Source organism: Natrix helvetica (genome assembly GCF_964273705.1).
Source record: "Natrix helvetica genome assembly, chromosome: 1".
NCBI lineage: Eukaryota > Metazoa > Chordata > Lepidosauria > Squamata > Natricidae > Natrix > Natrix helvetica.
Window position 1 is genome coordinate 290,873,963 of NC_138548.1, and position 144,179 is coordinate 291,018,141.

At 40.6% G+C, this 144,179-nt stretch overlaps 4 protein-coding genes and 1 long non-coding RNA gene across 10 annotated transcripts; 2 read left to right on the forward strand and 3 right to left on the reverse strand.

Annotated features, from left to right (window-relative positions):
• Nucleotides 1-1,103: 1,103 nt before the first annotated feature.
• Nucleotides 1,104-81,109, reverse strand: RNF145 (ring finger protein 145). 3 transcript variants are annotated; one of them, XM_081934498.1, is made up of 11 exons: nucleotides 80,765-81,109; nucleotides 61,516-61,728; nucleotides 40,842-40,950; nucleotides 31,538-31,629; nucleotides 24,871-25,106; nucleotides 16,009-16,184; nucleotides 13,925-14,065; nucleotides 11,727-11,909; nucleotides 7,697-7,844; nucleotides 6,297-6,653; nucleotides 1,104-2,806 (listed from the first exon to the last, which is right to left on the reverse strand). In XM_081934498.1, exons 2-11 carry the CDS (start codon nucleotides 61,697-61,699, stop codon nucleotides 2,384-2,386), a joined length of 2,049 nt encoding a protein of 682 aa, XP_081790624.1. In that variant the 5' UTR covers nucleotides 61,700-61,728; nucleotides 80,765-81,109; the 3' UTR covers nucleotides 1,104-2,383. The 3 variants fall into 3 exon arrangements, with proteins under 3 accessions (XP_081790624.1, XP_081790625.1, XP_081790623.1); XM_081934499.1 differs by lacking the exon at nucleotides 80,765-81,109 and adding an exon at nucleotides 80,137-80,306; XM_081934497.1 differs by lacking the exon at nucleotides 80,765-81,109 and adding an exon at nucleotides 79,332-79,673.
• Nucleotides 81,110-81,188: 79 nt separating this feature from the next.
• LOC309382732 lies at nucleotides 81,189-83,129 on the forward strand. Its single transcript, XR_014173707.1, has 2 exons — nucleotides 81,189-81,308; nucleotides 82,678-83,129. It is a non-coding gene; the product is annotated as an uncharacterized lncRNA (long non-coding RNA).
• A 5,296-nt stretch (nucleotides 83,130-88,425) lies between these two features.
• UBLCP1 (ubiquitin like domain containing CTD phosphatase 1) lies at nucleotides 88,426-105,116 on the forward strand. 4 transcript variants are annotated; one of them, XM_081934513.1, is made up of 11 exons: nucleotides 88,426-88,557; nucleotides 89,826-90,005; nucleotides 91,624-91,715; nucleotides 92,817-92,902; nucleotides 92,979-93,094; nucleotides 95,837-95,935; nucleotides 97,439-97,476; nucleotides 99,744-99,842; nucleotides 100,454-100,570; nucleotides 103,220-103,347; nucleotides 104,213-105,116. In XM_081934513.1, the coding sequence occupies exons 2-11, from the start codon at nucleotides 89,852-89,854 to the stop codon at nucleotides 104,238-104,240; spliced, it is 957 nt and encodes a 318-aa protein (XP_081790639.1). In that variant the 5' UTR covers nucleotides 88,426-88,557; nucleotides 89,826-89,851; the 3' UTR covers nucleotides 104,241-105,116. The 4 variants fall into 4 exon arrangements, with proteins under 4 accessions (XP_081790639.1, XP_081790642.1, XP_081790641.1 ...); XM_081934516.1 differs by having other exon boundaries at nucleotides 91,624-91,710; nucleotides 92,821-92,902; XM_081934515.1 differs by lacking the exon at nucleotides 88,426-88,557 and adding an exon at nucleotides 88,574-88,879.
• A 1,182-nt stretch (nucleotides 105,117-106,298) lies between these two features.
• On the reverse strand, nucleotides 106,299-112,854 carry LOC309382729 (ovomucoid-like). The gene is made up of 4 exons (XM_081934521.1): nucleotides 112,714-112,854; nucleotides 109,670-109,698; nucleotides 106,871-106,980; nucleotides 106,299-106,532 (listed from the first exon to the last, which is right to left on the reverse strand). Exons 1-4 carry the CDS (start codon nucleotides 112,766-112,768, stop codon nucleotides 106,487-106,489), a joined length of 240 nt encoding a protein of 79 aa, XP_081790647.1. The 5' UTR covers nucleotides 112,769-112,854; the 3' UTR covers nucleotides 106,299-106,486.
• Nucleotides 112,855-124,435: 11,581 nt separating this feature from the next.
• On the reverse strand, nucleotides 124,436-127,848 carry LOC309382728 (ovomucoid-like). The gene is made up of 4 exons (XM_081934520.1): nucleotides 127,700-127,848; nucleotides 126,629-126,654; nucleotides 124,815-124,924; nucleotides 124,436-124,641 (listed from the first exon to the last, which is right to left on the reverse strand). The coding sequence occupies exons 1-4, from the start codon at nucleotides 127,752-127,754 to the stop codon at nucleotides 124,590-124,592; spliced, it is 243 nt and encodes an 80-aa protein (XP_081790646.1). The 5' UTR covers nucleotides 127,755-127,848; the 3' UTR covers nucleotides 124,436-124,589.
• Nucleotides 127,849-144,179: the final 16,331 nt, after the last annotated feature.

Sequence of the window (144,179 nt, forward strand, 5' to 3'; positions counted from 1 at the left end):
TAAAAGTAGGAAACTTAGAATAAATTTAATCATACTTCAGGTATTTTTTTTTAATGTTCATCTTGCCAGCTGCATCTCGATTTTTTTCTTAATCTCATAATGCTTTTCAAGTCTTAGTGCCTTCTCTAATGCCTCAGGGCATCTCACTGCAGACAGATTTCTTCCTTAAATTTGTTTGGCCAGCAACCCTGGAGGCATATTTAAAATATTCTGTGAGCACATTCACAAAATGGCTTGCATTGTGAGAGTATCCATTCTCCAGAAGGAAAACTAATGAAGCTAAGATTAAAGTAGTTGGTCCATAAATGAAAGCTGAGATGAGTTCAAAAATAAAACTAACTCTTTTAAACTCATAATTCTCTTAAATAGAAAAAAAATGTTCTCAGTGGGCTTCAAATGACTGACCTTGCCTCATTTTCACATAAGTGATAAGTTATCAAAAAACGAATCATTTAGGAGTACATACACGAAGTATCAGTCATTCACTTTGTCTCCTTTGAGTACACAGAAAACTATATGGCAGGGACAAAGGAATATAGATATGCCATGCTATTTTCTATTAAATGTGTTAATTTGATAGAAAAGCACAACAAATTGCAGGTAACTTCAACTGTAATTTGAAATGGGAAAGCCAACACAGAAGTTTTCTCCACAAGAATATAATAAAACAAGAAGTCAAAACCAAAGATAACATTATTTTGGCCTAGTTGCCTATGTTTGCAGTCAGAATATCGGCTGTTGCTTTTTTGTTGTTATTGTTGAAACATTAGGGAACTGAAGTGCAGGTCTCACGATTCAACTGGAACAGGCACTCCAGTTTAGGTGTGACTTTCTGCAATGAAGCTATGGCCAAGAGGACATCTGCCATTTATCTGAACAAGTAATGAGAATGCCTATCCTAGCAGAACAAATGTAACATGCCATTAAGGCAGGATGATAGGACAGGAAACTATCAAGAAGAGCTACGCGAGATCATTCCCATCTTCCTAGAGTGGTCCAATCATGATGACAGTTTACTGAAAGTCTGTTGGTAGCATGTTCCTCTCAGGTCTATTGTGTTTATTTATGAAGAAAATTTCTCTATGAAGAAAAACAATCAAATGTAAAAAAAAAAAACTTCAAACGTTTATTAAGACATACAGTTATTATGTCTGTCAGTCTACACACGAGTTTGCTACTAAAAATAAAATGTCTACGATTCACAAAACAAAACCCCAAAAAGATCCACACTTTTTGAGTGCCAAGCCTAATGTATAAATAAGTGACTCGTTCCTTTTCATATCAAAATTCACATAAAAAAATTGCCAGCTCCCATCCCACCCACCCCCGTTCTACCTAAAAAGCCATGATGAATGTAAAAATTTAAATACACGCACAATCTTGTCAAGGGAGAAGGGGATGGGAGAAATAGGCAAAGATCCTGTGAAGAGCCTTAGGATTGGCATTTGCGGCATTTGATCATACAATTTATGTACTCATTCCCAAAGGTGCAAATATTGCCAGGAGATTAATACTGCTTTAATTCAGCTGCAAGAAATTATATATGTATATTTATATATATATATATTTATATATGTAACCGAACAGCACTGAAAAGGCTTCAATCCGCAGCATAAAACTCCTCACGTCACTCTCCTGAACTCACAGGTGGAGTTGAGAGAAAGGTCACTGGAGCTTTAATTTACTTCATACTTGCCTGTACTGTCCAAAATGTCTTTTTTAATGAAAAAAAAAGACGAAACATTTAAGTGTTGAATACTCCAGCATAAAAAAAAAGTCAAGATTGCTATAGATTACATGAATGTAAATGCCCTATCTGACATGCCCAAAGCATTACCCCCCACATACTGGAGCACTGCTCTAGCCCAACACAGTCCTCCATATTGGCATTTGTTGAACTCCAGGCCTCTACATGATTTTGGTCAGTATTCATAACGGATCTCCATTTGCAGCAGAACGATGAGGCCAAGGAGACATACATACTACTTTTGTCCTTCTGTTTAATTTTCTCATTTCAATATGAGCAATACTGACTTTTGTTTCACTAGACTCTCTGTCTCTGTCCGTCTATCTGTCTGTCTGTCTGTCTCTCTCTTCACCCTCTTCTTGTGTTCCTTCCCTTGAGATTCTCAGCCCCAAACATTCAACTCAGATTCCCAGATTCTGCCTTCTTTGTAACACAGAGGCAGATTCTGAAAGCAGTTTCCAGTGGAACGCTCTGGCAGCCCCGTAAACCAAGCAGCTCACAGAAATCAGCATGGGATATTTATAAATACATTTTGGCCAGCATTCTGAGAATTACACTTGCTCACAACAAGAAAAAGGAGAAGACCCCGTCTGCTGAGCTCTGGAGTAGGTATTTTTTGCACCAGCCTTTGCTAGTTCAATTCTGGATGCCTCCTCTTAGATCTTGTGTTATCACCTCTTCCTGTTCTTCAGCCAATCCTTCTGAGGCAGTTGCTACCTGATTGGCTTCACTGGAAGATGCATTGTCCAAAGTGTTGTAATCTTCCTTGACATCAACAGAGTCCTGTCCTATGACAGCTTGTTCATTGTTCACAGGCTCAACTCCATTCCCTTCCTGGTGTTGAATATTGGAGGCTCCAGTAGCTTCTTGCTGAACAGTATGTTGCTCTGCTCCAAGATTTACTTGTGGCACTGGCTCTGGTGCAAGCCCAGGGGGCTGAGTTGTGTTTTTAAGTTGGCAATGGCACAAGGGACAGGTTTCTTGCACATACAGCCATTTCTTAAGGCAGCCCGCATGAAAAAAATGACCGCAGGGTGTGATGATAGCTGATTTCATGTCCTGAAAGAAAGAGGCATCATTATGAGATACTAATTAACTACAAATACATAGATTTGGAGGGCACCATGCTGAGACTGATTACTTTATATTCTCTGCCTGAGTAAAATGTAATATCAAAAAACATGAAACTTAACATTTCATTTTGGTAGATCAAAAGGTTAATGTACTAACAGTTGCAATCTACATTGGCAAAGTTATCAAGATGCTGCAATTCCATGCAGAAACGGCACACAATGCAATTGTAGGTATATCTTAAATTTACGCTCAGTCAAAAGCAAAACATGGTTCGTCCTACTTCTAGATCCCTTCAACAGATAAAGATGGAAAGAAGAATCTTATGTTGGGTGCAATCTGTGCTCCATCAAGGTGATTTCAGTTCTCCACAAACTCATTTGATTGCTCAAAAGTAGGGTCTACAGTTCCACATGCCTTGCTGGGTGTTCCAGCATTTTTCTGCATGCATCCTGAGGAGAACCAATACTGTCATCTAGAGCTAGAGGAGATATATATATATATATCACTATTCTAATGTGCTGAACTTCTGAGGCCATTTCAAGAATCTTCAGAATGCAAAACACTGTAAGATCATCCTAATTGATCCTTCAACTGCACATCAAATTGCTGCTCTGGGTTGCATCTGCAACCAAAACCTAAACTGCTACTGTTGCGGAAGGGCAGTGGGAATCTTCCTCCAAAACCTTGATTTCACAAAGCTGCAGGAATAGTCATGACTCAGACTTTCTATCCCTTGTGGAGGATATCCCGGCACCTAAACGTTTTATTTAGCCAGGATCTATGATCTGTTGCCTAAAATACTTTTCTTTGGAAACACCATGAAACCTGGATTTCCAAACACTCAAACGCAACTATTGCTATCCACTTGTGACTTGGACTTGTTTTCCTTAGAATTCCAGTTAGAAAATACAACACATTTTGCTTCTGAACAACCACACGGGCACCAGAATGTTGGTATTCAAAACCAACCCAAAGCTATAAAGAGGTTTTTTTAAAAGGGAAAAAACTAAGTGACAACCAGAACGTGTAAGGAATTCAAAGCGTGCTGCAGAAGTGCTACCTCTGTGCTTATTTTAGTTTCATTGCACAGATTGCTTAAATGGCACAATCTAATTGAGATAATTGGCCTTTTAATTTCTGGTCAGCTTGTTCTCTCAAGAGGGCAGGAATAGGCCTGCCTGACTGGATGGATTCTGTGACTGTCATTGCCAAGAGAGGTAGAATCTAATAAGGCCAGATAGCAAAGCTATAAACAAACAAATAACCCATCATAAGTGACAGACGTCAACTATAGGAGGCTATAGAAAAAACGATGATGCTGGGACCCACCTATCAACATCTTATTTCTAGGTAAGTCTCCCATAACTCGTTTTAGTTGCCAATATCAAAGTGAAGCCCTTAATACTAAATTACTATTTTTAAAAAATATTGTTACTTTTGCATCCCACTTTTACCTTCCTCCTTTCCTGGGAGCTTAAGATGATATTGTTCTGACCTAGGCTTCCTGAGAAAGCATAAATCACAATCTTAGTCCCCAAAACCCTCTTTTATCTATATGGCTGTGAATTATGGTCATTCACTGGTCCGCAAGGCTTCACAAACAGTCTGTGAAGATTTTGATAGATGTCTGCTCGAGTTGCCATAGTCTTTCAGGGGAATGTTGATAAACACCCACTTTATCTCCTTGGAATGCTGCCAGAGATCTATTTCCCTATTGCAGAGCAAGGCCAAACTTAGCACAGAGTCAAACAGAACTTTTCAAAGCTTGAACTGATGAGATGAACTAATTGCTTCCTGCAAAAGCTCACGTCCCGTTCTCTCCTCTTTTATGCCTTATGGGAGGGGCCAATCATCTCTAAGCCTTACTCCACAGTCGACCCTGTTTTCTTAATTGTTCTTGCCTTCTGGCAGCTCTGCGCATGCGCACACTGGGAACAGGCTCACACTGTTCTTCTGCCTCGCTGATGTCAGACTCCGGAGGCAGCAAATAACTACCAGATGGCCTTGGCCCCCTCTTTGCCTCCGATGCAAATGAGATGAGAGCCCTTGTCCAAGCCTTCCCCAGACGCCAAGACTGACCCATGTTCCTCCCCAACCTCCTCACTGGCGACTCTGTTGCCAGCTTTGCTGGCTGCTGGTGGGTCACAACAGATATATACTTCATTAGCTCCTTCAATTTCTCCCTCTCTCCCACCACTCTGCTTGAACTGAGAGAAACAGAGTGATGGATTCAAAATCAGTGTGGGCATTTCAGCCCATTACACAAGACTAGCCTTTAAATCAATGCGGTTACTCAGTTGCCATGGTGGCACAGTGGTTAGAGTGCAGTACTGCAGGTACTTCTGCTGTCTACCTGCAGTTTGGCAGATCGAATCTCACCCGGCTCAAGGTTGACTCAGGTTTCCATCCTTCCGAGGTCGGTAAAATGAAGACCCAAAATCGTTGAGGGCAATATGCTGACTCTGTAAGCTGCTTAGAGAGGGCTGTAAAGCACTGTGAAGAGGTATATAAGTCTAAGTGCTAGTGCTATTGCTACCGTATTTTTCGGAGTATTAAGACGCACCAAGGTTTTAAAAAGGCTAATAAAAAAAAGATTTTGTACTCTGCAAACCTCCACAAAACGGCCCATTTTTCGCGAAAATGGGCTTGTTTCCCCCCTCAAAGGCATCAATAGCCTTTAGGGGTCTCCTGCGGTGGGGGGCAAAAACGAGCAAAAACTTTTCACGAAAACAGGCCCATTTTTCGTTTTTTTAAAAAGGGCATGGATAGCCTTTAGAAAGCTTATAGAGTGCTCCTGGGGGTTAGGGGCTAAAAATGAGCAAAAACGGGCTGTTTTCTGCTCATTTCTATCCTCCCCAGCCCCCAGGACCTCTCTAAAAGCTTCCTAGAGGCTATGCACGGCCATTTTGGTGAAGGGGCGTGGTTTCAGGAGGCAAAAAAATTCTGTATTCAGTGTATAAGACAAACCCAGATTTTCAGCCTCTTTATTGAGGGGAAAAGGTGCGTTTTATAATCCGAAAAATATGGTAATTCTCTGTAAAATGAACGATGTGGACACCACCTCAGCAGCCGGCTTTTCCTAATTTTTTGATGCCAAGCAGTGACAAGGCTTGCTCAGTTAGCATTTTATGGGGCAGCTGAGCAGTAGTTTGCTAGGAAGGCACTTCTCTGCTCCTTAAACTTTGCAAGTAACAACGTAAGTTGTGTGGCATATGGAAATGTAGGGTCCCTGTTCCTATTTTTCCTTTCCTTTACTGATTCAGCAGCTGGAGAGGCTGATCCTACATTCTGGAACGTAGCCTGCTTACCTGCCCCTTTTGTCACACAGTTCTGTCCCTTCCCCTTTCTGTCAGCAGGCAATTTCCCAGCTCGGCTCATTTAGAATTTAATCAAACCCCCAAAGCTTCAGCCTTTTTACAAAACGCCACAAGGAGGAGCCAGAGCTGCTGATGTTCAGCTTAATCACAGCGTTTACCTGATAGCAGATGGCACAGATATCGTTATGCTGTTCCAACTGGTCTTTGGTGGCAGTGGGCAGCGATTTGATCTTATTGACAGCATCTCTGCGGAGAAGAAAGCTTTTCCATCCCAACTGAGCCCGAAGCCACACATTATAGTAGGAGTGAATGAAAATGATCATTGAGCCCATCACAGTCCATTCCCCAAAGATAGTCTCTGACACGCCGTAGGCCACAACACAAAGAGCCACGAGAAACTCCAGCAGCCGATAGGTGCCATTCACATAGTAAATAACATCATCCATGTTTTCTACTGGCTCTTTTCTGAACTCTTCCACCATAAATAAGACATAAATGAAGAGAGTCCCCAGGACCTGAAGGAAGAAATATAAGCATAGCTTTTGATTAAATACAGGCAAGTCAGAAGATTTCAGATTTTCAGTCTTAGCCTATATAGTTTTTGTAAATTATTAATTTTATAAATCAACTGCTATTATTGCCGCATGCTAAATGAAATCTTAACAAAATTCAAATCCACGGCTTCCAAGTACGTCTATGGGAAAAAGAAAGAGCGGGAGAAAGATTGCGTGCAGGAGGTTGAGAACTGCTCTACCCTGGGATAAAATAGACTTCTCATCACATGCTCAACACATGTTCTGATCACATGCCTGAGATTGTGAGGGGGGGGGCATATACATTTAATAAATAAACAAATAAACATTGCAGTTGAAATGCAAATGCTTCCATGTTTTGACACCAACATTTTAAACAGTCTTTATATTTCCTTGGCAATGGATATTTTATATATTGATATAAATTTATTATGACAGAGTTTAGCAATCTTTACAAAATAAGTCAATGTGTTGTGCCTGGCCAGGAACAAAAAGGGCTGTAAGCAGGAAGGTGCAACATTTATTAGCTCAAAATCTATAACAGGGTTTGTCTAGAATGTCAAGGGCCATACTCCAAAAATGGGCAAGACTTGGGCACAAGCCGATGAGAAATCTTAAGGAGTTCTAAGGGCAAAAGGGATGCCTTAAGAACCACAGAGCTTATGAGTCCCCCTTTGCCCTTCCAAAATCCCTAAAGATCCCTCAAATACAAAAAAAAGTTTATTGGTCTTACTCATTCAAAAGGAAAACTCTTGTTGTAGATCTGTATCATTCATCCATCCATCAATCAATTTATCTACCTATCATCTAAATAATTTGATCTACATAGTCAGTGTAGGCGATCCTTGGGCTGCATATTTTGCACATCCTCTTTAAGACAACAGGTGGAAAATGCTCCTTTACTCTAACAGAAGTTGCATTAACATATTTTTTATTGTCATTCTCCTTTTTCCAACAGCTTGCCCAATGCTGCGCCTGACTGGCCCTCTGTTGATCACAGGAATAAAGAGGCCCTTATAACTTACCTGGAGAGAAGTGAGAATGCTGCTAGAAATGATGATCAACAGCCAAAAGTCCATGTGGAAAAACTGACAGATCATGTAGGCCATGTAAGCTGGGAAAACCAGCAAGAACAAACACAGACTCACAGCGCGGAAATGCTTCCAAAGGCTCCTATTAAAAAAAAAAAATCCCTTTAGAGTTGGGCAGACTTTAGTATAATCACAGAGAGGACTGGCTAGATTGCATGGGGGCCTGTGTTATGGTTTTATTTATTTACATCCCATCATTATCATTATTATTATTTACTTTATTCATTAAATATGAAACAGCCAACTGAACATTCAAAATTGCATCACAAATACCATTGACTGGTGCTAATGGTTGACACGGTTTGCTGCCAGCGTCCTAGGTATCAACCAAGTACCTTCTTAAAATATAAGATGTTCCGAGTAGTGCAGTTTTTTGCAGTTCCACTGGTGTTATTGCAGGAAGCTGCAATTTGTTGATGCATCTTGTAAAATTCTTGGACAAGTTCCAAGTACCCCCATGACAATGGGTATCACTGTTACACGCTTCATCCATAGCCGTGTAGTTTTGATGGCCAGATCGCGATATTTCATTATTTTTTTTAGTTCTTTTTCTTTGACTCTGGCATCTCCAGGAACAGCAATATCTATTATTATTATTGTTGTTGTTGTTGTTGTTAAATCTTTGGTGAGATTCACAGCCTTTGGGGCTGGTTGGTAGCTCAACAGCTTGAGTCCTAACCAAGGGCCTAGGAACTGTTAAGGTAACATCGGAGGATATAAGTTGTTCCAAGTAGGGTGTTTTTTTGTAGAGTCAGAATGTTCAAGTCAGGTAAATTTAGAATTTCCAAATAGCGAGGTAGCCCTTTAGGTATCGCTCCAAGGGCTCCAATTACAATTGGGACAACACAAATTTCTTTTTTCACAGTCGCTCAACCTCAACTTGCAAGTCCTGGTATTTTGTGTTTTTTTCTTGCTGTTTATGATGATGATGATGATCATTAATCTTTGGTGAGATTCACAGCCTTTGGGGCTGGTTGGTAGCTCAACAGCTCGAGTCCTAACCAAGGACTTAGGAACTGTTAAGGGAACGTCGGAGGATATAAGCTGTTCCAAGTAGGGTGTTTTTTTGTAAAATCAGAATGTTGTTGTTATTATTATTGTTGTTATTATTATTTTCAAATAACTCATATCCAATACACCTTCTTCCTCCTATTTCCCTGCAATAATAACTTTGTGAGGTGGTTGGGCTGAAACAGAGGGAATGGCCCAAAGTCATCCAGCTGGCTTTCATGATTAAGGTGGGACTTAAACTTATAGTATTCCACTTTCAAACATGGTGCCTTTCCTGCCATTTCTTTCATAATCCTGAAAGAATATAAGTAGCATCCATCTGTGCCTCATAATTCCCTTTAGATACAGCTTGACAATTTGGAGGAATCTGGAAGATACCTGACCGTAATATCTGAACCACAGGCCTTTGACACCCTTGCCTTAAGAGAATATTATATTGCAACAAAAACCTACTTTAGAAATGTGTTTATGCTGACATGCTGCGATTGTCAGTTAATTTGCAGAGTACAATTTATTACAGTCTTGTTGTCTTGTATTAAATTGCCACTCAATGGAACTGAATAGAATTTTCTGAAGATATATGCCCATTCATCCCTCAATAATTCTTCCTGATTTCATTACTATTAACTTCCCCCCCACCCCACCCCCGAATGTCCAGATTTGCATTTGTCCAGGCTCATATAGATGAAACCAAATATATGTCTTCCTCAAAACCTTTCAGATCTGCTCAACTGACATGGCTTTTAACATCATGGATAGTTTATTCCTGACCTCCCTATTAACTGTCAACAACCACAACGTCCAATGTACCTGATACCGATTTCTTGAAACATAATACTTTGCTTGCTATTTTGTAATCTTAAACTGCTCACATAACGGGCATTGCCTCAAATAGATCTATTGGAATTTCTGACTCAGTCTTGATTTCTAAAAAAAATATTAAAAACTAATGCTCAGCATCGTCAGCAGAGTAGGTAAAAGATGTGACAACAAAAATAACAAAAGCCTGCCACCGAGACCAACCCCAGGTTAAACTCTGGTAACTTAAACACAGTTCAGAAGCCATGCAGCTATTTCTCTTGACTGGTGTGTGGCATACTCTGCCTTGGTTGAGCTTCTCTATGCACAGAGAAAAATGTCTGACTAACCTGGCTGACTGCTTTTCTATTTTAAAAAAAGTGAGGTTTCCACCCACCTTTTTTCTGGGGAGAGCAAAGTTCGGACAGCACATTATTGCTGTCTGTACAAATGAATGTGGAATGAACAGAAGACAAAACTGCTGAGGAAACTTTGTGTAAACACACAGGGACAACATGCATATTCTCATGCTGTCTTTGCATGCATTCTCTTCTATTGGAACGGTATTTTTTGGAATGCAAACTGCATTGGGATTCTAGCTGCATTCTCATATTACACTTGGGATGGCTGAAGTTATACAATCATCTGGCTTCCGCATGCGGGTGGATGAAGGAAGTCAAGTTCCAAAATAATAGAACAAGACACATTGCCTCCAAGATTTAGGTGGCAGGGAATGCAAAAACAGACCGCAAAATTAACACCAACAGCTTAGCTCCTTTCATCTACTACTGGTGAGCTTCAACAAATGAAACGCCGAACAGTTTGTGATATAATTTGAATGTGGTCAGCCTTCCATTTCATAGGATCAATCATTATTATGCAATGGCAGAATCACATTGTCATTGCTTCTTACTTCATGACCCAGTTCAATTGATCTAAGCTAATCACATGCTTCTGCAAATCTCATCTCTGTGTTATGAGGGCCCTAAATACTGTACTATCAATCATTCATGGTGATTTTAAGATTTAAGAAGTCAGAACTGAATATTTAAGAACATTAATCCACTATAATTCCCCCCCCCCCCCAGATCTTCTTCCCACTCTTTGGTTTGAAACTGGCTGATTAGAATTCCCATGCGGCAGCATGAATGTGCAGAATTAAGCCAGCTACTCTCCTGTAGTTCGGCTGTCCTCGTTTCCCTTTGCTAAAAAATTTAATGACAACATGGTACAAGCAACAGATGCCGCTAACAGGTGACCTCCAGCAAAACAGGCCCAGTGGATAAAAATAAACTTCCTCTTTTATATACAGTCCTTTCTGGCTATCTTGGAGAGGCAAAGTGAAGCCGAGAGGGAACGTAAAAGATGAAAAGTAGCACTAACCCAATTTGAGAACCAATTTCTGATAAAAGCATATTTCTTTTACTCTCTCCAGTCACTCGCCATCCTTCCCTGGATTTTATAGGCATCCCATGTATTCTTCTTGCTACTGGATCAGTTTGTTCCACCTTCACTGTGGAGCCTGAGAGCCTCTTTCCGTACAACACACATAAGGCCAGAAGAGGGACTGCCCAATTTATCTGCACACCACTGTATCTCATCTCTGCAGATGCAAAGAACAGAAACCATCTAGGTAGTGGCTGAGCTTTCAAGGGCTCTTAGGCTCAGCTGTTTCCTTCTCCTTTCACTATAGCACACAGTAAACCATGGCTTGTCTTAACCTGGGTTTATTTTAAAGTCATGCTGGCCTTGACCTACATGAATCTAAGACATGAGCCACACCTTGTGGAACATACATGTTGTACAACATGTTAAACCATATTATCCACATTGCCATGTTATTCCTCTGTCAAAAGGGGCTCCCCTTATCAGGCAGCAATTCCTTAGTTTCAGACAATTGTCTGTCCGCTTTGTCCATATCAGTTAAGCTATGGTTTGTGCTTGCTCTGTAAACTATAGCAGGAAAAAAATGGTAGCTTGTCCTTTGAATTGTCCCAAAACAGTGCATGAAGGAAAAGTACGTGAGCCTCGGAATTCCGAAAGCCTGGCCTTTTGTTGTGCTAAATTATCAGCCCTGAATCAAGACATAAAATATCTACATCCAGAACAAGAACCATCAAATGAGGGCTGCCTATATTGAGTGCTATTGACTTACTTGTCTCTTGAAGCTCCCAGGGCTAAGACGATGGGGTCTGCTATCTCCAGCATGGACTGCAGGATGGATGCCACCACAATGAAGAGAATAATACTAAGCAGGAAGGCCCGATGCACCACTTGTAACTCAATGAGTCCAGTCTGCACAGCCAGGATCAAAAGTGTGACTCCTTCCGTCATCCCCCTTTGTAGATATGTTTTTAAAAGCAATGAAAAAAAGATCAAAAACAAAACTGTAATTTTCTGTGACCTGAAGCAGTTTTAAAAGCACGTGACTAACATACAACTGTCTTCCTATGCCTTCTGATGTGGCCAAGTATCTCCCTTATCAGATGATCCCAGCCAAAGGATTTTCGCTCAACAAACTCTCAGGGGGAGATTATATCTTGACTTTAAGCTATTTGTGAATTTGTGGGGAAGACAGGCAAAGCACCATCCTTCAATGTTAGCCATTCATCAATAACTCAAATGAATAAATGTTGTCTGTCACTGCCTCTCTAAACCACAGCTCTCTAATCTATAGATCAGTAATCTATGGTGAGTTTGTACAGTCGTGTGTCATATAAATATGCTTTATCTTGTATTGTTTGAATACATTTCATATTTTCTGCACATTTCTGTATATTACCTACATAATTTAAACATGGCAACAAATATGTAAGTATTTCAGTAATTATAATGACAATGATATAAACCAGGATGGTTTTGTTCATGCAATCTCCACTTGAAATGGTCCCAAATCCCTTTTGATTTCTTCCATCTTTGCCTCATTTTCAAGTCCCAATCCTCTATAGATTAATAAGCTTTTTCTAGAGCAGAGTTCCCCAACCTTTCAGTGTTGGCAGCCCAGAGGGGGAGAGGGGCAGGTGCCTTTATGCGCATTTGTGCCCACACGGATGGAGCTGCGAGTGCCCAGGTAATGCTTGCAGCAATGCTAGTGTGCATGTGATGCTTACAGGCACACTTGAGTGAATGGGGATGCACACATTGGCCAGTCACTCATGCAGCCTGGTCGCCAGCAGGTCACGGACTGGTAATCTGCCACGCCCCAAAGGTTGGGGACCCCTGTTCTAGAAAATACCTGAATAACGTTTGCTATTCTATTTTTTTTTCTTTTTATGAAAGGAAAAAGCTTCATTGTTGCTGAATACAACTGAAAGCAGGCTTTTAGGTTGAAATAAAGAGAAATGGTGATAGAAAGAAATTTACAAATCCATGTTTCTCAACCTCGGTGACTTTTAAAATGTGTGGACCTCAATTCCCAGAATACCCCAGTCAGCATGCTGACTAGGGCATTCCGAGAGTTGAAGTCCACATACTGTATTTTTAGGAGTATAAGACACACCTTCTTCCCCAAAAAAGAGGATGAAAATCTGGGTGCATCTTATACATTGAATACAGCATTTTTGGCCTACCAAAACCCCGCCCCCTTTGTAAAAATGGCCGTGCATAGCCTTTAGGAGGCTTCCAGAGTGCTCCTGGGGGCTGGGGAGGGCAGAAATGAGAAAAAAACCTCATTTTGCCCCCCCCCCCAGCCCCAGGAGCACTCTACAAGCCTCCTAAAGGCTAAGCATGCCCTTTTTTGACAAAAAACGGGCCCGTTTTTGGGAGGTCTGCAGAGTGCAAAAACTTTTTTTTAAATTTGCCTCTTCAAAATCTTGGTGCGTCTTATACTCCAGTGCGTCTTATGCTCCGAAAAATACGGTACTTTAAGGTTCCTAATGCTGAGAAACACTGCTATAGGTTCTGAAAACTGCAGTGTTATTAACATGTTTTAACACATATTCTGAAGCTGAGAAACTGGAGGAACAATACAAAGAACGCTGTACGTCAAGGTGGCAAGCAAATGCCAATTCCACCTGAAGTAGCAAAGATGCTGTTCTTTAGAAAGTAAGGTCATAAGAAGATGATTCAGTGGCCCTTCTGGTCTATCTTGAGTCCAGAGATTCCAAACAGTTTAAAGAAGCCTTCCCCAATCCAGCAGTATAAGCATACGGGTGGGACAAAGGAGAGTTGTACTTCTATTAATAAACAGTAAGCTTCTTAGAAAATATTCATTGTATCTAAATAGTATCTGAAGGTATTTGGGGGCATTTGTTTTAAAGAGATTACACTGTGCAATATGTCTAATTTGCTTTGGGATAATAAAAATGGAATTGGCCCTTAAAGGATTGGAGGCACTCTTATTTGGGCACTTACCGATTCATAGCTGGATCATTCATGAACGCCCGGTAACCTTGCAGGTAAAACTTGCAGAGTGTTAGAACACCAAGTGCCACAAAAGAGACAGTGAACACCAATCCCAGCAAGGAGTAAGGAGTGCTACAGCATTCTGCAATACTAGGGAAAAGAGCATACAGCAACATTAGAATCCATAAAGTTCTTAACACAAAGGTGAACTACATGCTGTTGGATAAAATGTATTCAAGGAGAAGACCACGTGCGGAAGATAAGTTTAACGAAAAACCATTGTTTGGTAACTCCCAAGTGCATTCAGTTTTGTTCAATGATATTTCAATTCAGAATTACCGTATTTTTCGGAGTATAGGAGTATTTTCCCTCAAAAAAGAGGGTGAAAATCTGGGCGCGTCTTATATACTGAATACAGCATTTTTGGCCTCCTGAAACCCCGCCCCCTTTGCAAAAATGGCCATGCATAGCCTTTAGGAGGCTTCCAGGATGCTTCTGGGGGCTGGGGAGGCAAAAATGAGCGAAAATGGACCATTTTGTGCTTATTTTTGGCCCCCCAGGAACACTCTACAAGCCTCCTAAAGGCTATGCATGCCCTCTTTTCTTTTCTTTTTTTGACAAAAAACAGGCTCATTTTTGCAAAAAACGAGCCGTTTGGGAGATCTGCAGAATGCAAAAACTTTTTTTTTTAATTTGCCTCTTCAAAATCTTGGTGCATTTTATACTCTGATGCATCCAATACTCCAAAAAATATGGTATTCCTAAAGATGCAAAATTCAACAGATGGAATGTGTAGCAACATTTCCCGTTTAGCTAAGCATTTGAAACAAGTAGATAATAGTTGTTAGGCTAACTACATAATGGATATAGGTCCTAGAACTATTCGATAAGTATTTTCCTCTATACAATTACAGGACTTTTGTGGGGCCAAGGATCACCTTCTATAAACTACATACGACTAGAATGGAAGAAATTAGATTGTCACATAAAGTCTAAATCTCTTTTTCATGAGTAACACTCCCTCCCCCCCTCATCAGAATCATTAACAGAATAAATTCCACTTGTTTCTAGAATTCAAACTATTTCATCTGGCTTATTATAATAAAAGCAAACTATTTTCAGTGGAGGAAATTCATCCCTATTTCTTTTCCAGCCTTTCATTTCATTTCTATGTTGCTCACTAACCCTTTATTCAATTACACCAGTGCTTCTCAAATAGTGGGGCGGGCCCCCCAGGGGGGGCGCAAGGCTCCGTAAAGGGGGGCTCAGCTCAAATTATTTTATATATTTTTGTTTTGCAGGTTAAAGTTTTTTTTAATATTGTGTTCCTTTAAATCCTGTGCTCCTTTAAATCTTTTCTGCTACAGTTAATAAAGCTATTCTTTGTTGTAAATTGATCCACATTTCTTTCTTTTATTATTCTCTTATACGTTAATAAGGATACAGTGTTATGCAGAGGTGTACTTATAACAATTTTATAGACAAATGATACTATTTACAGTTGCGCGGGGGGCGCAAAATGTTTTCTTCTTCCTAGGGGGGGCATGACAGAAAATAATTGAGAAGCACTGAATTACACTGAGAATTTTGAGGACAGTCTTTAAAAAGAGCAATTTTTCAAATCCTCTACTCGTGAAGATTGGTTTATCTAATACATTTTCTAGAGAGCTCAGAACACACAAAACTGTATAATGTATGGTCCTAAGGGACCGTAATGCTGAGATCAAATAAATTAGAGTACAAAATAAACTCTTCCATTGGGAAAGATTACACCTAAACTGAACAGTTTCTAGCTTGAAAAAATACCAAAGCCACCCATTTCTGATCATTTTGGCTACTAACCCCCCCCCCCCTCGTTCCCAATTCTCTATAACACTGTTCTCTGAGAAACATTTTATTTCATGAGGAAATAAATATTACAAAAGACCATCACAATTCTTTGATCTAGAAACAATGCCAGGAGTCAGAGAGAGAAACAGATGCTTGTGAGGTGAACGTGGTTATCTGTAAGGGCTTCATCTCATTTGTAGAACAGCGCTTTCAGCCCTTTCAGATAGATTAACTAAGGCCAAGAGTTGACAATTGCTAATTACCTTGTCAGGAACAGAAAGAGGAGCCTCTCCCTAGAGGCTGGCTGATCCCGAGTGCTGAAATAGGAGTAGATCTGAAGAGCAAACAGTAGAAGCCAGAAGACCATGAAGAGAACAGGGACCACCAGCTGGTTCCATAGAGTCATCCCCAGGGCCAGCAAGCCATAAACTTCTACTATCTAGAAGAGAAGATATGGGTTTCTTACTCAATTCTGAAACATCAATCCAAATAAATACTTCATGAATGCTTACCTCAAATGAATGAGCGTTTGCAATGAGATCGCTTTCCCTACCTACTATCTTCCATGTACATTGGCCCACATCTACAATCATTTGCCATCTGGCTTTAGTTCATGAGTGGCGTACAGTAAATAATCCAGTCATTAAAAATAATTAACAACTAGATGCTTGGCAAAACAGAGATTCCTCTAAACCAGGCATGTCCAAAGTGCGGCCCGGGGGCCAAATGTGGCCCTTTTCAAATTTCAAGCGGCCCGCAGCCTCTTCTCCCCACTGGAGTTATTTGTTTAGTGTTTCATAAAATACCGTATTTTTCGAAGTATAAAGATGCATCTTTTTCCCCTCAAAAAAGAGGCTAAAAATCTGGGTGCATCTTATACACTGAATACAACATTTTGTGCCTCCCAAAACTCTGCCCCCTTCACCAAAATGGTTGTGCATAGCCTTTAGGAGGTTTTCAGAGTGCTCCTGGGGGCTGTGGAGGGCATAAATGAGCAAAAAATGGGCCATTTTTTGCCCAACTTTGCCCCCCTTAGCCCCCAGGAGCACTCTAGAAGCCTCTTAAAGGCTATTCATGCCCTTTAAAAAAGGTCCATTTTCATGGAAAATGGGCCATTTTTGGGAGAGTGCAAAAACTTTTTTTTTAATTTGCCTCTTCAAAATCTTGGTGCGTCTTATACTCTGAAAAATATGGCAGTCAATTCACATTTAATGTTAAGGGTTCAAAGAATGTCAGGCTGAATGATCGGCCCCACACATTTTCACCTCACCAAATCTGGCCCTCCTTGCAAAAAGTTTGGACACCCCTGCTCTAAACACTCCCAAGAATTGAAAGCAAATGGTTGAGTTTAGGGGATGCATTCCATAGCTTTGGCAGCCATGGAGAAGAAATTAATCAAGGAGGGAACCAATCTAGAACTAAGGAGAAATTGCCTGGCAATTAGAATAATTAATCAGTGGAACGACTTGCCTCCACAGGTTGTGGTTGCTCCGTCACAGGAAGTTTTTAAAAAGAGATTGGACAACCATTTGTCTGAAATGGGATAAGGATTCCTGCTTGAGCAAGATAGTTGGACTAGAAGGCCTCCAGGATCCCTTCCAACTCCATTATTTTGTATTATATTTAATAGTCAAGCTCCTGAAGGTGGGAGCTGAAGGTCCAATCATCACTGCCCATGAAACACAACCACTCTAAATTTTGCCCAGTTGACAACTAGTAGCCACTGCAAATCTTACAGTGCCAGCATCACACGATTAATGTACTTTGCACCAGTCAGCAATTTGGCTACTGCTGAGTTACGTACCAACTAACGTTTTATTTATTTGTCAAATTTATATAGCCCTTTAAGTAGCCAACATTACCAGAAAATTCTGGATACTTTTAGCTGCTGAAAATATTTTAGGAGATTAGAAGACAGGAAATTGCAGAGCTTGCTGTCATTAACATTAGTCATTAGCTGAGGTATTCCTCTCTGAATGACCCCTGTCACCATTTTCAGCACCACAAAAGACAAGACCAACCTCTGTGGGATATCATAGGTCAACGACCTTCAATAGCTCCCAGCTCTAGTTTGTTGACATGTACTGAGATGAAGGTCCCCAGCACTAAATCCAAGGCCTAATTTACTAGATGACCTAGAAGAATACAATATCACAAGCTGGCAAGAAATCCAAGAGAATCAGTAAGGTTGCACAGCCTACCAATTTCTGGTGATGGTTATCTACCAAGGAGATCAAAGGAATCTTAGTACCACGTAAACTAAATCACAACTGAAATGGTTCCAGAAAATCAGTTTCAACACACTATAAGCATAGTGAGAGTCAGTTTGGTCTGGTGATTAAGGCACCAGGCTAGAGACCAGGAGACTATGAGTTCTAATCCCACTTTAGGCATGAAAGCCGGTTGGATGACTTTGGGCCAGTCACACTCTCTCAACCCAATCCACCTCACAGGGATGTTGTGGTGGGGAAAACAGGAAGAGGAAGGTGCATTGGATACGTTCACCACTTTGGATTATTTATAAAAATAATAAAGGCAAGATAAAAATAAATGAAAACAAATGCTGTCTTAGAAGCCAAAGCACGCATACACACTTACACTGACTATTTTCCGCTACATTTCTGCTGACAAATCATATAACTCAAGTTTAAAAGAAGCTGGTGACATAAATATGAATCACTACACCCTCCCACTCTTTAATGTTATATTGCTGCGATTGCTCTTTAATTCACAGCTCATGGTGCAGACACCGATGTGTGCATGACAATTCTGTTTATTATTAAGACCCATGTGATGACTTGGCACCTCGCAGCTCTAAATAAAGTGCAACTCTCACCTAGCTGCAGTAAAGACATATTTTATTATACTGCCTCTTCTATGGAGATATTAGAGTCAGGAACATTACACCTCTTATTGTAGAATTCCCACAAACACACACACACACACACACACACATTTCATGTCCTGTAGCTTTAAGGTGCTGGAAAAGGGAGGAAGTTTTTTTCTTTTTTTCTTACTGTGTTCAGCTACAGGACATGAAATTAATTTTGAAGGAACCAGGTTTATCTCCAAAACTGAACACTTCAACAAGAGAATAATTATGGAAGCTATCGAAATAGAGAAACAACGCCACAACATGAATAAACATGATGATACCTCCCACCTACCAGACATCTGGAAACCAGCACTAGTCAACAAACGAGCCCCACCCATCACCCAGGCCATTACAACACGAAACAAAAACGGACTCACAACCAGCACCAATCAGCACCAATCTACCAATCATGATACAACCATTGTATGTATGTATGTATGTATGTATGTATGTATGTATGTATGTATGTGTGTATATATGTGTGTGTGTGTATGTATGTATGTATGTATGTGTGTGTGTGTGTGTGTATGTATGTATGTGTGTGTGTGTGTGTGTGTATATATATATATATATATAAATAATGTTGTATTTGTACTGATAAATAAATAAAGGGAGACTAGTATAGATCTATTTCGAGCTAATTAGCTCTCATCAGCTAGCCATACCCTTACTGGGATTTGAACCTGGGCTGTATTATATCTTAGGCAGGAGTCTTAGCCACTAAGCCACAGACTCTCCTCCTTATCAGTTGAGCCAGGGAAATAGGTATGTATTTGTGTTACAACCCCTGGTATGCCTAAATATGGGGGGAAGGTCACTACTCCCTCTTTCTGTCCTTCGGCTCATCACAGAAGACCATGCAGGCAGAAAACCATATTTTTATTTTTAATGTTAATGATGAGCCGAAGGACAGAAAGAGGGAGTAGTGACCTTCCTACCATATTTAGGCATACCAGGAGTTGTAACACAAATACATACCTATTTCCCTGGCTCAAATGATAAGGAGGAGAGCCTGTGGCTTAGTGGCTAAGACTCCTGCCTAAGATATAATACAGCCCAGGTTCAAATCCCAGTAAGGGTATGGCTAGCTAATGAGAGCTAATTAGCTCGAAATAGATCTATACTAGTCTCCCTTTATTTATTTATCAGTACAAATACAACACAAATATAAAAAGGCAACATTAAAAAAAAATGTTTTTCTGCCTCCATGATCTTCTGTGATGAGCCGAAGGACAGAAAGAGGGAGTAGTGATCTTCCTCCCATATTTCGGCATACCAGGGGTTGTAACACAAATACATATATATATACATCTACGAAATCTACGAAAACACACACACACACACACACACACACATATATATAATTTATATTATATATTATAATATATTATTATATTATAAATATAATTATATATTATATTTATAATCTATTATTTAACTACTGCTGGCAGACCAATACCACCTCATATCTCTGTCAGTAGCCAAATTTTGCTTTCCTGCTTCTAAGATAGGGGTGTCAAACTGAAGGCCCGGGGCTGAATGCGGCCCACAGGGTACTTAGATCTGGCTCGCGGAGCCACCCTGAAAACAGTGAAGTGCTTCTGCTAATGAAAACAGACTCCCAAGCTCCATTTTCAGCTACCACGGCCCCCTGCAACCCTCTGCCAGTGAAAACGGAGCTCGGGAGCCCGTTTTCACTGACAGATTGCTCGATCCACCACAGCTGCCCCCCACAGGAGTGACGTTGAGCTGGCCACGCCCACCCCAGCCCCCCAAGGTCAAACACAACCCTGATGCGGCCCTCAATGAAATCGAGTTTGACACCCCTGCTCTAAAATCAGAAGCCAAATTCTGACCCAGCAAGAGAAACATTCTGCCTATTTTGTTTTGCTTTTCCTTGTTGGCTTTTAAAGAATAACATTTTTTCCCCTTTTTCTGTTTTCCTTTCTGCATTTCGGACAACAAATTGAATGAATGAAATGAAAACGAAGCTTTCCTAAAGGACAGCATGTCCAGGCAGAAGCGCTGGGGATTGATTTTTCTCAAAGGAAGAATCTCTGCAGAGGATTAATGTGAGATAGAAAAGCAAACAAGGGGAAAGTAAAGTGTGATCCCAGTGACTAATTGAGCTGGGGAGAAGATGCTTTCCCCTAAAATCTGTGTGGCTTCCAGTTTAATTACAGCAATGCTGAAGCGCACCAGAGTCTGCTTGGCTCCTATAAAATCCTCTGGGAGCAGGCATTGTGGGCCTAGCACTTGAACATCTAACATCCCCAAATGACTAAAAGGCATTTGGTTGCTATTGCTATTTGATTACAGTTTGGGGAAAGGATTTTTGAGGAGGGAATTTAAAATGGAAAAGTTTTCTTTCGTAAATTCACCGAAGTCTACCAAGGCTCTGGCTAATCCTGCGCTGTCCGTTTCTTTTAAATAGTGCGGAAGACATTTGTAGCAGAGGTGGGTTGCTCACAGCTTGGCCCGGTTAGGCCGAACCTGTAATGGAATTCAGGCCTGGGTTGCAGAACCGGCAGCGACCCAGGCCTGCCACGCCCCCCCAAACCGGTTCCCTCACTGCTGCTGGGCCGCCGCCATTTTGATTTTTAGTGACTGCATGTGCTCAGTTCACTGTAAATTGTTCTGCGCATGTGCAAAGAACAATTTATATTGAAGAGTGCATGCACGGGTAGCGCGTGTCTGGCGCATATGCACATGGGTTGAGAACCAGTAGTAAAACCGGCAGCAACCCACCCATGATTTGCAGCATCTTTTCCTCGTGACTTCCTGACAAAGGGACAGGTTAAGAAATCCAGGGAAGCTGATCGAAGAGAATTGCAAAGAATGCAATTTGCATCCAGAAATGGGATAAGCTTTGCAACTAGTTCTGCCTTGACTTTTCCCTATTTCACCAAGAAATGTGGTTTTCGAACTGAAACGCCCTGGAGAGGTACCTGCAAAACGAAATTGACTCTGCTGCACATTTTCACCTACTGATGGACCTTTCGAGTTCAGTATTAACGTTAAGTTGAGCCAACGTTTGTGTAAGGTGAGTTAATCGTCAGGCTGGCTTTGTGTAATAAAAACCTTCAATTTCAGTATGAAGGTTTTAGATTTTTTTTTAAAGCATCAGAAAGCATGCAGTTTCTTTTTTTAGGAGAAATAAGATTGTGATTACAATGTGCTATTAACAAAAGTTGCTATTCCTAACTAGTGATTACGCAAGATTAGAATCTTAACACAAAATCACTGAGCTATAATTATATTAGATTGCGTACCAATTGCTTGAAATGCAATTGGGGGGCAATTAACTCTGTGGCAATTATGTTACTTTATATAATACTCTCCCTTTGTTATGTTCTGCACTGTACGCTGTTACTCTCAAACACTGTCTATTTTTTATTAGCACCTCTCCTACAAAAACTGCAGGACATGAGTATCTTCTAAATAGTTTAAATACTCTGAGTAATTTACAAAGGAAGTTGGTAAAATGATGGTATGATTCTTAACTGTAACCCAGTTTGCATTTCTCAATGGCTGCAAAGTTTCCTCCCTGGGGAACGCTCTCCTTTTGGGGGGTTCTGGAAATCAGCTATTTTCGGGAACGGGATGGAGGAAGTAGGCCATATACTCTACCTTCAGATCTTCGTAGGAAAGGCGAAAAAAAATGAAATAGATCCAATTCTACAGATGCAATAACTGTTTTGTAAAATGCTGACATAAGCTGCCTTCGTGCCCTAACTAGTTGTGCATGCGACAATGAGGACCATAATCAGATAGCTTCTAAATCAAAGGATGAAACTTAAGGAACAAACTCTAAGGAGGCAATGACATACACAGAAAAGGAAGACAAGGAATCTGTACACAGAAAACCCATGGATGTTGTTTCTTCTCTTAGGCTATTTGGAAGAATTCCAGGGGAGCTGCTGCTTATTAAGGATTCTGCCCTGTAGGCAGCCCAGTCTGCATGCAGAGAAGTAGGAAAAAGTTGCCCACAGCCTAAAGCATGCACCAATGCTCCAATTAAGTGGCATCTAATCCTTATACAGCATGGTGGTTTTGGTAACCACCAAACCACCAGGTAATTTGTATACATCCTCACGGTGCCGATAACAGATCTAGATACGGTCGTTCAGTTTGTCCTGAAAAGATCCATAAGGAGACTTTCCAACTTTTATGACAGCAGAGAGGGAAAATGGATGCATAGGCAAAACCAAGAACTCGTCTTCCAATTTTTCCTTTATGCAGTGTCCTTAGCTTCAAGCGACACAGACTAATTATTTTGGTTAAAATATGATGAACTGCAGACCCAGGCTCACATCTCCATTCAGGCAATTATTTGGGACTAGTTGCCAAATTGTGGCCAAACGTAACTCAGAGGATTTCTAATGAGAATAAAAGGAAAGATGGACCACCATAAAGGTCCCTTTGAGCTTCACAAAAAGAGAAATATGCTGCAGCTTCATACTACTTCATGCAAAAAAGAAAAAAAAGAAAAAGAAAACACTCCCTCCATCCTTCCACCTGTGCTTCTGGTTCCGAACGTAGCACTAGTTACACGTTCAACATCCCATTAATTGATATTAATTGTCGTTTAGGCCACCTTTTTTCTTTCCTAGAGCTGATAGGAATTTTAGTTGCCAAGATTCTAGCTGGCATCAGGTTGAAATGGGCTGTTCTTCGTGGAATAAACTAGCCAGTTGAATCAGCTCTGATAACTGTTGCCCACTGAATTCTCCCTAAGCAACACAGGAGGAAAAGGGAATTACAAGATTGCTATTTTAAAAGAGAGCAGGGCATCTTGTTAATTAACAAGCTGAAGGTTATTTATATGTCTTCAATTCTACAGCTGCATTTGAGATTGCAACAGCATAATTAGCAATTTCAGTGGTTCATTAACTTCACAATTTAAGGAATCATAGTATTTTTTTAAATCCAAAGGATTTATTACAAACACACAAGAAGCAACATTTCGAAAAGGGAAAGACTATCCTGATTTAGCATCCTGGAATGGTGTCAAAATGTACTGTTTGTAGATATGATTTCACAGGATGAATCAACAAAAGTCAGGAGTGGAATGAAGTTTGGTCTAGTGGCTAGGGAACAAAACTAGAAACCAGGAATCTAAGTTCTAGTCCCAACTTAAGCACTAATGATGGATGGATGCCTGTGGACTAGAAAGAGGAAGGAATATTACATATGTTTGCCACTTTGAGTTATTTATAAAAATAATAAAGATGGGATTTAATATTTTTTAAAAAAAGAGTTGTAGTCACTGATATTACATTAGAACAGTCCAACCTAAAACCCACTATTTAATAACAAATTACACCAATAAATACGGCTTAAAAGAGAGCTTGATAGAGGATGTAGCTTCAATGCATTTCCCAAATGATTAACCCTTTTGGACCTGTCTCATACATATTTCATACAAAAAATGTTTTTATTTCATTTCAAAACATTTCCATTCTTCTGCATCAGTAATAGTTTTCACACATTCAGCTATAAAACTGTGTTGAAGTCTAATGGGAAATCAAGAGATTTATCAAGAGATTCAAAATATACGTAACTGGCAGTAGTAAGTAAAAATTCCTGCTTTAAAATGTCTTACACTAGCCATGGACAGGACAGTATTTTCTAACATTTTAAAAAAAAAATTCCCAGCTACCCATTGAATAATATTACCAGGTTTTCTTTTCACTCATTACCTAAAATGTAATCTGAAGTATAGGTAATCTTCAACTTACAACCACTCATTTAGTAACCACTTGAAGTTACAATGGCACTGACAGAAATGAGTTACAACTGGTCATCTGCTTATGACTGTAGCAGCATCCCCACAGTCTTGTGATCAAATTTTGGGTGCCTGGCAATCCACATGTATTTATGACCATTGCAATGATTTGGTGTCCAAATGTGATAACCATTTGCAATCTTCCCAGCTGGCTTCCAATAAACAAAGTCAAGGGGGGGGGGAGTTGGATTTGCTTAACGACCATATGACTTACTTAACAACTGCCGTGCTTCACTTAACAGCAGTCATGAGTCACAAAAAGGGTAAAATTGGTTGTGATTTACTTAACGCAACCACCTTGCTTAGCAACGAAAATTCCGGTCTCAATTTTGGTCATAAACCGAGGACAACCTATATTTATCATGTACCCACAGAAGAGAAATGAATAATTCACACTGGCCAGGTTCCCCCCCCCCCCCCCGACATATATATTGTCAATACTGTATACAGATTAGCTCTTACCTGCACAAGTTCTCTATAGGCAGACTTCGCCAAATTGTATGGCACCAAAAGATTCGACGCCAGGAAATAGAGGACTTCCAAGCCAGTGAACACCATTGCAAATTTGTTGATGATGACAATCGTTTCCAAAGGAACTAAACAAAGCCGTGCCAGCAGAGGGAGCATGTGAGCAGAAAAGAGCCAGATTTGCTTGGTTTTCATGACACAAGAACAAAGGGTGCAGACCACCAGCTGACCTGCAAAGGATTAAGAACATCAAGCAGTTAAATCCTGTCACTTTACCTCCCCCCCCCAAAAAAAAAACCAATAGGGGGAGGAGTTTCTCATCATAATTCCTTTTCCTCTCTATCTCTGAAAATACCAACCACACCTTTATTTTGACTGTCCCTCTCATTTAGCAATGACTGTAACTTGTATGAGTAATTGTATGGGTTTGGCCACTTATTTTTTTTTAGGGGGAATATCATTTATATATCCTTGAAGAAGGCAATGGCAAACTGTCTTCCTTACTCTTGCTGTGAAAATTACATGGCACTTCTGTGAAATCACCAGGAATCGAGTTTGACTCAAAGGAGGCTTCTTTTGATGCCACTGGAATAAAGATCTCTCATATGTATTTTTAAGAACCATACAAGGTTTTATTTTATCAAATAATCATGGGGAAATATGTAGCTGTTAGTTGACTCTTTACTGCCCAATTTCAATAGCCCAATCTCAGAAACTTGCAGAAATGGGGAATATATGCATATTCACTTTCAGTTTTTCAAAATATGCATACAAATATATAAAAATGAACTAAATTAAAAAACAACCTTGACAATGAAGCACAATTCTATATGAGCCTCTTTAAAAAAAAAAGAATTAAATTTGGTCCAAAAATAAAATTAAAGTGGTCTGAAAATTTGGAAAAAAATTAGTTCCTCATACACTTGGCTTGGCTCATCCTTTGTAACAACTTGTGGAAAAATTCCCTTAAAGGATAACTTATATAAATCAAATCAGCTCATAATCATGAATATTGCTACAGTGGTATAAGTTGAGATGAAAAAGACCAGACCAGAACAATGTATCTACTACTCATGCATTTATGTAGAATATTTCAAATAAAATATTCAATAACTTCCAAGATCATGGGTGGTTATCCCACGGAAGGGAGTGTGAACATTATCTTGAAAAGTACATGACAAAGTTGTAAGTACACTGCATTCTTGATAAATTTCATACTACGACCCATAATTGCTAAGGATCCCTTATACTACACTAATAACTCTTGCTCTAAGATGTGATACTTAAGAGTAGTGAAAAGTACACTTGAGATCCAAATTGCCTAATATAGTATAACACAACCATTGTTTTTTTTTCCCTTTAAAAATATTTATATTTCCTTACCAGTCATTGGCTACATATTAGCTCTTCATGAAGTTTTGACCATCAAATAAACTTTTTAACAGATGACTCCATTTGACTTCACCTTTCCAGTTTTTAAGAGTAGCAAATGACATGCTTGCAAAAAATGCAGTGAGGCTAAATAACAGACACACACCCTTCTTAGGGCAGGTTCAAACTTAACCATTATGGCTCAGTAAACACGGTTATTAAAACAAAGACAATTCTGCCTTTACCACTGCAAAAATCAGGTTATTTGCAACCATAACTTCCATGTATAATCTTGAATTGAAACAAAATCAATTTTGAATATTGATAATGGACTACCCTGATGAGAATGTAAATGCTTGTTTCTGATATCTAATGCAAATGTTGATCCTGTAAGGTTGCTAAGATATCAGGCTAGAAACTGGGAGAGCATGAGTTCAAGTCCCACTTTAGCCATAAAAGTCATCTGGATGATCTTGGACCAATTGCTCTCTCTCACCTCAACCCACCTTACAGGGTTGTTGTTATGATAAGAATAGGAGGAAGGAGTAATAGACAAGTTCATAGCTTTGAATTGTTTATAAAAATAATAAAGTTGAGATATGAATAAATTAATAAATAATAGAACAAGATCATCTCTTATCTGGACAAAGAGTTGAAATTCTGTAGATACAGTAGTACAAAAAGCCAAACCTGAGAACCAAGCTATTATTTGGTGCTTTCATCAACGAACAGCAAGTCTTGTGATAATGTTATCACCTCCATTACTTCAGTTTTTATCTTACACTGTATTTGGTAATGATCTTATTTATATCATTCTTTTATATTGCTGTTAAATTTACATTCTGCTTTCCTTCCAGCAGCTCAAGGCAATGTATATGGCTAGCCCACCTCCAATGTATCTCAGCAACTTCCCTTTCAGGTAATTTGAGACAGAGTGTGTATGCTAAAAGTCACTTTTAGTGAGCAGTGGGTCTGTTTCCAGGCGGAGGGTAAACTTTAGGGATGTACAAACTGGTTCACATACAGAACAACTATAGATGGTTTAGATAAGTGTTTCTCAACCTTGGTGACTTGAAGTCCTGTGGACTTCAACTCCCAGAATTCCCCAGCCAGCTGCTAGGGGATTCTGGGAGTTGAAGTCCACAGGACTTAAAAGTTGCCAAGGTTGAGAAACACTGGTTTAGATGGTTCATGCCTGAACCAAACCAAAGGAGGGTCTGAATATCAAATGAAATGACACTGCTTTGTTCTGGATACAGACCAAAATCAGGCTGCTCCAAAGAGAAGTGCAGAGGAGGAAAAGATCAGGAAGATCAGGGAAAGTGGCAACAATTGGGGAATATCTGGAAAGATCAAGTGGGTGAATGTCTCACTAGAGATTAACAAGATGGGTTAACCGTTAAGGAGAAGAGAGCAATGGTAGGATTCAAATTTTTTACTACCGGTTCTGTGGGCATGGCTTGGTGGGTGTGGCAAGGAAAGGTTACTGCAAAATCCCCATTTCCTCCTGATCAGCTGAGACTCGGGAAGCAGAGAATAGATGGGGACGGGGGCCAATCAGAGGTGGTATTTACTGGTTCTCCGAATTATTCAAAATTTCCGCTATTGGTTGTCCAGAACTGGTCAGAACCTGCTGAATACCACCTCTGAAGAAGGGTTAAGACACTGAATCCTTGCCCTAACTGCCCTATAAAATCTCACAGAACAGATTGGCAAAACTTCTGGAGTTTAATAAATTTAACCACTTGTTTGTTTTGGATTCAAAACAAAACACGCTTTTTCTTTCAGGCATACTTATAATTGATTTGAATTTGGGTTTTCCCAGATCCAATCATAACTAGGACTAGCTTTAACCTTAACTACTATATCACAGTGACTCTCTTGTTCAATCTTTGCTCAAGCTTTCAGTATTCTGAGAAAAACTGTATGCAAATACATAATTTGTGCATTTTTTTATGAAGTGCTTGTTTTTATAAATGGAGAAAGAACATGTAGCACTTTGAGTACTATTCCAAAATTATGAACTGGTACAATAGCCAAAACCACAAAGTTTCGGCCAACATGTTTCTATAATGTGACTGCAATTGTTTTGGAAATGATCTAGAGAAATAACTCTATTATGAGCATAGTATCTTTCTATTAAAATAAAGCTGCAGCTCTTTTGAGGCATTGAATCGCTGAAGCCAACTATGCTTAAAGCAACTGTTTCAAACTCTGAAAAAGGGGGCTGCTTTAGTAGAAAACAGAGAATACTGTCTGTGCTTACACGTAAGACACATCCAAAGTACTTATTTCAACATATTTCTAAACCACCCCATTATATAGTCAAAATAGTTGGAAATTAAAAGCTCATTAAAAGTAGCTGCCTGGATTGGAATGATTACTACATCGGCTTACTCATAAACATCTATCATCTTATTAAAATATTATATTGGTTGCTGAGTTAGAAGTCAGCTTCTATACTGGCTGCCTCCATTCTGACAAGTCTCCCAGTTAGCTTATTAATCTTATTAAATGTATCTTTCTGGATTTTGGATAACTTCCAAGTACCCAACCCCCCATTTCGCTATGAGATAAGTAATAATTAAAATGCATTTTTAAATTCTATGTTCTTCTCCTGTATTAGTTGTACAAGTTATAATTAATTTCACAATCATGAGGTGTGCTGTGGCTCATAATGCTAAAAAGGTTAAAAATCAATGGGCTTTAAAGAAAGAATCTAGCTTAATAAATCAGGATGGGAGTGAACAGTGTGATTGTGCCTGGATGTTAAGCATATACTTTTGTGTTGTAACTTCTTCCCTTCTGGTCTCCTATTAGAAGCCATCGTTTTGAGATTTCTCCTACTTCCTTTTCAAAATTTTGTTACATTTCTTGGGATCCCCAAGAAATTTTGTATGTAAAGTAACTAATTTTCTTGGGGAACCCAAAAATGGAACAAAACATTATAGATTTCTTCTGAGTATTACTGATGTTTTACAACAAATATAAACAAGTTGTATCCCCTAAATCAGAGCTGTCAAACTTGCAGCCCGGGGACCGGATGCGTCACACACTGGCCACGCCCACACCCAGTTTAGCGAAGGGGGAAAAAGTTGTGATACATCATAGGACGATGCAAGTTTGACACCCCTGACCCAAATGGACTTTTGTAGCAGGATCAGGATCTTTTAACAAATCTTCCATCATATCCACACAGCTACAGTTCCCACTGTTCTTAAATTGGGATGGGAAGTTGCACACCATATTGTGCTGTGATATAGTTCCTATTTTCCTCGTGCCTTCCCCATCTCTTTCTTTTTCTAGTGTTTCTTCCAAGCAGAGGCTCTGTCTGGTTATCTATATAATATACCTTGGAAATTAGTTCCTAAACTAGCAGAGGGACTAAAACAATAATCAGACTTTTTAAATAAATGTACATGTTTTCATCGAAATTAAATATGGGAATATTCCCCAAAGAATTAATAACTATAAAATATGGACTGGCGGGATATATGAAAGACAGAAGAGACATCAATATTTTAAAGTTGCAATAGACTCATGTTTCTTCCTCTCTTTGAACAAATAAATCAAGCTTATAATGAATGGCAGAAAATTAGCCCAAAAGGGGAGATGGAAAAGTTGTCCATAGAGCAAACGTTTTCCAAAACTATTATCCATTCATCAACCAAAATAAATGAACAAACCAAGACTAGGTCACACATCATAGTTTCAGTAAGGAAGCTGTTTAGATTTTATTATTAAACAGCAAACTGATTTCCTGTCAGACCAACTGTAATCTTTCTATGGGTGACAAATCTTTTGAGCTACAGGGCTGGAATGTTTTTCATTTCGAAAGAATCTATCAATCTTTTACTGTAAATCTTTAAAAAAAAAAACCCAGCCAAAATCACAAAGCCATTACGACAACCAAAAGCCCATCCTCCTTCAAGCTTAAATACGGTATCAAGTTCCCAATTCAATGAATTGGTTGAATTCATTTTCTTTGTTGATAGTTGGGAAGCTCTGCTTCCATCCTCTGTGTTAAAAGATCAAAGAGGTTTGGACAGCTGTTGTGAGAACAGTTGTTTAGATGTTGGGATTCCACAGTTTGGACATCTGGTATCCCAGCAAGAAGTAATCTGAGAGCTCTGTGAAAGAATCCTTCACGCCAGCTTGCACTACAGTTACAAAGCTCTGTCTAGATCAAATAGGTTGATGCAATGTAAACTGGATTCAGCTCATACACTTCCCAACGTCTTTTCACATATATGAGGTTTAGGATTAAAGAAGCCATAACTCATAAATGTTGAATTTGAATTGAAGGAACTGTGGCTTCTTTATAAAACAACAACCAATCAAAGATTCGGTTGATCTTATTTGCTGTACTGTCTACTCTGCAGAATTCTTACATGTGATGGCAAAAGAAGAAAAATAGGACAACTGTAGATTTGTGCAGGTACTTTTTGTACAATGGGAGATCACAGTCTCCCAGTATGTCTTAACTGGATCTTGGTGCCAGCACAATAGAACATACTCTGAATTATACAGGTAGTCCACAACTTACAGCAGTTCATTTTATGGCCATTTGAAGTTGAAACGGCACTGAAAATAATGACTTATGACTCCTTTTCACACTTAGGACTGTTGCAGCATCCTCATGGTCACATGAGTTACATTCGGATGCTTGGCAACTGATTCACATTTATGACAGCTCCAGTGTCCCGGGGTCATGCGATCACCATTCGCGCCCTCCTGACCAGCTAAGTCAATAGGGAAGCCAGATTCACATAACCAGCCACGTTACTAATTTAAGGAAAAAATTAGAGGAAAGTCATAACAACTTTACAATTGTTTCATTTAACAGCATACGACTTCGGACTCAATGGTGGTCGTAAGTTGAGGACTTACCTGTACAATGATATATACACAAAAACTCACCACAGAGGTTCTTTATTTCCTGATTAAGAATATAATGGCAACTGGATCATTTATCTCCACCCTCCTTCCCAGTTTAAGTCAAAGAATTTTTTTTTTAAAAAAGCATATTATTGCTGAAGTGACACAATGCTACTTAAGACCTATTTTCATACTCCAGCCTGGTATATGAGAACAGGAATTGTTGCTATTAATATCGTTTTCTACTGTTATAAAGGATCACATGGAGGCACAGGGCATGCAATAACATGATTTAAAATGTTATTGGATTACTCAGAGGATGTTACTCATGGCGTAAGAGCTATTTCATTAATTGCAATCCTGAGTAAATTTTGCTATTCTATAGAAGGTGATGGATATTTGATGTACTCACCGATCAAAGCTGTCACAAAACGATTCATGGAAAGAGGCTCTAAGTACATTGGCCCTTCGTAACCGGACTCTAGTTCACTTCTTACATAATCCCTAAAAGAAAATGAGTTTCATTAAAGAACTTCTAACATGAAGCGATATTTGCACAATGGGGGTAGTTTAAGACCAGAATCATGCAAGATACAAAGTTATGGTATTTAACCATGATGTATTCAATATACCACGATCAACTTGTTAAATTATCAATCATAATATATCAAACCAACATCACAAAGCGTAATGGTTTAGTTCAATGTGAAAGCCCAGTCTAACATTTAAACATTACTTTAAAAAAACAGTTGTCTATTCCATATGGTTCTCACTGGTGACAAATCTTGATAATGTATATTTATTTTATTAGGTGACAAGAAAGCTCTTTGAGAAATTTAGCTATCAATCTCTCCCCCATTAAATATATGCTTTTCAAGAAAAATCATGCTCTCATCTTCCCCCTCCCTGGTAACTCAGCCTTGTTATTAAACAGGCATGACTGAATTATTCAAAGAATTCATTAATTAATTTGAATTTCATTCCTGAAGTTACCAACTCTCCCTAACATGTTTGCTTTGTGAAACCTTACTTTGTGTACAAAGCAGTTGACAAAAGGCCAAACTTTCGCATACCCCAAAATCTCTGCTGGGCAGATGACCTTGCCTGTATTTATGAGATAAAAGGACCAATTTTTTTTGCCAAAGGTATAAAAAGATAAACATTCCAGCTTATCTGAGAGTCATCAATTGTCAAGGTTCATAGTAGTTCTATCACTGAAATAGGCCCATACTGTTCTGATCTTTAAAGATAATCCCTTAACTAGTTGCATCAGTTGCAATTTCTTTCTAAGTTTATATTGATTCATTTCAATTAGATCAAGGGTGTCAAACTTGATTTCACCGAGGGTTGCATCGGGGTTATGTTTGACCTTGGGGGGCCAGAGTGGACATGGCCAGCTCGATGTAACTCGTGTAGGGGGTGGCTCTGATGGCTTGAGTGCTCTGCCAGAGAAAATGGGCTCCTGAGCTCCGTTTTCAGCTGTGACTGCCTCCTGCAACGCTCTGCCAATGAAAATGGAGCTAGTGAGGGGCATGTGTGGCCCTCCTGAAGCTGTTTTCACTGGCGGAGGCGCCGGGGGCCATTTCTTCACTGTTTCCCGGGTGGTCCCACAGGCCAGATCGAAGCACCCCATGGGCCAGATTCGGCCCCTGGCCCTTGAGTTTGACACCCCTGATTTAGATAGATACAGACAAATGTTGTACATACAGACCAGCCACATAACTGACCTCCTGCCCATCCCAAATTACACACCTACTTATTCCTTCTTTGCTTGCCCCAATATTTCCTTCTGTTCCTTCATTAAAGCCACAATTTGTCTATAGTACCTTAAAAGCATAACAAGTTACAGTTAGTTTTTTTTAGCAACCGCAATTGGGACCGGCAACTTAGTTGTTAAGTAGTCACTGAATGAACTTATGACTCTGCTTACAATCTTACTTCAGCTTCTCTTTTCTTCACGTATCTGCAAAGGTCATAACTGCAATGATTGCTCACAAATTTATTTATTTTTCACTGTCCTGACTCCACAGTTGTTGCGCAAGGCAGTTACCAGAAGGGGACTTCTTGTAAACAGAACAAAACCTAAGCAGTTGTACACCTATCTCCTTGAACTAGATTATGTTAACTTGGATAATTGTACTTTCTTAGGTTATCAGCTGATAAACACTGCTTTAAAAAAAATCACAATGAGATCTATTCATTAAAGAAAGTCAATCCAAAACAATAAAACTTAATACAGTACAGGTCGTCCTCAGCTAATAACCTGTTCAAAATAGCAAAGGCACTGAACAAGTGGTACTTCTAACCGGCCCTTGAAGTTCCAGCCATCGTACCACCGCCTCAGTCACATGGTTGCAATTCAGGCACTTTGGGCCGGTGACTGGATCACATTTCCAAGAGTTGCACCATCCCAATCATGGGATCACTATTCGCAACCTTCCCTGCTGACTTCTCACAAGCCAGGTCAAGGGCAAAGCCAGCAGGAAAGATCGCAAATTGCTTCACTGCTTTTTCTTCAGAGGAGCCCTGCTATGGAGTACAGGTTACAACGATTCATTTAGTGACCTTTCGAAGTTACAGAGGCACTGAAAAGAGAGACTTATGACTGGTTTTTCATACTTTACAACCGTTGCAGCAAAAAAAAAAAACTTGAGATGGGCGGGGCTTCATGTCGCAGTGCCACAATGACTACTGGGCTCTCCGGATAGCCGTCGAATTTGGGTCCAAACTGAACCCCAACCGTCCCGAAGAGACGGTGAAAGGTAGGGGGAGATCCTGCGGTCCCAGAGACACCCGCAAAGTCTCTAGCGACTGGGAAAAAGCCCCCTTTGCCAGTGATCCTGAGTCAGCCTCAAGGTTGCTGAAACTGCTGGCAGCTCCCTCACGCAAGCACAGGAGCGAAGCATGTCGTTTCAGTGAGAGTTTTTACATCTTTTTTCTATAGGAGAGAGAACACCCTAAAGTTGGAAACTTAAGTTAAAATAGAGGTGGACTAGAGAGAAAGCGGCGGATCTAAGACCGCCAATTGAATTTTTTTCCCCCTTTTTACTTTTGGAAACCAGGCTGGACTTTCGATTGCAACAGGGGGTTGGACTAGAAGATCTCTAAGGTCCTTTCCAACTCTGCTATTATATTGTACATGTTCAAAATTTGGACGCTTGGCAGCTGACTCATATTTATGACGGTTGCAGGTCCCTTTTGTGACCTTCTGACAAGCAACCTCAGTGGGGAAGCCAGATTCACTTAACAACTGTGTTACTAACTTAACAACTGCAGCGATTCATTTAACAATTGTGGCAAGAAAGATTGTAAAATGAGGCATAACTCGCTTAACAAATATCTCACTTAGCAGCAAAAATTTGGGAGGCTCGTTGTGAATCGTAGGTCGAGGACTACCTGCATGACATCTCGGAGATCTTGTAGTCCATAGCCTTACATGCACTGCAGTACCCCCTTCCTTAGCCTGCATGCACTTGGGTGGCACAGCAGCAACCCTTGTCTTGTTCCTTAGTATTCATCTGCCCTCCAGCCTGCTTGCAAGCTATCCTGGACTTGCAACTTCCAGCCACCTCTTCTCATTGACTTCGCTTGTGAGAAGCCAGCAGGAGGATGCAAGTCACAGTCATGTGTGGTCCTCACTTAACGACCCACAATTTTCACTTAATAATGGCAACAGAGGACTGTCAGGATTCGCTATCATTAAGCAATGTGGTCAGGTGACATCACACCATGCAACTGCATTGCTTAGCAACAGAAATTCTAGTCCAATTATTGTTGTTAACAGAGGACTGTCTCCTCTACTGATAATAGCAATAAGACTTCTATACTGCTTCACAGTGCTTTTACAGCCCTCTCTAAGCGGTTTACAGAGTCATCATTTTGCCCCCAACAATTTGGGTCCTCATTTTGCCCATCTGGGAAGGATGGAAGGCTGAGTCAACCTTGAGCCTGGTGAGATTTTAACTGCTGAACTGCAGCTACCAGTCAGGAAGTAGCCTGCAGTACTGCACTCTAACCATTGCACCATCTCGCCTCTATAATCACAACTGAGCCCGAAGTGGCCGCTAAGCAAGACAGTTTTTAAGAGAAATGTGCCCCCATTTTATTAGCATTCTTGCCACAGTTGTTAAGTGAATCACTGCAGGTGTTAAGTTAGGAACACGATTGTTAACTGGATCTGGCTTCCCCATTGAGGTCTCTTGTCAGAAGGTTGCAAAAGGTGATTGCATGATCCCAAGACAAGGTCATAAATTGTCCCAATTTCAAAAACACATACCAATAGTCAAGCGTCCAAATTTAGAAGACATGACCATGGAGATGTTGCAATGGTTGGAAGTGTGAAAAATGGTCATCAGTCGGGTTGTTTCCTGTGTCATTGTAATTTTGAACGGTCACTAAATGAACAGTTGCAAGTTGAAGACTACCGGTATTTGCAAAACACAGCTGATTTACTGTCTTTATTAGAAAGGTTGCAAATATCTGTCTGCTTAGTTTCACTTCTCCAAAAGTTATTGTAAGAATAAATACGCTTTTCTAAAGATGAATTCCAGAAACCATAAAGTATTCTGTAAAATTATTGCTCAAATTATGGATTGTTAAGATTTTTTTCTTAATAGGTATGTTTAAGAGAGCTGCTTTACTATATAAACTGATGCTTTATCAGTTTTTATAACTAGAAGAACAAAATGGTTGTTCCTAGAAAAAAAACAAGATATAGTGAAAGGTGCAGCTGACATAACTCAAAAGAAAAAAGTAATTGCGTCTTATCTTCCCCTGAAATATAACAGATTCTATTATGCTGACATAGCAAATTATCTGGCAACAGAAAATAAAAATGTAATTGTGATTTAAAAAGGGGGGGGGGAGAATACAACTTTCAGTTTTTACAGCTTACACAGTGGATAGCTAAGTCCCAAAATGCCTATGGCAGGGGTGTCAAATTTGATTTTATTCAGGGATGTATTTGACCTCGGGGGCTCGGGGTGGGTGTGGCCAGCTCAACATCACTCATGTCGAGGGCACCTGTGGTGGCCCAAGTGCTCTGCCAGTGAAAACAGGCACCCAACCTTCATTTTCAGCAGTGACAGCTTCCTGCAACCCTCTACCACTAAAAATGGTGCTCAGGAGAGCCGCCCGCAGCCCTCACGAGCTCCGTTTTTGGCTGTGACGCCTCCTGCAACCCTTTGCCAATGGAAAAAGAGCTCTGTTTTCACTGGCAGAGGCACCGCGGGCCGGTCCTTTGCTGTTTCCAGGGTGGCCCTGCGGAGCAAATCTAAGCACTCTGTGGGCTGGATCCAGCCCCCGGGCCTTGAGTTTAACATCCCTGGCTTATGGAGATTCTCAGTCATCCAGGTTATGGTTGTCCCAAAGGTGCTTTTTCAAGAGGCAAATGGACTTTCTGGTTTTTCTTTCAAGATGTTTTGTTTCTCATTCAAGAATCTTCTTCAGCTATAGCTGGATGGTGGGGAATGGGAGGATTTATATTCCTGGCAGACAGCTGGTCATTTGCATTCTTTTAGAGCTGGTGAGGCAACCTGGAGGTTTATGTGTGTCATCAGGTCCTTAGCTAACGCAACATATATGCAGACTTCAAATCCAAGAATACACGAAAGCAGAAACTTGTCCACCCAAGAGTAAAACACCCAGACATAAACTGAGCAACGTGGTATATGTAGTAAGCCATGTGCAGATCTGTACAATGAGGAAACAAAACAACCACTTCATAAACGCCTGGCACAACATTGGAGAACAAGATTGAACAGTCTATCTGCATTTAAAAGACAAAGTCCACTCATTTCAAGACAGCAAAGTCCACATTCTGGACAGAGGGGACTGTTGGTTTGAAAGAGGAGTCAAAGGATCCATCTATGTCAAAATTGAACAGCCCTCTCTCAACAGAGGGGAAGGGATAGGACATCATCTATCTCCAGTCTACAACACAGTCCTTTCAACAGTTCCAAGAAGGCTCCACACCCATTTGACTCTGAGGACACAGATAAACCTCCAGATGATCTCAACTATAAGAATGCAAATGAGCAGCTGTCTGCAAGGAATATAAATCCTTCCATTCCGTACCATGAAGCCAGAGCTGAAGAAGGTTCTTGGATGAGAAGTGAAAAGAAAAACCAGAAAGTCCAGTTGCCTCTTGAAAAAGCACCTTTGGGATGAAGACTCCCCTCTCCTGCCAAACAGTTACACACAATTCAAGGGCCTTTTTGCTGATGAAGAGGCTTAATCTTTTCCATGCCACTTCCCCTTCTTTCTCTCCTATTAGCTCCAGGAAGTTGTATTAGGCTGGCAAGGAAAAGGGCGTTGGTACTTACCTGATACACCTCTTCTCATAGTGGGGGAGGAGTATCCAGGATGGGTTGACCTTGCCCTCTCTTGATTGGACTGCGTCAGATAAGCTCTTTGGGCTACACACCTGACCACCAGGTACTACCCAGTTATTGGCGAAGAACTCTATCCCATTCGCTGTGTCATCCACTCTAGACTTTTAGTTTCAAACCTTTATTAATCTATTGTTTTCCCATTCTAATAACTTCTCAATCGATCTTCGCGTTCTTTTACTGAGGCAAATCACAGGCCACATACTACAGCCTAAGGTACAACAGCAGCAAAGGCAGCCGCAGAGTAACCATGGGACATTAACTGGAAGATTCTTCTTAAGACAGCTGTTCACTCGGCTGATGCTGGCTTTGAACTCTTCAGGTGCAACTTTTCCTGTCAATGAGGAAGGGAACTCTGCTTCAAATTTGTTGCTCGGCCCAAACACGGTCACATGGCCCGAGCCGAAATTATTTATTCCTTCAACAGAACAGTTCAACAACCAATTGCTACATAACCATATCAGGGTGGGGCTGGATACTCCTCCCCCACTATGAGAAGACTGCAACATATATATGTTGCATTTGTGTAACGAAGGCAACATAAAAAAAATGGCTTTCTGCCTGGATGGCTGGATTATAACTGTTAATGCAAACAAGTGAGAGGATAGTCATTCATAAAGCTGAAGTGAGAGACTAGTCCTTTATCTGCCCTTAAGCTGAGAGACACAACAGCAATTTACAATTTGCAAATGAGGGCATGCATTGCTGCTGTGCTTTATAGAGTGGCCAATAAAAATTAAGGGGAAACATTAAAGCATTGTGCAAGAAAATATTTTTCCCAATTGCTCTTTAAAGGTAAAGGTAAAGGTTCCCCTCCCATATATGTGCTAGTCGTTCCCGACTCTAGGGGGCGGTGCTCAACTCTATTTCAAAGCCAAAGAGCGAGCGCTGTCCGAAGACGTCTCCGTGGTCACGTGGCCGGCATGACTAAATGCTGAAGGAGCATGGAATGCTGTTACCTTCCCACCAAGGTGGTCCCTATTTTTCTACTTGCATTTTTTACGTGCTTTCAAACTGCTAGTTTGGCAGAAGCTGGGACAAGTAATGGGAGCTCACTCCATTACGTGGCACTAGGGATTTGAACCGGCGACCTTTCTGATAGACAAGCTCAGCATCTTAGCCACTAAGTCCCTCAATTACTTTTTATATACTATTTATTCTCTGTGTCATTCTTTTTAAAAAAGAAACATTCCCTAAAGATAAAATATATTTTGAAGAACTATCCTTTATATTATTGGTCCCCAACATTTCCAGTTCTGCAGACTGGCAGTGGCAGCAATGCTGGGGGAGGGGAAAAGAGGGGGAGGGAGAGGGGATGATTTCATGCATGTATGTGCCGCTTACACAAAAGCAAGGGCCTGATTTCCAATGGGCTACGGCCCAGCACTGGACCACAGATCAGGAGTTGGGGACCCATGATGCAGCTCATGCATAGGTGTTGTTATGATTTGTTTTTAAAATAGGGTATTCTACCACTTCCTTTATTTAAAAGAAATATTTTCCCCCTTTGGCTAGACCAGTGGTTCTCAACCTGTGGGTCGGGACCCCTTTGGGGGTCGAATGATCCTTTCACAGGGGTTGCCTAAGATCATAGGAAAACACATATTTTCGATGGTTTTAGGAACCGAGACACCAATTTTATGGTCGGGGGTCACCACAACATGAGGAGCTGTATTAAAGGGTCACGGCATTGGGAAGGTTGAGAACCACTGGGCTAGAGAGAACTACAGTATGAAAGACAGCTGATGATATTCTGTCATTGCCTAGAACTGTTTTTACGAAGACTCAGAAAACTTTACGTAAACTGTAACGCATACTACCTTCTGTACTAGAATCTTTTGCTTAGCTGATAAAAAAAATACAGCAGATAACCATTAAATTACTAATCACAATCAGTCAATGGAAACCTATCATGCCTATTCTGATACAGCTAGCTTCTAATCCACTTCTCAACATAATTTAAGTGAATGGTGCTTACTTTTAAAGGCCACTTGAAGTGGAACTTCAGATACTATCTCACAGATACCAAGGTAATCTTTACAGATCTTCAGCTGAAAGCCTCTGCCTCCTTAAATTAAGAAAGAGGACCCCTCCAAGGCCACTGTCTTATATCCACCCCAGTGTCTCCCAGCCTAAGCAAAGTTTTCCAAATGATCAGTGGCAGATCTTCAATGTATGGAGGACTACAGCCCCCCACTGTCCACAACCAGATCTGTAAGTGAGACTGGGAGTGATCGCATCAATAAATTCTTGTTGATTCTTATACAAGGCTCACTGGTCTTATTTTTACTTTTATTTATTTTATTTAAGAGCTGTGGTGGCACAGTAGTTAGAATGCAGTACTGCAGGCAACCTCTGCTGCCTGCCGGTTGCCTGCAATTTGGCAGTTCAAATCTCACCAGACTCAAGGTTGACTCAGCCTTCCATCCTTCCGAAGTTGTTAAAATGAGGAGCCAAATTGTTGGGGACTAATATGCTGACTCTGTAAACTGCTTAGAAAGGTCTGTAAAGCACTGTGAAGCGGTAAATAAGTCTAAATGCTATTACCATTTTTACAGTGCTTTGATGGAATATATAATATTACTATTTTATCTGTCTCATTTATAATACTGTACTTTACTTGTTGTAACCAACACTTTTATCTGCTATGGTGTAACAACCAACCAGGGAGTAACAATACTGAACGATTTGGATACTTAATTATGCTTGGGCTTATTTCTCGTTCAGAATAAAGCAATGAGTGCATACGAGCCACTATAGCTAAAACAAAGAGTAATTTTAGAAGCATTTAGTTTCATCTATGCATCTTTTTGTTAATGTAGGGAAAAAAATCTCTGCAAGTCAACAAAGATACATTGTACTTATTGTGGTCAAAAGGATCTATAGCTCCAAAGTGGAACACTCAGAATGTTCTTAAAAAGTAATTCATTTTCAAATAACAATTGCAACAGTAATAAGCATGAATTTTCAGTAGAGTAGAAGCTAAACTATAATTAAAAATTAGGCAAGTAATAGACTTAATTGGACTTCTGTTAAGAAACACTTGGACAGAGAGATACATGTTGCGGGGCGGGGGAGGGGGAAGGTGTTGGAAATGGAAGGCAGAGCTCCAAACTGATTTCCAGCCTCAAGACTACATCTTGGGAGCCAGGTGATAGGCAGCTGGAGATCTCAGTCCCAAAGTATTAATAATTAATGTCAGACCTGTTTCCAAATAAAATTGCCTTCATTTATAATTTGTTAGTGGACGAGAAGGCATGCCCATATAAAGGAAATGTCAATGTAATTAAACAGGCAGGTTAAGGAAATCAATTCTGTTATTCTTACCTGGAGATCTGATGCCCAGCATACAGCAGCAGTCCAGTCAGAAAATACAGGTAGAGGTGAACCAGGTGTTGTCTGGGCAAGGTTAGGAGCACAACACTTAAGATATAACCTGAATAAGAAATTGAAATAATACAGGGTTAACTATAGAAATCCTTACTGAATGATTTTCAAGTCATTTGTGTGAGGACGTCATGACATCTCCTATGGACCTCCATGCTTTCCCTGTCTCATTATTGATACTCAGCCTCTACACATGAAGACCCAAGCATTACCCAAGCTTTTGGATGAACAGCATCTCCAACTTGCTGGGATTAAGTTCAACCTTTTTGTCCCTATCCAGTCCCTCACAACTTTCAGACACCATGACTGAAAGGGGCCAAGATCATGCATTTTGCACTCAGGTCCTGAAAATTCTGAAACTCATGCCCCACTGGTTGCTCTAAGACTTTCCCTAAAAAGAGAAGGTTGGATATTGGGCAGAAGTCATCCAGTATGGTTGGACTCATTGCTTCCTTCAAGACAGCTGAGGCAAAGAGAGAGAGAGAGAGAGAGAGATTCTCCCAGGGTCAGAAGAAACAGAGAGTCTACTTGAGAGTGGTGATATCCAATATTTGGGGTGGAGATTCGTAACTGCTCCTCCACTCTTTCTTCCATCTTTACCACAAAGGAGATAAAGTGAACTTTTATCCATTGGAAGTTTAGGCTACCTGGTTTAATGCTTAATTTCAACATCAGTCTAAGATACCAACAAGTTCTGTTTGAGGAATAAGAGTTTCCCCCTGCTGGGCAATCTGTTTAAAAAGTAGCAATCACAAGTCCATTGTTTCAGTGGGCACATTTTTCTTTTCAATAAAAGATGTTATCTACTTTGGAAAACAGTCTATGTTCTAGAAAAATAAGTACACCAGGACCCAACTTTGGAATAGGAAGTTTATTTCCAGCCATAGTTCCTGTAATGATTGCTGATGGGAAACAAAGCACAAAATTATTTTCTCCTTCCCACATCAATCACTAGGCCAGATATCAAAAGCCTTAAAATATGATCTTGTATGTTTCAACAAAGAAGACAATGAACAGAGTTAATTTTTCAATCATATGCACCTTTTCTTTCCACAAGTTGAGACTTGCAGTCACCCACGTACAATGGTGGGACTGCCTCGAATGAATTATAAAAAGTACCTTTCCTTTTGCCAAAAATTCATTTTAAAAATCAAGATTTGAAATATATCTATAGTAAAGCCTAGCAGCTACTTCAGATAGTAAACCAAGTTTCTAAATGGATGTTAGCAAATGGCAATGATATTATAATAGTGCATATACAACACGAGTCACAATCGGGATCAGAGTTTCAAGTCAGTAAGTAATTTAAAAACCCAATGTTCAGATTTAAGTCTGTGCATGATCAACAAAAACCAAAATAAAGGCAGGCCAACTGCCTTTCATTTAAGCCAGATATTCTACCTTTGCTTCTGATTTAGTTAAAGGGTGGAGAACTGGATATGATCTATTCACAGGAAAAAAGGAAAGCCCATTCATTTTTAAAAGTATCATTAAACCTTGACAAAGTGGAATAATATTGATTACACTCTCCCATTACACTGTTCGCTAGCTGAGACATTTAAAAAGACCTGTAAATCTGGTGTTGCACAGTCTTTCCAATATTAATCTTTTTTGCAGTGTCCTATGTTCAACAAATCCATAATTGTTCATATAATGAAACATCAGTATCTAATTAAAAAGTACGTTCACTTTTTAAACCATATTGATCTCTGTAATACAATAAGCACCATTCATAAGCAAATATATTTTAGATGAGTAAATTTTATATTTGTAACATTAACTGAATGCTAAGTCTTTTAAAATATTCTTTACCATGTCTAATAGGAAAACAAATATTTTGCTAAATTAGCCAACTTTTAAGTTTGCAATAAATTTAAAATTCCTCAAAACCTTTAGTGAGGAAGGAAATTTTTTGAATTTGAAAAGATTAAGTAAACCTTGAAGTTATTTTATGCAACAAAAGCAATAACATCTATAAATATTAAAAGATGTTAATATGCTTGTGAATTATATTCCAAAACTGGAAACTGACTGTTTCTGAGGAATTCTGGTTGGATCAGGGATTGAAGATTACAAAAAGAATTATTCTGAGAAATTGAAAAAGTGGTTTTATTCTAGACATTAAGGATTTGTTTTGGGAAATACGTAATCCCACAATGGCAAATAAATAAATAAATATAGAAATATGCTGGGCAACTCCCTACCCTTAGTTTTTTCCTTTGCCATACAAATCTAGATGTCTCTTTCTGCCATTACTTCAATGGTACATCAGTTGTCAATAGATACGGTTTGAAACAAAGACATAATTCTAGGCAATGTTCACATCTCTTTAATATGACAGCGTGTTGAATTTTGATGCCACGGTATGAATGCAGACGCCAGCCTTCCCCAGGCTAGAGCGCCAGATGTGTTAATGTCTTATACATATAGAAGTCAAAATACTGAAGTGGGAAAATATAGAAAATGTATTAATAGAGTTAAATAAGTCAAGAAGAGAGGATTGTTAGATCATTAGACATTTAAGGTATTGATATTAAGCAAACAATAGACTAAATAATGAATATCATTGCAAATTTTAATTGTTATTGCAGAAAAGATTTGTGCCCAGACGACACATTGTTTGATGGAAGATGGACAGTTTGTATTAAAATAAAATAAAAAAATTATACAAAAAAAAAAGACCTTGGGTTGCCTACATTACAAATTCTGAACTACCTAGAGTGATGAGCAAGCTTTTTCTTCCAAATGAGTGGTCCTGACAAGTGGGCATGGGAGTACTAGGAATTAATTCTTCTTTCTCAGCCTCTCTGATGAGGACAGCTCCTAAACTGGGGATGGGACGACACATAGACAAATTCGAAAAGTTCTTGGTACACTTTAGTAATACTACGAGGGTGGGATTAAACAATGACATAATTATAAAGATTCCATATCCCCATCCAACCTTTATGTGTTGTGCTCATCCTTTCTTTTTAGTTATTTTTATTCAGAAATCTAATGATTTCTTTTAATGATCAAGGAAGCCTTGATTAGACCTTCTGTGTAAGTCAGTCCAACAAAATAAAACAAGACTTAGAAAACATAACTGATCCTTTTGGAACTATTAGCCTAAATTGCCATTCATCATTACTTCAATTTTCTAACTAAATATTATTAACTAAAGGTAAAGGTGGTTTCCCTGTCCAGTTGTGTCTGACTGCAGGAGGCAGTGCTCATCTCTGTTTCTTAGTGGAATAAACTGAGGAAGCCAGTGTTGTCCGAAAATGTTACCATGGTCATATGGCCAGCATGACTACTGCATTTTTTGGAGTATAGGACATACTTTTTCCCCCCTAAAAGAGGGTGAAAATTTGGGTGTGTCTTATACACTGAATGTAGCCCCTCCCCCAACCCCCCAAGCCTTTGGCTGTTGTAGTCCCCCATCGGCCCCAAGCCTTTGCCTCTGCCTCCCAGCAATTTACCTGCTTGCAGCAAATGGGGGCTTGCAGAGGCTGCAATAGGCTATAGCAATCCCTGCAGCTGATGATCGGGAGAAACTGAAAGTGAAACTTGCTGTTTGCTCCACTAGGCGAATTGCTGAGAGGCAGATTTTTTTTCTTGTGCTAATCAGGCTGTTTGCTGCAAGGAGGTAAGTCAATAACTATAAATGCCTATAGAATGTTCAAATTATTAGACTTATTTTTAAAGACTGCTTTATTATTGTTCTAGACAGCTAACAAAATGAAGAAGCTTTTAAAAATAAATGCTTGATCTGAAGAGGCCCAGTGCTATTGTATCTTCTTTTAAATAACTATACTTCCAGAAAGCACATCAATTTTAATAGCATCTGTACAAGTATAGTCTGAAATGTAACACTATAGACAGTGTATATTGTCTGTACTGTTTGCTGTTTGTTGCAAGGAGGCAAATTGCTGGGAGGTAGAGGCAGATATTTTTTCCTTGTTTTCCTCCCCAAAAACTAGGTGCGTATTATACTTCGGAACATCTTATACTCCGAAAAAAATGGTATATACCAAAGTGCATGGAACGCTGTTATCTTCCAAATGAAGCGGTACCTATTTACGTACTCACATTTGCATGCTTTTGAACTGTGAGATGGGCAGGAATGGGAGCTCACTCTGTTGCACAGCATTGAGGTGTCAGACTTGGGCTATCAGCTTTCTAGCCAACGTGGCCTCATGAATTCACTAACTACATAAGTGGATTTACTTTCTGGCAATCTTGGAAAAATCGGAAGGCCCTTCAACTTCATTTTGGACCCAATGTGAACTGAGAAATCTGATTTTCCCTTTCCTTAAAGCGCAAAAAGGTAACAAGCTTATCGTAGTCACTAAGTGTGTGGGAACTGTTCAGTAAATATTTCCCATTATGGGCTCACCTTCTGTGCTTGAAACAGCAGCGCCTGCATTTTAACAACCAGCCATGATGGAAAGAGAACAGAAATAGATTGTACAGTGAGTTCCAAGCAAAAGAGAAGCACGTTAGATCTCATGTGCCTTTTCATTGTGTTAAAATAACTAATTTTCTAAAAGGAACTCGAGGTAGAGATTGATCATCACACTCCAGAGAAGTTCATTCCTCCATGTCATCAGAAAAGAGATACAAAACCAAATCATAAGATTGTGTGTTCACTTAAAAATAGCTGTACCATAAAACAAAACATTTAAAAAGTAGATCTGTCATTCAGCCTAATGTCTGCTTAAGCATAAAACTCACTTGGAGATGTCATTAATCAAGACTACAATCCTGAGAATTTCATGCAGACATAGGCATAGAACATTAGCTCCTGTGACTATATATGTATATATGTGTGTGTATATGTATACATATGAGAGAGGTATGTACGTGCAAACATATGCCCATTTGAGGGAACATGACAATCATATTTTTGAACATTGGCAAACAATGTCACATGATATGTATCCTGTGTTCCACTAATTTAGAAGGAGGCAATAGAAGAGGTGAATTGACCATCTTTATCAAGGTTCAAGTTAAGACCCTGAACAATGAATGTATCACTTGCAAAGAATATTCCATTTTACCTGATAATATGGGGAAGTTCAGTTTCTAGAAAATAACAATAACAACCCACTCTTACCTCTATATATCTTTATTACAGCAGGTTATACTACATCTTTTCATACCTCTACAAATGTGCAGAGGAGTTCCATAGGCATAGAAAAGGGTATCTTGCAGCAGACAGACAAAAGCTGGGAAAGAGGGCGTGAGGAAATTGGAAACTGGATGAGTTGTGATAAGCCAGGACTCAGCTCTTTCAACTGAAATGTAATAATCTTTTTTTGTGCAAGGAAGTTGCTCCTGTATCTTAATCACCCCTGAAATGAGAAGACATCTACAAACATTCTTGAATTATGCTCCACTCTTGATGACTACACAGGCACAAGCATGCTGTTTTCTTGGCGACAACATGGAAGTGCCTTGTCACTGCCTTCTTCCGGGATGTTTTTCTAATTTCCCAATCTAGCCTACAGCCTTGGAATTCACTGACAGTCTTCTCATTCACTCAACCAGGGCTGAACCTGCTCAGACAAGGACATTCAAGGGCTTCAAAACTCTGCATTACTTTTAGCTACGCAGTTCTATTCCAATTTAGGAAGGCAGATAGAAGATTATATAATATAATTTAAGTCAAAAGGTTCCTGATATTTAAAATGTATTTAATGATACCAATTTTAATGTTTTTTAAAAGTGAGAGTAATCCAAAAGTGACCTCCCCCAACCATCCAATCCAAAAAGATGAACAAATATCAACACTTAAAACAATAAAACAAGATTATTGCAATAGTGTGGAAACACGTTGATGACATAGCAACACAGGTTTAGTCAAACACTTCAACAAACAAATACATCTTTAGCTCATATCAAGAGAGATTTGATAGCAGGCAAAAGAGAGATTTGATAGCAGCCATAAATAAACAAGAAGGGAATCACAATACTGAAAACATTTGCGTCAGTAAGGCCCCTGAATAGTTGCACAGTAATTGTATGGCAATTGTAACATCTGTTAGATTGTTGTTAGCCACCCAAGGTTGTATGTCATAAGATGGGTAGCCCAATAATCTTTTAAATAAATAAATGAGATGGCATCCCCACTTCAACTTAATTGCTGAACAAATATATAAAGATGATGATCTAAGAGACATCCAGTAATAACAGAAAACATATGAATTCATAGCTATGAAACCAAGAATACTTTCTTGTGACCACCAACTGAATTAGGCTTTGATTATTCCTTCATACATTCAATTATATATCCACCCATCCCAACACCTAACATTGAATTTGGCTTTATGCTCTCCAATCCTGAAAAAGGCTATGATTAAACATATATTCCTTTAGTAATGGAAACACTTTGCTCAGGGCTTCCTTTAAACCGAAATGCTTGAAAAGAAGAATCTATATAGCTACTTTACTTGATTTAATTTTAAGAATATTAATGGTAATCATCAAATTATTGAAATCAATTTCTGCAGGTTTGAAAAGAATAGGTCATCACTTTTGAAATATCCGTGTCTCCTTCTGTCTCTTTCTCACGCAGGAGGATCCACACATTACTGTCAAAATATTTTCCCCAAATCGCCCATCGCAAATTCAGAAGGGGGTGAGTATCCAGAATATGTGCAATGCCACACACAATAATCACAGCAGTAAAGGTTTCCCCATATTTAAACACAAAGTACTGCAGGTGACTAATTACAGACAACAAGAGGAAAACACTGAGCAAATCTCTCAGATATAAATATATTTACATGCATTTATTTATGAGGCCTTTTTTAGCTCATGCTGTAAAATCCCGTGTATCTTCATGGAATTCTATAACTAAAATTGTTTGAGTATATTTAGTGTGACAAGCAAAATTTTCATATTTTCTGATTTTCCCCCCTCTATCTTAGGGGTGGTGTGTATAATTGTGTCTGCTTAGTTTGGTAAGATCTTCCCCAACTGGAAGAACTGAAAAGTGTGCATGCTCATTTTGATTGAGTAATGGGTTTCTACACTATCAAAACAGATACATGTGAATAAAGTTTACCTAGTAGAAAATAGTGCCAAAGAATTGAGACCTTTGAACTATGGTGCTGGAGAAGACTCCTGCGAGTCCCTTGGACTGCAAGGCGACCAAACAAGGCAATCAGTCCTAGAGATCAACCCTGAATGCTCTTTAGAAGGCCAGATTCTGAAGATGAAACTCAAATACTCTGGCCACCTAATGGGAAGGAAGGACTCATTGGAGAACAGCTTAATGCTGGGAAAGATTGAGGGCAAAAGAAGAAGGGGATGATAGAGAATGAGGTGACTGGATGGAGTCACTGAAGCAGTAGGCGTGAGCTTAAATGGACTCCGGACGACGGTACTGGACAGGAAGGCCTGGAGGAATGTTGTCCATGGGGTCGCGATGGGTCGGACACAACTTCATGACTTACAATAACAAATAGAAAAGACAGGACTTCCGGTTCCGGCTGCGGTTTGCGACGGGCAAGTTTTGCTTGCCCTGCGCACTCCTGGTGGGCTCCCCTTTGATCGGGGGGGCAGAGGATGCCCTGGAGGGGCTCCTGCCGAGGGGGCGGCGTAGCGGGGGATCTCCTGTGTCGGCGGCGGCCGGGGGGGGCCGCATCGCCCTAGGCACCAGGAGGCAAGAGGGGAGGCACCGTGGCGTCTTCACGTTGAGGCAGCCGGATGAAACTCGAGATTCGAAGGACGCAGTTGCTGTGCGGTGAGATGGAGATTCCCCCCGTTCCCTTTGATGATTGAATGAAAATAAACAGACTGTCAGCTATTTGGAACGATCTTCAATTCGTGGCTGGGAAGTGTGATTGGAGGGAGGGGGATTTCCCCCCCCCCTTTGGACAAGCGGCTTGAAACTGTTTTGCTCCCTGCTCCCAGAAGAGGGGGGGGAGCCTTGGAATGGAATCACCCTCATAGCAAAAAGCAGATTTCCTTTACTGCAATTGTGAAATGAGGTGATGATCTGTTGTATTTTGAAAACCTTGAAAACTTTTGCCTTGGGATCCCGGAGCTGGCAGGGCAAGATGGCACACTTCCGTTGTCTTTATGTACTTTGAAATTTGACTCCACCTACAGAAGTTGCTGGCATTTTGTCTTTGTCTCCGTGGCACTCAGAGAAGTCTCGTGTTACATCTTAACCTGGACTTGGAACAAAGGACTTTATTGCTTTATTACCTAGGTCCCTATTTGCCTGGGCTCCTCTGCCTCGTGATCTCTCTTGGCTACCCATCTCCCCAGTTGCTTTTTTTCTGTATTGACATTTTCATCTCTGAGCTCTGATTACCACAATGCCACCCAAAAAACCACCACTGGGGAAGCCGGGATTTGCGGGCTCCGCCCCAACATCCTCAACGTCCAGCCCCAGCGGACAACAGACACTAACTTCCTTGTTCCAGCCCAAGCCCTCTAGAGGTGGACTTTCAACAGATGTTTGAACAACTCTTAAAGGGGCAGGAGGAATTAAAAAATCAACTGAAAGAAATGAACGAGCAGATCAGAGAGAATAAAGACCATGTGACCCAAAACTCACAGAGACTGGAACTTTTGGAGGAGGGAACGGCTGTGATAAGAAGAGAGGTGATAGGAGTGCAGAAAGGAAATCAAGAACTGGAGAACCACCAGATAAAAATGGAATTTGAACGAATGTCCTTCTTTCTTAGGTTCCAAAATGTAATTGAGGCTGATGATGAAAACTTGAGGGATATTATGGCAAATTTATTGGCTGAATTTATTGGAAAAGACAGACAACAGATGGGGTGGGACATGGACCTGGTTTATAGCGTAAACTCAACATATGCTAGAACACACAATGTTCCAAGGGAGGTACACATCAAATTTCTTAGGAAGACCACAAGAGACGAGATTCTGAGTGCACAAGGGGGCAAACATTAAAATATAAGGATAGAGAAATAGCCATTCTGAAACAGATCCCAAAGAAAGTTAGAGATAAAAGAAAAAAATATTTGCTCTTAGTGAATAAATTATACCAGAAAGGGGTGTGGTTTCGACGGCTGTTGCCAGAAGGTATGCTAATATTCTGGGAGGACACGAGAGTTAGAATCAACACGACCACTGTGGCTGAGGCTTTTATGGAAAAAAATAAAGTCCTCCTAGATAAACCTAATGACACTACACCGGACATACAGGACACGGGAGGTGCCGGAGCCCTGCCAGGGGTGGGAGAAGAGGCAACATTGAGAAAACTCAGATCACAAAAATGAACTTGAAAATCTGTGTGATATAAAATGATTGAAATTATCTTAAGATAAAAGTTTATTGCTGACAAAATAGTACTTAGTAATAAGAAACTAATGTATTAGTAAATGAAAGTTATGAGAATGGGGGGGAGGGCCATTTCCTGCATAATGTAACTGTCAAAATTTGTACTTCATCCATTACCCCTTTCCTTGAATATTTTGTTTTAAAAACCAATAAAATTTTGTTTATATAAAAAAAAACAAATAGAAAAGACATGAATTTGCCACAAGATTCAACTTTTGGGATGCTTTATTAAAAAGCCTTAATTAAAAAAGCAGAATATTTTGAATGCTTTCATTTAGTTCTCCTGGAGGATAAATTTTATGCCAACTTTAAGGGTGCTACAAAAGTTAAATATCTACAGGTAATCTTCACCTAACAACATGAACAATGTTTTTAGATGAAACATTATGTGACCACATTGCTTAGTGATGGCAGTTCTAGTACTCTCAGTTGCAGTTGTTAGGCAGGGACCGTGCTGTCATGAGGCAAAGTCCTCACAGTTTTGACCTGCCAGGATCGTCTTTGCTATAGTTTACCCACTAACACTTATGTCTTGCTTCCCCCACCTCAACTTATCTCTGTTAACAGTTAGCAGTTAACTGGCCAAATAAATTTCCTTGTCTTTTGGATGCTTGACATGATTCTTTTTATAGCTTAATATGTTTTTAAATGTGTTTTTAGTTCTATAAAAATGGTTGGTGTAAGCCAAGAAAACAGTATCACTTAGTGACCACTTCTTTTAAGAACTGAGTTTTAGGAAATGGGGATAGTTAACATCGCAAACTTCATCTATGCCAAAATTCCTCAGATTTTAAATACTCAGCTGCTACCCTCTGCCTGGAATCCTTCACCACCTTCCAACACTGAATCTCATTTGCTTCTGCAAACACAACGTCGAGGCTCAACACTTCTGCTGTTTCTGATACTACAATGACAATAGGTGAGAAACTTTCCTTGAAGCCCCAGGATTGAAAAAGGAAGCCATTGAAATAAAGAAGGCAACAACAAGCAAAGGATATATAACTAGTTAGCTGTTCCACAGAAAGAGATGAGATGGGCAGAGGAAATTAGTAGCAGCTTATGATGGAAGGCGAAATGAAGACTCACAGAGCATAAGTAAGCCATGGGTCCATGACTTGCTAGAGCTAAAATGCCAATCAGAAGGACCATACTTAATTTGGTTGCTTTCCAAGAACAGGGGACCACTGCTGGCCTCCCCAAACATTACAGTGTAGAATCAATAAGCTATAAACACAAAGAGGGACTGCATATTCAGACAGGAATTGGTTTGTTTAGACTGTGATGGGGATGAAACTCATTTGCACATTTTTCCAGCATACACTTCTTAAGCCCATGTGCAAACCAAAATGCAGTGACTTCCAAATCTCCACTTTTCCACATTTGCAGTTGGGAGTTTACCATCTGGAAAAATACATATATTTGTGGGGAATTTACACAAAAAATAGTAGACAGAGTATGTATGCTAGAAAAATAATAAAATCGGAAATACATTTCTACGCAGGGATTCTTAAGGAAGAATCTGGCATGGACGTTGATGAAAACAAACATTGAACAGTATTTTTTAAAAATAGAGCCGTACTCTAATTGAGATGTGAGCTTACCCCAATATGCTGAACAGTGCATTTATGCAGGAGAGCAGTGCTGGTGAAGAAGGTGAAGGAAAGTCTGCAATAATGCAAATTGCAGGTATGCTTTCCATCCACATCTAGCACAACTCCCACTAAATCCTGCTACATCACTCATCCTGGCACCATGGAGCCAAGCAGTCAAGAAGCCAAAAAAATGATATTGTCTTTATCTTCAATCTGACTTCACTCTGAAATCTGTGTTATGTCTGTCACAATATTACAACACTAGCTGGGAAAAAGAAAAATGCTTCCCTATTCGTCTGCCACCCTGCTAATTCTGGAGGGTGTAATTTTTCCTTCTATGACCAACATGGAATGCAGCAAGATAGTCAAGGTAGAATTGGCTGCTCCATCCCTTTTTCATAGAAGGTCTTGATAGAAAGCCTTATAAATACAAACAACTGTCTTCTATTCTTTATCTGACAGGGAAATGCTATGCTAACATTCTTCTTCCCTTCCCTTGCCACTGTATAATGAACTCATTATTTCATGTCACAAGAATGTTTCTGGTAACTTTTCCAAGCTGCTTTCTAGAACTCTAGCATTTAATATCATCTTCTACTTGCATCTATTTTGTTCTACCATGCTCTTCCTGGTATCCCACAATACCATGCCTTTTGTTTCTTTAGATTTAGACCCTTCTTTCCTTCCAAAGTTTGGGATGTCATATACAGTTCATCTTCCACTGTTCCAAGTTTTCTCCACCAAAGAATTCAGTGATATAGATTAAGCTGAGCAAAAAAGTATAGCTGATGAATACGTCTTAAGATAATAAGCAAAAATATTAGCATACATTTTGATTGCTCAGATGTTCCTTCTGTATATGAAGGAATCAGTAAATCAGGAAATCTTACAAACCTGACTTTTATCTGAATAGGAATATTAATGAAATTCAAAGTAGAGAATCAAAGACTGTCTTGTTCCAGAGACATTTAGTCATAGATCTCTGACTCAAGAAAACTGGGAAACTGTAACACATGGAAGATTTCTGGTTTCAATAGAAGAGAATATATGTAGCTCAGAGTTGAACTGTGAAGTCATTGGTGCTTTCTGAGCATGGCACTAGATGCAGAAAGCACTGAGGACTCCACTTTCTGGTTTGACGGTTCATTCATGCACATAGGCAGAGTTTTGACTACTGACTGGCCCAAAGTTATTCATATGATACATAACTCTTATTTTAACACTGTAACCACACTATTTGACTGAAGCTGCAACATACAATTAACTTATGAATCTTGACTCCTTTTTTTATATTGAGCAAGAGATTTTCCATTCTCTGAGACAATCGTTAAATAGCTCTTCTCAATTAAAGCAGAATCATCTAGATATTTGAGTAGGGGAAAAGAGGAAAAACTAGGTTCTTCTGAATAAGCAGATAGCTCTGCTATATCTGCAAGGCATAAATTAACTGTGGCGGTGAACAACAGATAACATGTAATCTGCAAAGAAAAACAAGATGCTGCAAGCAATAGACAGGTAGGCAGATACTAATCCTACACCTACAGTAACAGGATTAAAACTGAGCTACTGAACCACGCCAAGCAAAAACGGTATCGCTTAGACCAACGTTTTGGAGACCAAGAGAAGCATTTAGTATTATTTTCCAGGGATGGGTTTGGAGGTAACTTCTTAAATATGCCCATCTCAAAATGGTAGGAAACTCTTTGAAGTGGAAGAACCCAGTGTTTGGGGAAATGGAGAGATAGCTCTACTATTCTGAGCACTTGAGTCTCTTCAGATATTCCTGTGTAGAAATTTAAAAAAATGGAAAAGCCTTCCAAAGAGGACTCTTCAAAGCATAGGTAGGCAAGGTTGCCTTCCTCCAAATATTAGCGAACCATAACTCCCAACAGTTCCACTCACTTTAAAGGCGAGAGATCCAGAGCACCATACATTTGCACCACACTTTAATGCTAAAGTGCACCAATGGAGGCTAATCTATTGGACCAGTTGAATATCAGAATGACCGTTGGCTTACCTGAATGGTCTTTCTCTAGGCGCTGCGGGAGTGTCCAAGCACGGGTTAACATCAGCTTGCTGCCCAAGGACTGAGTTCGAATTCTTGTAGCTCCGCCTCTTGCTCCCCTCAGAGGCTCAGTTTTAAAAAACGAAGGCGTGTCCAAAGGAACTGTCAATGCAATAGTCCAATCCAATGAAGAAACTACCCCGCGACCCCTGATAGGGTGGGCTTGGACACTCCCGCAGCGCCTAGAGAAAGACCATTCAGGTAAGCCAACGGTCATTCTCCTAGGCGCTGCTTGGTGTCCAAGCACGGGACATGCCAAAGCTATGATCCCCCAGGGAGGGAAGAACTGTTCACAGGCGCGGGGCTAGCCACAACCCTCTGCAGAATTCTTCTCCCGAAGGCTGCCTCAGCCAAGGCAAAAGTGTCCAGTCTATAGTGCTTGACAAACGGTGACGGGCCTGACCACGTAGCAGCCCGGCAGATGTCCTCGATGGATGCCTGAGTGGCCCATGCGGCCGATGTGGCAGCACTTCTTGTTGAGTGTGCAGTGATACGAGGAGGCGCCGGCCTGCCCTGATGTTCGTAGGCCAGCTGGATGCACGCCCTTATCCAGCGCCCTACTGTAGCGGAGGTGACCTTCTTGCCCATGGTGGCAGGTTGAAATGACACAAAGAGGGCCTCCGACTTGTGGAAAGGAGCTGTTCTTTTCATGTAGATCCGCAGGGCACGGCGGACGTCCAGCTTATGCCACTCACGTTCCCTGGAGTGCTTGGGATGCGGTCAGAAGTCCGGGAGGATCACTTCCTGCGAGCGGTGGAAAACGCTGTTGATCTTTGGTACGAATGCCGGGTCCAGACGTAATATCACTCTGTCGGAGTGGATGGCGCAAAGGTCCTCTCTGACTGACAAGGCCGCCAGTTCAGAGATCCGGCGTGCCGAAGTGATGGCAATGAGGAATGTCGTCTTGAGGGTCAGGTGGCGTAGTCCAACTGTCCAAAGAGGTTCAAATGGTGGCCCGGACAGAGAACGTAGAACCACGGACAAGTCCCAGGTAGGATACCTGTGGATGGTAGGAGGAGCCAGATTGGTGGCTCCTTTGAGGAAATTGCGCACCTGCGGGTGTTTGCTGAGGGACAGGTGCGACTCAGTAGACAGGATGGAGGCCAAGGTGGCAGTCTGGCGTTTGAGAGTGTTGGGTGCCAGACCCCTGTCAAGACCGTCCTGCAGAAAGTCCAGCACTTGGGGAACGGTGGCAGAAGTGGCAGAGATCTGGTGATGAAGGCACCAGCGAGAGAAGGCCGACCAGGTAGCTTCATAAATTCTGACCGTTGATGGATGTTTGGATGCCTGGATGGTGCGGATCACCCTATCCGAATATGCGCTGAGCCTCAGGATCTCCCCTTCAAGTGCCACACGGCAAGTTTCAGCCACTGGGGTTCCGGGTGATGGATGGCCCCTTGGCTGAGGGAAATGCGGTCCTGAGGAATGCGCCAGGGACGAGACACTGAGAGACTGACCAGGTCGGCGAACCAGGATCTCCTCGGCCAGTGAGGAGCTACCAGCAGTACCTCTGCTCCCTCTGTCAGGATCTTCCCGATGACCTGTGGGATTAGCGGCAGGGGCGGGAAGGCGTACAGCAGACCCGGAGGCCAGGGAGAGCGAAGAGTGTCCGTGCCTTCCGCCCCTGGGCACTGGAACCTCGTGAAGTACCTGGGTAGCTGGGCGTTGGCCGGAGACGCGAAGAGGTCGACAACTGGAAGGCCGAATCGCAGAGACAACTGATGAAACAGGTCTGGGTGAAGGCACCACTCCGCGTTCTGGATGGTGGATCTGCTGAGCCAGTCTGCAGTCGCGTTGTCCTCTCCCAAGATGTGGTCCGCCCGCAGAGACCTGAGGTGTCGTTCCGCCCACCGACCCAGGGATTCCGCCTCCGTCATCAGAGCAAGGGATCGTGTGCCGCCCTGATGATTGATGTACGCTTTCGTGGCGATGTTGTCGGTCAGGACCAGCACATCCTTGTCCCTGACCAGCTGGAGGAAAAGCCTCAGGGCCAGTCTGGCAGCCCGGAGCTCCAGCCAGTTTATATTGTGGGCGAGCTCCGCTGGTGACCATCTGCCCTGGATCACCTGGTTCTGAAGGTGCGCCCCCCACCCGAAGAGGCTGGCATCTGTCGTAATGACCAGGCGCTCCGGCTCCTTGAAGTAGGAGCCCTTCAGGAGAGCATCCGACTGCCACCACCGGAGGGAACGAATTACCTTGGGAGGGAGACGTATCACCCTCTTGGAGTTGCTGGCCATGCGTCTCTGGAGGGGCAGCTGGAACCACTGGAGGTCCCTCGCGTGGAGGCGTGCCCACGGGACCACCGAAATTCAGGACACCAGCTTCCCTAGCAGTTGAGAGAGGGAAACTACCGTTGTTGACCTGGTGGACCGGATCTTCCGCACGAGAGACCTGATGCTGTCCACTCTCTCTTGTGTGAGGAAGACCTTGCAGGACTCCGAGTCGATGATGGTGCCGAGATGCTGGATCCTGTGGGTCGGGTTGAGATGGCTCTTGGCCAGGTTGACCGAGAAGCCGTGCTGTTGCAAGACCTGAATGGTGGTGTTGAGGTCTTGCTGCGCCTGATCCCTGGATGACGAGTGGATCAAGATGTCGTCCAGGTAGCACTCCAGCCTCACTGGAATTGCGCGTAGGTGGGCTGCGATGGCGGCCAGCAGCTTGGTGAAGGTGCGTGGGGCTGACGAGAGTCCGAAGGGAAGGGCTCTGTACTGGAAATGCTGGTTGGCAAACTGGAACCTCAGGAACCTGCGATGCGCCGGGTGGATCGGAACGTGCAGGTACGCCTCCTTCAGGACTATCGAAGTCAGGAGGTCTCTCTGCCTGATGCAACCCAGGATGGTCTGCAGGGACTGCATCTTGAAGCGCTTGTATTCTAGATGCCTGTTGAGTCGCTTGAGGTCCAATATTGCCCGCACCCCTCCCGATGGCTTGGGGACTAGGAACAGGATGGAATAGAAGCCTGTGCCCTCCTGACCCTCGGGTACCCTTTCTATGGCCGCTATCTCTAAGAGGTGGTCTATCTCCGCCCTCATTAGTTGGAGCTTGTGAGGTGACCTGGGAGTGGGGCAGCGAACCCGGGATCTTGGGGGGGGGGGAAAGGAAGTCCAGGGTCAGGCCGTGACGGATCGTGTTGAGGATCCACACGTCCGTCGTGGTCTCCTCCCACTGGGCGGCATAGAGTTGGAGACGGCCGCCTATGGGAGGGTCCCTGTGACTGTCACTTGGATTTCCTGAAGGGGCGGTTGGAGAACCCCCCTCGGGAAGCTTTACGGTAGCCCTGTTGTCTATTTCTATCCCTGTAGAAAGGTCTGTCCTGGGAACGTTCCTGTGACTGGGAAAAGGGACGGCCTGGACCACCTGAGGAGGTGGAAGGCTCGGAACTCCGAAAGGAACCCTTCCAAAAGGGCTGGCCCTTGCGTTCAGGTTTCTTGGTCATGGCTGGGAGTACCTTGCGTTTATCCTTGGATTCAATCAGAAAGGAATCCAAGGCCTCCCCAAAAAGTTTCCCACCCTTAAAGGGAGCGGAAGCCAGCTTCCACTTTGCCTTGACATCTGCCTGCCAGTGGCGGAGCCACAGTAGGCGATGTGAGGTCAGATTGGCGGCTAATGCCCTGGAGGAAAACTTAGTGGCACTAAGTGAGGCATCCGCAGAGTATTCTATGGCTGCTATGATTTTATTCACGTTCTGCCTCATTTTAGTGTCCCCAGCCGGTAGGCCGGACAATAGTTTGCGGAGCCAGAAGAGAGCTGCCCTTCCGAAGTAGGAAGAGGCAGAATATGCTCTCATGGCCCAGGCAGTGGCCATATGCGTCTTGATAGAAGACGATTCAGCCCTTTTGTCCTCTGCCTTGAGCCCCTCCAGTAATTCAGCAGGTAGAGCCGAATTGGAGGTAAGGGACATAATGGGGTCATCAACCTGGGGGAGCTTTAGGAGTATATAACCTCTTGTCGTTCCCGCTGGGATTTGCCAAGGAACCAGGCTGGGTCCATTGGCGTTGGATAATGTCGAGGAACAGCTGAGGGGCTGGAACCAAGTCTAAGGGGGGGAAACTTCGTTGAAAAGCCCTGCCGCTGGGTCCTGGGGACCGATGGTCTCCATGGAAGCCTGATCCGAGGTAGGTTTGGGCTTAGGGGCTGGAAGGCCCATCTGGGGACCTGCAGCCCAGGCCTTAGTCAGAATAGCCCGAAAAATGGAAGAATTGAAAAGACCCAGAGAGGGGGGAGGTTCTGGTGTGGGATTTTCATCCTCAGAGAGGTCTGGAGCATCACGCTCCACCTCCTCTGAATCAGAAACCTCGCTGATGCCTGAGGGGTCAGGTGAGGCCTCCCTAGCTGGAGGACCCTGTGCCCTAGCCGGTTTTCCCTTACTGGGATTAACAGATGCAAAGGGAAGCTTAGATGCCAGCTGCATCATCCCATCAGTGATACCCCGAGAGATGGCCTCTGCCACCACCTCCTGCATGCTTTTGGGCAAGGGAAGATCGTGGGCCGGAGGGGTATCTGGCCCAGTTATTGAATAGATGAAGGAACCCTCCTCTGCCAGGGAGTCTGCCTCATCAAGGGAATCTGCTGCCAGGGAATGGCCTGGGGAACCCATAGAGGCCCTGGAAGGATTAGGGGAAAAATCAAATTCCTCTCTTTCCCCTGGAAGGGAGGGAGGAAGCCCCTGTCTGGAGGTAGATGGAGCAGGAACCCCTTCCTCCCCAGGAGTAGGGGCTGGGGGAAGGGCCTGCTGGGCAGATAAGGCCTTCTGGAACTGTTTCTCCAGGGCCCTCTGCCTCCTAGCAGCTAGTCTCTCCTCAGCCTTAGAAGGCTGCTTGGCTTTAGGAGCCTTCCCCTTAGCTGGGCATCCCACCCCTTCACCTTTAGCAGCAGGGTTGGTCCTGCTGCGTTTAGCTGCTGGTGGGCCAGCCTGCTGATCCACTTGCTTCTCCATAGCGTTGGGAATCCTTCCCGATGGCTGAGATGCTGGAGAATCTGAGGCTTGCATCGCTGGGATCCTCGTGCTGCAGGCAAGTGGTGGCTGGAAAATGGCTCCGGCTGAGATGAGGTCGGAAGCCAGCAGATCCGCGCTGAAGAAGGCAAGGGTGAATGGTCTAGATGACCAAAAGAACCCCTGTGGCCGCTTGTAGGTCTGGAGGGGAAGAGACCCAGTCAGGAGACCCTGCGATGGTCCTCTTCAACCCCTACTGCGGCGATCTGCAGAGAGCGCAGGCAACGCGATGAGGCTAAAAGCCCCGGCAAAAAAAGCGCACCAAAATTTTCAAATAAAAATGGCCGCCGTTCGCGTTTTGGCGCCTGGAGCGGCACCGGGGAAAAAGGCTACAGCCTAATGCTGTCCTTTGGGGTCCTAGTCTCCTACCTGCACCCCCGTTGTTTGCCGGCAGCCGCCAAACGAACACCCTCCAGTGCGATCGCTCTCGTCGCTGCGAGAAGCGAGTCGCGCTCCAGGCAGCCTGGCTCGCACGCGAAATTTAAACGGCAAAGTCGCAAATACAAGAAAATGCAAGAAAATACCAAAAAAATAACAAACCTCTATCTAGGAGCTAACTAAACTTACAAAATTTTCTTAAAGGGAGCAACTACACTAACCAGAGGGTCCAGTCTGCTGCTCAAGGACTGGATCTCCCCAAATTGCGTCCTGTAGGGAGACTGAGTTTTTAAAACTGAGCCTCTGAGGGGAGCAAGAGGCGGAGCTACAAGAATTCGAACTCAGTCCTTGGGCAGCAAGCTGATGTTAACCCGTGCTTGGACACTCCAAGCAGCGCCTAGGAGAAATAGTTTTCATTAGTTGAAAACCTCTGAATACAGGAGCCTTGTCAAGCCCCATACTGTCAAGTCCCATATGACCAAGGAAAAAAAAATCACACCCTTCAATAGGGAGTTTTAAAGCAAAATTAGGGATATGATATAGGATCTAGGGAACTGACAGAAACCCCAGCTTCATTAAGGCATAGTCCTTGAATATTTTGAATCTGATTCTTAATCGTTTCTACAGTCGACAAATTGGACATTCCCACAGACTATTGCTCATCTTCCCAAATCCATAGCTATCTTATTATAAACACCCATGTTATATCACACATATTACTAAACCAGGATTTAAATAATGGTTTATTTAATAAGACACGAAAACCCAAACTAATCAACTTCATTATGGCTTAGTTAGAGATGTGATGTGAATCGTTTCCAATGCACAAAGCTTTCATAAACCCGAACCTATTCTTCCAAATCTCAGATGTTTGCAAATAATAGTTCCAGTTTCTGTATGCCCTGATAAATATGCTAATAATACATAGAGATTGAATTCAAATACCAATGATAAAAAATATGCAATAAGAAGACTTACTGGTATTTTAACATTCATGTTATTGTATATTGATCTGTTTTATTGATTTCATCCTGCCCTGAGATCCATTTTTAAAGGTAGGTTACAAATATTTTAATTAAATATTGCTTCAGAATTAAAGGACTATCTCACTAATGGAATAGGGTAGACTGCACTGTGAAATTCAAGAGGCACTGAGAAAGACTCTGACTATCTACTTGATAGTGTTGACTTAAACTTTACATTTTTTGGACCCAAGTGTACAGGTTAAACTATGAAACTACTTAAGCCAATAGCCTCCTCCACATATACAAGAAGTGCAATTAATTCTTGTTCCAACTGCTTTTCTTCCTGAAGGAAACTGCTTTGCTTTGAAGAGCTTCATGGTGGGATGAACAATAAGCCATAATTTAGTGTTATGATAGACCCTAGGATAACATGGTCCAGCCAGCATGAAAAAATAGATTACACACTATTGTATTTGTTTCCAACCACCCCATACTGTTCTTATGCACCAACCACTGCATGAATCAGTTTTAACATTGCCTTTCCTGGAAGAATCAAGACAATAAATGACTGATTCAATCTGGTTTCTCCAAATAAATCATAATTAAAAATAAACACATTTACCCTAGCAGATCTGTTAATGACAAATTACTATTCACTGAAATTGAAAGTAAAAGCCTCAATTTTCCTTTTGTTACTGCTTTGAAGGAACATGGCAAAAGGAACTGAACAGTTTTTCTAACAAGGTACTGATATATCTGAATGCAATTTTCTTATCTGTCCAAGCAAGCATAATATAATCTCTGCTTCCCCCACCCCCACTTCCTAGTGTCTACTGAGGAAGTGATTCCTCATTCATATCAGAAATTAAAAGGAGGAAGGATTGAGTCCAGCATGGCTGAGTTCATCTTAAAGAAAGAGAGAAAGCAGTGATGAATATTGTGTTTTAAACACGGCACAAGGGCTTTTTTTAAAAACAGAATTTCCTGTCTAGAAAACACCATCCCAGAACAGATTGTATTTCTCGGTAATTTCCTAGTGAAAAGTCTCTGGAATATTTGCATGTCTTTTAAAAGTGTGAATAGGAGGTTGCAACTCTGACTCCTTTAGTTCCTAGGGTCAATTATGACATACCTGGATGCTCTGAATCTAGTCAGAAAGAGGTTTTACTTCAGCGGAATGTAACAATTACCTACAAGTTCTCAATCTTGACAACTTTAAGCTGTATGGACTTCAGCTCCTAGAATTCCCCACTAGCATATTTTCCAGTCGAGAAATACTGGTCTGTAACAATCATCTCTCCACATATATACTCACCCACGTAGTGCATGTTAAAGGCCAAATACTTGTACTGGAAGAGGGGATTGTTGTTTAGGCTACTTCTTTGGATCTGTTGGAAGAAGGAACTGACATCCCATCGGTATAAGACATCCAAAAGCATGATGCTTGGCACGCGTAAGGCCACATTCAACATTGCTTCCAATTTCTCCTTTGCAGCCATGCTGTTTCTTTGTTGTGATGTGGGGCAGACTGTAAAGAACCAAAAGCAGCAAGTAAGTTTAACAGTTGCCATAGATGTAATACTGATGAACATTGCATTTGTTTGTTTTAAAATTTAAAAGGCTATCCAATTTGCTGTGTGACTTTGGGCAATGTATCAGCAATAACTACCTAGCAACAAATATACAAATACAAAAGTGTAAAATAGTAACCAAGCACACAACAAAAACAACTTGGGGCAGGGGGTGCTCCCACTCAATCAGATGCTAATACTAGGGAGAAGGGCCAAGTCTTAAGGGCTTTCCTAAAGGCAAGGAGAATTGGGGACAACTATATATTGGTGAGAGATCATTCCAGAAAGCAAGGGCAACTACAGAAAAGTTTCCTAAGTACCATAATATGCCAAAAACCCCAGGGGAGCATGTGGGACTGGCAAATGTTCGGGGGGGGGGGGAGATCTGTCAAGTAACCCAGTCCTATCTCCAGTGTTACCGTTATCTTGAATCATACCCAGAAACCTACTAGGAGCCAGTACAGGTAGCAGTATTTAGTGGTATAACAAGCTGAACCCGTAACTACTCACAATGCTGCAATAGTTCAATTGGGTGGTGACTAAGGTGTGAGTGACCATGAACAGGGCCTTCAAGTTCCAGAATGAGTGTGACTGGTGCACAAGACCCAATTTTGCAAAGGATCCCATAGTTATAGGTGCTTCCTGCTCTTTCAGTACAGATTGTTCACCAAGTCTGAATGGGATAGTGTCATCCCATCTAGAACCAAAGATGGAAACTCTGCAACTCCCAAGTCCAGGAGACTCCAAACCCATAACCACTTAGTCTTAACAGAGTTGAACAATAACCTATTCTTCCCCATCCAGATGCTCCTAGCATCCAGATACTAGGAACGGACTCAGCACTTTACTTGGACAGCTGGAGACAGCTGGGTATCATCAGCACCTAATCCTGAACTAATTTATGGCTCCCCCGTGGCTTTACATGGATATTAAAAAGGAGGATGATAAGGCAGAGTCCTGAGGCATATGGGCCTAAGGCTCAACAGCTCCTATTATTTCACCAACCAAGTAGGAGAACCATTGCAGAATAGTGGTCCTCACCACAACCTCTTAACCGAACCAGAAGTATACCATGGTCAACGGTACCAAAAGCTGCTGAGAGATCAAGGAGAGCCAGAATGGATGGCACCACTACCCTACCTTGAGCTTGCCATAGGTCACTAACAAGCACAACCAAATACCTCTCCATACCATACCCAGGTTTGAATTCATTCAAAACTCTGGGTACATCCAATGAACATTCACACACAGCCTAGAATTTGTCATGCTAAACTAGTCCTCAAAAGGAAGCAGAAAAGCTGAGCTTCTATTTTAATAGAGCACAGCTTGAATGAACAGTAGGTAAATAAATTGAGTCACAGCATGATGGAAGACCAATACTACTATAGCAAATCCCATCAGTATGGATGGATATGTAGTCCCAGTTATCTTTTCAGTCCTGAAAATAGAATAAAAACATCACTAAAATAACAGAGTGGAAACATTCAACTGCCTCTCATCACTATTGAGTTTCCCTCAATATATGAAAAGAATTAAATGACTATCTTTTAGATTAAAAAAACCAAGCCTACATATCAGTTTACCACATGATACAGCTCAAACTTACTTACAAACTTTGAATGTTGTGGGGATTCTCATCAAGCCTTGTCTTTATTCTAACAATCATTAAGAAATGCATTTTCCTTATCTAAGGCAAAAGTTTCTGTTCCAATAATTTGCTAATGATGTTCTACACTCTATAGAGTTGTTTCCCTCATAACTAAAGGAATCTCTTTAGAAGGAATAATAAATTAAGATGTCTAATCTTTACCTGCCACATTCAAATTGATTTCTGGAGGAGGGGGCCCTGGAATAAAGAAAATGTAGAGGTTTCACATCAGGTTCTTCAATTAAGCAAATTTAATGGGAACCAGAGAATGAGCGTTCAATCCAGTGGTAGCATGTTCAACTACATATTGCAGTTTTTTGAACCCAGGAATGTTATATAATTCAGGGATAAGACAACTTTCAGATAACTCCATAATAAAAGGCAATAGTTCACATGGAAGCCTCCTTACAAAAGACACGCCTTATGAAGCAAAGCTAACTTATGTCATATAACTTGGACCAGTCATAAAAAAGTGCCCAACATATTTATTTTATAAATGCATAAGGCTACCCAATTGTACATATAATGAAGCTGGATAATGGTATCAATAATAGGATGGGTGTTTCTTCTATTTAAATAAGATTTTTTTTAAAAAAATCTGCATCATAAAAATGAATATAACCAGGAACATAACTTCTAATTGATATTCTGTTTTACTTTCTAAAATGGTGATTTAAAAAAAAAAAAAAATTATTCTAAAATGGGAGGAAGCAGTGCCCCAGTTACTTTGATCACAATTTGGGATATTTTTTGCCAGTGTCCAGCATTTTTTGTGCAACATAAAATGGTTGGCACTTATAGATATGAATCAATTTACACACACACACACACACACACACACACACACGGTACCTTAATTTACAGGCATTTAATTTTAATCAAATTATTACTTCAATTAACATTGTTTCTTTTTTCCTGATTCCAACTTTATTGACAATGTGGCTTTTGGCAGATATGTACATCCACACATATACACACACACAATATATAAATGTGCTCAATTATTCAAAAGTCTCCAAAATTAGTTTCAGCCAGAGCCAAGAACTATAGGATGACAAACAGGAGAAGCTGAATGTTCAGCAGGATTTTTGTCTCTATTATATTGCTATTTCTGTCTCTATTCTTGGGGAGGGTGAGAGAAATCTTACATTCTGATCTCTTTCTAAAAGTAAATGATAAAGAAGGTCAATGAATACAGGGATTTTGGAATAATGGAGAAAACTTTGGGAAGGACTAAGGCTTTTGAGCATATACTGTATATAGGGAAAAGCATTGAAAGCAAAATACAAAGTGAATTCCTACAATCCTGATCCTGAAGATTTGAGGGATAGGCTTCTGATATATCAAACAATACTAAACATGAGAGCAGGCCATAAAATAGATCCTTTTGGCGGCATATTTTCATAAATAGTCTATAATTAGGGGTAAGAGACATTGCCCGTTAAGATTAAATTTATCTGGAAAAAAAATCTGATTAGTTGGTCTGTATAATGTGTACCTTCTAAAAACCAAATCTGCAAGTACTGCTGATTCCTGAAGAATATAAATTTGTGTTACACCAAACAAAAATGCATTTTATCAGAAATTATAGAGCCTTCCAGACTTGAGAATAATGGGTGGTTTAAACTGTAAAATGAAATCTTCCCTAGTGATTTAAACCATTATTTATACGAATCTGATTTAAATCTACCTTAATTTACAGGGCAGTTTGCCCACATTCTGGGATCTTCTAAGCTCATGGAAAATGACTGAGCAAAAAGCCTTTCATTGATTACTGGGAGCACTAAAAAAAAGTTCCCAATGTTTTTAATTTAATTTTTATTCTGTGGAACACTGAGGAAAAGTGCACTGGGGGTTCCAATGTTGAAGCCCAATACTGAGGGCAACATGTTTTCCTGGGTGCTGCTCAGGAGAGTCCAAGCATGGGTTAGATACAGCCAATCTGCCCAGGCCTGAATTGAAACTTTAAGCCACACATCTGGTGCCGACTAATCTTCAGATTTTTTCAATTCAGCTAAGCTTTCAGTTTCTCTTCATTCCTAATTGATTGCTTGGACTCTCTATTTTTCTATTTACTACAAAAAGATTCTATTCTACTTCCTGATTATTGGAGCAGGCTTGGTGAGTCTCCCTTTAATTTAATTCCTGGTTCTCACCAATTTCAGCCTCTCCGGTGTGCTGGGTTTGCTCAGGCGGCGTGAGACTGCAGGCATCTGTGGAGGAAGGCGCATGGGTCGGAGTGCCAACGCCAGCGCGATTGCAGTGATCCCGCTGAGAGGCTCAGAGCTCTCTGGTGTATGCGGGCGGCTATTTTAGGTGGGTCGCATGTGGTGGTGGCCATTTTGAGAGGGTAAAAGTTCCGGCCACCATTTTGTTGACCTACTTTTGCTGCGAAAAGCCTGATTGCCTGTCTCTTGCAGGTTGCTGCTTGAAGCCTTCCTGTCCAGACTTCCAGCAGGTTTGCCTACTCACAGCTCCACCATTACAGCAGAGGGCGGCAGCGGAGGTTGGTGGCCCACATGGTCACGCCCCACATTAATTGACCTGCATGAGTGCTGGGAGCTTGGAGCTCGCATTCCAAGCTCCCAGTACTGAAAGGACTGCTGAGCTTTGCTTGCCCTTGCCTTCAGTGCCTCTGCACCAGAGCGCTAAGGCTGTTTGTCTGAGGTGGTGAGTGGGGGAAAGATTCCTTTCAGGCCTTACATCCCCACATTTAATCATGGCAGATGGGGCCCCTGAGGAGCAGCAGGTTGGTTCTTCCACCAGCAGGGCCTGTACCAGACAGGCTGGCAAGGCAGCCAGGGAGGCCATCAGAGCAAGCAAGCCTTACTCTAGGCAGGGGACTAAGCAGAATTTGGGCCTAGACAGAGATGCCATCAGACACCAGAAGGCTTTAGAGAAGCTTTTTTCTAGGGCTCAATTACAGGCCCAGACAGCCGGGCCTGCTTCCCCTGGGGATCACTCACCCGGGGTCCAACCTGGTCAGGATCTTCCGATGTTAGAGAGTGAGGATGAAGGCCAGGAATTCTCCTCTGCTGATTCTATTGCAATGGCAAGCTCCCCTGGGCTTCTATGGGCAGTCGAGCAGCCCTATTTGCATGTCCTTCTGATCTGGAAGAGGAGCCGGTAGCAGTGGGGACCCTTGCACCCCAACAACTGGCTATTCAGCCCCCACCCGGAGCTCGCCCACCAGAAGACAGGGGACCCGATCTTTCCATAGAAATGCAGGATGTCATTGCCAGAGCCAATTACCAAGGAACAGAGGCCAGCATGTTGCAACGGGCCAAGCGCCTGCGCAAATCACGCCCACTCCCGACACCAGGACCTTCGCAAGAACTGGCTCAGGCCCAGCCCCCTCAGTCATTGCATTCTTCCTTGGCCAGTGAGGATTCTGACTGGGAGGAGGACCTTGGTCCAAGGGTAGAACCAGAATTCTCATGGGATGAGGCCACTGCTCCCGACAAGCCATCCTTTTCTGGCTTGTTCAAGTATACTAATTTCAAAACTATTTTGAACAAGGCCAAAGCTTCGACCCGCTTGGATGCTAGCACCCCAGCTCCGACTGCTCCTGCACCGGAGGACCTCAGCGAGGGACTCTTTGAGGAGCCAGAACCTATTCAAGAAATTGTGCCAGTTCCAAAGTTATTTCTTAATGTGGTGCAAAAGCAATGGGCGCAGCCAGGCACTCTTGCCACCCCTAGTAGTAATGACAAGAAACTGTACACGGTTGACCCAAATCTAGGTGACTTACTGAAATTGTCTCCCATGGACGCGCCTGTGGCGGCGCTCACTTCCAACTCAGTGCTCCCCCCTGAGCTATTAGAAGGGCTCAAGGCGGAGGATAAAAGGGCCGAGAACGCCTGCCACAAGACTCATCAGGCGGCGGCTTGGGCCATTAAAACTTCTGCTTCTGCGTCCTTCCTGTCCAGAGCGGCGCTACTCTGGCTGTCACAGTTCCTCGCCAAGCTTCCGGTGGGGGATACCAAATTAAGACAGGATGTTAACAAAATTATTGCAGCGACAGAGTGCACTGCTGACGCTACCCTGAACGCTGCCAAATTTGCTTCTGGATCCCTGGCTTCTAATGTCACCACAAGGCGCCACTTATGGCTCAGACACTGGAACGTGGATATGCGATCCAAGTGGAAGATCGCCTCGGCTCCCTTTAAGGGCAGCAAGCTTTTTGGGGAGGCCCTAGACCCTGTCCTGGTTGAAAACAAGGACAAAAAGAAGGTTATGCCTTTGGCCAACAAAAAATCTGATGGTAAGGGTTCACAGACTTATAGGAGGCAGCCCTTTCGGAACTCAGAACAGCCATCTACCTCCAGTTCCTTCCAACGTCCATACTCTCAGGGCACGGATAGGTGCCAGGACCATCAGCCCTTCCATGAAAGGAACAGTCAACAGTCCTTCTCCAAATGTCCCTATCGCGGAGGGTCCAATTCCACACCCTTCAGATGCTATAAGCGATCACCAGCGGATGGCTCCTATAGGAGAGCGTCTACAGCTGTTCCACGCCCAATGGGATCGGATCACGTCAGACCAGTGGGTCCTTCAGATGATACGCATAGGTCTAACATTAGAGTTCATTTCTCCCCCTCCCCGACACTTCGTTCGGTGTCCAACCCCCTCCTGTCCGGTCAAGAAGGTTCTCATGGAACAGGAGATCCTTCACCTCAGAGATATAAATGCTATAGAACCGGTTCCGCCAGGTCAGGAAAGGACAGGGTTTTATTCAATACTCTTCCTTGTCCCAAAGAACTCTGGGGGGTGGAGGGGGATCCTCGACCTAAAAAAGCTAAATCATCATATAGCATACCGGAGGTTCAAGATGCAGTCTCTTCAGTCAATTCTGGTTTGCATTAGGCCGGGAGATCTCCTAACATCCATAGATCTCAAGACGGCCTACCTCCACATCCCCATTCGTAAAGCTCACCGCAGGTTCCTAAGATTCTTTTATGCAGGCCACCACTACCAGTACAGGGCTTTGCCATTCAGCCTGTCCTCGGCATCTCGAACCTTCACAAAGATCCTAGCCGAGGTGGCGGCTTTCCTGAGATCTCGCCCAGTGCGCCTGCATTGCTACCTGGATGACGTCCTCATCCAGCCATCATCACGGCAACAAACGGTACAAGACCTGCAACACACACTGCGAACCCTCCAACATCACAGGTTCTCCACACCACCCCGAGTCCCCTTGGGGAGAGGGGGCGGTTTATAAATTTAATAATAATTATTATTATAATAATTATAATAATTATAATAATTATAATAATTATAATAATTATAATAATAATAATAATAATAATAATTAATAATTATAATAATAATAATAATAATAATAATAATAATAATAATAATAATAATAATAATAATAATAATAATAATAATCCATCAACAAGGAAAAGAGTCATCTGCATCCGACCACCAGGCTGCAGCATCGACACCACCAGCTGCTAGGTGTTGCAGGTACTACATTCGTCACAGGCATCGGTGGTGCAGCTGTCACAACTTATTGGTAAGATGATTTCGTACCTGTCAATAGTTCCTTGGGCAAGCCTTCATTCTCGACACCTACAATGGTTCCTCCTGCCCTACCAGAGGGCCAACATGAGCAACTCTCAACAGCTGGTTCGAGTCTCACCGAAGGTACGTCAGTCCCTCCACTCGTGTCTCTCCCCTGCGCTGGCGAAGGGCACCGTCTTCAAAGAGCCAGATCATTTCACCATCACAACGAACGCCAGTCTATTCGGCTGGGGTGCTCATCTCCACAACCAGATTGCGCAGGGCAGATGGAATTGAGAGCTGTGCGGCTTGCACCAGTTCACTTTCGAGACCACATCAAGGGGCGTCATCTGAGAATCCTAACGGACAATGTGGCCACAAAGGTGCACATAAACCGCCAAGGGGGCACCCGCTCCAGGTCCCTGATAGAGGAATCAGAGCGCCTGGGAAGGTGGGCAGAAAGATATCTGTGCTCGATCAAAGCGGAGCACATCTCCGGGGTCCACAACATCCAGGCGGACTGTCTGAACAGGGCCACGGTCGATCACTCGGAGTGGCGCCTGCACCCGGACCTGTTCCACCAGTTGTCTCAGAAGTTCGGCCGTCCTCTGGTCGACCTGTTTGCCTCCCTGGAGAACACACACCTCCCTAGGTTCTTCTCCAGGTTCCACACCCCACAAGCCGAGGGGGTCAACGCTCTTCATTCTCCGTGGCCTGATGTACGCCTTCCCCCCGTTGCCTATTCTTCCCAGGGTGATTTGGAAAATTCTGTTGGAGGAGGCGGAGATTCTGCTCGTTGCTCCCTACTGGCCCAGAAGGACCTGGTTCGTCGACCTGGTGAGTCTCTCTGTCAACCCTCCTTGGCGAATTCCCCAACATGAGGTCTCTCTCAGCCAGGGGGCGCTTCAACATCCAGAGCCCCAAAGGCTACAACTAGCCGTCTAGAACTTAAGAGGGACCTCCTATGTAGGGGTAGCCTTTCCACCAAGGTCATTCACACCATTCAGGCATCCAGGCGGCCTTCTACAACCAGAATATACGATGCCATGTGGAAATCCTTCGACAGCTGGTGCAGAGAGCACGAGGCTGAGGCAACTACGGCTACAATTTCCCAGATCTTGGACTTCTTACAAGATGGACTTTACCAGGGCCTGGCCCCTAACTCTTAGATGGCAGGTGGTGGCCTTGTCCATGATTTTGACGGTAGACGAGCACTCTTCCCTTGGTCCATCATCCCATCATCCGCAGCTTCCTACGGGGTGCAACCAACCTGAGACCTCCGGTTGTTCACAGATACCCCTCATAGAATCTCAATGTAGCGTTACGGGCTCTCATTGTCCCACCCTTTGAGCCCCTCCATTCGGCCAGCCTCAAACATCTGACATTTAAGACAGCCTTTTTGATTGCCATCACATCTGCACGGCGAACTTCCAAATTGGCAGCATTGTCAATTCGAGAGGACATATGCTTGATTCAACCTGACAGAGTGATCCTCCGTTTGGACCCGGCATTTATACCCAAGATCATCTCTTGATTTTCACCAGGCCCAGGAGGTTGTACTTCTGTATTTTTGTCCACACGCCAAACATCCCAAGGAGAAAAAGTGGCACATGCTCGATGTTCGTAGAATGATATGTAAGTACATCAAATGCACGGCTGGCTTCCGTCGCTCTGAATCATTTTTTGTCACGTTTCAACTGGCCTCCCTGTGCCGCAAAGTTTCTTCTCACACCATCGGCCGCTGGCTACAGGCTTGTATCATCTCGGCCCATGTTCTTCAATCTATTCCGATGTCACACCATATCACCACACATTCTACAAGAAGCACCGCCACTACAGCGGCCTGGGCTACCCAGGCACCGATAGAGGAGATTTGCAAGGCTGCAACGTAGACTTCCTTGTCTCCCTTTGTTCAAAACTACAAACTGGACAAATTTGCTTCTGCAGAGGGGGCATTCATACCAGCGGAGAGATCCTGGACGCTTCCGCTTCCCACCCTAGTGACCCATGCTTCGACTCTCCAGAGCAGCACCCATGAAAATGACCATTGGCTTACCTGAAGGGTCCTTTTTTGGGTGCTGTGAAGGAGAGTCCAATCCCGCCCTGGGGTCTGCTCCGCCAGTTGTAATATGGTTCTGTGGAACTTATGGATACTTGTTATGACTTTCGTTGACTTTGTTCCTGAACTTCTCAGCGCGCATTGTCCACGCCTTCATTGAAGAAAATCTGAAGATAATCAGCACCAGAGGCGTGGCTTAAAGTCTCAATTCAGTCCTGGGCAGATTGGCTGTATTTAACCCATGCTTGAACTCTCCTTCGCAGCACCCAGAAAAGGATCCTTCAGGTAAGCCAATGGTCATTCTCTGTAGTTTTAAAGGTAAATCTCCTTTTTGTGACATCACCTCCATATCTCTCCCACCCTCCTCTCCAGCACACAGTTGGAAAAGGATCTGATTACTTTGGCGAAAAGTTTGAATTGTTTGCAAAAAGCTTTTGAATTTAGGTCAAGAAACCCATATATTTCCCATCTGTTGTACTCCAAGCAGATCTATGCCAGCAATAAATGAATAACAAACCACATGCTAATAATATTACAGCAAGAGAAAAAGGATCTGGGAATTCTACTTCCAACCAATCTATAGATGATATTAGTTCTTAATGAATTGTTTGTTTTATTTCTTTAGTTGCCCACCACAACAAGTGATTCTGGGTGGTATCTCTCGGCTGCTGTATCATAATGAAGAAAAGGAAAATCACATTGTCCTTTTATATGAAAAATGCACAATTTTTTATTTTATATCATTTTCACCTACCGTGTTTTCCCAAAAATAAGACTGGGTCTTATTTTCTCCCCCCCACCAAATAAGCACTTGGCCTTATTTTTGGGGAAGTCTTATTATTTTTGAGGTACAGGAGGCGGTGAGTGTGGTGATCTCATGGCTGCTGCTGTGTTGCAATATTTTCAGAGAGGGGGCTTATTTTCAGCGGAGGGCTTATTTTAGCACATGCGCTCCAAAGCCCGATTGGGCTTATTATCCAGGGAGGTTTTATTTTCAGGAAAACAGGGTATTACAGGCTTGTGAAACTTACACATACACAAACGTACATGCTGCAAAATACACTGTTACAACCAAAACCGCTGCCCATAGTCAAAGAGCAATAGCAATTGCACTTAGACTTTTATTCCGCCCCCACAATGCTTTTACAGCCCTCTCTAAGCAGTTTACTGAGTTGTCATATTGCCCCCAACAATCTGGGTCCTCATTTTACTTCCATGATATTGGAAGGATAGAAGGCTGAGTCAACCTTGAGCCACTCAGAATTGAACTCCTGGGCAGTGAGCAGTGAATTAGCCCAGCAGTACTGCATTCTAACCACTGTGCCACCACAGCTCAGATACATTGTTATGCCAGTTTTGAAGAATAAATGGGTGGAATAGTTAAAATATTTTCATTTAGCTATAGATAGGAGCTGCTGTTCCAAGTATACAGGTTATGCTTTTACCTTGTGCTTCAACCAGCCAACCATCTCCAGGCAAGAATTTTCATGCTTCCTGCGTTCATTTCAGTTGGGCAGTCAGGCACATTATACTTACACCCTTAAATTGTTTATTGTTAATGCACACCCACTTAAAATCTGTTAAATTCTAATACTACCCTTATACACTATACCTAGTGCCTAAATTGAACTCAATGAATCCTTCTTCCAAGCAGACCTTGGGCTGAATTTAATATTGACCACAACCAGGGGAATTAAAAGTCATGACAGAATGAATTCTCAGAAATGATAAAAGCATCACCTTATTCTCAACTGCTATTAGATAACATACATAGGACAAGAGCAAGAAAACTGATTACGTGAGCAGAAGTCTACTTCCCTAAAGTAGGGTGTAGCTCACATTTAGATATCAAAACTTTTGATTGGAAGGCATTAGGTAATAGATATTAACCTCTCCAAATATAATTTGGCACTTGCTTGCCTTCACACTTATATTATTCATCTCATCCCTGAGGGCTGCAAAATGTTTGGAGGAATGAGCTGTTACAACAGGTTAGACATTTATCCAAACCTGCAGTTCTAAAGTCTAGGGGAACTAATATGTCTGAGATAACTTAGTATGCATGTTGTTTTGAAATTCCCCAAAGATAATCTTGGATTTGTAAAGTGTTACCTTTCCAGAACAAAACAAATATTGAATTAAATGTTTTATATTTCAGGTTGGTTTTATGTCCAACTGATCAATAAATTTTATATTTACAAAAACCTTGTTTACATCTTCAAGTATGATTGCCGCTTCTCTTTTCATACACCGGAACATAAGAACCTAAATAATGCTCTGCTGGATTTGATTCTTGGCCCATCTAGTCCAGCAGTATGTTCTCATAGCGGCCGACCAATTGCACAAGTACACCAACCATGCTCTCAGAGGATGGCCTTCAGGGGAAGTCACACTGCCATCAAGGCTAAGAGACTTCGATCCCCCTGACTTACATTAATTGGTCTGATCCTTTTTTGAAGCCAGCCAAACTGGAAGCCAACACACATTTTGTGGTAGCAAAGTTAATTTCATGGTACAGTAAATGTATATCGATTTGTTTTATCCACCCTGAATGCTCCTTTAATACAACATACTGCTGGGGACTGCACCTTTTCACTTTGCACCTTTTAACCACTATTGCAAATGGTGAGAGAGAAATAAAGGTCTTAACACACTGTTCCTGCATCCCTCTCTCACCTGGCCCATTGTTTATTAAATATGTCTTCATGTTTAAGAGAAAAAAAGGAACTTTTCCTCCTCTCTTCTTTCTCTGTCTTCAATATTTAATTTAAAAAGAAGTGGGGATTTCCTATCTTGCGCATTTCTTCAAAATCTTACTTCTCTTCAAACATAATAAATGCTTGTTAATATTTATTGTCAGCTATTCTAGCATCCAAGACAAGATTTTTGTGTTCTTGCCTGAAAATGCTTGAGAAAACCGAGAGGAAAAATGAACATGAGAAAAGCAATATCCAAAGTTTTCTTGATTGGCCTGGGGAATTAAACAACTTCTTCCATATTTGGCTGTATGTTAGAGCCAGCCCAATAAAATTTATTGGCTAAAGCAATGGTTAATGATGTCCTCTCCCCCCCCCCCCCAATTTAAATGATCAGAAAATTAAATGAATAGGATAGAATTCTTTATTGGCCAAGTATGCATGATTGTGAACATAAGGAATTTGTCTCATGGTGAATAAGCTCTCAATCAAACAATTAAGTGATAGGTCATAAATCATAATTACAATCATTAATCTTAAGATACAAGCAACAAATGATAAATCACAAGATACCAATAGGAGAAGACAGTAAAAAAGATAAGAAGATGAGAAATGAGAAGATAATGATAATAGCAAATACAGCCTACTACATGGGTAAATATCCTTATGACTCATATTGGAGAAGCATATTTCAGCATATGGTAAAGTAGCCTAGAATATGGGGCCAGACTTTCTGAGGGATCCCTCTCTCTGATTACATCAACCCATGCAATTAAGATCTGGGAGAGACAGTATGTTGCAGGTACCACCTGCTTGGGCCTTACACTTGGATGTGAGATTTTTCTACTGTGGTGCCCATTTTATGGAACATTCCCTATCCATCCACCCGAAAGCCATCCTTGTTAACATTCTGGACATCCTCCAAGACCTGACTATGTTATTAGGCCTCAGGGAACCAGAGCTGCTCTTAGATTGCTCCCCTGTAGTTGATACCGCTACAGTCACACTCTGTGTATGTTCTGTGCATTTGAAACTTTTAATATTCTAATTTTTAATAATGGTTTTTATATTTTTGTAATGACTGTTTATATATTTGTTTTAAAATGTTTTATTATGATTGTATACTGCCTAGAGTAGCTTCAAGCTGAGTGCACTGTACTATTTAATTAGTACAGTAAAATGTGTGAACATTTCAGTATTTCCTATTCAGCATGAATTCTAAAGACTCCAGATTCAGGAAAAGTAGCATAAAGGATTCAGAGGCAGCCCTGTTATAAAAAACGTTTTCCTCAAATTCTGTTGCCATCTCTCAGTACCTACCGACTGATGCCACTGACTAATCATATAAACAGCTCTACAGCAAATGTCAATGGAGATTCTCGGTCATCCAGGTCATGGTTGTCCCAAAGTTGCTTTTTCAAGAGGCTTTCTGGTTTTTCTTTGAAGACATTTCGCTTATCATCCAAGATGCTTCTTCAGCTCTGGATGAGAAGCGAAACGTCTTCAAAGAAAAACCAGAAAGTCCAGTTGCCTCTTTAAAAAGCACCTTTGGGACTCTGCAATAAATCCATATCCATATTTATTTCACAGTCGAAAATTTTGTTTAACAAAGATTATCAGTTTCTATGGATGGGAAAAGAAAGTACTACTCACCAATTAGTAAGACCAAACTGCTGTTTGAAAACTGCTGCATAGACAATCCTTGACTTACAACCGATCACTTAACAATTGTTCAAAATTATGACAAGCCCAGAATGGGTGTTTATGGCACATAAAGCACTTCTGGCCATCATAAAATGCTGTGCCACACCCCTTCCCGACATTCATCTGATTGCATTTTGGATGCTTTGAAGCCTTCTTGCTTTTACAACTAGTTGCAACATCTCATAGTCACATGGCTGTGATTTGCAAAACATGCTCATTCAGAAAAATGGGTTCACACTCATGACCATAGAATTTGCTTAACAATCCTGATGATTCACTTAATGACCACTAAAATAATGTCCTAAAATTAGGTGTGGTCACTTGAGTACGTCAATGTATAATGTAATAGCTTACAACTAGAAATCCCATTCCAATGGTGGTCACATGTCAAGGATTACCTATAATACAACATATAAAATAGTTCAAAGAACTGAACCAGGTTCCTTTTTTACACACCCAAAATTATAGCAGAGCTATTTAAAAAAGTTATATCAAAGTTAAAATTCAAGTTGATAATACTGGTCATAGAAATAAATAAGTTTATGGAGTTTCAGTTGCAAAACACTGACTCAATTTTGAATGATAGTTTTGATCCCGAAAAAAAAAACTTTACAGAATTCCAGAGAAGTCACTTGAATTCATTCATCCCACAGATTCGAAAATTGTATAGCAACCTTAGTATGTTTTGAACAATGCTCTCAGTGATTTTTGAGATCACTGGACACTTGATAACCATTCATGATTCTGCAGTTTAAAAAAAAATATTTAAATTCAAATGATGCACAATAGTACCAATCAATAGATTAATTCAAAAGAAAGCCAGAATTTAAAACATGAATTGCACTTCCAATATCTGAACTACCAAAAGAGTAACTGAAAGGCAATGAAAAGTGTGCTTACAGTTTTCTTAAAGCAAACTGGAAGGCATAAGAAAGGGTATTCAATGTTTCCTCAGCACAGGGGACATCCTTTCTCAAGATCTATTCCAATCTACCTATTCCAAGTAGCTGGCCTGGCTCAACTTTGATCTAACCATATCGCTCCTGACGGGTTTTTAATTGGGTATTTTAATTATATTTAATTATTTAGGGGTTTTTTAATCACTGTATTCTAATTGTTTTTTATTCATCAGCCGACCTCCTCCTTGTGTATGTCTCGGTATATGTCTCTGTTATATGTTTGTTTTGTCCACATATTTATTTCATATGTTTCATTGTACGCCACCCCGAGTCCTTCGAGAGAGGGTGCGGCTAAGAAATAAATATTTATTTATTTATTTATTTATAAGATCTCCAGAAGCTGAATAACTACTTGAAAAAAATGGTCCCTCCAACCAAGCCTAATAAAACAGAAGTAGCCACTTTACACCTCAGCAATAGAAATGCAAATTACCAGCCTTCAGTGAAGTTCTGAAACTGTATTTCACAATGTAATAACTCTGGAAGTACTTATGGATTACACTGGACAGATCACTAACTTTCTGAAAATATCTGCAAAAAACCGCTGCAAAATTGAACAGTCACCATAACTTACTGAATAGATTGGCTTGAACATCTTGGGGTGCTGATGCTGACACCCTACAAACAACAATTTTGGTTTATTCCACAGCTAAATATTGTGCCAGTGTGTGGCTAAATAGCACCTACCACAAACAAACTACCCACAAATGTGCAACTCCACCAGACAATGCTTATCAACTCTGGAACACTGCATCTCACTTCTGTTACCAGTCCTTAGTAACATCATACCACCACACATTAGAAGACAACAAGCTCTTGTTTGACTATGGTCAAGGATGCTGAATAACAAGGCTCTCCCTATTCACCAGGACAATGTGCAGTCCATCACAAGATTGAAGTCCTGTAAGTCAGCATGGAAAATAGCTATTCACTTAATATGTGCCCAGTTTAACCCAGAGAATGCCTGGAGAGAAAACTGGCCCAAGGTACTTTTCTGTGACCTGACCATTAGTAATCCCTCTATCTAACCATCTGATTTTGAACTACCTTGCTCTGTCTCAGGGGTGTCAAACTCATGTCGTCATGGGAGCATCACATGACATATCAGGACTTTTTTCCCCTTCGCTAAACCAGGCTAGGGAGTGGCCAGTGCATGACGCATCCAGCCTGTGGGCTGGGAGTTTGACAGCCCTGCTCTATCTGAACAGAATTAGATGTCATGCTGGAAGAAGTGCCTCTGCCCTATATCAGTGGGGATGGAAAGTTTCCCTTTGTTGTGACTGTGGTCCTGACATGCAAACTATTAAACACATTGGGCCAGATTGCCCACGATATATGTTCTCTAATTTCCTAGAAGACCTACACAAAGCAATGAAAGAAGTGATTGCCTGGATAGCTGAACTGGACTTTCAGTTATGAAGCCACTGCCATGCCCCATAAAAGTTTTACTTACAATAACGTGGACTGAATATGTTTTCTTCCCTTCTGTCATGTTCTCATCATACGCTAAGTAAATAATCAGCACAAATTCTGCCTAGGACTTTATCTAGTTTAGCTACAGTTCTTATACACTTTCAGAGATATCTGAAATTGAGGGAAATTAAAGTAAGATTTTTGTCTAATAGAGTAGCTTTCGTGTGAAGATGAACAAAGTGGACTTTCTTGTTGTTATTCAAATTATGTCCATGTCTCATCTAACTTCTCATGTTATTTTCAGCAATTGAATAGCAACCCCGTGCCCTTCAATGTTCAGAACATCAGTTACTGTTAACATTGGAAAACAAATGATGATGAGGATTGTAGACCAAAACAGCAGAAGGTGATCTGCTTGCTTTTCAAAAGATTCAGCAATTGTGCTTAATAGTCAATCTGTGAGAAATCAGCCCCTATGATTTCTAAAACATGGTCTCTGGCTCAGCACAAAGAGCCAACTCAACCAATTACAATTTATTCAGCAAACCACAGATTAGTATGGTATGTGAACTAAGCCCTTATTTTGAAAATATACGAGACATTGTTATAACTCACAGAAGCCTATTTTTCCTTAACAAACAGAATTTTATTTCCCCATTAGATCACAGTCAAATTGGGTTACTAACCTTTTCTCCAGCAAGGTTGTTATGCCTCAAACAGCTATAAAAGAAGTAGAATTGTAGCAAATAAGGAGCTTTCACACTATTTTAAGAAGAGCTACAGCTGAAAAATTTCTGTTTAGTATAACACAGGACCTTTGGAAGCTACCATTCCCCATAAGAAAATCAACAACTATAGTAAAACTATCAGAGCTGTTTGTTTTTGAGACTGAAGCAAACTAGAAGTCTTACCATCAAACACAATTACAAACACAAATTAAGTGTTTTAGTTTGTTAAAGAACATTACTTGAGAAGGGGAAGCCTAGGTTCACATTTCTACTCTACCACTGGGCTCACCAAATGACTTTAAGCTAGTCATTTTCTATTTCAGCCTATTTTACAGGGTTGCTGATACGAAATAAATTTAGAAAGGGCCCTCATGTACTGACCTAGAGATTTCAGAGAAAAGCTAGACTATAAATGCAATAAACAAAAATGTCAAGCTATTAAATAAGCAATTGTTGCCTTATCCCAGTCTGTAAATTTAAATAGCAACTGTTGCTTCCAAATAAGTTAATATCACCTGCAACTCAAACATTTATAGTGCACACTGTTGTTTCCAAGAGAGTAAATCTGAGATTGCAGTTTTGCATACCTAAAGTTAAAAAGGGGGAAATTAACACATGTTAACTGTTGTATATTTAGAAGATAAAATGGAGAAAAAAAAATACCTCCATGCTAAGAGTAGCAAACATAATCAGTAAAAAACCAAACTACATCTAGAATATTCACAGGTCACTATTTTAAATTGTTCTGAAGTTTACTTACATTAAAAAAAAAATTGATTGACAGAAAAACACTAGTTAGCATTTCTTCGCGGTTTCTAATACAGAAACAGCCCATGGAATTACTGTACCTTTAACATCACATTTTCCTTCAAACCAGTTCAACTCACTCATTAACACATGACTCTTGGGTTCTTGCCAGGAGAAAAGGTAATACCTAATTTGAGGAAAGCTTTCCAGTAAACTATCTGCCTCTCAGCATAAACTCAGTGAATTGAGTTGATAAATGGTCCCAAATGGATTTTTTTTAAAAAAAAGATAATTAGAGGTTTCAATTTTGGAAAACAAAAAATGCTTAACAGAATTTGATCTGATAAGCAAGAGCAGCAAGGCAGAGGCCCTTCAGCAAAGCATTTTTCCACATAAGCATTTGCTTTCTACAATAATTGTACTTCTTCTCCACTTCCTTGTAGACTTTCTGCACATAATAGGAAAGTTTTAAAAGGAAGGGAACATAAAACCCCAACTATGGGAAGTTGTTAACAAATTGTAGCCTTTTGTCCTAGTCCATGATCTGGAACCTTGGATAAGCTTTTATTTCCTTCACTTTCAGATTTCAGAGCTAGTGGTTTTATCATTTATCTCTTGCTCTGGGCAAAAACCAGATAGCAATCAGACCAAATATTTAAGGAAGCAGAGTACTGTAAGTGATGCATAATAAAAATCACAACCAGAGTCAAACACCCACCTTCCCGCCCCCGCCCCCAAATCAACCTAGCCGATGGCTGGCATCACACAATCCAATCTGTTCCTTAGAAACCGAAGTCTTCCCAGCTCCCCATGGTCTTCCCCTCCTCACTTCCTTGCAAAATCGGGGGATTTCCCCGTTCTCTGCCTCGGACGCTGAATGCAATGTCAAGAAGTCCCAATATTTACCAATGTGTTGCAGAACGCCCCCCTCGTCTTGGGGCCCCCCGGGTAAAAAGCTCCGCCGCGTTTGAACTCTAGTAACCCCAGCACAGCTAGCTGCCAATCGAAAGCGGTCGACGACGCCTGCCTAGCAGGAAAAGGGACCGACGGGGGTTCCCGACACCAATCGGCATTCCTTGGGGAGAGTGGGAGACAACGTTAAAAAGGGTTTCCTCCCGTCATGGAGAGGGGGAGGGGCGGAATTGGGGGCGTTGCAACATTCCAAGAGCAATAAAGGGATTTTTCCTGGGCCTTTTGGAGACCATCGGTTTTAATGGCCAAGCGGGGAGTTTGGCGGGGAGGGGGCGGAGAAGGCCCTTGGCTACACGGGGCGGACAGATGGTTGAGATTTGCGGGCCGGGGAGCGGGAAAAGTCAGCCAACTTGGCAGGCAGCCGGATTTCTGGGGGGCTGGAGGAAAGGCGGGGGTGTAAAGAAGGATAACGCCGAAATGGAGTAAAAGGAGGGAAGGGTACAGAAAAAGGAAAAAAAGAGAGAGGCAACGGGCCGTAGGAAAGAATCACCCGCGAGAGAGGCGAGGTAGACGCGGCTCCAAAAAAGGATCCGGACCCGGCTGTCTCCTGCGGATCTCTCACCTGGCCGTGCGATTGATCTTCACCCCAACCGGGGCTGGAGAAGGGGGGTCCTTGGTTGCTTTGCCCGTCGGCTCCCGTCTTCCTTCCTTCCTCCTCCGCCTCGGCGCAGTTCCTCCTGCGGCCGCTACGGCACCATGCCTGGCCTGCGCTGGCGTGGCTGCAACCGATCGCGCCTCCAGAGCAGCATCGCCGCTGCCGCCGCGGTTCGTCTATCCGCAGAGGGCCACAAAGCCGACCCCAAACGAGCTCTCCTTCCCCATGAACGGGCGCCCGGGGCCCGCGCGAGCTCCTGCGATGCGCGCTTCCAGCTTCGCCAACGAACCGCCGGGATCAGGCAGCCTCCTCCGCCCCCCTACCCTAGCGGCGAAGAGCGCATGCGCTCCGGGGGCATCGAGACAAAGTGGCTGGCTTCGCCGTGGAGGGACGCGAGTGGAAGAGGGCCGCCCTCTCCTGGGGAGCGCGGCGTTTGCGCCTCTCCTTTCGGTCCCCAACGCTGCCCCGGGCAGCCATGTTCCCGCCAAAGCCGTTCGGAGCTGCAAATCCGGTAATCTCATCTTTACGTGGGCAGGCATAGCCCTCTGATCCCCGCCGGGGTTTCCAAGCGCTTTCACATTCTCTCCTGCTTTCCTTTACTAAAGAAGTAAGCGCGCTATTTAATGGTGCCGTCGCTCGAGTAAGGGTGGAGGATGTAACTGCGCGTGGAAGAAGCAAACTCGGATGGGCACGATCTCGGAACCAAGCCCCGGGTGGCTTTACGAGAGCTTGCTCTATTTAAGTGACTTTGAATGTAACGAGGTTGGGTGGTTATGTGCCATCGGATGGTATGACTCTTGGCGACCACGTAGATTTTCTCCAGGAGGATCTATCGCAGATTTATGTCTTCATGCTGCTATCAGGTCCATCCACCTGCCGCTGCTTGTCCTCTTACCTTTTCCACTATTTCCCCCCAGCATTTAGAGATCTAATTCTTTGCCTTCCATATCCAAAGTATGAAAAATTGAGTCTGATCATTTATGCTTAAGTGGGAACTCTGGGTTGATTTATTGCCTTATCCGTTTGTTTGGTTTCTTGGCTATCCATGGTACCTTCTTCAACACTAAAGTTCAAAAGCCTTAACACCGTTAATGTTTATTTGGAAGTAAACATAAATGGGAGTAAAAATGTGCCTGAAGAGAAAGAAATCTTCCCTCATGCCTAACCATAATCTGGGCAAGGTGGATTCCCTGGAGTGGAGTTGGGTGTCTTCATAGACATGGGTGTATTTACTGGGGTGGGGCAGGGAAGGCAAGACAAGTGACAAAACACATATGTCACATTCTAGTACACATAATTATCTTCCATGATATTTAATATGATATAAATTGTAATGCTACATTACAAACCTGTGCTTTCTGTTTTAATGCAATCCACTTTCTGTATGGTAACTACTGTATGATGAGATGTGTAGAGAACAACATTAAAATATGTATCCTTCCACATAACTTGCTCTGATTTAAGTTACTTGCATGTGAATAGCAAAAAACTCTTTCAGATTTCAAGTTTTCATCTGACTGGACACAGATGAAAATTTGGATTCTCATTAGAGATCTATTGATCTATTGATTTCAGTCCCTTCCATCTATGAATTGAAATATGGCCTGAAGATATGTTCATTATACTTAGCAAATTTCCAAAGATAACTAATTTGGCAATGCAGTCCTATAAAGGCTACTCAGATCTGGTGAGTTCAGTGAACCTTACTTCCAAGAAAGTTTGTTAAATGTTGCAATTTCAGAAAGATAAGAGTGAAAAGATAGCCTTTTGGTTGTCCCAGCAAAAATAGTTTTCAGATCTCAGGTGCTTTTTTTAGATGACTGCATTTGAGAATATGATTTTGGAGTTTATTTTTATTTCATTCTCTTTCTTTGCTTTAGGTACAAATCACAGCTGTCATTGTGATTCATTTTTTGAACAACTGAAATTATATATTATATTATACACTTCCCACAACTGGAGTTTGATCCTCATGGGGCTCAAGGTTCATTAGGCCTTCCATCCTTCCCAGGTTGATAAAATGAGGAACCAGATTGTTGGGGGGCAATATGCAAATAATGCTTACATTGTAAACTACCCACAGAGTGCGGTAAAGTGCTATGAGGTAGTATATAAGCCTAAATGTTTATGGAGATTCTCAGTCATCGATGTTATGGTTGTACTAAAAGTGCTTTTTTAAAAGACAGCTGGACTTTGTTTTTCCTTGAAGACGTTATACTTCTCATCCAAGAAGCTTTATATCTTTTGGTGTAAACCTAAATGCTATTGCTCTGTTTAGATTAATTATTATAAGTGGTCTGGCAGGATGTTTCTAATAAAGTTGTTGACATCAGATAGTATCAAGCATTTTGTTCCAGGATGACCACTTACCTGTGGAATAATGAACCCCTTAACACTAAGTAAGTATTATCTCACCAGATAAACCTTAATAGTTTTGGCCACACACAATTCTAATTGTGTAGAATTATCTGAAGAGAGAGGGATTAAGTCAGTCTTTTCTCCTGTTACATAGGACAAGTTCATATTTTCTAAGCAACGTATTTGGAAATTGTTTGCTATTGCCTACTTCTTCCTAAAGCTGAGTGTGCTTGGCTCAAAGTCACTCAGCTGACTTCCATATCTATGGCAGGACTAGAACTAGTTGGTTTCCCATTCCTAATCCATTGGTCTAATGCCTTAACCACTAACTAAACTGGATATAGAGTATCTGAATAGAGGGAGGGGGATTTTGTGGCTTTTCATTTCCCATGTCCTCTTTTTTTTTTGACATAGCATTTGTACAGCTTTGTTATTACAAATATTGTTTTGTTGTTTTTGCAAAGAAAGTTCATATTTTTCCAACCACAGATAACTTGGATAGAATTGCTTTCTGAAAGCATTATGACTCAGAAATACATAAATCTTCCAATGGGACAACCAAGCAGATTTTTTTTTAAAACACACACACACACAACAAGCATTTCAAAGAGTCATTTGTTGCTGGCTCCAAAATCTGCAATTATAATTTACAAAGATTTACTGAATAGAAAATGTATTTTTCAACATTCCAAGTCAACTTGAAAAAGTTAAGAGCTTTTGTTTCTTAGAGAAAAAGACACTTCTGTCAGAAACAAAAGCTCTGTTGAGATGTGAAAATAAAAGTTTGCAGGATGCAGGAAAAGTTCATTAAATGTTTAAACAGTTTTTCTGAGATCTGGAAGATAATATTGAAAGTCTGATATCAATGGCTGATATATAGCTTTCCTCTTCAATGTGATCTGCATTGGTTGCTAATTTGTTCCATGATTCAATTCAAGGTGCTGGTTTTAACATTTAAAGCCCTTCCTGGCATACGGCTGAGGTATCTGAGGGAGTGCCTCTCCCAAATTATATCAGCCTGCCCAATAAGATCTGGGAGAGATGGCATTGGCAAGAGACTGGGAGAGACTCACTTGATGAATCCCAAAAGACATGCCTTCTCTGTCATGGTATCCACCTTATGGAACATTTTCCTCTCCCCTGAAATTAGATTAACTCCATCTCTTTTGATATTCCAGAAGGCCCTCAAGATTTGACTATATTGTCAGCCCTGGGCTTCCCAGGCGACCAGAGACTTGCTCAGATGACTCCATTGTTGAGGGAGCTATTTTCCTGTTATATTTTTTCTCACTTTTATGATATTTATAAAATGGATTTTTGTATTTTATATTTTTGTTTTTATCTGATTGTTGAATACTGCCCAGGGTTGTTTTGGTGATTATATAATTTTGATTGATAATCAGTCAAAAGGTTGTTTCAGGGAGATTTTGAGCACCATAGGGAAAAATCATGGGACAAAGTGCATGGCCTAAAAGTAGCAGCAAATGATACTCTTTCTTCAGAATTATTCCAAAAAGAATAAGAAATTGTTGCTTCATGGAATCAATTGCCTAGGCATTTCATTTAAGGATGTGTATGTGAGTAAGTGGTAGTATCTTCAGTGATCCGACAAAGTCTTAGTAGACTTGGAGGGTAGAAGGCTATAGGTGAGCCAAAGACTATAGGTTTAAAACAATTCCCAGGAGGCAGAATTGCTGCATTGTGGTGAATGCATTAAGAACTAAATTTGACTTATCAGATATAAGGAAATGGGATTTATTGGTATGCATGCTACTGTGAAGGAACCCCATTTGAAATATCATATGAGTCAGCATGTGAAATGATCTGATGGATTTAAATTCATTTTAGTAGCATTAATTTTCCCTCAGATTCCTACTTCCTTGGCCTCTAACAATGAAAAAAGTCAGCATAGGATACAATGAAGTGTGTGTGTGTGTGGGGGGGGGGTTAGTCAAATGAACATTCTGCCTTGAGGTCTTCAAAATGGTATTAAATGTTCATTTAGACACAGAAGCTGCAGTCTGAAGGATTAATTTAAATTATTCCACTGACTGGGCTAATTCCATGGCTATAAAGTCATGATCTCCATGGGAACCTTTCACAGTTTCACTAATTGCACATTTCAGATGCTGCATTTAAAATCTCTTAGAACAAAAGCCTTCTGCTTCATTGGCTTTTTTTGAGTAAATTCTTCTCTAGCTGAGAGAAATTTGAAAAATATTAGATTTTTGCACTAAGTTACCAATGTTCAAATTTAGAAAGAAACCTTGTTTCAAGTAGCGAACCAGTAGACACAATTGAATATAGTGGGAGTTGGTTTTGAGATGTGGTATGTTGAATTCCTAAAGATTCCTTAAAAATTTGGGATGCATGACTAGAGAGATCACCAGCAGGGAAAAGGAGGACTAAATTCCACTTACAGTATATAGGATTTAGTCAGACACCATTTGGAATACTGTGTCCAGTTTAAAGACCTCACTTTAAAAAAGATGTAAGTTTGAGCAAGTCCAGAGATGGGCAACAAAAATGGTGCAAAGTCTGAAGGACGAAACATATCAGGAGACATTGGATGAACTGAATATGTACAGCCTGGAGGACACAAGGGAAAGGAGTGACTTAATTGAAACCTTTAAATATATTAAGGGTGTAAATAAGGCTCTGGAAGACAGTATTTTTAATATTAAGCAAAAATCAAGAACATGGAGGCATATCATCCAACTGACAGGTGGGAAGTTCAAAAGTAATGTTAGAAAGCATTACTTCACAAAAAGAGTAGTGGAAGCTTGGAACCAACTTCCAGTTTAAACATGCTTGGGATAAAGACATGTCCATCATCTGTGAAAAATTAAAAGATGAAATAATATATCTCAAAGTGCAGACGTGAGGACCACTAGTCTTTTTCTGCCATCAGTATACTATGGTTCTAGGGCACTTCTGAACAGGAATTAATCAACAAAATTGCACGTACCCATGTTCCTAAGGAGATATCATCCACAAAATAAATATGGGCTTATTTATATAAGATTTTTATAGTATTTAGGAGAGAGCCAGTGTGGGCTAGAGGTTAAGGAGCTGAACTAGGGGCAGTGAAACTACTCTTACCTTAGTCAAGAAAGCCAGCTGGGTGATTTTAGTCAAGTCACATTCTTTTTCTTCCAACTACCCACAGAGTAAGTCCACCCTGAAGGCATATAACATTTCTACTATTTATTCCCAAATAAACTAATAGGGTCTGGACTTCAGCATTGAGTATGGGAAGCAAATGCAGACAAATACCAGTATACCAATATGCTTGTTGTGTCATCTTAAACTCCAGAATGCATGCTTTCAACTTGCTACAACCACCATGCTGTACCGAACTATCTGACCAATTAAAAGACAGCTTTTAATTTTGCTAGAAATGAAACAACCCTGCAAAAAAGTACCAACCAATTTGTTAGCAAAAAAAATCCCAGCAATCTCTTTGCTGGTTTACTTATTCATGACATCCTTGATTAACATTTCAAACACAAATACTTAAAAGCTTCATTATTGCCTCATTCATTGCCAAAGCAAAGAAGAAACCTGTTACTCTGAAATTAATATTTCATGCTTTAAAAAAGTCCGTATTTGCTTGTATTCACCTTGAAAAATAATTGGAGGTGGGAAGTGACAAAAGCAGCATGGTGCCATAACAATGGATGCACATACAAAAGGAGTGGATGTAATGTTATGATGGCATTTGCGATTTTGATGAGTCTTTGATCATGCCAATGTCTCTGCACCTTTCACAACTGGCATATTCAGGGACAAGACTGCATTCACAATTATTCCTACATAGAATGTATGTCTTGTCCTATATACAGTTTTTGATTCATAAAATGTTTTAAGATCACCCTATTCATGCTGAAATCCTTTCAAGGTGACGACATTCAAGGAGCCAAGGCGAAATCTTTTGTTTCCTCATACTTTCAGTGCTAGCCATAAGATTATGCATTGCTGTATAAATTGGTACAGATTGAAGGTTATACTTTTGAATTTAGGAATTCTACATAACCAGGAATCTCTCTCGGAGCAAAAGTTCAGTACAAACAAGAGCAGGCTGAAAAATCTGTTGATCTTGCTGTAGATGAACAAACTGTTCATTGTATTTTTGAAGTAGATATGGTATACTAGCTGAATATTCTCTAAGGTAACAATCTTTCATTCCTTATTCCCATCAGGAACCATAAGGTTGCTTCTGAAGATTTACAATATGTTCCCAATCCAGAACACAGCAATTAATCTCACAAATACTAGTCAAAAAGCAATTTAATATCTGTTCTTATGGAGCAAACTTTAATATGTAAAGGTGATTTGGAAAAGCACCCAATATTAAACACCTGCAGAAAAATCTCTTTTATATCATGGTTTTCCTGCCATTGTAGATGGGAAGCACCGTTCTCCAAACCTAGAATAGGTTTAGTGTAATCCCAAGTCTCAAAGAAAACCAAACCAAATTTCTTCCCCAAGAAACTCAGGAAAATACAAGGCATTCTCAACCTTCTCATATAAGGACATTCTTCTATTACCCCTATTCTTTGGAGTATTGTATGCAAATCATCTATATCTACTTTCATACCATCTTGGACAATTTAAGTAACGCCAAACATACACTTTGGTTCATAATTAAATTTACACCTTGGTTTCTCTCTCTCTCTCTCTCTCTCTCTCTCTCTCTCTCTCTCTCTCTCTCTCTCTCCCTCTCCCTCCCTCCCTCCCTCCCTCCCTCTCTCTCTCAGCTCCAGTATAATAAATACATATGTTAAATGTTTTTATTTATTTATTTATATAGGTTTCTCAAGCATGTATGAGAAAACAAATATAAGTATAAATATAACATACAACCATATAAGTATAAGCAGGTATACGTATTATACATAAGAAGTGAGTACAAATAAATGGGAATAGTAGGACAGAGACGGTAGGCGCGGTGGTGCGCCTATGCACGCCCCCTTACAGACCTCTAAGGAAAGGGATGAGGTCCCCGGCAGACAATTTAAGGTTAAAGTTTTTTCAGTTTGAGGATGTCACAACAGAGTCGGGTAGTGCATTCCAGGCATACAATAATCACAAAATGCTTCACACAAAATGAAATCTGAAAGCTGCAATTCTTTTTTTTTTTTCGTCTTCACCGATAGACTTCTTTCCTAACTTCTTTGAGCAGCGCTCGCTTCTTGAAAGGAAAAAGGGCGTTCAAGGGAGTTCCTAAACCGAAACTCGGAAGTCCCACGTGCCAGCCTCCGACGGCTCCCCTCTTCTTTTCTTGTCTCTGCGCTTCCGCGACCCGGCCTTTGCAGCCTAATGCTTCGGAAACTGCTTCCGGTTCGCGAGGGCCCTTGGCTGCCGGGATCTGGTTGTCGGGGCGGTCTCTTAGGAGTGAGGTAGGGTCGCCGGCGGTCCTTGTCCTTTCTTTAATGTGCGCGGGTGCCCGATGCAGCTTTTTCCGCCAATAAGCCATTCCTGAAGGGAAGGGAGCCCCTCGATTCAGGAAAGGGCAGGGAGCGCGCCGGCGGATCTCCATCCTACATGCTCGCGATCTGCAAGTGGATTTGCTCCCTCCTTCCCCGCAGATCCCGAGGGGCGTCTGAAGCTCCCAGGTAGCCTTGGGCAGAGGCACTCGCTGCAGTTCGGTTTCTGGCTGAGTTTAACATGCCAGGCTGGCTTAGCTGACAGGATCTGCCTTGCAAACTTCTACGCCGCGGGGTGCGCCTTCCGCTTGCAAAAGAAAACGGGACAAAAGCCCCGCGCGGATTAGGTTTAAAGAGAATTGCTACTATCTTTCCTCTTACGCTCTTGTTCTCTGCATAAGCAGACTGATAAAGAAGCAGCTTTCTCTAAAACCACATTGAAATGAACATCTCAGTGGTGATAATTTACTGAAGTGACAATAGGGTTCAACTGAGAAAATGCTCTACTGTGCCATTGTATTGGAAGCTTGAAATAGATAAATGTAGAGGCTTTGCTTCGAGTAGGGTTCTTTCTTATCAATGGTTGAATCTTCATTTGCTTGAATTAGATTCCAGTGGTTATTTAGGCAAGGGGTGTCTGGTCTGTCTGTGAGATATATTATTGTTTGTTAAAGAATGGTTAAACAGAGGGTTAAGTTTTTGTATTGCTGATGTGTATGTGTGTATATGTATAAATATAATGTGTGTGTGTGTGTATACATACATACATACATACACACACACACACACACACACACACACACATGCAATGCATTCAAATCTCTAAAAATATATCTTTTTTTAGAGATTTGAATGCATTGCATGTTTTGCTGATCTGTTGATCTGTATACAGGCAATGTGGTTATGCTGTTATTTTCTCTCACACTCCCCCCCCCCTGATTTCTAAATACCTCTCTATTATGCATACTTTCCTGCGAGTCTATTTTATTAAAGTTATTGGAACAATATTGTGTAAAAGATAATATAGAAGTTTGTAAGATATTGCAAAAATAATGTCCTGGATTTGTTACAGTGCAATCAGATACCTATTTATTGAGAAGTAAATCCCATTAAGTGTGTTGAGGATGGCTCTCAAGATTAAGCATCTAGATTGTTTTTCCTATTATATCTAAAAATGGTTAGATATCTGGGATTGTTTGACCATTTTTCTCTTTGTTTGTTTATTTTTTGCTTTTTCATAGGATTGTTTTAAACATATGTTAGAAATATGGCCGTGTCTATCATTATAAAATGGGGTGGGCAAGAATTTTTAATAACCACCTTGTCAGAAGAGGACACAGTGTTGGATCTCAAGCAATCACTCAAAGGACTAACAGGAGTGTTACCAGAACGACAAAAACTTCTGGGACTTAAAGTAAAAGGTAATCTTCTCCTTGACTGTCTTCGTTAAATGAGGTAGCTGTGATAGTGCTGGTTGTTTAAATGATTAAATGTTAAAACACTTCTTAAAAAAGAAAGAGAAATGGATTACACTTGTAGCATGTTAAAGGGTTAGAAACAACAATGTATCTATCCAACAAAGAGAAAACCTTATCTCTAAGACTATAGCTTTAGACATACTTGTTTATGAAGATCTTTGTTCATTCCCCCTTGGGATTTTCCAGTAGCATATTGGCTGAATGGATTAAAACAATTTATTTATATATTTGTTTGTTAGAGTGACATCCCTTTTTTACTTCATGAACCTAAGGCAGTGTACATAGCATACTTTCCTTAATGTATTTTCCCCAATCCTCTGAAGCAGATTGGACTGAGAGACATTGACTAGCTCTTCGTTACTCAATGAGCTTTCATGGTTAAATTTGAACCTGAGTTTCTGTGATTCTTGTCAAGCGCTTAATCACTATACAACAACTCAAATACTCTTCCAGAGTATTATTTATACTTGGAATCCTAATAGGATTTGGAAATGTGATAGATGGGACAGGGCCATCCTTGAGTGCACAGTACAAATGAGACACAAGTTGAACTAGTGTCTCCAAGCATGGCAGATCAGAGTCAGTAAACTGCTAAGTCACTGTTGGGAGATGACTATTCACCCTAGCTACTTTACCTCCACCCCACGGTCATGCTTGTAAATTGGGCAGTCATTCCAGTTGAATGAATAAATTGCTTTTAACACCCAAAGAAACCAGAATGTGTAAAACAACCAACATTCACAGTTTAGCTATAACAGGCAGGATTGGAGTTGAAAATTATAAACACATAATTTCTAGATTATTTAGTTACCTGCATTAGTAGGAAAAGCTGAAAAATATATTTTACTTCCAGTAATGTACAGCTTGTTCTTAACTTTCTACAAAGTTTGTATTAGTTGTGATTGCAATAATTTTAATATCATTACACAAAGGACTAAAGCGCAAGTTAACAGGGATTTCAGCTACCTAGGAAAAACAAGTGAAACTGCTCAGGATGTAAACCCCAGCAGTTCTTTAGACTGGCTGTTCTTATTTGAAAAGAAAGAGAAATATTTGTCTGAATGAAACAAAGTAAATACCAAGCTGTGTAAGAGAAGCAGCCAAGAAAATTCTCACTGATTTATTGAAGCCCTTCCAGCATGCCTAGCAGAAAAATAAATAGCAATAGCACATAGACTTATATACCGCTTCACAGTGCTTTAGTGTACCTCCTCTAAGCAGTTTACAGAGTCAGCATATTGCCCCCAACAATCTGGGTCCTCATTTTACTGACCTCGGAAGGATGGAAGGCTGAGTCAACCTTGAGACTGGTGAGACTCGAACTGCCTAAATAAATGCATAAGTAAATAAATAAATTTATTTGACATCTTACCTCAGGGTAACTCTGGGCATCCTTCAATCATAAAAAAAGTTATATAGAAAGAATTTTGTCAACATTGATTTGTTTTATGTGGTTCATTGACTTTAATGTGTCAGTGATTCAAAAATGGCATGCAGAATAAGCAAGAAGGGGAAATTGCACACACTGTTACTTAAGAAATCTAATCTGTTTATATTGCAGGCAAGCCAGCAGAAAATGATGTGAAGCTTGGATCATTAAAACTGAAACCAAATACTAAAATCATGATGATGGGGACTCGTGAGGAAAGTTTGGTAAAATATCTTCTTGCTCTATTAAAGCACAGATACCAATTTCTAATGGCTATAAAACTGACTAAAATGTAACCATCAAAATAATGTTAAAATGATGTAAAGAGCCTGCTTTTGTGAAAACTTTCAGTGTGGTCCTTCGTGTAAGTATTTGTCTTTGCACAATACACATTAATGGACCAAATTTATTATTCCAAATGCAGGAGTCCTATATATCATGTGAGCCTATGGAATACAGTGCCATTTGCTTTCCATTTTATTTATTTCCATGTTCTTTTTGTTGTTGGCAGTAGCCTTTAATTAAATGGCAGCTGCTGATTTCCTGTGAGTGTCTATCAATTCATTCAACCATGTTTATGCTGTTAATTCTTTTAGTATGAATAGCTATTAAGAAATCATTGGCCTAGGCTGCAGTCCTTTGATTCTTAAGATAATGTCGTGAAGGCCATTGGACAAATCAGATTCTCTTTCAAGGTCTGTGAGAATGTCCCAACTTGAAAAAAAAGAGGTTCAGGATTTGTTTCCTCTCTTGGTTTCTGAACAAACATTCCCATTTCTTTTGTCCCAGTGGTACTCTTAAAATAGGAGAACAAAAAATCACACATCACACAATAGGAACAGAGAAGTTATTGTCACCAAGCACTTCTATAGTTGCATGATACTTCTAAGAGAGAAATTTAGTGCCTCACTTGACTTGGGCTGAACTTTTTCTTCCATTGCTTGAAGTAGAAAAGATTTGTAAAAGTGGAGCCTTTAATATTAAAAGTGTAGACTGCATTTCCCCTTTTTCTTCCCATATGGATCAAGATCCAAGTTCTGTGTGGGTCCCAGAAGTTTGAATGGTAATCTGAGTTTATTCTTTGCTTACAAATCCCAGGATTTTTAAATGCTAACAAGACTGCAGCTGATTTATTTGCAGGAACAATTAAGTAAGAGTGAAGGGATGCTGTGCTGCAGCAGACAAATTATTTCATAGTAAGCCAAGAATCCATGGTTCTGTGGCTGCTTCTTTCTTTCTTTTTTCTTTTTTGGGTAATCCACCAAATTAGGCAAACACATGACTATTTCTGTGCTAATTTGTTTAAAAAATTACCTTCATTATAGGAAGATGTCCTCGGGCCACCTCCTGATAATGAAGATGTAGTCAATGATTTTGATATTGAAGAGGAAGTTGTTGAAGTAGAAAATCGGTGAGTCACAGAGTAATAAGTGAATGACTAGCTAAAGAAATTACAGCTATATAATGCTTATATTGTTTGTGTTTAGGGAAGAGAATCTGCTGAAAATCTCCCGCAGAGTTAAGGAATACAAAATAGAAATACTGAATCCTCCAAGAGAAGGGAAGAAATTGTTGGTCCTTGATGTTGACTACACACTGTTTGGTAAGTCATTAACCTTAGGTTGAAACTGTTACTTGCTATTTAACGTTTTATAGCTTGATTATTACTTTTACTGTATACTTTATAGTTCAGTGTGGTTTACAACAGGGGTGTCAAACTCAATTTCATTGAGGGCTGCATCAGGGTTGTGTTTGGCCTCAGGGGGGCTGGGGGAAAGTGGCTGGAGTGGGCATGGCCAGCTCAAAGTCACTCATGTCAGAGGTACCTGTGAAGGCCTGAGCACTCTGCCAGCGAAAACGGGCTCCCGAGCTCCATTTTTGGTTGTGATGGCCTCCTGCAACCGTCTGCCAATGAAAACAGAACTCGTGAGGGCTGCCTCCAGCACTCCCAAGCTCAGTTTTCACTGGCAGAGGCACCGTGGGGCAGTTGTTCACTGTTTCCAGGGCAGCCCTATGGGCCAGATTTAAGCACCCTGCGGGCTAGCTCTGGCTCCCGGGTCTTGAGTTTGACACCCCTGATTTACAACAATAATTACTATATCTCAAATAGTTTAGTTTGAATAGTAGCAGGCAGATCATGATGACAACATAAAACCATAAGACAGTAAGCAACTTGACGCAAACATTTTAAGCATCTTTTTAAAAACCACCAGTAAAGGGAATATTAACATATTTAAGTGAAATAATTTCAATAAGTCAAGTTGATTATGAAAATATTTCATTTCCTGTTATCTGCTAATCCAATGGCCCTTAATCCCCAGCTGTAAAATATGTTCTCTTAAGGTTAATTGTATGGTATATATATGGTTAGTTCTTTGGTAAACATATGGGTGAAGGCTTTAAAGATAAAATGTTGAACATGAAAACAACCAGGTAGTCAATTGGTTGCAGTCATGTTTTTTAAATGTATGCTTTCTCTTTACAACGCAGGGAGAAAACACTGATAACAGTAATTTAATATAAAACATTTCACATCACAGTAAGCATTATAATTCTCTCTGAGATAGCTTTGATTAAGTAATATTTAAATTCAGATGTAAACAAAAATCTGAAGCAATGGGTACAAATCGTAGTTCCAGGTAATCAAAGTTTAGCTCCCTGTTTTAGATGTAACAGAAATAGAACATAAGCTAACAAGAGTATGTGCTGACAGTAATACATGTAAAAAAAGATGAAAAACTGGTGTTCACTTGGGTCTAATGTTGATCCCCAGCTTATTGAAATCTGATTTAGCAATTTGGGAGTGTCATGTCCACAGGGAGTAGTGATCTTGAATTGTATATTGTGGAATCATCTTATATTTTTTTAATTAAAAGTTTTACAAGGAACATTAAAACAAAAAGTTAGAGAAAGAAAAAATGTAGTAAGGATGAAAACAAATTAGAAAGAAAAAGCTTCCAAGTTCCTTTGCAGCAAATCTAAGTAAAATTGCCAAATAATCTCTTACTCTATAAGTACAAAAAATGCTAATTCTTTTCTGTTATCCACTTTTTTTCCCTAATTACCCAAACCACAAGTACACTTTTTCATTTTATGCAATACATTTCTAGGGGGGGTTCCAATCAGCTATAAATATAATGTTTTCTCTCTAAATAAAGAAGTTAGCCATCTCTATGAGGATTTTTTTAAAAAAATATTCCACCTTTTTTATAAATAACTCAAAGTGGTGAAGATACTTAATATTCCTTCCTTCTTCTTTTATCCCTACAATAAGAACCCTGAGAGGCGAGTTAGGCTGAGAGAGAGCGCCACTGGCCCAAAGTCCCCCGGATGGCTTTCATGCCTAAATTGGGGCTGGAACTCACAGTCTCCTGGTTTCTAGTCTGATGCATTAACTGCCAGACCAGTTCCAATATGTTCACCAACCATTACTCCATTGTAGTACTTTTTCACTTTTAAGCTTACAGTACTCTCACTGCAGTTATCATATTTTTTTTTTAAAAAAATCATTATTAGGCTGGTATAAAGTAATTTAGTTTCACTCTGTGGGGATAGGGATTGTTTTGCCTTAAACTACTTCAGGTCTGGTACTGCAGCAGCAGACTCCACTTATTGGTCTCCCCTAAACTAGCTGAAATGGAACCATGGCTATTCGGCATTGGCAAATGCTGTAGGGATTGTCTACACCAAGGATGTCAAACGCACGTCGTCACAGAGGTGTAACGTGACGTATGGGGACTTTTTCCGCTTTCGCTAAACTGAGCGTGGCCATCGCTAAACTCCCGGCCACTGGGCTGGAATTGTTTCCAGCCCGCGGGCCGGGAGTTTGACAGCCCTGGATTACACTGTGTTCCAGAAAACCTCCAAGGCACACTGTAAAATTGTTTATGGGATTCACTAAAACTGCCCAGCTTGGAAGACTTTTTTGGTGCTTTTACTCCAAGCTATGCAGCTTAGGTCATAGTAAGGAACTATATGTAGTATGGCTTTAAGTGGCCAACATGGGAAACCTTGGTCACAGTGAGAGCACTCCAGGTTTGGTGGCAACAGCACCTGCTGCAGGATCTATGAAACTGATGGTTTCTATGCATACAGTTCCACATTTTGATGCAACATTTGGAGCAGTACACCTTTCAGATGAATTAAAAGTTTACCTATTGGCTGGTGTGAGATTGAATTTTTTCCTCCTTTCCCTTCTCTGCAAACTCTGATTTGTAGTATTTTAGCCTTTTTTAAAAAAAAAAAACAACCCTGCAACTAGCTTAAGTCAGAATGTCAATTTATGGAGATGATGTTCAAAGAAAATTTGAACCGAGTCAAATGAATCAGACAACTTTCTTTTCAGATCACAGGTCATGTGCAGAAACAGGAATTGAGCTGATGAGGCCCTACCTTCATGAGTTTCTGACATCTGCATATGAAGATTATGATATTGTAATTTGGTGTAAGTCATTTACTTTACAAACAGAAATAATTTTATTACTTGCCGTTTTTATTTGCAGTGCATGAGTCTGATGATACATATCGAAGCTTATGTTTCCATCTTTTTTTTGATGTTCAGTCTTTCTGTTTCATTTAATCCTGTTTAATTTTGGTCAGTTGGACAAACTATGTTGACGAAATATGCAGCTGTTCCTGGGGGGGAAAAGATTAGCAATCCCTTTGGAATGTAAACCAGAAATACTGCACTTTGCCCAAGATGTTGGGAACGATACATTATTCTTAATTGGCAGATTCCCTGTGCCTTATCATTCCTTATTACAAACTGCTTTGAAAGCTTTCCTTGATCTCCAAGAAGTGTAGTTGCTCCAGTGGAAGAGCGAGAAAGAGATGACACTGTGAATCCAATTTTTTCTAAAGCTGTGCAGTTTTTAGATGGCACTATGAATCTAGACCAGGGGTATCAAACAAGACATGCCCTCCCCCCTTGTGAAGGGGGAAAAATCCCTATACGTCATGTGACAATGCCATGACGACGCGAGTGCTGACGCGAGTTTGATACACCTGATCTAGACCATGAAGCATCACTCTGAGCACTAGTTATTGGATCATTTATCCATTATTCTCTTGGTGTTCATATTTTATAAAATTATGTCTTAATTACTTTACTTTACTTTTATTTAGACTTTTATACCGCCCCCTCTCCCCAAAGGGACTCGGGGCGGTGTACAGTCAGATAAAACACATCAATAGATAGAAAATACAAACATAAAAGAGGAGGCAATAAGAAACTGTACAAAAAGCAAAGCAGTTAAAAACAATATTTAAATAACCCTAAAAATACCCAATTAAAATATCTGCCAGGAGGTAGAATAAGACTATGAATGGGCCAGGCCGGCTAAACGGAACAGGTGAGTCTTCAGTTTTTGTCGGAAGGAGCGGAAGTCGGTGGTGGTTCTGATATCGGGGGGGGGGGGTCATTCCAGAGGGTTGGGCCCATCACAGAGAAGGCTCTACTCCTAGGTGCCGCCCGTTGGCATTGCTTAGTGGATGGCACCCGGAGGAGTCTTTCCCTGTGAGAGCGAATCGGTCGCAGGGAATGCTTCCTCCTGATTTATATTAAAGTGAATGGGCAATAGAAAAAGTCTGTATTTCACATATACCCTTTGGATTTTTTTCTATATTTATTGATAGATTCATACCTTCATTTATTCATATATGGTGGTACTATATCTTTTCTATCTCTATGGACAATCAAATGGTTTCCAGCTAGGAGTTTTGATACTTCTTCCAATACATCTGGGTAGTACTAGGTTGAGGAAAGCTTTCTTAGAAATAGGCAAATCATACCTTCTTAATACCTGATGGGCAAAACCCATTTGGCTTCAATAGGTAGAATGATTTCTTAATAATAAAAGAGTGAAAGCTAAATTTAAAAATATCAAAATAATTACCCTTATTTTAAAAACAACAGCTTTTCATTTTATAATCTCTTTTTCTACTTCAGCTGCGACTAATATGAAATGGATTGAAGCCAAAATGAAAGTAAGTATTCCATATGCCTTTCTCTTTCGAATGTTCTATTTAGATTGTTTGGAATTTGCGTGGTTTTTAAAATGATCTAGACACAAAATTCTAAATCTGCTTTAAATTAGAATGCAGAATGCTGGTGTTGATAAACTGGCATAAATAAATCTATTGGCTTGGATCCTTACATTTCCTTAAATAAAGTATTTTAATTCTGCAGATGGGAAATTCCTGCAAATAAATAGACAAGGAGTTCATTTTTCACCAATTCTCCTTTTAAAAATATCCTTGTTGTTGGAACTATTTGGGATGTGGCCCTAGAGGAGCAAAGAAATTGACAAAATGAACCCTCTTGTTAACCAAAGGGCCTCAATTCAGTCAGATTATTTTCTGTATAAAAAGGAACTTCTTTCTGAGGATTCAATGACCTGAATCCAGGTCATTGGGGAACTTTTCTTAGGAGAGTTCATGGGATTGTTACTTCTCATATATTTCCTAGTAAAGATTAGCAGCCGATGTACGTGCTGGTCTATGGTTAAATGCCAAAATGGCGGCAGAGTCTGAGTGAAATCAGTAGGAATCTAATAACTGCTCACCACCAGTTCCTGAAATCATGCCATATTTTTTTCCCTCTGGATCAGATATTTCCCTCAAGCCTAGTTTGTAGACATAGTTCCTTGAGAAACATTCCCATAAATGCATCTGAAGAATGTGGAAAATAATAAGAATGTCCTTTTCTTTGCTGTCCAGCTGGCTCCTCACTCACCATATTAGATATTGTATTTGGCAGGACTTCATGTAATCCACCACATAATTTTTCAGAGGTCCTAATCCAGACAAAGCTATGCTAAACCACTCTAGCTTATTCAGCTCTATGTTAGACTATATGTAAAAAGCCTGAATCTATTTTATACCTGCAGCCTGTTTGGAACTACAGGAATAATGCAGCTGTGTTTGCAGACCACTATCAATGGCTATGGATTGGTGCATTGGCAGTTCTGGAGACAGGATGTATGACCAGCTTTAGACACTGCCTATAAAAATAGGAGGATGTTGTTTTATTTGAAATATCTTAGTCACTTTCACAAAGTTTGCTGGGATACCTGCATATAGCTGTGATAGAAAAGGTGTCCTATTTTTAATCTTAACAATTAACAGTTTGTGAATGTGTAATCGGGAACAAAAGAAGGTATTTTACTTAAATTAGATCAGTTCACTCTATAGCAGTGTTTCTCAACCTTGGCAACTTGAAGATGTCTGGACTTCAACTCCCAGAATTCCCCAGCCAGCGGGTTAGGGAATTCTGGGAGTTGAAGTCCGGACATCTTCAAGTTGCCAAGGTTGAGAAACACTGCTATAGAGTCTTCCTGTGAAACAGATGGGAAATTCTTAAATATGACAATTAGTTTAGGTGATAATAGTAGTTGCAGAAGAATCAAAAGCTACCATTAAGAAGTTTATCTTACTATAAAACTATTGTAACTTTTATAACACTTAGTAAAGTTGTTCATAAGAGTTGTGCTTTTACAGGATATCGTTGAACATTCTTAGCTTTTGAATGCACTGAGCACTTCTAGGTAAACATGGGTAGCACTTTTATATACAATATACAGTATATAACCAAAGGATTGCTAGGTGTTTTGGCATCCCATTCCTGAAGCCAAGCACATTTTCAAGCATTTCCCTCAAAACATGGTCTCTGACTTGACAATAGTAGTCATCCCAACTAGGTGCAAAAATGAAGCTGCCCTGTTTGTATGTAGAGAATTGCATTGTCTCTTGCAAATAGTTTGTTACACAAAAAAGATGCCAAGCTGCTCCAACACATTGAGATATTAAAAAAAGAAAAAAGAAATAGGGTAACTGGTCTGTTAAAGCACCTGTTTCTTTGAACGTTAGAATGGCCTTTTGTAGAGTAATCTTTTTACATATCCAATCCTTTCAAAATGTGCCTGTAAATAACCTGAGAAATAAAAATAAAACGAAGAGTGTCTTCTATTGACTATGATACCTTAGTAAAGCAGCCAATTCTGTTCCTTGATTGCAGTGCCACAGTTTGTAGGTACAAATTGGGCAGCCTATATTTTTTTTATAAACAAACAAACAAGGCCTGCCTTCCAACCCTAACCCTTCACAGTTTCTTTCAAGAGAGGAGTGGGCATTTATTTTAACACGTTTAACTTAATCTCTCTTTATTTGTTAGGCAAATTGTTTCTGGTTTGTAAATTACAGCAGAAGGGTAGCTAGTGCACAAAACTTCAATCATTGTTCTTTTTGCATTTCAGGAGCTGGGAGTAAGCACCAATGCAAACTACAAGATCACCTTCATGTTGGATAGTGCCGCCATGATAACTGTGCACACTCCAAGGCGAGGCTTAATTGATGTATGAGCAATTACTTTTCTATAGAGGGGATATTTTCTCAATTTTTAGAAGTCTCTTTATTTATGTAGTCTATTTATTTTATAAAATGTGGATTAAGCACCCAATGACTCCCAATCAAACCTTTTCCATCAGCAGTATGTCTGAAAGATTATTGTATGGAATCCTCAGGGATTAAAATATATCATTCAGTTATTAGTATCTCCAAAGTGGGAACTCCACAGTGAAATAATCTAAGGAGTGATAGTTTTAGATGATTGAAGTATTCAATACAAATGTACACTTTAAGAACTGTGCAATTTGTTTTGTCTACTTGAGGCATCTAGATTGCAGTATATATCTTGCAGAAAGGGAGGGAGATGCTTGAACAACTTTAAAAAGTGAGACAAGCTGCAATTAATTCTCAAATTTCCCAAAGTAATGCTATGATGAATTACAGAGTTGGAGATCTTATCATCACATATTTCATTTTAAAGATCACTTTGGAATAAATTCTATTAAATTCAGTGATATGTATTCCGAGATAGTGAGTAGATGATTGCAGGCTTAAGGTTCCTAAAATTGTTTAAACTCAGCAATTTTAACTTGATTTTCTTCTAACTTTGCTTCTATAGGTGAAACCTCTAGGAGTTATATGGGGTAAATTTTCAGAGTTTTACAACAAGAAAAATACTATCATGTTTGATGACATTGGTCGAAATTTTCTGATGAACCCACAGAATGGACTAAAGGTAACTTTTTATTTAGAAAAAAAAATAGCTGGCTAAAAAAAAGGTAAACAGGGGTAGATTTATATTTGAAGAGTTTTGATGCTGTCGTTGGAACCAATCTTTGATCCTGTCAGCATTGTTGCTACTAGGAGAGCTGCTTCCTTTTTTTTTCCATGCCACTATCTGCATAAATCCCTGTATTATGTTAAAAAAAAACGGGGACATTGGTTCTGTTCCGTGCCTTAGTGGCTAAGTATATCCAATGTGATATTGGAAAGAAAGGCTTGAGTGAACTAGGATCTCCGTGAGCCTGTTCTAGCACCTCACCCACTGACATCACACTGTCTTTCTACTTACAGTTATTTTAATAAAATTAAAGATTACTGGGAATCTTTTAGAACTTGTGCAACTATTTCTGAATAAGGCCATGTTGTATTTTATTACTAACTTTTGGGTACAGAATGTGGTAAAAACCGTTTTGGTGCTAGCGCTGATGCAATTTTGTTAAGTGCCCTTTTTTTTCCAACTATAGAAAATATGGCAGGTACCTCTGGTAGGCAGTAGCTAGTTTGGAGGAAGGCTTGGGGGATTTTAACAAAACACTATATTAGGTATTTTAAACCTATTTAATACAAATAACAACAAGAAAAATCATACAATTTTTCCATATTTTGCTGCTACATTTTGGTGAGTGTTCCTGATTCAGAGTGGATAAAGTATGTCAAATCATCCTACAAATCTGTCCTGAATATTAATTTGGTATATTATGTGCACATTAAAAATGGGGAGCTGAAAGGCTTACATAACATTTTATGTTAGTTGATAGGAAAGGAGTTGAAACATGTAAATAAATAGTATATATAGAACTGCTATACAACATCTATTATCTCTATATATAGTGTCACAACCCCTGGTATGTCCAAATATGGGAGGGAGCATACTGCTTCCCTTTTTCTGTCTTTTGGCTCACCCTAGGAGCCATCCAGGCAGAAAGCCATTTTTTATGTTGCCTTTGTTACATTTGTGTTGCATTTGTGCTGATAAATAAATAAAGGGAGACTAGTATAGATCTATTTCAAGCTATCTAGCTCTCATTAGCTAGCCATACTCTTACTGGGAATCGAACCTGGGCTGTATTACATATCAGGCAGTTGTGTTAGCCACTAAGCCACAGGCTCTCCTCCTTTATCAGCTAAGCCAGGGAAATAGGTATGTATCGTGTCACAACCCCTGGTATGCCCAAATATGGGAGGGAGCATACTGCTTCCCTTTTTCTGTCTTTCGGCTCACCCTAGGAGCCATCCAGGCAGAAAGGCATTTTTATGTTGCCTTTGTTACATTTGGGTTACATTTGTGCTGATAAATATGGCAGTGCAGGGAGTGTTGGGTTTCTCACATTATGCTACGTGACCCCACTGCTTTGCAAGCTATGCTGGTTACCAGTCAGCTTCCAGGTGAATTCAGAGTACTTCAGGGCTCTCTTAACAGGCTACCTGAGGGATTTCCAATCTCCAGTTGTTGGTGGCCATCCAATATGGTCAAGTAGAATGGGTGTGCTCTTGATCTCATCAGTTAAATGGCATCATCTTGTGCCATCTTCTCTGTTGCAATGCCTGCCCTCTGAAACAACCCATCCCCTCCCAAAGTTCACATGACTCCCATCATACTAACATTTAAATTGAGACAAGTTGACATGAGATTATTTTCCTCATTATAATAGAAGAGAACATACATAGCTCAGAGTTGAGCTGTGAAAGAGGAAACTTCACTCTCACTAGCGCTGGTGAAGTTAGTTAATCATGTAACCAAACATCTACAACGAACAACCAAGCTCAGAGAGAACCAAAGATTTCATTCTGTCACGGGGGTGGGGGCGTGGGGGGGCTTGCATATATTTGATTGGAAAGAAAATAGTGGCTCTGCTACAATCTGATGACTGTACACTGGAGGGCAGTCTTACTCTCTAGCAACAAGTCAGAGTAGCCAATGTTCTCTGCGTGAATGATGCAAAATGGAAAGTTAGTAAAGTTAAAAAGTAAGTTTATGTCTGGAATGAGCTTGCAGTAAGTGACTACATTTGAACAATAGTACATGCAGTACTGTTTTTTATGTTCCTTTATCTGACATGCAATTGTATTTTCTGTCCAATACATAGAGGTAACACTAATTTAGCTGGTTTGAATATTATGGGTATTGTTCAATGTATCTAGCTGATGTAAGTTCTCAAATGTAGAATGCCAGGCTTCTCTACTCTTACATGCAAAACCTAGTGGCCTTTTTACAGCAAATATAGTTTTTCTTAGAAAGATTCCATCAAAGTCCCATTCGAATGGAAATTACTCTTGCTCTCAAGTTCAGTTGCAATATGCTGCCTCACGGCTAATTTAAGTGTGTGTACAGTATTAGTAAAAAAAAATATTATGCATCTGCCTGGATCTTTTGAGTTGCTGCATAGATATGACTAGTACACAGGAGCATATCCAAGGTCCTTTGCTCAGGATTTGTTGATCGTAGTGAGAGAGTAAGATCATTATGATCTGAGGTGGGAGATTGGCTGAATTCAAACTGTACAGCTAAAGCTGATCTACGAGATTAGGCTGTAAATAGACCATCCACCATGTTAGTATACTCTTTATGTAATTAACCCCCATTTTATGTTTTGGTCAACAGATAAAACCCTTCATGAAGGCACATTTAAACAGAGATAAAGATAAAGAGCTTTTAAAACTTACTCAGTATCTCAAGGAAATAGCAAAATTAGATGACTTTTTGGACTTGAACCACAAGCACTGGGAAAGGTAAAGATTATGTAATTTGATATATAAATGAATTAGGATTGGTCATGAGATGTGTGTTGCCTTAAAATCGTTAGAGGAGTTGCATCCTTGGCCATGAAGTACAGTGCACTTGTGTTTGTTTTTAGAATTCACATTCAAATGTTTAGGGAAATGAAAAAAAAGGCAGCCACATGTTCTGCAACCAGATCCACATCTTTTCTTTCCCTGGTTGAATGGAACAATTTGAAGGGATGTTGTAGGTATGCTGAGTTGAACTTAGTTTTAGTCCTTCCTAGGATCCGGTTCCTCAGTGAAGCAGACCGTACTTATAGCACCTCTTCAGATCTTCCTTCGTGGCGCCAAGAGGTTGGGAAAAATGTGTTCACCACACAGTGCCTTGCACGCTCTCTACAGATACACTTTTGAGTGTCTAAATAGGGCCAATATGATAATTGGAGGGTTGAAATTAAGCTGCCATTGCCAATCTGCCGATCATCAGCATCTGTCTTCAGTGATCTTGGTGGAATCTGGTATCTCTTCTGCTCTGTGTTGGCCCCTCAAAATTCTGTTCATGACTTGACAGTACATGAGATTGAAGTGTAGTTGACTCAAGTGAAAAGCCATACCAAGCCTTTTGCTGAAACTACGAAGGAACATTATCCATAACTGATGTGCTCTTCCCCTTCCAATTATGGTTCTGAAGGCTACATGGTACCCAATCTAAAATGAATACGTACATTAATACAATATATATGTTTCCAGAATATCAACCAGCTCAGCAGCGGTTGTATTGGCTTGAAATGCCCTGTGTTTCTGATTATGTGCATCATGTTAATGGGGAATTATATTCCATGTTACAAATACATAATGTTTTTATTTCTTTCAGGTACCTCTCAAAGAAACAAGGACAGTAATTTTAATTTTGTGATGCTGAAACCAAACAGAAGATAGAGATCCTTTGATCTTGTATAAGCTAGAACAAAGTAGTGCTGGACACTGACTTAATCCACCTGAGTGACTCTTATACCTAGCCTTTTGGCTTGTACTGGTCTCTTTCATGAAGATCAGTGCTGACAAAATAAAGGAAAAGAAAACTCAGAGGTAACCTTATCTCTGAGGCTATGTAGAACAATCTCCTTCTTACTGCTATTGTAGTATTGCCAAATGTTTGAAGATTGTATTGTTTTTCAAGGGGTGGGGGATAGAAAATAATTATTCAGTCTATCAGTACTGTAAATCAATTTCCAAATTTTGATCTTGACCATGGAGCCAGTTTTTTTGTATTCTCAGTTTGAGAAACAAGTACATTTCATGTTATGGTATTTAAGTTTATGAATTATAAATTGTCTGATTATGTAATGGTTTGTTAAGTGTTCCTTTTGTGCAGGAAAGCACTATCAAGAGGGAAATATGCCTTCATGCGCAGATCTGAATGACAAGATCCTTTATACAAAATGTTTCAAATAAGAGAAGGATTTAAACCTGAAGAGAATCAGGATTAACTTCTTAAAAGATGAACATTTGTTGTTCTGTTATAAATCAATCTTCTTCAGGATACAAGTGCTTTCAATGACAATATTCAGCAACAATTGTTCTAAAGCATCACATTAGTTGTGCTGCTTTGGCCCGCACTGTGCAAGTATGATAAATATCGACCGATAGTCCCTCACTGTGCTGTTCTTATGCTCAAAAGCAGGTTGCCTGTTTCAAATTAAGATAACAAAATAGTTCTGAAGAAAGTAGAACAGGCATGCTAATACGAAAAATGATAATAAATGCATTTCTTAAAATTGGTGTCCTGTCATTCTTAATTTTATTACAGAAACTCAGCTTTAAGGATGTAGGTAATATTTGATTATAATGGCCAATAGTAGTTCTGTCTATGTGAGACATTCTTGCTTGAATCTAAGAAACTCTTGATGGAGATATAAAACCAATACAGCAATCGTTCAGAGGCTCAAATGCTGTTTTTTTCTGGTGGATTGCTTTGCCACTGAGTTATGATTTTGCCAGAAAATCATAACTGGAGTTTAGCTAACAATTCCATTGAAACATGGATTGTGTCTTGATATCCAACAGAAGTAAAACCTCTAAGGCAGGGATGCAATTCTTTGTATGTAGCATTACATAAACTGGAATATGTTTGATTGATCATGAGAGGGCGGATTCTATGACGTAAGGTGGTTGGAACTATGAAAACGATACACTGAGAAAACAAAGACAATATAAGCCTGGTTACTTTTATGAGCTTAAACTCATAAACATTATCTCGTAATGACTTTGCTTACCATAGCCTTTGCTTCTTTGCAGTATCTTCCAGCGTTATCAATGTTCTCTAGCCTTCCAACTATTTTATTGGTGAGTGGAACAGGTTTTATGGTTTATCAAGTCCTTGAAAATATACTTTAGGGAGTGGCTTGGTTTGTTTTTCCTAACAAATGCCACATTTCCCATGCACATTAAAGAACGCTTAATTTTTGTTCAAAATGTATTGCAAAGTATCCTATATTTTTAAAAACACTAGTTTCTAATTAGCAGCTTTTCCAAAATTTGTTCAACTTGTTTTTTATGCTTTCTCACCAATCCGCAAATTGTAGGTGGGGGCCATAAGCAGTTGTCTTAGATATAGGAATCATGCAGCATTGGTGTGGCTAAACAGTCCTCCAGCTGTAAAAAGAAGCTGCCCGACATTGAGTCACTCAGACTATTGCGCCGACTAAGGGACCAGAGTGCTGCTGCTGGATATCATTGGTTCCCGCATGCTTGCTGCCTCGTGTGTGTGCCAGGGGAGTGGGGCACCCAGCCAGGCTGATCACCCTGAAATCATGTTTCCCCAAATATAAGTCTTAGTGCTTATTTTGGTGCCCTCCCAATTAAGCCTGGGTCTTATTTTAGGGGAAATGCAGTATATGTTATAGAAGAACTCTATGATATACACTGAATGCAGAAGTTTTTTTTTAAAAAAAGACAGATTATGTTGCTTACTTGTTTACTAAACAATTATACTGTTACACGTTATAAGAAATATTCAGAAAAAATAGAGAATAAGCAAAGAAAGATTGCATTCTTTATGATGGTGGATGAGCAAGAGACTAAGAGACCAAGAGATTTGGGATGGTAGCCGATTTTTTAGTACAGTGGTTGTGCATTCCTGATTTTCTCAACATGATCCATAGTGCTTTAGCTTAAGTGCTCCACGACTCAGTCTGGTAAGAGAAAAGCAAAGTGAGGTGTGAAAATTCAGAAGATGTAAAATTGCTCATTATTAAATGAATAAACAAAAAAGCACGAGAAGCGTTAACCCCCAATGTAAGGTCTATTGAAATGGATGATGAACTCAGCATGTTCTGTTGGCCACTTCATTTGACAAAACAGCCCCTTTCTCCAATTTCTAATGTTCATTTATGTTAGAAAATTCTTAGTCAGGAAGCAAGATGAGATCAAAAATAAGGATCTTAAATTCCCTACATGCTGAGAGCAAAGTACACAATGGTTCTGGGCATCACTTGTTTTTCATTTTCCAAAACATGAAAGTTATACTTACACAACTGCATTGCAGAACAAGCACTGGTTGCCGTAGGTTTTGCCATCAGTACCACAGTGTGGTCTAAGCTCCAAAGTACAGGCCTCTTGAAACTCACCACTACATTGAATCTGCAGAAAGCAGCAATACATTTTTTCAAATCTTAGGATTGAAATCATAAACATTTAATTGTTATAAAATTAATTGTGTAGAAATATGGTGGTTGGATTTATTTGCTCCATCAGCAAAATGTTCCTTTTTTGAAGGACACTCCCTCATAAGGATAAAGGGTCTGTATCATTCTTCCAGGGGGGTTAAGAGAGGCCTGTAACATCTTAGGTAGAGTGTCTATGGAGATCTTCCATCATCCAGGCCATGATTGTCCAAAAGCTGCTTTTTTCTTTTTCCTTTGGAAATGTTTTGCTTCTAATCCAAGAACTGAAGAAGCTTCTTGGATGAGGAGCAAAATGTTTTCAAAGAAAAAAACAAGGGAGCCCAGTTGCCTTTTGGAAAAAACACCTTTGGGAGATCTTTGGAAGAACTATATATTATTAAGCTGAATTTCATTAATAGTAAGTTAGGTGTTTATATACAGTATGTGCTTTCATTCTTCCAAACAAAATAAATGGTCCCTCACAATTGGCTACATTGAAGCTAATTAGAATATAGCTGATTTTTACTCTAGATGAGAGAGGAAAACCAGAAACATACTATTCCCAACTTTCCTTACTGACTGTCTCGTGCTCCTGGGGATGGCTGGCAGTTGTAGTCTATCCAGTAATATAATTCCTGAAGGTCTCAGATTCATCACTTCTAACATAAATAGCACATAAAACTGATTACAGAAGTATTCATACTTTAAGCCTAGCAGGACCTAGATCAGCCATTATTACCTTGTTCTAATTACAAAAGAACTAAAGTTGAACTAATAGAGGCTGGATCCAAGATGCAAGATAATACAAGGTAGCCCAGGGTAGGTACCTATTCTTGGGCAACAAATCTTATCCTGAAATGCACAATAGTAACTGTGGCCTTATTTTCTGCTTGACTCTTGATAATTTGGGAGCAAGAAACCTCTTCTGTCAAGTATCATTAAATGGATAATTTAGAAGCTTTAAGTTCCTACTGCATAGACAGTTTTCACAGGAAGAATGTAGATCAGGAATTATGGATTATGGAATAGATTCATCTGACACAAAGCAAGGCTTCTATTTCTTCAGTCCATTTATTTATTCCAGTAAAGTTGGAGTGATCTGAACCATACCATCTGCTCCAATGAAGATATAATAGATTAAAGGTAATCTTACATACTGTAGATCCATAGTCTACACCAGGGGATGGCAACCTTAAACACTCAGAGTCACCAAGGTCCTAACCGGAAGCCTCTCATTCAATTCCGGAGCCAACCCTGGTCTACATTATCTAGATGTATAAACCTTGTTATCATTGGAACTATCACCTTTCAGTTACTAATGAAACTCTTTTCAGATTGGAAGGATTGAAATCCTGATCTCAGAACATTCAAAGTGAACCAATGTTAAAAGCCTAAGAACATTGAAGTTATAGTTGGGGTATGCACAAGTGTGTGTGTGTGTGTGTGTGTGTGTGTGTGAAAGTTGAGATATTGCAACCACTTGATTGCAGCTTTGAGCCTTTGTTGTGTTTTCCATTTGTAACCCCCATTTGTGACCATGGATGCTTTCTTAAAGGCATCCAACAGTCCTTCATTCCAGCTATAAATGCCATAAATAGAGCAAGAATTTGTTCAATTCCTTTTCAAACAATCAAAATTGGCCATCACTATTTCTGATGGTATTGAATTCCATAGTTCAAATATATGATGTGAATGAAAATGAAATGTACTTCCTTTTATTAGGTCTGATTCTATCTGGATTTAGTTGTAATGGAAGTTCTAATATTGTAGGAAATGGGGGGGGGGAGGAAACCTCTCTACCCACATATACCATGATATTTATGATTTTATAGACTTGTCTTCTATTACCTAGTTTTATTTCAAGGTGAAGAAACCAAACCAAACCCATGTATGATATGCTTTTCTCCTGGAGAACTGTAGCAATCGCTTAATAATCTGATGGTTACATTTTTGATTTGTTTTATAATTTCCTTTCTCAGGTGTGAGTTACCCAGTGGTCTCACCATAGGTTCATATAAACATACTATTTGTCTGATGTCTTTCCATTCCCCTTTCTAATGCTTCCAATCATGGAAATTGCAAATTGGGCTGACTCTTTTCTTAATCAATCACCTACCAACTCAGATTACACAAATATACCTGTGAAGAGCAGTGTTTGTACTAATATGTATATGTCTGTATGTGTACATGTATGTACCTTTACACTTATTCACACTGAACCGTGTTTGGAAAGATCTCGAGTTTTTTGCAGTCCCTTTTCAATTTGATTAGTCTGATCAGTTTGTTACCTGGGGAAATTTTGATCCTCAGGAATCAAATTGATTATAAACAAATTGATGAATATAGGTGATTGTTCTCAGCAGTAGTGATTAATCTTTCCCATATATCTCTGTCAAAATTGTAATAATTGAGATATTTAACCATGTTTTTTTCCTGAAGGTGCATCATTTTAATAGCCAAGCCATTTCTCAACTTAGAAACTGAACACAATTAGAATTAGAGTTTACTTCTGCACCATGTAAATCTGTCAAAATAAACATTGCAAATGATTTTCATACTTAGATTTGCTTTTTATTTTTCTTTGCTCTGTAAAAATCACTGATCTTAATTTTCAACTATAATAATATGGATTTAATAATGCATTTAAAAGACACAATTGCACTTACGTTTTCTTCCACTGCTTCAGCAGCAACATCTAGAACCAAACAACAGTAATATAAAAGAATTAAATTCAAAGCTGATGTTGAAAAATGGTTGACTGGATAACATTTCTTCAATTACATAAACATGAATGTGTTTTATTTCACATTCTCCTTAATTTTCTCAAAAGAAACCAGATACCAATATGTGGATATATTGTCAATATCACTGAATTACATTTGCAACAAAAACAATCCACAGAAACAATCCAGCATAAAGTAAACAATATTTCCTTCAAAATGTATTCATAACCAATTATGATCTTCAAGGTTCCTTCCATGGATATCTGAAACTAGATGGAGGTTTTGAAACTTTGATGTGAAATGTGAAATTTCTTCATCTTAACATGAGCCCTGAATAAAGTGTACATCATAAACACTTACTGTGATATGGAAGCTGTTAGATACTTGTTCTAACTACAGTGCTTTCCACCAAGGTCCTCTGTTCCGGCGGGAACAGAGGTTTAATCCTATTGGTCGAAGGGTCTGACAGCTCCCTATAAAAGGGCTGATGTCAGACTCAACCTTCGCTGGATTGTTCTCACTTGTTGTACTTAATAAAGAGCTGTTGTTACCATTAAGCCTGTGTGTGCCTATCCATTACCCAATCTAACAGAAGATTTTTTGCCTATAGATTTACCTCATTACATGGGGATTTTCATGCCTCATCAACTAACAATGTGTGATTTCTTCATGCAAGAAGATAAAATCCATATGATACACTTCAAAATTAATTATGGTCCTTCCACTTAATCAGAGGTGGTATTCAGATGGTTCTCACCATTTCTGGCGAACCGGTAGTGGAAATTTTGAATAGTTTTGAGAACCGGCAAATACCACCTCTGACTGGCACCACTCCCATCTATTCTCCACCTCCCTAGTCCCAGATGATCAGCTGGGTCTTCTTTTGTTGCCCTGCACAGGAGAATGGAGCTGGAATGCAGGTTAGTGGCGTGGGAATGGAATGGAGATTTTGCAGCATCCTTCCTCCAGGAGTAGGGAGGGAATGGAGATTTTGCAGTTTCCTTCCCCTGGAGTGGGGAGGGAATATGTATTTTGCAGCATCCTTCTCCTGGAGTGGGGTGGGAATGGAGATTTTGCAGTATCCTTCCTCTGTCACACCCACCAAGCCAAGGCCCCAGAACCGTTAGTAAAAAAGTTTGAATCCCACCACTGCATTGAATCCTTAATTTAAAGGATTATTTTTGATTGCAGAAGATTCTAGAATGCTTGAATGTTCCTCTTTCTGAGGAATACATGATGGAATATGACCATTTCTAAGAGGGAGGCTTCTTTGGAAAGGAATTTTTGCGATTATGATGTGGGACTCATCCGTATAAAAGATTAGCATCAGGGTGACAAGCAGAACCCCTGCTGTCTTCATATTTGCTTTTTCTGAACTCCCTGCTACTACTTTCTGATCCACAGATCCAGAGAAGGGATCTAATAACTCTTCTATGTCAGTGCTTTATGTTATGGAATGTATATGCCAATACTATGATGATTTTTCAGATTAATATTTAGCTATAGAAATATGATACTTCTGCATTAAATTTGAATAACAACTTCCTTATCTGCATAGTGAACAGTTGGCCTCCAGCTCTGTTAAAAAATAAAGTATAAATGCGCTTGGATTTTTTGCTCATAAGCCATAAGACCTGAAATGATTAAAAGAGAAATAACAGCCAATTCCATATAATAATCTTCAGAACAAATGTTTTTAAATTAAGGAGGCACATACAATAACATTCTGTATTCTTCAAGGCTGCTTTTTACATAGCTTCTAGGTAAAATATATTTCAACCATAAAACAAGGAACAGAATCTTTCCTTCTCTTCTTCTTCTACTATTGTTGGTAAAATCAGCTTAGTTTTTGAGAATTAACAACCTTATTTTGTCTTCAGATCCTGAGATTCCTACTACCAGTGCCTGCAGAGTTCTAGATTGGGGAAGTATGATGGTCTTGGAATAATATTCTATGCACATTAGAACAGAGACCTTGTTTCAGTACACAATATATCGATATGACTGATGCAGTCATATTGGTGCAGTTCATTTTACAATCTGTTAATCACACACAGAGAGAGTGATACACAGAAATCGAAAGAGAATGACTATTATAAAGAGTAACTAAAAATAAATGATCCAATCTGTAAAAGAATATAAAGAAAATCTATAGCTTGAATTGGGGCCAACTAAGTAATTTTTTTCACTGCAAAAAAAGAGAGGAAGATTTGATTTTACACATTTTTTTCTGTCCCAAATGCATATGTATTCATATTAACACAGCTATCACTGAATAATACTTGACCTGAACATGAATAAATTAAATATCAATTTGTTTAATCAGCTGACAACATAAAAAAACATAAATAATCAAAAACAACTTAGTGGATCTAAATTTATAACTTTTTTTTAAATGCAATGTTGAGTTAAGGATAATGGGCAGTTAGGATTTAGTTGATTAAAGCCAGGCTTCCAGTTTTTGATTCCAGGTTCACCATCAGAAATGCTTTCTGGGGCTTTAGCACTTCAAGGCTGCTTATTCTTTAAACTTTGGTATCTATTGGAGTCAGGATTATGGATTATTTTATTTCTAAAGATTCATATTATTTCTACATAATGCCAGCTATAATTTGGGGTTGGAAATCTGTCATAAATATAATATTCCTGTAAAGAAGCCTTTAAAATGCCCACTTTTGTGAGGCTGAGTGGATAATGTGGAACTAGGTCTCAAAATGCTATCTAACTGAAAAGGATCTTTTGCAAGGTCCTTAATCAAGGAGAGAAGCAACCTAGAACTAAGGAGAAACTTCCTGGCAGTTAGAACAATTAATCAGTGGAACAACTTGCCTCCAGAAGTTGTGAATGCTCCAATACTGGAAGTTTTTAAGGAGAGATTGGAAAACCAATTGTCACAAATGGTAAAGGGTTTCTGTCTGAGCATGGAGTTGGACTAGAACACCTCCAAGGTCCCTTCCAACTATTCTATTCTGTTTTGTTCATCTTACCTGAGTACAAAAAGAAGAGTGCCAGGGTGAAAAACAGGCAAAAAGCGACCTTCATGTTGGTAGGAGAGTATAAACCACACCAAGCCTTTCCACTGAAATGTCTTCTAGCTATCAGACACAGGTGCTGTTTAAACTCTAGCTGAGCATTTATGTGTATATATAAGCATATTGCTGCAGCCTTATCAAAAGAAGATAAGAGAATGTTGACATTGCAAGTCCCTATAGGAACTTTTCAGTTTCCCCATTCTATTGTGTTAGTCAGCTTCTATTAGTAAATATTGAGCGAATCTTTGGGAACAGTAAACATTTGGTAAGCCATAAATCATAAGCAAGTAAACCATTTATACATTCAAAGGGGAAACGTGAAAAATATCATTATTCACTGAACAACAAATATTAAAGAACACACAGAATTCAGTTCTTAGATAGACTTATGATAACCTTCAGTGTGTGTTTCTAGATATGATCCCGATTATGAAATTTGACCACAAAGCAATGAAATTGTGTTACTATTACAACTGATTAGCTGTGGCTGAGAAGAATGCATGTGGCCATTTTGCCTTCTTTAAAGAGCTACTCTACTGTATGTGTAGTCTTGCAATCTACTACCTAAGAGGCTGTTTCTCAACTTTGGCAACTTTAAGATGTTGTATGAAGTTCAACTCACAAAATACCTATTTCCTCCAAGTCCTATAATTCTATGAATTCCATAATTCAATTATGTCTGGCTATGCGAGATGATGAATATTTAAAGTAAATAGAAAAATAAACCCATTGCAGAAACTGCTAGTAAAGAGAAGGGGGTATCTGCTTTTATATTAACAATTGATGTATCACTGCACTAAAATAAATTTGGACTATTCATTAACTGCATACCCTTTTATTCCGCCTGGGAGTTCTGTTCATTTTTTTCTACTTGTGGTCTTGCATAAACTTGCATAAACAAGGCATTGCAAACCTTGGCTGATCAAATCCTGTGGACTGAGTAGACTCCCTACTCATTGTACTAGGAGATTTTAACAGTGCTAACCTAAGCCAGGAGCTGCCAAGATACACTCAGCATGTCAGCTGCCTCGCTAGAGGCAAGAATATTCTAGACCACTGCTACTCAACACTAAAAGATGCCTATCACTCTCTACCAAGAGCAGCTATGGGACCCGCTGATCACTGTGTGAATCACTGGGTACCTGTTTATATACAAAGACTTAAAACCATAAAATCGATAGTTAAAACAGTGAAATCTTGGACTGAAGAGGCAAAGTTAAAGCTACAGGCTTGCCCCAGCTGCACAGACTGGAGCATCTTCAAAGTTTTCTCAGTGGACTTGGATGATCTCACTGACTATGACATCATACATTAGCTTTTGTGAAGACTATGTGTGCCAACCAAAACCTTATGCATCTACAGTAATACTAAATTGTGGTTCACAGCTAAGCTTAAACAACTACATCATGCTACAGAGGAAGCCTACAGGAAAGGAGATAGAATGCTGTACCAGGAATGTATTAACAAGTGGAATCAGAGCAACAAAGAGGAGCTACTCTGAAAAGCTGAGGAATCAGCTGTCAACAAATGAACCAGCAAATGTGTGGAAAAGCCTGAAAAATATCACTGGCTACAACAACCTCCCTCCATTGCTGAAGGGAATTGGCAATTGGCAGAAGACCTGAATATATTCTACTGTAGATTTAAGAAGAAACCACTGTCAACTATCATTTCCATTTCCAGATACACCAACAACAGCCAAGTCCCCTATACCTGGTAACATCCCTCTGGGGATGGTGATCACAGAAAAAGATATATGCAAGGTCTATTTCACAGACAAAAGCCTAGAAAAGCACCATGCCCAGACAGGGCAACCCCTTCTTGCTTGAAAGTTCTTGCTTGAAAGTGTGTACTAATCAACTGACCCCCATCTTTAATAAATCATTGAATATGTGTTATGTCTGTTCTTGCTATTATCATCTTGGTGCCCAAGAAACCCTCCATCAAGGAACTGAATGTCTACTACTGCTTGGTCTGACATTCGTAGTTATTGCTGGCCCATCTAAAAGCCATCACAGATCCAATGCTAGACCCCTTGTAATTTGCCTACCATGCAAATAGATCGGCAGATGATGCTGCCAAGATGGCACTGCACTATATTTTAAATCTTGTATCTGCAAATACCTATGCAAGGATCCTTTTGTAGCCTAAAGCTTGGCATTCAACACCATTATTACCGAAACCATTCTCTCCAAACTGACTCAAACTAGTTGTTCCTGACCACACTTGCAGATGGGTTATAAACATTTAAACATTCTCACAGATAGGAAGCAGCAGGTGAAACTAGGGAGAATCACATCAAATATTCATTCAATTAGTACTGGAGCCCCCCCCCCCCCTGCTCTCTCCCTTACTTCTTTCTCTATATACCAATGACTGCATCTCAAAGGATCCCTCTGTTAAAGTACTGAAGTTTGCAGATACAAACCAGTGTGGTCTCATTTGAAATGGTGATGAATCTGTCTATAGATCTGAGGTTGAACAACTGGCCCTGTGGTGCAACCAGAACAATCTAGAACTGAACACACTTAAAACTGTAGAAATGATAGCTGATTTTAGGAGAAACCCTCCTATTTTATCACCTCCTAGAATATTTCTCCCAGAACTTGAAATGGTCGTCTAACATTAGAACCATCATTAAAAAGGCACAACACAGAATGTTCTTCCTGCGTCAACTCAGGAAACTCAGATTGCCCAAAGATCTGCTGATACTGTTCTACAGAGGAATTCTTGATTCCTCTATAACAGCCTGGTTAGGCACAGCAAGCAAACAGGACAAGTACAGACTTCAATGGATAGTTACGACTGCAGGAAAAAAAAAACATTTGCAACCAGTCTGCCTTCTATTGAGGACCTGTACATTGTGTGAACCGGAAAGAAGGCTGAGAAAATATCTACAGATCCCTCTCATCATGGACACAAACTGTTTCAACTTCTACCCTCAGGATGCATTGCATGCCATAACAACCAGACACAAAAATAGTTTCTTTCCCATGCCATCACTTTGCTAAATACCTAATTCCCACAGCACTGTCTTATGCCTAAAGATATTTACACACATAGTAGGTTGTATTGCTATTATCCATGTCATCCTCTCATATTTCCCATCTTCTCATTTTGTCATCTTTCTCATTTTTCAGCTTTCCTACTACCTTCTCCTGCTGGTATATTATGATTTAGGATTGCACCTTATGATTTATGATCTAGGACAATACTTTGTTTTTGTTTCTATGTACACTGAGAGCTTATGCACTGGAGACAAATTCCTTACGTGTCCAATCACACTTGGTCAATGAAGAATTCTATTCTGTTCTGTTCTATCAATAGCATAGAGCAGAACAGAATAGAATAGAATAGTGTGTATGTTGTCATTTTACAAATAAAACAAAGGGCAAATATCTGCTAAATGCTCATTAACATTTCTTATAATCAGGTGCTAAACGTGTAAGGAAATTGCCATCTTTTCCCACCTTGAATTAAGGTCGCTTGCAGAAGATATTGAGGTATTCTCTAGCCCTGATTCAGCTGCATTGGTGTCATTTAACTGAAAGGACTTCTTTGGAAACCAAAAGGAGAACATCCAAACAAAGTAAATTAATATTCCACAGTCATTTCATTTGATGGCAGCCAGGAAATTTCCTTCAGGGAACCTTAAGACAGTTTTGATGGTGCATGTGAACATTTCAACATTTCCTCCTCCTTGCATGAAATTAGGTTCAGGAACAGAAACTCCCTCTTATTCTTCTGACATCAGTGGCTGAAAAATTCCCTTTCTTCTTTGGAGGGATTAGAAAATGTGATTGTATCTGAATAATAATAATAATAATAATAATAATAATAATAATAATAATAATACTTTAATTTATAGACCGCACCCTTTCCTAAACAGGACTCGGGGCGGTGTACAGTCATATTAACAACAATGTGGATACAAAAATATAGATATACATAAATACATAGATAGACAGAGGAGGTAGGATATGCACTGTACAATAATAAATTAAAATTCGAATAAAATTAAAAATTACCCTTAAAAACTACCCAAAATAAGATGTTTGCCAGGAGGTTGAAAGTGGGACTGTAAGTCAGCTAGGCCAGCTAGTTGGGACAGGTGGGTCTTAAGCTTCTGTCGGAAGGAGCGGAGGTCGGTAGTAGTTCTAATATCGGGGGGGAGGTCATTCCAGAGGGTTTGGCCCATCACAGAGAAGGCTCTACTCCTGGGCGCCGCCCGTTGGCATTGCTTAGTGGACGGCACCCGGAGGAGTCCCTCCCTGTGGGAGCGGATTAGTCGCAGGGATGTATGAGGTGAGATGCGATCCCGCAGGTAACTAGGTCCCGTGCCATGGAGCGCTTTGAAGATAGTAACCAACACCTTGAAACGCACCCGAAAAACCACAGGCAGCCAGTGCAGCTGGCGCAGGAGTGGTGTTATATGGGAGTATCTGGTCCTCCCCATGATAGCCCGCGCGGCCGCATTCTGAACTAGCTGTAGTCTTCGGGTGCATCTCAAGGGGAGCCCCATGTAGAAACTCAGGTAACTCTGAAGGTTAATCAAGTTTAGTGTTTCCCCTTTCACACACTTGTGGCTTTCTTTCCTCCTTAAAAGCACAAAGTTGTAAGAATGGCAAACAATACAATATGTTATATACATATATACATCACAAACAAATGTGGTCTTTCTCATTTTTAAATTCTAGGCTAGAGGTATGTAGCCTTTTCTGGGCCAAAAACCACCTTCGGGGCATAATTCTGAGTCAACTTTTATCTTTACCTTTTATCTTTATCGTTACCTCAAGTTTTCCACCTCTTTTATAAGCAAAACCCACTCTTGTGCAGGTATGTGTTTTTTTTTAAAGAATGATAATCCTTACTTGACAAATTTTAAAGGAAAAAAAATAAATATTCCATTTGTTTGATTAGATAAAATTTGAAAAGGCACCTGGTTAATTTATGAGCTGATCTTGGCAAGATTGTGGTTCTGAGGAAGTGATCAGTCTTGGTTCTCCTCTTTGATATGTTTTATAAGCTCAATCGGTTTTTTCAAACTGCCATATCTATGTTTAAATTGCTCAAGATCACCTCAGGACCTGTGACCCACAGTTTGAGAAGTCCTAGTGTAATCTCTGTGATATAATCAAATTTGTATAAGTAACCGCTTTTATTTGATTGTGGTATACAATCTTTTGAGACGTGCATGTCAAATTTCTAAGAAAAGGAATGCCACATGTGTTTGGCTAGATAAAATTTGAAAAGCCACCTGCTTAATTTATGAGCTGATCTTAGCAAGATAGTGGAATCAGAAAAACTAATCAGTTTTGGTTCTCCTCCTATGTTTTCATAAGCTTGATCAGGATTTTTTTAACTGCTGTATCTATGTTTAAACTGCTTGAGACCACCTCAAGACCTGTGACCTACAGTTTGAGAAGTCCTACAGTTTGAGAAGCCCTTGAGGTAGTCCTCAAGTTATGAATGTAATGGAGCCTGCCTATCCCATTCGTAACCCAAGGATTTGTGGGAGTGAATCTTGTACCTTGAACGTGATCACTCCCTCCTTTTGCCCATGGATTCACTAATCTAATGCGAGACTTGTTAAGTTCAATGAGTTATTCAGGGTGGGGCAGGCCATGTACTGATAGAACAGGCCACCTGCTTAAAACCACCCAAGACCTCCCCAACCCACTAAAATACCTCTTGATCCCCACAATTGCTTCTCCCCCACCCAACCTCCCATGGCTGGTCACTTATGTTGTGAGGATCAGTCTCCTCTCCAGCATCCCTGTTTCTTTGCCTGCTCCCATCAAGCAGAAAGAGAAAAGGGAGAACAGGATGAGCACACGCTGCTCAGTTTCTCTGATCATTGAGCCTGCCTCCTGTTTCTGGAGTGGAGGACCGCCTGAATGAGTCTCCTCCAAAGGATTTTAGGCGCCATGTGGAAAAGCATTTGCATGAAGTGAAGCTTTGGGGCAGTGAACTTGGATTGCACCAAGCCCCTCATTAGCCACTTTTCCCATGGAGACTGGAACCTTCTGTGTGCCCTGATACCACAGGACGTCAGTCACCCATTCTCTGCAAAAGTGGATGGGTGCCTGAACTCATGCGAGGTTATGCACCCCAAAAGTTTCCAGTCTTCATCTGTATGAACAGTTTTTGAGTGACCCTGGGGGATTGGAAACGGAGTGAAAAGCTCCATTTTCAAGCAATCCACTCCGTTTCCAAGCCCCCTCCCAGTCCCACTCAAATACTTGTCCCCCTGATGGAGACTGCAAACTTTGTCTGCATGGACATGGGGCTCTTGAAAACAGAGCTTTTCTTCAGAAGAGGCCTTGAAGAAAGACCTTTCCTGGTGAAAACAAAGCTCTGGAATGATGCACGCTTGCTCCAGATGTCCGTTCTCAGCAGTAAAGGCTTTTTGCAAAGATGGCAAAAGGCTTTACAAACATAGGGAAAATCTCGATGTTTCAGGCTTTCCCTCCATTTGCAAAGCCTTTTGCCTCAGTTCTCATCCAGGCCACGATTTGCAGAGAAGAGTGGCCTAAAGTATCGTGAGATTATGTGAGATCAATAGTGTGAATTCTCATGCTACTGATCCAGGGTGATCTTGTGGTACTTTGGGCTCCATTCTCTGCATATACACCGAAATCCAAGAAAGCGAAGGCTCTCTAGATCTTCACAAGGAGAGTATCCACAGACCTAGTGCCTACGGAGACCCAGCGCAAGGGGAGGGAGAGGGAAAATAGGCAGGACTAATGTTGCAGAGCCTCTACAATTGTTTGTAAGAGTGAACAACTGCTTGGTGCTGCAACATTAATAGTTTCGGGACTTGTTTGTAAACACTAGGGGACGCTTATCATGTAATTTCAAATATTTGCTAAATGAACGCTCGTAACCTGGGTATTACCTGTATAGAAATTTTCTCTGTGATATATTCAAATTTGTATAAATAGCCCCTTGCTATTATTTGATTCTGGGATGGAACCCTTTGAGATATGCATGTCAAAGGTTTTAAGAAAAAAAGATCACACGTGTTTGGCTGGATAACATTTGAAAACACACTCAGTTTGAATTTCTTATGGAAATGTGATATGATATGTTGAGTTGTACCAATTTCACATGTTTCTTCTTAGAAGAGAATTCAGGACAGATGACATGTGAAGCAAGAAGCAAGTGGCAACCAGACTTCAAAGAGATAAGAAGAAAGGTAGGTTTTATTTGCATTGGGTGTGTGTGTGAGAGAGAGGGAGAATTGTCCTTTTCCTTTTGAATGGGGCTTAGAATTACTTTGTGACATCCAGACTAACTTTTTAGTCAAGATTATCACCCATATTACAAGTAAATTTCACTCAAAGTATACGAGAACAATCATTATAAAGAGCAACAATGTCCACTAGATGGCATACTGTGAAATATTTTTCCTACATAGAGCAGTACAGACAAGGAAAATAACTATAAATTCCTAGTTGAGTTTTAATCTCTCTGCGCATTATCCCAAAGGTGCTTTTTCAGGAGGCAACTGGATTTTCTTGGTTTTTCATTGAAGACATTTTGCTTCTCATCCAAGAAGCTTCTTCAGCCCTGACAAGATAATGGGAATGGAATGATTTGTATTCCTTGCAGACAGCTGGTAATTTGCATCCTTTTAAAGGGTCTTTGAAGCACTTGGAGGTTTATTTGTGTCCTCAGCATCACCTGAGTAGTGGTACTGGTTCCTGTAGTCTGCAATTTTTCTCTGAAAATCCATTCCTATTCTCACACCATTCAAAGGGTGTTCATCCCAAGTTGTATAGCTAAAAGTCTGTAGAGATTCTCAGTCATCCAGGTCATGGTTGTCCAAAATGTGCTTTTTCAGGAGGCCTTTCTTGTTTTTTCTTTGAAGACGTTTCACTTCTCATCCACTTGAAGCACTTGGAGGTTTATCTGTGTCCTCAGGGTCAACTGAATAGGTGTTGGGGAGAACCATGACCTGATGACTGAGAATCTCTACAGGTAATCTGCTCGTTACTTTAAGTGATATTTAAGTGGTGCACGCTAAAACATTATTGTCATAAAGAATTGCCTTGATTTATTTTTTGCACTTTTGTGAACAGGTTTATGAAGCTCAGCCGTGCGTCTCTTAGTTCCTGTTTGAATAACAAATGACAGCATGGATTATAAAGTAAAATAGAGGGAAGCAACATGGCCATTTATCAGTTGCATCAGCTGCACAGGTTTTGAAGAGCAGAACCAAGTTGTGAATGTGCATGGTGAGGTTTGGGAGATACATTTGCTGCACCTTTTTTATACATGCATTCACCCCAAACATACCAGGGAGGTCAGGACTTGGATAACAAGGCTGTACACACCACCTCACCTGTAGTCACTGTTGCATCTGGGTCTATCTCCATACACCTGTTTGTATACAGTCTGAAAAATCTTTTCTGCTCTATTGTAGCTTTAAAGCGCCAGCAGATGGTTCTCTCACACGTTTTTGGTTTCAGTGTTTTCCGCTGGTGCCAAGTTGTTTTCTGGACTACCTGTTCCCACAAAGGGAAAAGCATAAGGGAATCTCCCCTCGCTCCCCCAGGGGGGAAGATAAGCTTTTTGTTCCCTTTTGTTTGGTCTTGAACCGTTAATAAGTTACACTTTTGATTGATTGCCTGACTTCACATTTCAGTTGGGGGTGGAAGAAATAATGTTTATTGGCAGCTGAGCCATACTGACCCTAGGGAACAATTCAAATGGGAGGGGCTAGAAGGAGCACAGGTGCAAGCCCCTGGAGCAGCCTGTGCTTCCATAGAGCAATAGCATCAGTATGCTGATGATACCATGTAGGCCTCTCCACCAGTGATGGGATACAATTTTTTTTACTACCGGTTCTGTGGGCATGGCTTGGTGGACATGGCAAGGGAGGATACTGTAAAATCTCCTTTCCTTCCCCACTCCAGGGGAAAGTTACTGCAAAATCCCCAATCCCTCCCTATCAGCTGGGATTCGGGAAGCAGGGAATAGATGGGGGTGGAGCCAGTCAGAGATGTATTTACCACTTCTCCGAACCATTCAAAATTTCCGCTACTGCTTCTCCAGAACTGGACAGAACCTGCTGAATAACACCTCTGGTCTCCACCCTGGGCCATCCAGGCGAAATTGTCAATGTTCAGCCCCAGGGCCTGGAAGTTATAGGGATCTGATTGGGGAAGAACATGCTTTGGCTCAAACATGCAAAGACTGAGTGGCCACAGGTTTTGACAATCACCTAAATATGAGACAGCAATGTGCAGCAGCAGCAGCAGCTGCTGCCCAAAAAACTAATACAATCATTGGTTGTATAAAGCCTGAGTAAAGCCACAACTGGACTACTGCATCCAATTTTGGTTATCACGTTACAAAAAAAGATGTTGAGGCTTTGGAAAAAGTGCAGAGAAGAGCAACTGTGATGATTAAAGGCTTGGAGACAAAAAATATGAACAGTTGCAGGATTTGGGTTTGGCTAGTATAGAGAAAAGAAGGGCTGATGGGGACATGATAGCAGTATTCCTGAATTTGAGGGATTGCTACAAAGAGGACGGGGTCAATTTATTTTCCAAAGCACCAGAGGGCAGGACAAGAAACAATGGAATGGAACTAATCAAGGAGAAAAGCAACCTGGAATCAAGGAGAAACTTCCTAACAGTGAGGACAATTAGCCAAAGGAACTTGCCTTCAGAAGTTGTGGGTGCTTCTTCACTGGAGGTTTTTAAAGAAGAGATGGGCAGTAACTCAATACAATACAATACAATACAATAGTAGAGTTGGAAGGGACCTTGGAGGTCTTCTAGTCCAACCCCCTGCCTAGGCAGGAAACCCTATACCATTTCAGACAGATGGCTATCCAACATCTTCTTAAAGACTTCCAGTGTTGGGGCATTCACAACTTCTGGAGGCAAGCTGTTCCACTGATTAATTGTTCTAACTGTCAGGAAATTTCTCCTCAGTTCTAAGTTGCTTCTCTCCTTGATCAGTTTCCACCCATCGCTTCTTGTTCTACCCTCAGGTGCCTTGGAGAATAGTTTGACTCCCTCTTCTTTGTGGCAACCCCTGAGATATTGGAACAATGCTATCATGTCTCTCCTAGTCCTTCTTTCTCTTAAGCTAGACATACCTAGTTCCTGTAACCGTTCTTCATATGTTTTAGTCTCCAGTCCCCTAATCATCTTTGTTGCTCTTCTCAGTGTCAGTAACCCTCAGAATCCCATCTGCACATGATCATCATTAATGTGATGGTTATGAGAATTTACACTTTATGACATGTTGCCTAGTAATGGAGTCTCCAGACCCAATTACACATTAACTGAAGAATATCTACATTCAGGGGGGGAAAAAGCCAGACATGCTTCTCCCAAATTCATTGGATAAGAGAGGGAGGGGAGTAAAGCACAGTCAGCATTGCATGCTTCTGTTACTATTGCCTATCTCAGTGTAGTCCTAGTCTTCTAATAGAGTTTGTTTCCTGATCTAGTCTATGTTGAAGAGCTGACAACATAATATTGCCCAATCACCCACTGTAATAGGGAATCTAGACCTAGTCTAGATCCTTTCACTAGGAGCCAGCCAGATGTGTCTTCTCAGCAGCAACCGACTTATGGAACAACCTTCTTCCCAACATACAGTTGGCTCCAACTCAGAGGGCCTTTAGAAAGACTATCAAGAACTGGGTTTTTTTCCTTGAGCTTGATGTGTGCTGCCTGAATTGAATGAAGGTGTTATTTCTGCCTCAATCACCATTTTATAGTTTGATTGCTGTTTGTAGGTTCATGTTCCACAAGTTTATTTATTTTTTTGTTATGTTGGTAAGCCACCCAGACTTACCTTGATTGAGTTGGCTGACTGTGTGTAAATGTTATCAATCAATTAATATGATATCTAGAGATGTGGAAAATGTTTCTCTCCTGAAATATTCCAAGCCTAAATTGACTATTTTAAGTGTGTTGAGGATGTGACAAAATACATGTGTTTTTGAGTCTGGAACAAAATGTGGATGGAGATTGAGATGGATGGCTTTCAGTAGGGACATACAAAGCATTTCTTCCTTGAAATGTCCCAACTTTGAAATATTGATTTGAGAGTCCCAAGCATGAAACAAAACATAGATTTTAAGAGTTCTATATGGAGTATTAAACAAAATACATTAAAACAAACCAAAGTGTGAACCAGATCCCCTTTTACAGGAGCAGCTCTAGATTTAATACAGTTGAATCCCCAAAGAAACTGGCTAACAATTCCAAAACTCAGAGAATAAGTTGTGAATGCCCCAATACTGTGAACGCCCCAACACTGGAAGTCTTTAAGAAGATGTTGGATAGCTATTTGTCTGAAACGGTATAGGGTTTCCTGCCTAGGCAGGGGGTTGGACTAGAAGACCTCCAAGGTCCCTTCCAATTCTACTATTGTATTGTATTGTATAATAACAATAGAAAGTTATGATCCTGCCCATATGTGTCATTGAATCTTGTGCATTTTAAGCCATTCCATCATCCACAGAGAACCTCAACCACATCTCTAGGTCCCAGAGAGGATCTACCTGGGAAACTGCTATGAAACACAAATCCCATCTTCATTTTGCGTTTTAAATGTGCCCTTTTGGGAATAAATGCAACACTTTTTTTTAGAATCACCCCCAAATTAGGAAACTGAGATTGTGGAGCAAAAGAAACTCAAAAGCAGGTTAGAATGCATAGTTCATTTTATTGATAAGTGAAATTAATTTGGAAGATATTCGCTGCCTAAGCAAACAAAAGTGGAGGAAAAAAGGATAGAGGAAGAGCCATGTGAGCCATGTTGTTTGGAGTAATATCTCAGTCTTCGGTATCTGTATTGCATTACTGTTGACATTTTCCAAGGTAGTTCAATGTTATTATTCCACGACTTTCACTATGAAGAGAAAGATATAGCACAGAATTTGAAAAGCCGGAAGATGTAAGCTTTTTCACAAGTACAAACCCAACATATTTTACAGCAACTACAATTGAAACATAGGGTCTACTGTAATTAGCAGAATTAACTCTTGCTTCATCTTGGCTGGTATGAGTGAAACCGATACTTACACATGTGCATTGCAGAAAAAACATCTGTTGGGATAGGTCTGACCATTGGAGGCACAATGGGGCTGGTACTCCCTGGTGCACGCCCTTCTGGGATAGTCAGTGCAATCAACCTTCAGAGAGAACAACATTGGTTTTATCTTCCCTTGGTTAATCTAAGGCTCCTAAAGATCTTGTAATCTTCCACATTTAGTGTTTTCCAATTTGTAGAATTCCATGTGTGTAGACTTCAACTCCCAGAAACCTCTGCAATGGCCATACTGGTTGAGGAATTCTGGACAATGAAGTCTACATACCAGAAGGAATTGGCCATGTAGAGAATCCATGAGGAACCCTGGTGATGCAGTGGTTAGAATGCAGTATTACAGGTTAATCCTGCCCACAGCCTGGGGTTTGATCCTGATGGGCTCAAGGTTGACACAATCTTCCATCCTTCCAAGGTCGGTAAAATGAAAACCCAGATTATTGGGTGCAATGTGCTGATATTTGTAAACTACCCACAGCTTTTTGTGCTTTTTGGGAAAAAACACTTTTGGGACAACAAGGACCTGGATGATTGAGAATCTCCATGGACAACTTTGGAAAACCTTCTTGAAATCAGGCTGCCCTGAGGTTATATGCCTTTTGGTATCAGATAAAAAACGTACATGCTTATTACTGACTTAACTTTCTGTTATTAGGCCATCTTGCTCTTTTATGGATTGTAACCACTTGTAAGATTCTCTTAGTAAATGGCTACAAATATTTTGTATGAATACAAAGGGCTAGAACCAAAATTTATTTGGCTTTAGTATTTGCATTGAAAGAATGCTCTTAATATGATTGCTCTTTAAAACAAGTGGAAGGCAGTCCAGTCTAGAACTACTGCATTTCAAAGCAGAAACCTATTTTTTCTCTAGTCCCTTTATCTAATAATATTAATTCCTTACATTTAGGGACAGGGTTTAAAATCCTAAATTCCAATTAGATAGTTTTGGCATGAAGGCATACCATTCTAGGGGCCATCCATCTGGATTCACTATCATGGAGAGAGACAATTGGGCAGCAAATGAGTGACACATCAGCATCTTTCTTTCAACATTTTAATCCTGTTTTGAGTTTTCAGCATCTATATTTGGAAGGGGTTGATAGTTGGATGTCTTGCCAGGCAAAACAATGGGATTCTAGTAGTGAAGACTCCCTTTCATGTCAAGCTTGACACTGCAAAAGGTAGCATCTTTTTGTTATTTTTAAAAATCCAAATTAATGTACCAATAAAGGAGAAATATTTGTAGCTCAGGGTTGAAATGAAGGGTCCTTAGTGCTCTCTGAACTTATTTGTTTTCTTGCTGACGTTTCATTACCCAAACTAGGTATCATTGTCAGTGCTAGTGTGGATTAGCAATTACCTAGTTTGGGTAATGAAACAAGAAAACAATCAAGCTCAGAGAGCACCAAGGAACACCCTTTCCCTCAAATTAATGTATTATGCTCTTCTTGAAGTCATGTACTTTCCTAATATTAAGAGGAGGAAGAAGACATCTAAATTATTATTCAGTTCTCTAATTATGTCTATTATACTGTAAAGTCTATTTCCTTGAATTTATTCTGTCTTTTCCCCCATGTAACATAAATCACAATTTTACCATTTCATACCAAAAACTGGTTACATTACATAATCCATAAAGTCCATATAAATTTCCTCCCAGACATTGATTTCATTGCTATCTTCCCCCTCCCCCTCGCCCCACCTTTGCACCTTTGCACCTTTGCAAAATCATTACATATCTAAATCTTCAACTATGATCATTTAGGTTTATTACATAGCTGACACTTACGGGCTTGTCTTCATCTTCAATAGCATCTAAAAAGAAAGATCAAATCCATAAACAATATAATGTAAAACCATAGCTTGAATAAGGACCAGCTAAATAATTTCTTTCACTGCAAAAGAGTATTTGATCTTAGATGTTTCTTTCTGTCTCAAATGCAAATATATTCAAATTCATACAACTATCACTGAATAATAGTTGGGCTAAACATGATCAAAGTAAATATTTATTTACAAATAAATGGGGACAGTAGGACAGGGACGGTAAGCACCAGTGATGGGTTCCGGATCCCAGTGCAACCAGTACGGTGCAACGGGGCTGGGCATCCACCACATGAACGCACACAGCATGCACGCATATACGCGCAGTGCACACATGCGTACTTACCGCCCATGACACTCCAGCTGCTTGGTGGAGCATCGCGCAGCCACCGTACGCTCTGTGCATGTGCGTGGAAGCCCCCAAAACCTCAAATACCGGTAAGAGGCGTGTGCGGGCGGGTGGGCCCTCTGGAGCACTGTACCGAAACGGTACCCAGTGCTCTCGGCAGGCACCAGTGCTGGTGCGCTTATGCACGCCCCCTTACAGACCTCTTAGGAATGGGGTGAGGTGCAGCATAGACAGTTTAAGGTTGAAGCTATGGGAGTTAATCAGCTGACAACATAAAAACAAAAATAAGCAATCAAAAACAACTATAAAGTTATAATTCTTTTGTTGGAATACAATGCTGGACTAAGTATAATGGTTAGTTAGTTGATTAAAGGTTTAGTTGATTAAAACCAGGATTCATGATCAGAAATGGCTTTTAAACATTTTAAAACATGAAAGCTGCTTAGCTTTAAATTTTGGTATCTGTTGGTGTCAGGATTGTGGAGGGCTGGAGTTTTATTTTCTAAAGATTCATTTGATTTCTATATAAGTTGTAATTTGGGGTTTGAAATCCCTCATAAATACAACATTCCTGTAAAAGAGCCTTTAAAATGCCCCTTTTTATGAAGCTGAGTGGATAATGGGGATATAAGTCTCAAAATGCCTTGTAGCTAAAAAGAATCTTTTGCAAGATGGTGCTCGGCTTACCTGAGTACAAAAAGAAGAGTGCCAGGGTGAAAAACAGGCAAAAAGCGACCTTCATGTTGGTAGGAGAGAATAAACCACACCAAGCCTTTCCACTGAAATGTCTTCTAGCTATCAGACACAGGTGCTGTTTAAGCTCTAGCTGGGCATTTATGTGTATATATAAGCATATTGGCGCAGCCTTATCAAAAGAAGATAAGAGAATGTTGACATTGCAAGTCCCTATGGGCACTTTTCAGTTTCCCCATTCTATTAGTATAAGGGAATGTGAAAGGCTTGTATTAGTCAGCTTCTATTAGTAAATATTGAGCGTATCTTGGGAACAGTAAACATTGGTTAAATCATAAATCATAAGCAAGTAAATCATTTATACGTTCAAAGGGGAAATGTGAAAAATATCATTACTCATCAAATAACAGTTATATGGATTAAAGAACACAGAGACTATAGTTCTTAGATAGCCTCACGATAATCTTCATGTTTTTCTAGATATGATCCCGATTATGAAATTCTACCGCAAAGTATTGAAATTGTGTTATTGTTACAATTGATTGAAGAGCTATGGCTGAGAAGAATGGCCATTTTGCCATTCTCTAAAGAGCTACTCTATGTGTATTCTTGCAATCTAGCAGCCAAGAGGCTGTTTCTCAATCTTGGCAACTTGTGCAATGAAATTTCATTTTAATGTATGCCGATTAGTATAGATTTAAAATTATTCTAAGTCTAATTTTAAGGTATGTGAAGTTCAACTCACAGAATAACTATTTCCTCCAAGTCCCATAATTCTATAAGGTATTTTCTGATATGTGAGTTCACAAATATTTAAATAAAAAAATAAGGTGATTAAATCAGTGGTTCCCAACGTTGGGCCCATGCCCCACAGGTGGGCAATTTGATTTTTAATGGGAGCAATTCGAAAATGAGCTATTAACTGAATTTTTGAAAGCCTGCTAATTGTTCTTATATATTTGTTATGAAACAGTTGTGTTTCATTTACCTATTGTTGTCTTTGTTAAAGTGCATTTCCTAGGGCCTGGTCTGAAAAGGATATCCTAGCTGGGGTTGGGGGAGCAACTGCCAGTCAATCAGATGTGTTCCCACTAAGGATCATGGGACTGGCAGAGTCTCTTCCTCTTTCCTTCCTGTGGGCTTTGTTGCTGGGTGGTTGCAGGGAGAGCTGCTCTGTGGGGAAGGCGGAGTGGATGGCTGCTGGGGGAAGGCAAGTAGTGAGGATACAGAACCAGGACCCAGGTTTAAGTAAGACATTGTTAGATTTACAGTTATTTTTAGTCTTTTCCCAGGCCGTATTTTAAAAATACTTTTCCTCTCAGAGCAATCTGGGGCTGGGTCACATGAGCAGGCCTTGCCAGGCCTGTGTGATTCGCCTACACCTATTGAACTACCAAAGCATTTCCTGACTAAGTTGCAGATTCAAACCAAGTGAGCAAGTAGGGGAGGTCATAGGTTACAACCCCCTTTTCATTCATGATAATCTTATTATTCAAACATTAAGCTAAGAATGTTTTTTTAAAATTTCCCTCTTTCTGAGCCATCATCTTTTCATAGTTATTTCTTTTAATAATTTGCATCTTTGGAACCCTGTTTAAACCAAGTTAATGGCCTTTTTGGCTTCCTCCGCGTGAGTAGGAGTTCACTTTTTGAATAGTAAGAATTATATAGGGGGGCATCAGGATTTAGAGATAAAATTTGAACAGAGACTTGGTTTGAATTTCTTATGGAAATAAGATGTGATAGAGGCACACGTTGAGTTGCACCAACTTGAGATGTTCCTTTTTAGATGAGAGCTCAAAATAGAAGTAGAAAGTGACAACCGGCCTTCAAAAAGGTAAGAAGAAAGGAAGGTTTTATTTATATTTTTCTGGGCGAAGAAATTATCTTCCCTTTTGAAAGGGGCTTAGAGTTATTTTGTGACATCCAGATCTACTTTCACCTTTTACTTAAGATTATCATCCACTTTTCAAGCAAAATGCACTCATTCTGGGCAGGCATAGGATAAATTACAGAATAAAAGAGTTGGAAGGGACCTTGGAGATCTAACCCTAACCCTAGTTCAACCCCCTGCTCAAGCAGGAAACCCTATATCATTTCAGACAAATGGCTCTCCAATCTCTTCCTAAAAACCTCCAGTGTTGTGGCACCCACAAATTCTGGAGACAAGTCATTCCATTGATTAATTGTTCTAACTATCAGGAAATTTCCACTTACTTGTAGCTCTAGGTTGCTTTTCTCTTTGATTAGTTTTTCATCCCTTCTTTCTTGTCCTGCCCTCAGGTGTTTTGGAGAATAGTCTGACTCCCTCTTCTTTGTGGCATGTCCCTTAAATATTGGAACACTGTTTTCATGTTACCCCTAATCCTTCTTTTTATCAAACTAGCCATACCCAATTCCTGCAACTCTTTTTCATATGCTTTAGTCTCCAGACCTCTAATCATTTTTGTTGTTCTTTGCATTCTTTCTAGACTCTCAGCTTTGTATATATATACTAGCTGTACCCGGCCACACGTTGCTGTGGCCCAGTCTGGTTAAATGGAAAAGAAAGAAAAGAGAAAGCGCAAGTCCCCTGGCAGAGGCGGCCCCCGCATGGAAGTCAGCCACAGTGGCCCCTGTAATTGAAAAACAATAAAACTCTTTTTAAAAATGTGAAAAAGGTCATAAATAACTTTTTTCAGTTATGTTGTAACTTTGAACAGTCACTAAGAGAACTGTTGTAAGTCAAGAACTACCTGTATCAACACTTTGTGTGATCTTGATTCTATTCCTCTGTTAATTATCCTAGGACTGTTTTGGCCTTTTTGGCAACTTCAGCATGACATACAGTATAAACATACATTCATACATACATACATACATGCATGCATGCATGCATACATACATGCATGCATGCATACATATATACAATACATAGAAACATACATACATACATACATACATACATACATACATACATACATACATACATACCAGTGATGTGCGGTGAGGTTTATGGCTGGTGAGGCTGGTGATGTAATCAGGAAGGCGGGGAATGGAACCACGTGCCTCAGCCTCCTGCACACGTGGTCCCATTCCCCACCTTCCTGAGACAACATGAAGGGGACCGCGGAGCGTGAGCCACGGAGCGTGAGCCGCAGGACCGCGGAGCGCGAGCTGTGGTCCCCTTCATGTTGACTCAGGCAGGCGGGGAATGGGACCACGTGTGCCTTTTCCTTTTTCCCTTTTTTTTCCTTTTCATGATGAGAGTGGTGAGGCTCTGCCTCCCCTGCCTCCCCTGACCGCACGTCCCTGTTACATACATACATACATACATACATACAGCAGAACTCTGAGGAGGATTATCCTGCATAATAAGTAGTAGTATAATAAGTATTATCCTGCATAATAAGTAGAGACTTGTGTTGATTTTTGTGTTAAGACCTAAAGTTATCAGAGACTTCTAAATAAATTATTTGTGTTTGTGTGTATATTTACAGACAATGGTTATCAATATGGATGTAGATCTTTATAGATTTGGCAACGCAAATGAAAGTAGATAAGGACTAAGGATAAGAATAAGTAAAAAGCATCTTCCTTGATGAATTTATACATATTTCAAGAATGGACTTGAAAGGCCCAAATGGCAATATCACTGAAAGAACATTGATAAGTGTAAAGTGAATACACTACTATATGACCACACCCACTTAGAGGCTGTGTTTGTTAAGCAAATAACCTACAGTCATTAAGTGCCACATGATGTGATCATGAATTGCAACTTCCTGTCAGTTTCCCCATTGAGTTTGCTTGTTGGAAGCCATCTGTGAAGCTCGCAAATTGCAGTCAAGTGACAGTGGGACACTGTGATCATTGTAACTATCTCCTGGTTGCCAAGCATTTGAATTACAATCACATAACTACAATTTTTCCCACAGAGAGATGCTTTCTCACAGAGGAAACATAGTTGTTAGGTTGAAAAAAAGAGAGAAAAGGTGGGTTAGAAGAGTTGAGGACAGAAAAAACCAAGTTGGATTTAACAAAGTGCTGTGTAGGTTTTCAGAAATACATCAAGCAGTGGTGTCAAAAATGTCTGTCTGCCTTACGCAGAGTTTATTTGGCTTTTATACCGTTTTAACAAATAAAGCAAAGCAGGGGTAGCAACAGCATTGTTTTTGGTTTACTCCCTCATTTTCCCCTTATGAATCCAGGAGGCTCTAGCAGCCAAGTTTGAATCTCACATAACTCCCTGATACGGCCCTCTCTGCTCAGTGAGATAATAGGCTAAAAGATAACCAGCTATTTAGATCATAGCTGTAATGCGTATGTCTGTGTGTAACCTTTCCTTTATTCCCACATCTGGTTCTGCTAATTAGATGAGCTTGTAGGTATCCAAGATAACCAGTGACTGAGATCATGGTAGCTTCCTACGCATGTCTTTACGTAAGGTTACCTCTCATCCCTTCATCTCACGCTTTTTTGTTTTGTTTGACAAGGCATTGTAGGAAGGGCTAGTAAAAGAGTCATAATCAAAAAAGGAACATCCTTGCAATTGTTTATACAGGACATATATACTTGATCCTGAGTCAATGCAGAAGAGGGTTTAGGACAGCGATAGTGAACCTTTTTTGGCTCACGTGCTACAAGTGGGGGAAGCTCAGGGGGGTTGTGTGCGGGTGTGCCACACCCATAATGCAATGTGCGACCCCCAATGCGCATGTGTGCACCTCAGGCGCGACCCCCCCCCATTTGTACATGCTTTTTTCGCCCTCCCCAGGTTCCAGAGGCTTTATAGGAGCCTGGGGAGGGCGAAAAGAGCCTCCCATGCTGCCCGGAGGCACTCTGGAGGCTTCAGGGACCGTCCGGAGGCTTCCCTAAAGCCTTCGGAATGCTTAAAACGACCCTCCAGTTTGCTCGGAGGATCGTTTTGAGCGTTCTGAAGGCTTCAGGGACCGTCCGGAGGCTTCCCTGATGCATTTGGAGCGCTTAAAACGACCCTCCGAGCAAACCGGAAGTCACTTCCAGATTGCTTGGAGGGTCGTTTTAAGCGTTCCGAAGGCTTCAGGAACCATCGGGAGGCTTCCCTGATGTATTTGGTTCCTGAAGCCTCCAGAGGGCCTCCGGGAGGGTGGGGGAGGCTCTTTTCGCCCTCCCCAGGCTCCTATAAAGCCTCTGGAGCCTGGGGAGGGCGAAAAATGGCTTTAAAAAAGGGTAAACTCAGCTGGCCAGTGTGCGCATGTGTGCTGGCCAGCTGACAGGGCAGCGCCTCGCATGCCCTGACAAATGGCTCCGCATGCCATAGGTTTGCCATCACTGTCCTAAGGTATCAATTTTCAAATCAGAGGCCAAATTATGTAAAATATTGAGCTGATGCTGGATAGTTTATAATTCATCTAAAAGATTAAAACAACACATTAATTACTAAAATAGCTAAAAAAGAAGCATTAATTATTTTTACCAAATTACATACAACCACATTAATATTAAAATGAGCACAAGCAACAAGTGCTGGCACACCCACTATAAATATAGCGAATGCGACATATTCTGCTTTATTAAGTAAAGCTATCTCAGAGTCACAAGTGCTGTCTAGTGTGACTCCACGTCGAAAACGTCTGGAATGGACTTCCGGTTCCGGCGGCTATGGCGACGGGCAAGTCTTTGCCCGCTCCCGCACTCCTGGTGGGCTTCCCCCGTTTCTGGGGGGGCACAGGACGCCCCGAAGAGGCGTCCTGCCGAGGGAGCGGCTCGCGGAGGGCCCTGGCATCGGCGGCGGCTGGTGGGGGCTTCTCCGCTTTGCTCTAGGCACCGGGGAGCAGTTTCGGAGGGCGCGCCTGCGTCTCGCCCCATGCCGATCGGGCAGCGTAAAATTGAAGGAAGCAGCAGCGGTATGGTGAGGTGCTTCCTTTCTCCATTCCTTTTTTGTTGAATTGATGGACTTTTCAGCAAGGTTATAAGTTAAACTTTCGGAGCTTCGCTGGAGGTGCGGTTAGAGGGGGGGGATTCCCCCCCCTTGGACAAGCGGCTTGAAAAAATTCTGCTTTTGCCCCTAGGAGGAAGGAGGAGGGGGGAGAGCCAACTAATGATGCCTCACCCCTGTAAAAGTGATTTTCACTGGACTTAGTTTTATAATTTGTTGATGACCTGAGAACTTTGTGAACTTTTGAAATTTTACTATGCCTCTGAGCCCAAAGCTGGCAGGGCAAGATGGCACACTTCCGTTGTCTTCATGAACTGTGAAACCTGACTCCACCTTTAAAACTCAGGCTTCCGGTCTTTGTCTCCGTACTACCCAGAGGAATCTCTTGTGGATTGCTATTTCCTGAACCTTCTGGAGAGGAAACCCTTTCTTAACGCTAGATTGACCAAAGAAACTCTCACTTGTTTGGATTTTCTGCCTCCTGGACTCATCTGCCTGCTCTACTTCTCCAGCTGTCCAGTCTCTACACTGACTGACTTCTCTGTTTTATAAACTATGTCTCCAAAAAGACCACCACCTGGAAAACCTGGCTTTGCTACTTCTGCACCGACATCTGCAACATCCAGCCCTGCCACACAGTCAAAGATTACAGAAATGATGCAACCTAAGAGTACAGAGTTGGATTTGCTGCAAATGCTTCAACAACTCATACAGGGCCAGGAAGAAATTAAGAAACAACTAAAGGAAATGAAGGAAGAAATTAAAGAGAATCAAGTCCAAATTTATAAGAACTCGCAGAGACTGGACCTTGTGGAGGGTGGGGTGGCGGAGGCGAGGGGGGGTGGAAGTTTTACAGAAGAGTAACAAAGAACTTGATATTCAACAAATGAAAACAGAGTTTGAGAGAATGTCCTTTTATCTTAGATTTCAAAATGTTATAGAAACAGATGGGGAAAATGTAAGGGACATTATGACCAACATCTTAGCTGAATACATACACAAAGACAAACAACAGATGGAGTGGGAGATAGACTTGGCCTATAGAGTGAATTCAGCATACGCTAGGACACACAATGTACCCAGGGAGGTTCATATTAAATTCCTTAGGAAAAGCACAAGAGACGCAATTCTGGGTGTACAAAGGGGGCAAACATTGACATACCACGATAGGGAGATAACCATCTTGAAGCAGATCCCCAAAAAAATTAGGGAGAAAAGGAAAAGCTATTCGCAATTGGCGAATAAATTATACCAGAAAGGGGTGTGGTTTAGATGGTTGATGCCTGAAGGGATGTTGATATTCTGGGAGGAGACAAGAATTAGAATTAATACACCCATAGAGGCTTAGGCTTTTATGGAAAAAAATAAAGCAAACCTAGAAAAAACAGAAGATTCTACAACGGTTATACAGGACACGGGAGGGGCCGGAGCTCTGCCAGCGGGGGGGGGGGGGAAGGGGCAATACCAAGAAAGCTCAGATCACAAAAATGAATAAGAAAACCACATTGCTATAAACATACCGAAAGTAATAGTGAAATTATATTTAGAAAATATGTTATAATATATAAGTTGATTGAAAACTTTTATTTCTATATGCTGATTTTACATGATTATGTATTAATGTTTTATATCTAGATGTATACTATGAGTTTGGAGGGAGGGGGCGTCTGCCATACTTGCAACTGCCAAAATTTGTATATTATTCCACATACCCTTTTCCTAGTAAATGTTTAAAAAAAAACAATAAAAAATTTTTTTTGAAAAAAAAAAAAAGAAAACGTCTGGAATGAAATTACTGTTTGAAAAGCAAAACAAGAATTAACTAGTTAAGGCAACATTGTGCTTCACTAATATTAGCAGGAATGTAATTAAAAGTTTCTTGACCATATGTAAAAACCATCCTTGCGGGAGCCAAACATAAGCAAAGTGAAAGGAAATTTCCTCAAAAGCTGTACAATTTAAAGCAGGTGAACTAATATGAAGACAGTGAGGCTTTTTATTTGAAGATGTACAATTAACTTCTTTTGCACACGTTGTATTCTCAGGAACTGCGACTATCGGAGTATATAAAGCAATTGCATCAGGGGGAGGATCATAGGCAATTAATCCCCAACAAGAGATAGTCTTATAGTTCAAACCAATGACGTGTTGAATTACTGCAGACAGGATACAAAAGGATACAAACATGTAGAAAGCAAATGTTCCATGTCATATGATTCAGATAAGCAAGAGACATCTAGTGTGTGTGATGTTAGCTGCACCCATAGATTTTTACTTCAGTCTCTGTTCAATTGAGTTTTTGGGTGAGATGACAGCAGCTATCGATAAAGAGAAGCAATGAACAAACATAAACAAATGATGACTAAGGAATTGGCAAAAATGGCAGCGCATAAGTTCTCGAGCATTTGTTCCACCTGTCGTTGTTGCAGCACTGATTGCACTTTGGTGGTCAGGGTTTTTCACATCACTGGACAGCTGGTCTGACAAGATCGTATTGGCCGCTGTGCCATCTGTAAAGCCACCTTGGTCATCTCTAGAACTGGATTTGGGAACTGGTGCAACGATATCCTTAGCTAGACGAACACAATGTACTGGAATCCACAAGAACCTGTAGAAGCAAGCACAGCATATCCTCATCCCCCTAGAGGGGGAGGCAAAAAAACTTTTTAAACCTGTTATGTTACCCATGCCAAATTAGCCAAATTGGGGTATGCCAAATTGTTGGGTACCCGAGATCCCTCCTTTTTTATTTGTTTGAGAAGACTGTCCTTAAAGGACCAATTAGCATGTTCCATAAGAGCTTGACCTGTGGAATTGTAAAGAAGCCCATGAATTAAAACGATGTTTCAATTTCTACAAAATTGCAAAAAGGCCAATGAAAAATAGGCCAGGCCATTTTCAGTCTTTAAAAAGAAAGGTTTGCCCAAGGCAGTAATGGCTGAAAAAGGATGAAAAATAATATGATTAACTGTTTCCCTTCGTTAAGGTGTGGCCAAAACACTCCTGAATAGGTAATAATAAAAACACGAATATACTTCCAAGGAGCCAGAGAAGGACCATAGGTGACATCCATTTGCCATAGTTGATTAGAGGCTGAACCATGGGGATTAACTTCCGTGTCCCCAGAGGGAGATGCCCCAGAACACTGGGGACAAGATAAAACAATCTGCTTGGCCTGGTCAAGTGGAATCTGGCAAGTTTGTGCCAGTCCTCTGACATTCTGATGAAAAAAAAAGTAATCAAAAAATGAATCTGAAAAAAAAGGTAAAACATGAACAGCTGCATCTGAGTTCCATACCTGTTGCTTTAAGAAAAAAAGTCCTGGAAAAACAAATGACTGCGTATGTGAGAAACAACATATAAATGCTTTCAGTCTTATAATAGTTGCTGCAAAGTTAAAAACAAAGCCATAAGATTAAGAATCAATCCTGAGTATGATGTAAACACCTAGAAGATTAAAAATAAATTGACACACATAATGAAAGTCAGAAATATAGTTAAAAAACTTGTTGAGAAAATATGTGAAAAGCTAAAATAGCAACAAACAATTTGAAGTGTTGCAGGAACAACTATATTGCAGAGTAGGAAACTTTCATGAAAGTCCTTATAAGCAATCGCTCCTCTCGTTCACCCTCCATCTGAAAAAACAGTCTTGCGAAGCAGAGAAATGAAAGCATTAGACCAGGGGTGGCGAACACGCGGCTCGCAGCCAAAATAAATGAGGCTCTTTGCCTCTTACCATTATTTAGTATACTGTGGCTCAGATCGCACGCTAAACCCGGAAGTACGTTGTCGCGTCGACCGTACTTCCGGGTTTAGCGCGCGATCTGAGCCACAGTATACTAAATAATGGTAAGAGGCAAAAAGCCTCATTCATTTTGGCCACGAGCCGCCTGTTAAGTTAAGACAGTGGTTCTCAAATAGTAGCCCCCCAGGGGGGGCGCGAGGCTCCGTAAAGGGGGGCGCGAAGGCTCCCTTTCCATCTGGGTGCAATGGCGGCGGCGAAGGCAGCAACGGCGGCAGCAACGGCGGCAGCGGCGGACTGGAGTTTCTCGCCAAGGTTGCCTGTCTGACCAGCCCCCGCTGGATCCTGGCTGAGGGAGGAGCTGCCGCTCCGCCTTCTCCGAGCGGGATCCACGCCCTGCAACTGGCCGCGAGGGGAAGCAGAAGCGTCTTTTGAAAATCTCCAGGAAGCACAAAAAATGGGTGAAAATGGCAGGTTTTGGCGAAAAAACGGGCCATTTTTGCCCATTTGTTGCCAGTAGAATGCTTCTGGGGGTGGGGGAGGTGAAAAATGGGGTGCACAGATGCCCCAGGAGGCACAAAAATGGGCCCCTTTTCACCTCCCCCCCACCTTCAGAGGATGATAGAGAAAGAGAGAGCTAGTGAGAGGGAGGGAGGGAGAAGTGAGACAGAAAGAGATAGACAGAGAGAGAGAGAGAGACAGAGAGAGAGACAGAGAGAGACAGGAGAAAGAGGGACAGAAAGAGAGAGAGAGGAGAGAGAGACCGAGAAAGACAGAGAGAGAGAAGAGAGAGACAGAAAGAGAGAGTGAGACACAGAGAGACAGAGAGAGAGGAGACAGAGAGAGAGTCAGAAAGAGACAGAGAGTGAGAGAGAGACAGAGAAAGACAGAGAGAGAGAAAGAGAGGGAGACAGAAAGACAGACAGAAATAGAAGGAGAGACAGAAAGAGAAAGGCAGAGAGAGAGAGAGAGAGAGAGAGAGACGAGGGAGAGAGAGAGACAGAAGGAGAGACCACTTGGACTGTCTTCGCATCTGGGATGCGTGGGTCTTTCCCACTGAGACGAGCAGGTGTTGTTTCTAGAAATCACTGCGTGCAGGAAATATATGTGTGTGTTTGTGTGTGTATACATGCACATACAAGTGCCATTTCTTCAGTGTTATCACAGAAGTGAGTACACCCCTTAACATTTTGTAAATATTTAAGTATATTTAAGTTAAGATGAAGTGGAAGATGGGTAATAATTAGGGGAATGGAGACTTTGGGTTGTGGAGTCCACTTTTTTAAAAAAATACAAAAAACCCAGCCCTTAGAACTTGAAATTTGCTAATCAGAATAAAATGCTAAGTAGTCAGAGGAAGGTTGTAGCAGTATTGTCAGTCACCTATTGCACCTCATCATGAATCAAGTATTCTATATTTTTAAAAATACAAACTTATATCTTAGTTACTAGAGATTAAAGTGTCCAAGGAAATAGATTAATTCAAATGCAATGAATTAATCATTATACTGAAGTTAAAAGACAAGCAATTATCAGAATGGTGGCTATGGCAGAGATCTTTCTAAATTTTTAACATTTCATTTAACTTAAAATACTGGAAGTTGGAAAAGATTGGTGATCTGCCAATCATTTGTAGATATACCAAACCCATAGAATCCAGTCTAAGATTAAGAAATGCTGCTCCTCTATATCTTTCTTTTGAGTCTTGTATGATTTTGAATCTTGCTCCCCCACCCCACCACCCAGCTTCCAGTTGGTGCCATTTGGAATAAAACATTTATCTTAGATAATATCTAAGTTTCAAGGAATTGTTCATTTCATTCAATAATTTGTTATAATTGTTTTCAAATGTATTATTATTATATCCTATTAAATAAGAGTTCTAGATATTTCACTATATTTTTCTCATATCCCAATCCCCCTTTTCATTTTTTTTTTCATTGGAAATTGAATGCCTTATTATCTTACTTTTCATTTAATTTTTTATCTCTAAAAGATAGCCAAAAATCTTTGGATTCTGCCATTAGTATCTTATGGAGCTTTGTGTTTGCATAATCGTTACTACTATATCATTTGCATAGCATTTCATCTTGTATCTCTTTCTACCTGAATCTTTAGCTGAAATATTTGTTTAGCTTTTCAGTTCTGGCCCGCCAGGACCTCCTAACCCAGGGGTGTCCAAACTTGGGAACTTTAAGACTTGTGGACTTCAACTCCCAGAATTCCCCAGCCAAGTTTGGACACCCCTGTCCTAACCAATTATAAATAATAAAAGAGAAAATGCACATCCTTGCCTTTGACTTTCCATATTAAAAGATTGTAGAGATTATTCCATTTACTGTGAATTTTAACTTGTCAAAAGCTTTGTGTCTAAAAATATTTCCGTTGCCTTCCGTTGCAGCTCTAATGGGTTTATAAAAATTTATAACAAAAAACACCTGACTGAGCATGTTATATTATGTGTTTAATATATTATTGTTAAAATTATATGCTTTTGTGTGAGTGTTTGTCTGTTTTGGCAGGTCACTGCGTGGTGTGGCTCTCTGACTCTCACAGTTTAAAATTTTGGCTCTTTTTGTCGAACTTGTTCGCCACCCCTGCATTAGACGAATAGGGAAAGAAAAGTCATTAAACACGCAAGCCGAAGATCTTTAGGCAAATGCTATGAAATACAGCCCACGTAGTCAGTTAAAGCATACTGAAGAGATAAGATATTCTGAAAATAAAATTGAAAATCAGATTTTGGAATAGGAAAAATAATATTAATTAAATCAGTCCAATTTCTACGTCCCAAGGCCATTGATTCAGCAGCGGCCTAGAAAAAACATTTCAAAAGGGATCTATTTGTCTTCTAATACAGATAATGTTCTTGTAGGCAGTTTAAAAAACATCAAAAGAGTTAACTAACAATTTATACGATTCACAAACGTGTGCTCAAAATCTCATTAATCTTTTCAACTGTGGCAAGGGCTGCGAAAAAGAAAAAACATTGCAATGAAATCACCTGTTTTCCTTTGCTCAATAAATCAAATAAAGAACTTTAAGTATATATATATACCGGCAGAAAAAATTACGGACGAACCCAAGTAAAGGTCCCCAACAACCACCATAAATTAATTAGCAAAATACTTTTGTGTACATTTAAACAAAGAAAAACTGGAGCAAAAAAGATTGTAACATTTCCTGAAGTTATACTTTTTCTGGAGCAATCTGCAATTCATAAACACTTAAATCATTTTTTTATTTCTGAAAGCCAATTAGGTTGTATCTTTGGGGCTCCAGTTAAAATATCATCCATATAATGATTTACCAAAGCCAATGGATAACGCTTACGAAAAGGATTCAATTCTGCAACATAAATCTGAATCAAAAAAGGACTAAGCAAATGTATAAATCAACCAACGAAATAACTTTGGACATTTTGCTTTTAGTTTCGACCCTTGATGGAAAGGGCTGTGGGAGGTTGCAGACATAACCCTCCCTGGATTTTGACATTTCAAATTAGCATTTTCTTTTGCTGAAAACATCAACAACTCCATCTGAGCCTCAAAATTATCTATTTGTTGTTTTAAAGCATCCTGCAATCTGTTAACAAAATCAGGATACAGTTCAGTAGCCTTTTGCCTGATATTAGAGAAGGGCTGAGGCTTGCCATAAACTAGCACAGACTCTTCCTGAAGAGGGGAAGGTGGAAGGAAGGAACAGCAGGCACAGAGAAAACGGACTTTTCCTGACCAGCAGTACAGTCAAACTTTTCCTGCAAAGCGGGGCAAAGAACGATAGAAGAAAAGCAATCCTTTAAGCCAATTACTTCATGATCTTGTGGAATCAATTTAGGTGGACAGACAGAAAACATATCTTCTTCCTTCCCCTCCTCTTTTGCTAATTGTTCCTCTAACCATGGATAAGCAGAAGAATTAACCTCTGTGAGGAGCTGAAAGACCAATTGAAGATGATTTTGGGGGAATAATTTTTACTTGATCATAATCAGGTGAAGGCTCGGTGGTCAATTGATCTCCTGCCAAAACTTTAGAGCCAAAGTTTTCTACTGCTTGACGGCACTGAGACCGCGGATGTCCTATCTTCCAAGGACATTGTTTCCCTATCTCTCCAGCCAGCTTCCTTATGAATGTCTCAGGTGTTGCAACACCTGACTCCTGTATCAAGAATCTAAATTATTGTACAATTTGCCGCTGGTGAGACAGATTGCAACCCATACCTACCTCTGAGGGGTCCCATAGGACGATTGGCATGCCGTGGGGTCTGTTCCAGACGGGAGGTAAGTATGTTGGCTGTTGCTCCCCCGAAGGGTGTCTTTGTTCCTGGGTTTCGGCACCAGATGTAGGTTTTCAGAAATCCATCAAGCAGTGGTGTCCAAAATGTCTGCCTGCCTTACGCAGAGTTTATTTGGCTTTTATACAGTTTTAACAAGCAAAGCAAAGCAGGGGTAGCAACAGCATCTTATTGGTACATTCCCTCTTATTACTTTTATCAATCTTTAAGTCTATCCCAGCCAGAGTAGAGGTTTCACATATCTCCCTGGTACTACCTGGTTCTCATAAACAGTTGAGGTCATTGGTCACTGAGATCATGGTCATCTAACGTGCATGTCTGTACGTAACCTTTCTTCTCTTCCCACATCTGGTTCTGCTAATTAGGTGAGCTCATAGGTATCTGAGGTGCTTCTGAGATCATGGCATTTTACTGTGCATGTCTTTACGTAGCCTTACCTCTATTGCTTCAATCACCAAAGTAGTTAGGGTATGTATATATAGCTTGGAAGGGCAGGGGAAAGCTTAGAGGCCTCACCTTCAGGATCTACTGCTGCAAAGAGTCCAGATTGAGTGAGGAATCATGAAGCCAGGAAGCTTTCTGCTGCTCACTCTGCTGCTCTTCTTCTTGTACTCTGGTAAGTTCTCTTTTCTATTCTAATTTTTCCTTTTCTGAAAGATTTGAGGACATCCTTGTCTCCAGGAAAAAGCAGACAATAGTTCACAAATATCCTCAAGGATGGCTCAGTGAGAAATAATTATTGATCAGGGGATCTGCACAAGAAGCAAACAAAAATGGGAGGCTATTGGTGCAGAATTGACTATTTCACTGGAGGGCCCTCTAAGCAGAGGTTTTCCAGTTGTGACTCATAGTTTCCAAGAGGTCTTATGCAGCATTTGAAATAGTTGGAATAAACTGTTTTCAGGTGGAACATAAGCAGAATTCCTGTAGAACTGCCTATTGATATCCCCATACCCTCTAATTAATTAATTTATTTATTAAACTTCTAGACCGCCCCCTCTCCCCGAAGGGACTCGGGGCAGTGTACAGGTACAAATTTAAAAACCATACACTCGAGACATACATAACTAAAATTGAATTAAATAACCCCTGTACAAATTTATAAAAATTAAAAACTTAGACCTTAAAACCAAATCATAAAATTAAAAAATACAAACTGAGGTGGGAAAGCTGGAATTAGGCCAGGCCGGCTAGGTGAAACAGGTGGGTTTTGAGTTTCCGGCAGAAGGAGCGGAGGTCCGTAGTTGTCCTAATGTCAGGGGGAAGGTCATTTCAGAGGGTCGGGCCCATCACAGAGAAGGCCCTTCCCCTGGGCGTCGCCCGCTGGCACAGCCTAGTGGATGGCACCCGGAGGAGTCCCTCTCTGTGTGAGCGAATCGGCCTAAGGGATGTATAGGGCAGGATACGATCCCGCAAATAGCTAGGTCCCGTGCCATGGAGCGCTTTGAAGATGATAATCAACACCTTGAAACGCACCCGAAAAGCCACAGGCAGCCAGTGTAGCTCGCGCAGGAGAGGTGTTACGTGGGAGTATCTAAAGACTCCTGAAACTACCCGCGCGGCCGCATTCTGAACCAACTGCAGCCTTCGGGTGCATCTCAAGGGGAGCCCCATGTAGAGAGTGTTGCAGTAGTCTAGCCGGGACGTCACAAGTGCATGAGTGACTGTGCGAAGGGCGCTCCAGCTCTAACAGTTGGTATTCACTGGATTTTGGGTTAATGTTTTCTCTTTATTTCAGCTGACCAAGGATTTTAATGGGTGGGAGGGAGGGACAGTGCAAATTGAAATGTACTAGTAAATTATAAAAATAGGAGAAAATATGGAATTATTTGTTCACATTTGGCATGCTTTTTCCAGATATTGGTGCACAAAGCCTTGATTTAGTGGTGAGTACTTTTAGTTATTAAATTTTAGTTATTAAATGAAGTCCTTGGATATGACCCAGAAATGTAGATGCATAATAATGTCATTGCCTAAACCTTTGTGGACAACATGTAACCTCAGATACAATAAGACTTTTTTCAGGAAATTTCCTCTCATCTTCCCCCATCGGGCCACTTCTTCTGTTTTTATCCATTCTTTCTCCCAAGCTGCTTACCCTCCTAAGCCCTTCAGAGGCACAGCACACAATTAAAACATATGCCCTGCAAAACCTAAAACATAACAAACTAAACAATGTTTTATGTTACTGTTATGGACCTGTTTATTTCAGACAATTTGACATGCATATGTACCCTTAATTGTGAGGCAGATGTTGCAAACCATGCAGATCTAAACAGCAATACAATGACTATAAAATATAAGTCATCAAAAACCCAGATCCTTTTTTCTGATTGCTGATGTACGATAGGACCAGGAGCACCACCTGGAACAGGAGTAAACTTTTCAGAAGAAAGAATTAAAAGCTGGCAGAATAAAAACACATAATAGGTTGGCCCACGTTATTCAAATTATCATCAGACCTGCTCCTTTAAAAATAAGGGTGGGGTAGTCCAATGAAGTAAATCATTTGCTTTTTTCCATAGCGTTATTGTGAA

Excerpts from the sequence above, each read along its gene's own strand:
- RNF145 (XM_081934497.1), bottom strand. The coding sequence starts at position 79,374 with ATGAGTGAGTTGAACTGGTTTGAAGGAAAATGTGATGTTAAAG. Across the intron at positions 61,729-79,331 it reads AGGAAAATGTGATGTTAAAG|TCTGCCCCACATCACAACAA; the intron begins GTACAGTAATTC and ends GGTTCTTTACAG. Across the intron at positions 11,910-13,924 it reads AATGATCCAGCTATGAATCG|GGGGATGACGGAAGGAGTCA; the intron begins GTAAGTGCCCAA and ends ATATCTACAAAG.
- UBLCP1 (XM_081934513.1), top strand. The coding sequence starts at position 89,852 with ATGGCCGTGTCTATCATTATAAAATGGGGTGGGCAAGAATTTTTAATA. Across the intron at positions 90,006-91,623 it reads TCTGGGACTTAAAGTAAAAG|GCAAGCCAGCAGAAAATGAT; the intron begins GTAATCTTCTCC and ends TTTATATTGCAG. Across the intron at positions 99,843-100,453 it reads CAAGGCGAGGCTTAATTGAT|GTGAAACCTCTAGGAGTTAT; the intron begins GTATGAGCAATT and ends TTGCTTCTATAG.
- LOC309382729 (XM_081934521.1), bottom strand. The coding sequence starts at position 112,768 with ATGAAGGTCGCTTTTTGCCTGTTTTTCACCCTGGCACTCTTCTTTTTG. Across the intron at positions 109,699-112,713 it reads ACTCTTCTTTTTGTACTCAG|ATGTTGCTGCTGAAGCAGTG; the intron begins GTAAGATGAACA and ends GTTTGGTTCTAG. Across the intron at positions 106,981-109,669 it reads CTGAAGCAGTGGAAGAAAAC|ATTCAATGTAGTGGTGAGTT; the intron begins GTAAGTGCAATT and ends TGCTTTCTGCAG.
- LOC309382728 (XM_081934520.1), bottom strand. The coding sequence starts at position 127,754 with ATGAAGGTCGCTTTTTGCCTGTTTTTCACCCTGGCACTCTTCTTTTTG. Across the intron at positions 126,655-127,699 it reads ACTCTTCTTTTTGTACTCAG|ATGCTATTGAAGATGAAGAC; the intron begins GTAAGCCGAGCA and ends CTTTCTTTTTAG. Across the intron at positions 124,925-126,628 it reads TTGAAGATGAAGACAAGCCC|GTTGATTGCACTGACTATCC; the intron begins GTAAGTGTCAGC and ends TTCTCTCTGAAG.